Source organism: Semicossyphus pulcher, unplaced genomic scaffold (assembly GCF_022749685.1).
Source record: "Semicossyphus pulcher isolate SPU_LCO1_2020_fin unplaced genomic scaffold, fSemPul1.0.p SCAF_7, whole genome shotgun sequence".
Classification (NCBI taxonomy): Eukaryota; Metazoa; Chordata; class Actinopteri; order Labriformes; family Labridae; genus Semicossyphus; species Semicossyphus pulcher.
In genome coordinates this window covers 26,895,719-27,039,897 of record NW_027211748.1, presented here as the reverse complement: position 1 = coordinate 27,039,897, position 144,179 = coordinate 26,895,719, and the positions used below count along the sequence as shown (strand labels likewise).

Below are 144,179 nucleotides of genomic sequence, written 5' to 3'. Positions count from 1 at the left end.
TTAAGTTTGTTAAGACCTACAAAGACTTAACATGGCACATTATTTATTTGTTGTTTTGTATATTGATAGAGATGTGCTTATTGATCAGATGATTTAAATCAGAGGACAACACAGTTTTGGACAGGTGAACTATAATTAGAGCTCTTGTGCAAGGCAACAAACCAAATCCTGCAGGAGCAACATTTTAAAACCCTAATAAACTGCACTGTTACATCTTGCAGGCACCGTCTTAGTCAATAAAACTGATTCAGGACTTTTAGATGAATGAGCATATGCATCAAGATTAGAAGTTCAGTTGTCTTGAACCAAGAAGTTAAAGTGGTAATCTCGAAGATCTCAGTTTCGTTCTCTTTGGCGCCACCTATGGTGATAATCAGTAGTTGCGGGAGCACATTTCCCAGATATCCAGACAGTGCTGCATGTGTGACGTCCACGGTTGGCTCCGGTTGTAACTCTTGATTTTCCTGGCTGACGGTCACTTTCCTTTTCAGACTGTTTGCTTCATCTGAGCGTCGAGTTTGTTTCTTTTTCTTTGGATTTTCACTTATTTTTGAAGTTGTATCTGTAGTCATCCATCTTTTCTTTGTTTGTTCAGCCATAATAGATTACTGTTTACTCGCAACACTTGCAGAGACCGGAGAAGCAGCCGCTTAGCTCCGCCTACCCTCTCTGGCAGAACAACCACTGCTGGCTGATGGAAAACGTGTCACTAACTGGGCGCCGCTGGTGATTTTTTTCATGAAAGTCGCCACAGACACCCAGTCTTTCATCAGTGGGCCATACGCTCAGTCACCTTTGTGTTACCTCATTCGGATCCATTTTTAAATGCATCAGTTCTATTAAAACTTTTAATTGAACTTAAAAGGATGCAATCCATGGTTTGTGATGTTTGCACATCAGCTCTTCCACAACCACATTAGAATTGTTGATACATGCATGGGCTAAAAATGTTTCCAGGAGAGCCCTTTGTTGGATCAAAGAATATGTTTTATATCTCTCTTGAAATCACTATAGAAGATAACCTTTAGTATTTCAAAGTTGGCAGTGCAAAACATATGAGGAAATACAGACTATATACTGTAACAAAATGACAAATATTTGATGGCCTATATAATAAGGTGGCAAGGCAGGAAAATGTATAACATAGTACTTTCAACCAAGAGGCCATTTAAAGTTCTTTACATCAGTCATTAAAGTTAATTATAAAGACAGAGCGATTCGCACTTATTACCTCTTCTTGTACAATCTAATGTGATTCCATATACATGCTCTGACAATCAAGTTATTCTTGAAAGAGTTTATTGCATAGAGGTATAATTATAACATCTTACATCCTTATTATTGAGGTGGTTAATTGCAGTGGTGTTGAACTGCATTACATTGACTGCATAGAGTATGTTCTGTCAGACCCATTTATTTACACAAGCAGAATATGAGCAACACCTTTCAACATAATGCACTAATTATCACACCTCCATCTGCTGTGATAAACGTAAAGCAGAATTATTACATTTCCGAGAGTGTCAACAAACAATTATAAGCTTCGTAAATGTAGAGCTCATGGCAGAGCTGTTGTAAATTAGTCAAATTAGATGATAATGCAGTGCAGTAACATTGCAGTACTTAAAGTTGAACCTGATCTCACTTCTATCAACAAGTCATTAAAGATAAAAGAAAATAAGCTAGAAGAAAGATGGACGGGTTGAGGGGTGTTATGACAATCTTTTCAGCAGTGGAAAATCCTTTTTTGATCTCAGAATCCACATTTATCCAAAATCCTCCTGAAAATCTGCCCAAAAAGGAGAAAATGTGTCTGAATTTAAAACACTGCAACTTTGTGCCATGATTCACATGTGATTATTCACTTTAACATTCTGTATCGCAGAGAAGTGAAGTGCACAAGGTGGTTACAGATGCACAAGGGGAAAGAATCAGTGGGGGTTGAGCCATGCATTGCAGCAGTGCATCATGGGATATGTACATGGATCTAATATTATTAACTTGTAACTGCGGAGCCCCAGAGACAGACAAAGGACTGTTCCTCCCTGAGTGCAACCTCGTGTCACTTCACATCCCAACACTTGTCTCTTTAGACAGTCATGGCCTCGGGCTGGAGACTGCAGACTGAGCAGACGCAGCCGGGTGACTGTGTGATTAGAATAGTGAATGAGGTCAATAGCAGTGCACACCTGACCTCCCTACAGCTGAGCCTTGTACAATAACATAGTACCCCGTGTTATATAATGCTAAATGACTTACTGCAGTTATTACACCAGTCCACCAGGGCCAGAGAGGACTGATATTTTTTCGCCTGCCTTAATTTCCTCCTTGATGTATGTTTGTGCCGCGGGCGATATGACCAGGGAGTCTTCTGAAACAAGGTAATGTTAGGGACAAATAAAGGTTATATAAAAACAAAAATATACGCATGAAGCAGAAGAATGACTGTTGGACTATACTGAGCAGTTTGAACCACACTGGCCAGTGATAAATGTCCAAACTGACTGGCAATTAAAATGCACAACATATATATGTCCACTTTTTTAGTACGATTTGACTATATTTTTAAAGTGGCCATCATTTTTTACAGTACACTTTGTGTCAAGATATGTTTAAATCAGCAAACAGTTATACAGATTAAACCCCTTTTATTCTGAGGTAAAAGTCAATATAAGAACACGTGTAGTAACTATTTTATAACGTCATTGCAAAGAAATACGTGTGCACATCTACAGTACGTACGGTAGACCAAAGCTGAAGAGGATTGTCAGTCTGTAGACTGTGAGTAGCAACGGTATAAGCACAGTTTCACTCGAATCAGTCCCTCCAGGAAGTTGCAAAGTTATTCAACCACTGGCCGCAACTTTTTCTCAACCGTATAACTTTGGGAAAGTGCTGCAACTTTTCTGCAAAATTATCCAATTTCCCAAGAAGTCATTAATGTTACCAAACTCACTTTTGATATTTAAAGTACTGTATGTTTCAGCTGTGAAGCAGACAGCTGATCGGTGTGATCGTCTCTCTTACATGGGCCTTCTAATTCGGCCTCAAACTTCAGTCTTTATGGAGAGTCTAAACAGTGAATCCATACACTCGATGTCATGTCTCTGTGCTGAAACTTAGTCCACTTAGCCACTTTCAAATAGTCATTGCACAGTGAGATAGTGATCCCCCTGTTCTGTTATCAATGGTGTCATACTGCTGCAGCAGCCGAAATAAAAAGTAGAGCAGTATAAATGTATTAAATTACATGTAGATTCTCCTTTACACGTATGGATGGCATTGAATGTGCATTTGCAGTGTGAACTGAGCATTTCATGCCGAGTGACTTTCAGTTTTTACATATTTTATTCGGCACCTCGTCAACAAAATCAACCTGATGCGATGTCAGAAGAGAGACAGCTTGCTCAGCCAATAAATGGTTTTATCACAGTGCACGTGTAAGGTGTTAAACAAACAAAAAAAAGCCTTAAGAACAGCATAACTTGTATTGCAACTTTAAAAAAAAAAAAAGCTGCAGTGAAATCAGGCATTTTTGGCCGCAACAATAACGGAAAAAGCCTGCGAAATCCTGGAGGGACTGTCTATTGTGTCCTGATATAGAAAATAATGCACAGGATGGATTTTACATCTCTCCTTCCTCAGTTGTTTTCTTGTGATTGGATCATTGTTGAAAACTGAAATGTTTTTGACAGAGAAAAGGTCAGCTCTGGATGGATGGAGATTCTCCTTCAATAAACTTTGTAGTCTCTGACTGTGTAGTTTGTTTGTTTATTGTTTTGTTTTTTACACGGAAAAGCAGCCGCTTAGCTCCGCCTACCCTCTCTGGCAGACCAACCACTGCTGGGTGATGGAAAACGCGTCACTAACTGGCGCTGCTTGTGATTTTTTTCTGCAAATGTCGCCACAGACACCCAGGCAATAGATAGAGACTTAACAGACATTTTTTTTAAATGAAAATCTTCGAGATAAGAAGAAAAAGTTAAATTACTTTCGACATTTAAGGACAAAAACCATTCGCTGTAAATGATGTCCTGTGTTGTTAATTCAGCCTGTGGAGCACCTTGCTGTTGCTGCTTGTGTTTGTGTTGTTTGTCAGTACTCATCTCGGCACTACTGACACAAACAACACAACGTTGTTTATTTGTTTACATTTGTTATCGCTGCTGACTGAAGTGAATGTAAAACTGACACCTCATCAGATCACTGGCGATGTCCCTTTCATCTAAAGCTCAGTAAAGAGGCGATTCCCCTCAACAGCCCAAAGCCAAAAACATGTCGGGCTAAAAAATCCATTAAAGAAAAGCCTAATTTGAAGTGAAAAAAGTGGGGGAGGGCAGATGGACTTCAAGGCTGTCTTAGCTTCCTCATTCAGTCCCGTTGGCAGCTAACAGGCTGGAGTAATTGGGATGTGGATAAGACCGTGATCAAACGAAACCTTCACACCTCCATCACACTTAATGAAAGCTCAACAAGCAAATACAGAACTGCCAGCGCTTTGTAGTCGCTCGCCTGCACCAGTATATGTGTTTGAATGTGTCTGCATTTGTCTCTGTTTGTATGTGTATCTCTGAGTGTGTGTGTATGTGTGGCTGTGCATAGCCGCAGCGATAGCTTGTGTTATTTTTAAGGCAATTATTTTGGTTTCTGGCGGCGTCAGTCAATCCGGCATTATCCAGACTGACACGCAGCGCATTCAGATAAGTCGTCTAATGGCACTGATATAATAAGTCAACACTGAGACAAATGTTCAGATTCCTGCCTGTGTGTGTTTGCTCAGTTTTCTCTCGGCAACATAATACCTCTGGGGTATTGAATTCAATTATCTACAAAATTATGGAGGAAAACAAAATTCATAATGTGTGAATTTCATGGAAAAGTAATTATTTTTGTCTCTCGGGAGTTTAGACAAAGAACAGATTCCTCGGCGTGGTTCTAACACCGTTACTGCGGCTGTGTCTGTGTCGGGAGAGATTGGAAGTAGATGTAGGAAATGGGGTTGAAAACGATGTTGACAGTGGATTATCCCAGCCTCGGTTTGTGTCTGTCATGTAATCATTGTATTGTAACAACAGATTTTTAAGCCCCTCCAGCTCCAGCTGTTTTGTTTTTAGAACACAGCTACTGCATGGATCCGTCTCAATTCTCTCTTCAACATCTCCTAATCTTTGAGTCACTAAATAAAGTCATTTCCTATTTTGGCAGCAGCAGGCTCGCCACTTACTCCAATATTAAACCCCTTTAAACCTCACAGGGTAGCTTAAAACAGACCTCACCTCTTTTAAAAAGGGAAGAAAACAGACCATAATGCTCAAGGGTACCTCAAAACAAACCAGTTGTGAAAACACGCCTTTAAACAGCTGCTAAATGGAACCTCAAATTCGACCTAAACAGATGTTAAAAAGGGGGGAAAACCGTAGACTGTAGAAATAATGGACGTAGCCAACGTGACGTCACCTGCTGGTTTCTGGACTGCGTAAAGAAGCTAAAATATAGCTGCCGCCATGTTGGTTTACTGGAGCCTGAAGTGACCAAATTTGGATGAGAGGGTGGAGTTGCAGAAAAGCGAGGGGTTGAACAGTCTGTGTGTGTGGCTGATCTATTACCTCGTGAATGAACTAGTTTAACTTTCCCGGAGGAGAATCTGTTTGTGACGGTTACTGACTGCAGTTGTTTCAGACAACTTCAAAGAAGTAGCGGACTCGCCATCGCTCACCCGGTGAGATAGCGGCAGCTGAACAACACGTAATGGGAAACTTAAAATAACCGGTCGTCTCATCACTGCGGTCTGCTGTAATCGTTCAATTTCTGACTCCTATTAACTGGCTGATGATTAAATAAATTATTGATAAATACTGAACAGGCTAACAAGCAGCTAAAGCGAGCACAGGTGAAGTAAAGTTCAGTGACTGTGTGTCTGTGTTGACAGATCCACTTGTCAATCAAGTGACCCCATGATTTAAGGCTTAATGTAATTCAAATGAGTGTGTCTGTAAACATGTTTGTCTGCTAAGTATGAGAATTTTACCATCTGCTGTAATGTTATTTCTTGTTTTCTGGAGCCTCCAGTGGCCACGCAAGGAACTGTAGTTTTTTGCACTTCCACATAGGCTTCATTTTTCAACCCCAGAGGTTGCCGTTTGGAGAAAACAGACCTTAAAAGAGAAGATAAAGCGTACCTTAAAACAGACCAAAAAATTTGTTTAAAAAGGAGCAAACAGACCTTATACGAGATCCTAACCAGACACTACTTTTGCATCTGGTTGACAATGTGCACTGCGACCATGAGTGAGCATTGGGAATAGCCTATGGTCATCGTAGCTGTATATATCAAAGCACTTTTGTCTTCCATGTTTGTGCGACAGTTTGCTTGCCTGGTCAGGACATTTGAATTATTGCCCGCTGTCAGGCTGTGGAAAGAAAAAAATGCTTGGGAAATAAATTGTCTACTCTGCCTTTAAGTATAAATTCATAAATGAACCTTATTGAAACATTTAAGTTCGGTAAAGCATCCACTCACTGGTTGAGTTGGTAGAAATGGGGTCACATTATCTCCTGTTTGAGTGTTTCGTGTCTTTTAGCCCTTGACTTGTTTGACCCGCATCTCCCGACATCACAGCTCCATCAAAGCTGCTCCAGAGGGGCATATGACGGTAATAACCAGTGTGGTGTCGCAGCTGTTACACTGCGTCTGAATGAGTGTGAGCCTGCCTGTTTGTGTGTTTCCTGTAAGTATTAATTTGTATATTTGTCTCTGCATGCCTGATGCCACACTTGGGCGACACGGAGAAGCGCTTCTGTCGCACACAGTTCGGGCATTAAGTCTTTCCTGCTGCACTGCACCGCCATCTGTTTCCCGACTCGCTCCCAGTGTCGACATGTGTTCGAGTGTCACAAACTGTCGCTCCTGCAGTCACAATGTCTCCCAGCTCCCCGGTCTGAGGAGGGAGCAGTGTGGAAGACGTGACAATAAGCTTTGGATATGATCTGGATGAGCTGCTCTCATCTGTCTGTAGAAACGGGACACCTGTTCAAAGGTATCTGTTGTCTTTCTTACACAATCTTTTTTTTATAATTTAAACACTATATCATTATGCATGCTGGTGAACATGAAAAATGGTTAGCTGGTTTTATGATTTAAACAAGATTAAATATGATATCATAATGCAGCTTCGATAAATTAATGGTGACATGTTGGAGCCAACTGAAGTTTGGGGTTTGGCTTGAGTTAACTATTTTTAATGAAGGAGAAGGAGGAGATGCCTCGGGAGGATTTTTACAAGGCAATTAAACGTATTTTGCAGAAAAAACATATCAGACACAATTAATTATTTCAAGCAGAGCATTTTATATGTCTTAAAACATGACTGCAGCGGCTCTGTAAGGATTATTTGCTGATTACTTTTTGTTAACTACACGTTAGTATGCAGGTCTCCTGCTGATGTTATGTAATGATAGAGAGTTAGGTGTTTTTGGCTTACTTAAACAACTGTCTTCTACCCCTGAATTGTACTGCACAGACTGAATAACGTAACCTAGTAATTTTAACTTTATCCACTCTTAACTGTTGCTTTCCCTCCATCTTAACCTAGCCTTAACTTTTCATTGCAAAGCTACGTGTTCTACGTGGTCAGACTTTTTGAGCATGTGAAACCTCAACCAAGAGGAAGCTTCAGATTACTCCATGTTTTCAAGTGTATTAAAAGCAAACAAGCAAAAAAAAAAACATGTAGAAGGTTTTTTTTTCTAATAATGCAGGTTTTGCAGGTTTCACATGAGCACAAGTTGATTTCATGTCCGCGTACTGAAATGAAACCAGAACACATGAAATTAGAAATGATTGTCAATAACTTAAAGTGCAGCCTGGTAACTGTCCACACACACAATTGAAACCTTTTGTGATTGCATTCATTTTGATAAACTCAATTTTGAAATGATTTTTATTGCAGAATTATAAAAACTTTTAGTCATCAGAAAGAAAAAGATGCCTACATGTTGCTTTTGTGGAAGTCAGACCTCTTGATTCGTGCTGACTGCTTCACTTTCGCTGCACTGCCAGGAGGAACAGATTGAGCGAGGGGGGTGAAAAAAAAGCTTCTCTCTGTTTTAGCCAAGTGAGGATACGAAAAAAAGAGCTGGTATCAAGCAGGATGAGCTGACGGCAGAGTTTCCCCTTTAAAAGTGTTTGTGTTGGTATCACTTCCACAGTTTGCTTCATGTGGGTACACCTATCTTTAACTATTGTAATGTAACACAACAGCAATAAATGAAGGTAATAATGTTGGAGGATGTTTGTTGTGCTGTCAAACTGTATTGTGTAACACTTAGAGGCGTATCTAATATTTAGTCTACTCTGTATAAAGATAGATCAAAAATGGAGATAAATAGATCCAGTTAAGACGTTTAAAAGTCGGCTTTTTACAGCAGCTCATGTGCGTGCGTGCCTTTGACCTCTTCAGAGTCCCATCCATGTTCAAAATCTACCACTTCCTGTTTGGTGGTGGAGAGAGTGTTCCTAGTTGTATGAGCCAAGACTAAAAACTTCAGATTATATTAAACATGTAAGATTTTATTGAAACTTTAAGATGTGAAAAAAACTTAAAGTGGTAATCTCGAAGATCTCAGTGTCGTTCTCTTTGGCGGCACCTATGGTGATAAACGGTAATTGCGGGAGCACACTTCCCAGATATCCAGACAGTGCTGCATGTGTGACGTCCACGGTTGGCTCCGGTTGTAACTCTTGATTTTCCTGGCTGACGGTCGCTTTCCTTTTCAGACTGTTTGCTTCATCTGAGCGTCGAGTTTGTTTCTTTTCCTTTGGATTTTCACTTATTGTTGAAGTTGTATCTGTAGTCATCCACCTTTTCTTTGTTTGTTCAGCCATAGTCGATTACTGTTTACTCACAACAGTTGCAGAGACCGGAAAAGCAGCCGCTTAGCTCCGCCTACCCTCTCTGGCAGACCAACCACTGCTGGCTGATGGAAAACACGTCACTAACTGGGCGCCACTTGTCTCCACGGACAGCCAGTTCTGCAAATACAAAGGCTTTCGTCAGTGGGATCTTCGAGATTATCACTTTAACACATCGGCTCACCCTGACTTTGCAAAGACTTTTTACTCGGGGTCTGGCAGGAAAAAATTCACTTAAGTCGGGGTTTTAGGATTTGGATATTTGCGTCATGTCTGGAAAAAAGTGCTCATATGGTCTTTTGGAGGAGTTTTCTTCCAACAAAGCAACCTGTGAATAATTTCATAACCGTTAAAAACAATCATTTATAAGGGGAACCTCATAAGGAAGTGGAGCCAAAATGTCGAATTGCTTCTGTTCTTTTATAAAGAGAACAACATAGGATAAAAACATAAAAGATACAGGAGTGAAACCAGTCAGTTACGATGAGTGTGTGGCAGGCAGCAGAGTCTGCGATGGAGGCGTGTGTGTGTGTGTGTGTGTGTGTGTACGTGCTGCGTCCTCTGGGAGTTTCCCTCCCCACTCAGCAGTAATGAGCTGTGCAGGCAACATTTTGCTTATAGGCCCATAAACAACGCACTTATTAAGATGGAAGTCGCCGCAGGCAACGAGGGCTAATTCGGATACATATGTGTGGAGCGAGGGCTTTTGGAGGAGTGTGTGGAGGCGGGAGGCGGGGTCTCAGTCAATCAGGTTGTACACAGAGAGAGAAAGATGATAGACAGAAGAGGCTGAGGAGGATTTGTGCCCATATTCGGTGCGACTACGGAGAACACACACACACACACACACACAGGGAGAGAGAGACGTATATTGAAAGGAGAGATGTTTAGAGAGGGAAAGGGGCAACAGAGAAAAAGAAAAAAGAGCGACTGGTGAAGTCAGACAGATAGGAGGAGAGAGAGAGACAAAGGTAAAACGAGATGAAGGACACAGACAAACAGATGGATTTGGACGTGGAGACAGAAAAAGAAAGAGACGGAGAGCAGACAGAGAGAGAGATTAAAATAGAGAGCGAGTGAGTCACACGTGGAAAAAGAGACAGGAGGAAAGACTGAGTCACAAAGATAAAGAGAGAGAGGGAGTGAAGAAGTGAAACATACGAAGAAGGACTCAAACGGAGAAAGTGGGAGAGAAAACAGAACGGAGGGTGAATCAGACAAAAAGAAAGACAGACTCCATAATAGTGAGAGAAAGTAAAAGTGAGAGATCACGGGCTGAGAGAGAGAGGGGAGAGGGAGAGAGAATGGAAATGAGTCTCTCTCAGGATGAATGGTTTGAGTTTTTGAAAAGAAAGACAAGAAATACAAGCAGAGAAAGAGGCAGAAAAATTAATGTGGAGGTGCGAAGTGAGAGGAGTGAATGGTTCCAGAAGTTCTTTTCACCACTGCAAATTCTTATTTGAAAGTTTTCTCTTTGTGATACGCACGATGTTCCTGCAAAATGAAAGAAGTTAACAAAAAGTTTATTTAAACTGTTGGTCCAGAAAGGACAGATTTGGGAGATATGTCAGAGCACAGACATCCAGAATATGATGGAAACCAAGATGTAGCCAAGTATTCAAAATGAAAATGAGAAGAAAACCTGTGAAATAAAGCGACTGGAAACTTAGTCTCATACGATGGGACAAAACCACAGACTGTATAAATAATAGACGTAGCCACCATGACGTCACTCACTGGTTTCTCGACTGTGTAAATGAAACCGAAATATGGCCGCCGCCATGTTGGTTTACTGGAGCCTGAAGTGACCAAATGGATGAGAGGGTGGAGCTGAGGAGAAGTGACGCCAAGTTATCAAAGCTAAACAATCTGTGTGTGTGTCTGATCCAATGACTGTATATATAGATGGACGACGCGTCTGTATTTGTCAACAGAGCTGTCAATCATCCTTGTTACAGCATCAAATAACTAATTAAAAATAAACTTGTATTTGACGTGTATTTTGATTTTATAGTTTGACTCATGACCCACCTGTTAACATGGAGGAGGCGGGCTTTATGACCTATACTGCAGCCAGTCAGGAAGGGGCGATAGAGAGGGTTTGGCTTCACTTTTAGGGAGCTGTCATGCCGGCCATCTTTTTATACAGTTTATGGTCTGATCAATTAGCTTGTGAATAAGCTAGTTTAACTTTCCCAGAGGAGATTCTGTTTCTGACGGTGACTGACTGCAGGCGTTTATTTATCAGACTAAAGCAGCTAAACTAAAATAGCTGCCCGCTCGCCCATCGAGATAGCGGTGGGTGAACGACACGTAACGGGAAACTTAAAACAACCCAGCTTCTCATCACTACGATCCGCTGTAATCTCTCCGGGGAAAAGCCAACAACTCCTGACTCCTATTTACTGGCCGACGATTAAATAAATGTTTGATAAACACTGCACAGGCTAACAAGCAGCTAAAGCGAGCACAGTATACCTGCTACTTAGTGCTAAAAATATATCAGTACAATAACACTAGCATTTAACTCGCTGAAAAGCTGGAGCTCAGACTTCTTGCACCACCAGAAAGTTCCATAAATCCCACAGAGAGAGATTATTTGTCCTTGGAATGAAAAAATCCCCAAAAGTCTCCAATAACACAAACAGGTGAAGTTAAGTTCAGTGTCTGTGTTGACGCCCAGCAGGATCCACCTGTCAATCAAGTGATCCGGCCCCTATGATTTAAGACTTAATATAATTAAAACAGGTGTGTTATAAAAAAAAAATTCACCCCCGTACAGTTATCTTGAACAGTAAAATTACCTATTTATATCAAAACTGTTTTTTGTTCCAGGTTTAAACATTTCTGCTGCAAGTATGTGCATTTTCCCATCTGCTGTAATGTTATTTCTTGGTTTCTGGAGCCTCAAGTGGCCACTCGAGGAACTGCAGTTTTTTGCACTTCCGCATTGGCTTCATTCTTCAACACCGGAGGTTGCTGCTTGGACAAAACATGAGATGGCTGAAGAGGAGGACAAGGAGAGAAAGCGACATAGTCAAGACCGATGACGGAGCGATAAGGTGAAATAAAGCAAAGTCTAAAAGACCAAAAGAGAACTGTAGTGAGAAATCCAAAATGAATGAAAGACTTTGAGACAGAGAAACAGACGGTAAGTGGTCCATGTCTGTCAGTGTGTGCATGCTTGTAGGTGGAGGAGACTTTAATTAATAATAGCACTGAGATCAAAGCTGGCCCAAATGGATGTGTGTGTGTAAATCCTTCCACTCGCCTCAGGTCCCCATTAGCCTCTGGTTTTTGTTTTTTCTTTCCCTCAAGGCAGCGCTCGACTCAAGTTAATAGCGGTAGTGTGTGTGTGTGTGTGTGTGTGTGTGTGTGTGTGTGTGTGTGTGTTAGAACGGCTGTCCGGCGCTGTCAAATTGGTCAAATGAAATTTCTCTTTTTGAGCACTGAAATGTCACAGGAGAGTAATTTGCGTCTGCTGGGTGAGATAGTGCAGGACGCCGCCGCAGACAGATGCTGACTGTTAACGAATTCAATGAAAAGAGAAAGGACAGAAATGTGTGTGTGTTTACGTGTGTGCGTAAGAGAGAAGAAGAAACGTGATCGGCAGCTTTTCAGGAAGATGATCAAATAATAACTTTGTCCATCAAACTGGTTGTTTACTTTTCGTCTGGACATGTCTACCTGTCACACTGCATCAACAGACGTTTACACACATACATGCACACGGATCAGACATAAAGATACATGCTTGCATTGATGCACACTTGCACACTAGCTGTCTTTACCTCTCATACATCCAAATAATAACACACATACACACTTGAACACACCAATGTGAGAATAAACAATATACAGATATATGAAAATGTATGTTTACAATTGCAGCCTTTGTTTCTGTTTCATAACCAAACCAGCTCGTTCTCCCTCCCAACCCGTCTGATACAGCAGTTTGTCTGTATGCTACAAGATATAAATCTGAAGGCACCCCTCTAGCTTCGTTTCAGGACGCTGTCCTTTAACTTACTGTTTTAACTAGCCGTTGCAGTCATTTGCGATCATTGAGGTGAATCATTGAGGGGATTATTTGATCCCCTCAATGATTCCTCAAGATTTAAATAAAGGTTGAATGAATGAATTTGGCGTTTTATGAAGAGTGAGAAAGGTTACATGGATGGATCAGACCATGGACTGTATAAAAAGATGGCCGACATGACAGCTCCATAAAAGTGAAGCCAAACCCTCATTATCGCCCCCTGCTGACTGGCTGCAGTATAGGTCATAAAGCCCGCCTCCTCCATGTTGACAGATGGGACATGAGACAAACTATAAAATCAGAATACACGTCAAATACATTTTTCTCAAACATGATTTCTGTCATTATAGTTAGTTCTTATCATGCTGATTTACGTCCAAGTGTTCATTTTTCTGACAAAAAACAATCACTACAGTCATAGAAGTTTCCAAACCTGTGGACCTCAGACCAACACAAAGAAGCTGTTCTGCTGTTAAACACGCCGGCGTGCGGGACCCTTGCTGTTTTTTCGGTAAGTTAAGTGTGCATTTTGGTTAGCGGAACTGGCTACGGCGGCGACACCTGCCGATTTCTACTGCGCCGTCACTGGCTCCAAATGACGTCACCATCGCAAGATGGCAGCGCCTATCATGGGGGCTATTTTGGCATCACTTTCTTATAATGAGAGCAGATGAAGAAACGTTGTCCATCTATCCAAACTCAATCCCAATTTAATTCAGACCTGCATTAAGTATTACTGATCATATCAGCTAAATGTTCCATACCCCGAAGATTGAACATTTCGAGTAACCACTAATTTTAACCAGGTGACAATAATTGCTGCACATACAAAACTCATAAGCTGTGAAATGTTTCTCAGCCAGCTTTATTTTGAAAGTCTGACTGGACATTGCATATTTATTATGGCTTTCTTGACCACTTTTTAAATATCTTACTGGATGTTACATATTTATTATTGCTTACTTAACCACGGACCTTTATCTACAAAAGTGACACCAGAGTGATCCCATGAATAGTATTTATTTGACACTCTGGTATTCAACACAGACACCTTCACTCACAAACACACATCAACAGTGACACACGTCAACACTGGCACGTCAGCAAACAGCCACCTGAATGTAAACAACTGTGGACACATAAGGATAAACACAAACAGACTCCTGCAGTTTGTACGTTTGCTTACTTGCATAAACATAACTCAGCATGCAAATGTATGCAACCATGCAAATGAGCAAGCAGTCACCCATTCACTGTCACACTGACACACACACACACATATATAAATATAAAGTGAGAACATGCATGAGAGCATCGCTGAAAATGCATGTGCAGCCATGTACATGTAGTCATACACACATATATTAACACGGTGACACACTCACACACACACACCACCATATGCTATCTCTCTCACACACACACAGAGTCACACACAGAGTGAGAAGACGGACCATCTTCTCTCCAAGACATTCACTTGTGTGCGGTTGCCAAGCTTGTTTCCATGGAAACCTAAGGGGCAAGGTGTCAATGAAAGACTTTGTGATTGTGTAACGATGGGGAAATGTTCACCTGTACCTGGATCCACAGAACGGGATTAGACATGCTGTGTTTTGTTGGAGTACATCAGCTGTTTATGAGATTTCCAAAGCACAATAACTGCAGCTGAATCCATTTAGATGAAGAGTTGAAAGAAATGTCGGTATATGTGAGTTACAAATAAGAGATTGTAACTATCTTCTGGATTGTGAGTCCCACAAGTGTCTCAGAAATGAAAGGAATTTGAGTGACGATGGATTTCGGGATGTCGTCTGCTATTTATTTTCACGTCGATTTCCTCTGAGAAAGTTTAGTTAACTCAGCAGAATAAGACTTACTTTTTTTCGTTATAGTTTTGCTCATCATTCCTACCACTTACACCTTTTCTCATTAACACAAAGCAGCTCCAATCAATATTTCTAAAACGACAATTTATCAAACTATATTGTGAAAACGCTGACTACTTACAAGCTGAATCTGCAGCTCCCCTTGACTTCACTTAGTTTTCCAGTCAGCACATTTACTGTTTAAAAGGTTTTGTTCATAAGTTGGTTCCAGTTTTTGCAGGCTGAAGGAACAGAAGTGGTAATGCAACAGGCTGCTCTCAGTCACTGTTCAAACCTAAACCAAAGAAATCCCCAGTTCCCTTGAATCTGTGTCACGAAAGCCGTTCAGCGTTCAGATTTCCTCGAACGCATCAGATCGATCCGACCTCCGTTCAACAAACAAGCATTTTAAAAGTTTCTTTTCTCCTCTTGAAGACAGACCTGACAAAGCTTGAATTTTTACTTCTTACAAATCTGCATCATGATGTTGAAATTTCGGTAAAGGTAAGACCCGTTAATAACAAGTACATCACAAGAGATGGTTTCTCTTTCTGTAACAATGCAGCACGTGGAAAAGGAAGTCTTGACGGGAAGTTGTTTATTGCCTACCGCCCGGCACGTTCACCGGTGATCCCAGAGGCTATACCATCTCAGACTGTAGCCGATGGGATCCGAGATTGAACATTTTGTAATATTTATCCTTCTTGGATACATGTGTTGTCGGCCTCCTCTCATATTTAACACCTCAGAGTGTACAGACTTAATTCCCAATGAAATAAATTCTTGAAATGGACATATTTCTCTAGTGTGGGTTTCAGCTCTGAAGGAAGGTGCTCAGTGAAGCTGCGAGCCCCTTCAGCCTCTTTTTTTTTTTCCTCCTTCCTTTTTTCCAGGTGAGTGAGCGTCGGGGGAGATAAGCCTGTCACCGTCTCCCTCCAGACTGAAGCGCAGGGAGCACATCTCAAACAGCAGGACGACTGGCCAACAGCGATAGCCAGCCAACATCTCCATGAGACGGGGGAAGCGGAGGAGGGGGAGAGCAGGGAGAGATGCATCAAAAAGCTGGCATACTTTCACAGGAGCTGAGGCACTCAGCAGACCTATCTGTGACAGAGCCCCGGTAATTGTTTTGCTTCCAAACCAGATTCACTTTGTTGTCAGTGCAGAGGAAAAAAAAAACAGATGATTGATGGAACTAAACAGTGAGTGATGATGAATTTGAATGAGAGGTTTCACCACAGGTTGAATTTCAGTCAGCCATCTCTACTTGCTATGTACAGGCTTGTTTAACAGAAGTCCTGGGGTCGTACACATCACACACACACACTCTGCACACATCCTGTCTCTCTGCAACAGACACACACACGGTTCATATGCTGCAAAACATGACAAGGTACAGAGATGTTTCTTCTCTTATCCTGATACAAACTTTTACTTATAAAAGCATAAAGGAGTATAAGAATTTCAACACTGAATGCCTGTTTGTTGGATTAGAAACTGAAAGAGATGCTGAAAGCTGACACACTTGAGAGACATATTTTCATTTTAGTTTCAGGGAAAACTGCAAAACAACAGATCAATATTTGAATAACACCGATGTATGATCTTTGTTGTTGTGGTTTTACATTTGTCACTGGGGGCTCTCGGTAAGATTGGCGTGCAGAAAATGTATTGAATAAAGATAATTAGTCTGCTTGATTTCATGGAATTTCTGATAAATAAACCAATGCAGCTGGTGTTACAAGCCTGACTGACATTGTAAAATATTCTCCCATTAAAGTGAGATACTAAGATCTAAAAGGGTTTGAAGAGTTCAGTCCATAAATTAAAAATAACTCACTACCAATTAATAAATCTAACTTTCTACTAAGTCTCGTTTTGCATTGACTCAACCCTAATCTCGATTTACAGTCAAAAGAATCTCTATTTTATACATTGAAATGTATAATCTGTAGGCACTTGGATTTTTAGTACAAGAAATGTTCTGGTTTCCGTTTGTTGTACGCTTGTAGTCCGAGTAATATTGACCAATCATGTATCAGCAGGCTGCAGCGTATGCAGGAAAAACAGTCTGTGAGCAGAGCAAAAGCTGCTCACATCCCAGCTCCCATCAGCGCCATCTGACGACGATGTAGCTTCTTATTAATCTCTCTATAGTGTGAATGCTGATACAGGATGAAAATGAATGTTTGTATATGCATCTTCTGCCTGAAGATGAGCAGAGTAGCGTTTGCCATGTAGTGTAAAAGTGCTTTAAGTGAGTAGAAGACAAGAAAAGTGCTACCATCTTTAGTCTCAAACTGTCCTCTATAATGAGGAAAAAACTGTCCTCAAATGTCCTCACGTTATCAACATGTCCCTTATATCAAAAACAGATTCACTCACTGCCCAAAAATGGCCTCCCTTTAAGAAGATCTGTGTTGCAAAATCGTCTTTACAATCCATGAAGTCCCAATTTTAATGAAAGGAATTCAAAATGTTCCCTTTTTTGTCCCAGTTTGTTATAACTTCAATACCTCCCAAGATGGTTCTCACTTTGTCAATACTTTCATAAAATGCCCCAGCTTTGAAATATACTTAAAAACGTGTCTACATTTGTCCTTACTAAGACGGTATTTCAAGAGCACATGAATTCCCCCTGCTTTTTTTCATACTCTCCAGCACATGTGCACAATACAGATGTCTCCCCAACCACACACACACCCCTCTGTGTTACACACACACACACACACACACAAGCATATTCCCCCACGTACTTCCACAACATTCATACAGTGCCGTCGGGGCTTATAAACGTTCTGTGGGTTAATTATGCGTGCTGCCCATTACATGGCTGTCCAGGTCACAGCCGACATGTGTAATTTCCCTGACGTTTATGAATGGAGGCCAACAGCCCACCAGAGGCTCATGGGAAGCAGGTGGCTGCTGGACGCCGGCCCTCCAACGGGTGACAGGGGGCTTGTTCAGACTTTGAAATGGTCAAGTACCCAGACCCGGAGCTTCATCTCCCAATGACACACCTGAACTGTGAAAGAGAAGAGACCTTCCACAAATGTCAGTTTGGAGGGAGAAAAAAAATAACATGTTGCATGAGTTTAAGATCATCTGTATTTTTGTAAGAAGACAAACCTGCACTTTTCTCATCGAACAACCACGGCTGGTGCAGTAGATTCTCTGAGTGACCACTTTGGCTTGTCATTTCACCATTACATTGTTCAGTAGAGTATGAAAAGGGTAATTGTCGGCCTTGTTATTTAAAAAGTGGTGCGTGTGATCTGCTTCCAGCTTACCCTGACCCGAAGAATCTATAAAGGGAAGAAAAGTCAGATATGTCAGAGCTGTAAATGTGGTCGTTAATTGGAGTTAAACTGTAAAAACCTGCAGCACACATGGAAAGTCTATATTAACCAGGCAGCCTGAGTTTGAAATATATTCTTTTGCAGCAATGCTTACTCCAGGGACCATCGGTATCACTAAAGTAAAGTCAGTACTTAAGATGATACCTTTTAGTTGGCACATAATTCCCTTCCTACAGCTTGTTTGCAGCCTCTAAACGGCTCAATGCAAACAACAAACTGCCTTTAGATGTGACTTTTAATGCAGGACAGAAGACAATATGGCCACCATTCTTTGTAGGGCCACATCCACAATTTCAGCAACCACACCATCAGCAGGATACCTGTATATGTAACAATTAATTGATTGATGAGATCGATGATAATGATGCTTGGACGTGGAGAGGTCAAAGTACTTGCGGTCAGCGCTTTGGGGAAGCGTCACTGGGCATCCGCCGTAGCATGGCGAACCTCCTCAGGGCCCTACAGATAGGAGGACAGAAAGAAACAGAGAAAGAGAAGGCATGGGACGTATTTCATTTCAAAACTTCATTTTAAAATCAAAATGATCTCCATCCAGATGTGAAACCATCGTTTCAGAATCAATCTCCATCAACACACCTGGAAACACAGCAGCTAGCTTAATCCTCTTTCACACATGCACTCATGACATTTTCCTGACAATTTCAGGACCGTCTGACCCCGACAGTACCCAGAGTTGCCCTTTCACACATGGCCCTTACAGCGGGAGACTTTTCCCTGTCGGACGCGAAGGGGGCGGAGAGGGGGTCAAGTATATTTGTAACTACGAGCCTCCTTCACGCGCGGCTCAGCTGCTGCTGCGAAAACGAGATCGCAGCTGAAAATACAAAACACGAGTTGTATTTTTTGGGCAACTTTGTAAAACGTGCAGCTCATGATGGATGTAAACAGAGCAGACAGATAGGGAGAGTAGTTTTGTGAACACTAACATATGGTGGAGGAACGAAGCACAGCTACAGAGGAATTACGACATAACTTTAAATAAACTCTTTAAATAGGGTGACATATTGTTCACTGCAGTACTACCCCAGTGGGCTGTGTCATCCTTTCCGTAAATCTCCGTATAGCAGCTAAGCCTGAACTTAAAGCCACTGAGGGGCTACATAGACAAGCTAAGTTATTAGTTGACACACTCGCCGTAGAATCGAGCGTGGTGGAATAAGGCAGTCCAATACCTTCTTTTCTTCATATAACTTTTTTTTCTCCGTGATTGGTCCCCAATGTGTCACATGTAAGACTCCAACATTGTCCATATAAATTTCCATACACAAAAACTGCGTGTGCTCCTCCATCTAGCAACACCTGCTACCTTAGTGAAAGTTCCTACCTATAAAGAGGATGACCTTAACCTAAGGGTGACACCTGCTGGAGCCATTTGTGTCTCATATTTTAACCCCTAAATATGGCTCCTACACTCACACTTTCAAACTGAAATGGCAGTGTCGGCAGCCTTTCCAGAAGTTTTCCTTTAAGGGGCTTTAAGATGCCAGAGTAGTGGAGGCCGTGAATCAATGCAGCTGAAGTTTTGTGATAAAAACACAAACATAATGTGGATGTAGCCTTAGTGCTAAAGTGTCAATGAACACCAGATTCCTGTTGGCATGTTGTGTTATGTGCTGTAATCCCTTTTAGTAACTTTCTTGATGTTAATTTTATGTAATTAATTGGATTAAATCAACCATCAACACACAGACAGTCGAGAAACTTGTCTTTTGTTTGCTGTTATTACAATTTGAGTTTATAGCCTTCAATGTTTGGTAAGAACACATGCCTTCTATGTAACACACATTTGTCAGAGCGCTGATTAGCTAATCGTTTCTCCCCTGGCGGCACTCATTAGATTGATTTCAACATTAAAACCCTTTTTTTAATGTCTTGATGCCAGCCGTTGAGCCGGGGGATTCAAAAGTCTGGACCCAGGAAAGATTTATGCAGGTGTGACGCATAAATCTCTGCACACACACATGCTCAGTAACCTGTGTGTTACCTGTTGACTGAACCAGGCTAATGAATGATCTATGAGCTCAGCGGCAATGAGACCACCAGCAGAACGAGCGTATATCACACACTATTGAAATGAGGCTGCTCTTTGAGGTACAAAACCTCTTCCCATATCATCTTTTTCTATGGCGCTCTTTTTTTTTCGTGGCCCCATTGGGGAAAGCCCAAGAGGGTTTTCACCAGCATCTCGCCCACCGCTAACACCTCCACTATCATGCCATCTTCATGTGTTTTTACAGCTGTCCCAACACTCCATTATTAAAGACTAAAGATTTTCTGATCACTTCTAGAATCCGAGGACACCGGAGAGCCTGCAATGAAACATTTCCACCAGGAAAAGACAAGAGATGAAGAAAACCTTTCCTATTGTGCGATTCAATGTTTTTTTTTCTTCTTCTGAGTCTCCAGTGTTTGGAAAAAGTCATGAATAAAACCTCATTTGTACTTTGTCATATTCCCCGAAGTGACGGGCTGTTAAGAGGTTGTTGAGAGGGTTAAAAACACTCCACGGTGTATTTAGAGATGCTACCAAATGGGACGCCTTAACCACCCATCCCCCATTTAGATCAATGTTAAAGCAGAGATCGTACCAGTGAGGACTGGAGTGCAGTCGAGTATAAAGTGAAGGAATCTGAGACGAGTGTGTGTTTGTGGCTCAGGGAAGCTGTGGGTTTTGACTTAGGAAGACCAAACAGTCTGGTGCTGGTGTTTAACAACCAAAAAACGGCTTCCAGAGAGGTGCAGAAATATTGCATATTGCCTACGACGGCGATAACGACTTGCCGCACATTGGGATTATTCTGCCGTATGAAGTCTTGGCACCCAGCCTATTAAATATGCATGAATGTTTGAAATGAATTTTGGAGGATTTTTTCCCCCTTCTTCTTCCCCCTCCTCTCCATTGTCAAACTATATAATCATATTCCTGTCTATTAAAATTCGGATGAATAATTTAAACGTATGACAACAGCCGGGCTCTGAAAGAGAAGGTTTGTGCTCAGCAGCTGGCAGACAAGGTTGCGTTTGATGAGCGATGCATGCTAAATTGACATTGTTGTGGTGGAAAAAAGGCAAAGCAAAACAATAAAAGAAAAAACAATCCGCTCAAAATTTCACCCCTGTGAAATCCGACGCCACGACTTCAAAAGTGTGACACAGAAACATATTGGCAGATATCAAATATTTAGCAAGGTTACAGCAAGGCTGCAGCAGGTGGAAGCACGCTGTTGTGTTGGCAAACACCTGTCAATCTGTGCTCTTTTCACACACCTTAATTCCAGTCAATTACTTTATCGGCATGACGGTTGTTCAGAAACAATCCTGCCGTGTGCAGAATGTAGGCTACATTTGAACAAACAGGGAAACATTTCACAGGTTCAAACCAAACATTCATACTGAGTAACATGCGTGTGTGGAGTCTGACAGTGACAGCAGGTGTAATAATGTTGGTCTGTATCAAACATGAAATCAAAAGCATCCTGTCTAAAACTTCCAAAACAAAGAGACAAAGATAAGAGAGAGACTGATAAACACGGAAAGTGATTAAGGGCCCGATCAGACAGAGCGCGTTTTGCAGGCTGTAAAATGCGAGGCGCACCGCACTGCCTTTTTTGTTGAAGCCTCGCTGCGCTTTTTTTTTCTGTTGTTCAGGCAACCACCGAGTCAAAGCTGTCATTAACCTAACCGTTATATTGTAAACTGACAGAAGGCCCGCCTCTTCTTTCTTCCGATTGGACAATGAGAAAAAACGCCCATGACGACGGGCGCTTTTCTGCTTTGAGTTGAAGTTTTTTCAACTCGAGGCGCTCAGAGCGTTTCCTCAAAAACGCGAGGCACACAAATGCGAGGCGCTCTGCAACGCAAAAAGCGTCTCATTGAAAACAATGACAAAAAAGCCCCCAGCTGCTAAAACACGCTCTGTCTGATTTGGCCCTAAGAACTCAACATGCTCATTGAGAGTAAGTGAAAAATAACCATGAAAGCTTTCATCTCATAAATTATTTGTTTTGAGTTGTTTTTAATGTCGCTGAGTTTAATAAATGTTTTAATTCCAAATTGACAACCTGAATGTTTTTACCCAGCAATCTTTGGATTAAACCTAATTCCAAGCTGGACATTTTTTGTTCTAAGAACGTTCTGAGAATGTTACATGCAATGTTCTGCTAATGTTTTGAGCGGGTCCTGAAAATGTCTTCAGAATGTTGCAGTTAAAACGTTTTGCCTCTGTAAGAGAAGATGCAGAAAGAAAGATGTACATTCTCCTCTATAGGACCAGACTGAATCTTATATACACAGATACGGAGAATGAGACGCACACACACAAAGATGTAGTGATAGACAGAATATGTGTGTGTGTGAGAGAGACAGTGTGAGGGACTGGGGGAGTGCAGACTTGAAAGCAAATGCAGAAATTGGAGATATGACTGTGGGTGGAGGGCAAACCAACTTTGAACATTGATGGCAGTGAAGTTATTATCCATCCTCTCCAGAGGTCAGAGCCAAGGCCGCTGGGAAGGCTCCTCAAACAGGAAGAAACTCCTACATGCTGAACTCACAGGGCACGATATGAGCCTTCAGTAATTCCCCAGACCTCAGAGAAATTGTCCTTTTGATGGATGGCTGGATGAATAGATAGATAGATAGATAGATAGATGGATAGATGGATAGATTAGGTTGGCTGTGCACGTCCTATAAAATGAACACTATGCGTACGCAAGATGCAGTATGCACATGAACAGTAGGGGCAGTGTAGAGGCAGCGAGGATATGACAGGGTCAACACAGCAGCAGGGACAACAAAGGCAGAAAGTTCTGAAGACAAGCTGATAGACCAAGTCTGTGTCATTGCCACTGCACAGAGACAAACATGCCTGTCAAACAGCTGGACACGGATAAGTTCTGTTTTAGCATGGAGGAACATGTTGGAGAAACGGAGCGGGGACGGTGCAGACAGTGTGTTCTGTCCACCGAACACGCAAAAGTTGTCACCGTTTCTGCCGTGATCTCTAAATGAACATCACAGTAACCTCCTCGAGTGTCGCCATGTCTGTTGTTTACATCCCTGGATACGGTACCTGCAAACGGCCTTAGCTTTCTGGTGTGCCCTCTAGAGGTATCCTCCAGTAACACGTGTAGTGCATAGACAAGCATGTGAACAATTACGTTCACGACGCAGACGGTTGTGTACACAAACGCAAGGTTAAGGTATATCTCTGGCCTAAGAGTATTTTGACCCACTACAGACTCCACAGTAACATCCCAACAAACAACAAGACTTCTGTGAGAATGGATTAAACTGCAGTATAACTGATGAAGTATTTATTAGGTGCAGTGCATTTAGAGCTAATTCTGACGGGTGCTGATTGGAATCAAACAAACAGTAAATTTACTGAACATTTAACGTTACTTTAAGCTCCTCTGAAGGGTTTCTGTAGATATTCTGGCATGTGAATGTAAATCAATCCCATTCAGAGTCAGCTCGGTGGCAGCACACACACTCACTGAAGGACTATTAGCAGCCAGCAAGCAGCTCAATACTGAAGCCTCAACACCTGAACAGGAGAATTCACAGCCAATAATGCTTTAAACCCAGTGGCCTCACGTGTTATTGATTTCCCCTACATGTACACACAATGTGTGGTTCACCTGTGCGCAGACGTCTGCAATGTGTGTGTGTGTGTGTGTGTGTGTGTGTGTGTGTGTATCTGACGTTTTACTTTTTAAGATTTCACCACACTCCAAATAAAGACAGCAGAGCCCGAGGCTGTGTGTCAGGAGAGCCATCTGAGTCTGAGGTACGAGGGCGAGCGTCCGTCCAGACGATCCGTCCAGATTAGTGTCAAACACACATCCATGCTCCACATTTAACCTGTGGTGTGTGTGTGTGTCTGGGGAGTGTGTGTAAGCTTACAGACCAGTGTCCGTCAAGCTGCAGTTTGTTTTTTTTACTCTTTGAACTTTAATTGCTGTGTGCTCTTTATCTGTCATAGCACAGACGTATTTGAGTCTTCTCTAGAGTGACGATAGTTTTGATCATTTGTGGGACAAAACTTGATTTTGGCGTGAAGGTTTAAAGCACTATACTTTGAAGAAGACAAAGAGAGGCTTTTGAGGGTTCAGAAGAAACTGGTCAGTGGACTTTAAAGTTAAAGCAGCTATGAGGAAGGTTCAGTTTGTGTTGATTTTGGCACCCCCTGTGGACAAAAGCGATACACCATGTGTCGTAAAGATTTTGTTGTTGAAATAAGAACTTCTTTTTGACACTTGTTTCAACACAGCTCTCTGCATGTTCCATAGTGATGAGGTTGTGTATCTATTTGTAGCTTTAATAACAGAAATATGTCGACGTAGAAAAATTACAAACTTTGTACTGTAACTGTTTTAATGGTGTTCATTCACCCAGTTAAACCTACAGAAAGCTCAAATAGTGTGTTTTATCGCACAAACTTTAAAGCCTGCAACTCAAAAAAAACAGGGTGTTGTAATCTCCAAGATCTCAGTTTTGTTCTCTATGGCGACACCTGTGGCGATGAATGGTAATTGCGGGAGCACACTTCCCAGATATCCAGACAGTGCTGCATGTGTGACGTCCACAGTTGGCTCCGGTTGTAACTCTTGATTTTCCTGGCTGACGGTCGCTTTCCTTTTCAGACTGTTTGCCTTCATCTGAGCGTCGAGTTTGTTTCTTTGTCTTTGGATTTTCACTTATTTTTGAAGTTGTATCTGTAGCCATCCATCTTTTCTTTGTTTGTTCAGCCATAGTAGATTACTGTTTAGAGACCGGAAAAGCAGCCACTTAGCTCCGCCTCCCCTCTCTGGCAGACCAACCACTGCTGGCTGATGGAGAACCCGTCACTAACTGGGCGCCGCTTGTGATTATTTCCGTGGAAGTCATCACAGACACCCAGTCTGTAATACTGCAAATGCAAAGGCTTTCATCAGTGGGCCATAGGCTCAATCACCATTGTGTTACCTCATTCAACAATGATAGTGACTTAACAGACATTTATTTAAGTTTCACTTCAAGTTTTATTGTGAAGGATGAGTCTGGCTTGGTACTTGGCTTGAGGACTACGATATCCTGCGTGTGTTTACTCTAAGTAGAACAGCAAATGCATGAGTGTCTTTCTGTATTCACTGTATGTATAGTTGTCTACATGGCGCATCGTCTTTTGGGGCACATCCTGTTTGTTTGTGTGTTTGTGTCTTAAAGTAAAGGGAGTGGAGAGCATATCTGTGTTTCTGTGTTAGGCTGCCTGCCCTGTTCATACGCTTTCTTTGTGTTTCTGTGTGTGCATGAACACCCCATGTATCCACATACACTCAGCACTGACTGCTCCTCTGGAGTCTCCACTCAATAAGTTGGCAACAAATGCAAAAACCTGCGAGATCAAAGGGAATATCACCCTGCTAATCCGACTTCAGATCAGAGAGAGATCTTCAAATTAAGTGCGAGGTTTTGAAGTAAACGCTGTTTTGCCACCGCGTTTCATTTATTTTCAGCTCCAGCGCCCTAATTGGCCCCAGAGGTGAGGAGGAAAGTGGATGGGGTGGGAGCGCAGACCTCGGGCCAACTATCCATCTAAAATGTGCGCTAATGAAACGGTCTGGGGAGAAATTGACATTTCGGTGCAAAAAGAGCAAAGCTGTGTCGGATCGGCTAGTGGCCAAGCAAGGTGCCCTGTGGGACTCGCACTCTGAAAGCAAGTCAATATTTCATATCATGTCGGTATTAATTAGGCTCTGCATAACAGATTTTCACACCTACTACCACAGTACTGTGGCCAGACGCAGAATTTGACCTCAGTTGAACATGCAGCATGTCTGCAAACTCCTTTCATCCTGTCTGCGTGACGCGATGAGGACACATTCAGAGATGCGGAGACAGCTTAACGATAAAAACAGGCGGTTTCCCGGTTTCCTTTATGTATTTTACAAAGGAGCACATGCACTAAAAGCTGGAATCAAATGGCTTCATACTTTAATACATGTTATTACACAGACTAAAATGACTTCATTCCAAAACATGTTTCAGAAAACATTCCAATTCCAAAGAGGCAGATATGTTGCTGGATATTGTTCAATATCTCAAAATTACTGCCCAATTCCATTCAGTAAAGTACAAGAGTACAAACATCTCCACATCGATCACTTCTATTACCCCTTAAAAGCAAAATAAGGCTTGGTGTTCTTCTGCTGAATCGAGGGAGAAGCAAGTCTCTGCCTATGATCATCTATTTCTTCAAATACCCACCCTTTATTTTGCCCTTAGTGAAGGAATGGTAAAGGGATGGCAGAGGGCGTTATATGTGATGAACCTACACATTCAAAAAACACACTCACATTCATAATGTCAGAAACAATAGAAATGTCATGACTCTAATTATTTCCATAAAAAAGCACTAACCCAATATCATTATTTTAGGAAGCTGTTGGGGCTCAAGGGATGGCAACCATAAATGGTTGGTCAAATGTATTCAATTGTGTACAATCAACTAAACATAATCAAACTGCGACTGCTTCAAGACATAAACCATGTGATAATTATTGTTGCAAACTTATAAAAATGCCTGCAAGCCAGCTTTATGCTGGAGGGGTAGGCTACCTAGATCATCATATTTGACAAAGCTTTCTTCCGCTTATCCAGGGTTGGGTCACAGTAGCAGCAGGCCAAGCAAGGTGACCCAGACATTTCACTCCCCAGCAACGTCTTTTCCAGCTCCTTCTGGGAGATCCAGAGGCGTTCCCAGGCCTGGTAGGATATATAATCCCTCCAGTGAGCTCTGGATCTGCCCCGGGGTCTCCTCCCAGTTGGACGTGTCCTGAAAACCTTCAAAAGGAGGCGCCCAGGAGGCATCCTAATCAGATGCCCGAACCACCTCAACTGGATCCTTTCAGTGTGAAGGAGTAGAGGCTCTACTCCGAGCTCCCTCCAGATGTCTGAGCTCCTGACCCTATCTCTAAGGCTGAGCCCAGTCACCCTGCGGAGGAAACTCATTTCTGCCACTTGTATCCGCGACCTCATTCTTTCGGTCACTACCCAAACCTCATGAACACAGGTTATGGTTGGAACATAGATCGACTGGTAAATCGAAAGCATTGCCTTCAGGCTCAGCTCCCTCTTCACCGCGACAGTCCGGTAAAACGGCCACATTACTGCTGCCGCTGGACCGCTCTGTATGTCAATCTCACGATCCATTTTACCCTCACTCGTGAAGACCCTGAGATACTTGAACTCCTTCATTTGAGGCAGAGACTCACTCCCCACCTGGAGGAGGCAATCCGCTGTTTTCCGGCAGCGAACCATGGCCTCAGACTTGGCTGTGCTGACCCTTACCACCCAACTGACCCAACTGCTTCACACTCGACGGCAAACCACCCCAGTGCCTGCTGGAGGTCCCATTTTGATGGAGCCAACAGAACCACATCATCTGCAAATAGCAGAGATGAAATTTGTAGGGGAAATGATATGGACATCAAAGCATGACATCTATATGTTGGCTGTAGACCATTGGCATTAGTCTGCTGACACAGCAGTCTGAACTCTGTTGGTCCCAAGAGTTTGGAACCTGGCTGCTCCCTTTCAGATGCAAAAGGCTGAAGGCCAGGCTCAGAGTCTGTGTACCAATTCCTTCCAAAAGCATTGTTGGGTTGAAGACGGAGTTCTGTGCAAGCCGTCAAGTTCCACAGCAAACTTGGAAAATCCTTTCTTTACAGACCTGGCTTTGAAGGGGGACAGGATTGTTGTCATGTTGTCATGAAAAGGGGCAAACACAAACTGTTGATGCAAATTTGGAAGAGTAACATTTTCCAAAATATCATTGTATGCTGTGGCATTAAGTCCTAACCTTCTTGGAACTAAGGGGCCGAAACCGATGTGTACTTGTGTCCCGATAGTGCACATAACAGTGAGAACATGTAGCACGTGGTTGCAGAGGGGAGAAACATCTTTACTCAGCAAACTGTCTCTGGATAACAAAGCTGTAAAAAAGAAAGAAGTGAGGAAGAGCCTGAGAAGCCGAGGTTTTGTTTTCCATCTGACACTGATGGATAACTTAAGCCTGGATGAAGCAGCGTCTGGACAGTCCAGACCTTTGAGAAATCCTGTGGATTAGCCTGAGGAAAGAGCACATCAACACCAACACGCCACCAGTCACTCACATCCCCAATAACACTATATACAGTAGAATGTGTAGAGTGAGGATTTACCATTACAGAAAGTATGTTAGGGATATAATTGCATTCAAGTAAAGGATTGTGCGACATATCACCACGTCTAGAATGAGGCACTTTTTCAGAACACATAAAGAGCAGCCTTGTTTAAAGCTTGACCACCGTGTGTTTATTACTTTATTCAAATAAGGGATTTAAAAGCAGAAGGGGGTAGAGTTTGTTCCCCCCTTAAAGAGCATATGTAATCCTTCAGTTGACCTTAAAGTCAGCATGAAATGAAAATTTTACTTTTTCCAGTTGTTTACTAATTTTTTCACAACATAGTATAATCCTGCGTAACAGTAAGTCTGCAAATATGTGTGTATGCATACATTTATACACCCAAAAAACCCATTGTGGTTTTTAAAGCAAAACAAACTGTTTTTATTTGTTTGAAATGATTCTATACTTTTGATTGATCATCCTTGCATTATGTCCTTCTTTAACGGGTACGCATCAAATTAATGAGGCAAACGACAAAATGTTTTTTTCTCCTGCTGTGACTGAAGATATGTTGTTTGCACATTAAAATAGCATTATGTGCAATTATGAAATATGTAAAGGCAAAACTACTTAAATGCATCAATGTTAAGATATCCCTGAAATCCTGTTTGAATTTGACTTAAAGGGACATACCGTATTTTAGCTATGCAATCAATTTTCTATTATTCTAATGTGTTTTTGAATCACGTGGACGAAGTTTGTTTTGTTTAAAAAATTGTATACATATTTGAATTTAATTATTTTTCGGAGCCTCTCCTTCCTCCTGAAACGAACACGCCGATTGGCCATTCAAAGGTCAGACCTTAGCCACGATTGGCTTACAGTAGTTGGAGTGACCGCGTAGCCCCTCCCTCCCTGGGGGAGTGGCCACACTGCACTGTCAGACCAAATTTGTAGAAAACATGGCTGCTCTAGGATCGATTATTCGGCCTTATATTTCCAAACTAGAATCGGCAGGAGGTGGCGAATCGGAACGGTAAGCTGAAATCTCGACTTGACTACAAGCGAGTGCAAGAAGGCAGCCTGAGGTGAATGACGGTGAATGACGATTGGTCGATTTCAGCGAAGCAAGGTTCTACGTTGAAACCTGCAGCTGTTCTGAACGGCCCATTTCAGAGGCGACCTGTTTAAAAATGTCACTCTGGAAAAACAGGGAATTATTCACTTTTTCACTATGAACAATAAACACCTCTAAAATGTGAAACCCATGCAAAATATGAGAATATCCATTCAAGAGATATAACCCCTTTAAAGTCGAGCTGAAACGGCATTTCGAGAGTATCTAGCTTCCGTATCGTGACGTATTTCCGAGTGAAACAGGACGTGCAGGCGGGACATATCATTAGAGGGATTTGATTTGATTGTTGAGAAGTGGGCGTAGACAGACGTTCTCCACAGCGCAGTAGCTAGCTAACTGGCCGAGCGTTCTTGGTGCTCTGCGGCTAAATGTTGCAGATTGATTGGTTGAAATTGTTTGGTGCTAACTTACGTAAGCACGCGTGAAATTTAGTTTTACCGAAAGAAAAAATGATCGGATTTTGATATAAGAATACGAAGAAATTGATTTTCTGTATTTTTTTTTGGCCTATATTGTCAAATAGATGCACAATATTACCGGGGATGTGATCTAAAAGGATTAAAATGACATTTTTCATTTCACCTCGACTTTAAGAAACTCTTTGAAACATGTTAAATTCCACTGAAATTACATCATCTCAAGGCCACATTTTGCTTTTCATGCAATCACGTTTTCAGGATGAACATTTTTTGCTGCGTGACTGTTTCACCTCGCTTTGTGTGATCAAGGTTTTTGCTGATAATGAACATGCTGCTGCAGACTAGAACCAGCTACCATGTTGGAGGACGCTCGTGCTCTGTCAAAACCCTCTTCTGCCTCCTCACCAAGGCCTCCTATTCATGCTGCTGGAAAAGCTCCCACATGCTGTCAGTGGAAACACAAGGGATGACCGTGGGTGCCTCAAAAGAAATTCAAAAAAGAAAAGGAAAGCTACTGTCGCTGTCAATACAGGAAGAGCAGTTTTAACAGGGAAGAAATGAGTTTCGCAGGAAGCTGGGGGGGTCCAATTTACTCCACTGTTTCTTTTCTAATCCCACAGTGAGGTCTCATCATGAGTCTGTGGTGCTCTGTTGTAGGCCTTTAGCAATTATGGTACCTTTACTGTATAACCTTTCTTTATGTTCTCTATGGCAATTCTTTTTCACAGTGTTTCTCACATACTTGCTATAAACGGCCATGGATGGAAGGTCAGCAGGCTAAAGCTGCAACTCGTTTGCAGAGGATTCACCTTAGCATCATGCTAAGTTTATTCATTTATTTTGTAAGATTATTTTTTATTTTTTGGCATTTGTCTTTATTTAAGGCACAGAAAATATGGGGAAAAAAGAGTGCAGATGACATGCACCTCAGGGCAGAAGACTGGACTCAAACACAATGTAGGGAGGACTCTGTACATGGGGTGCACGGTCTACCAACGGAGCTAAACTGACACCCCAATGTCTGGTTGGCATCATGTGACGTGCTTGGTTTTGGAAAAAAAAGGTAAATTAACTATAACATGCAACTCCCAATTTAAGGTGATTGCTTTTATTCTATATATATATATATATATATATATATATATATTCTTATATATATTTATTCTATTCTGTATGGGTCACTGCTTTTAATCTGTACAGCACTTTGGTCAACCCCGGTTGTTTAAAATGTGATGTACGAATAAAGTTTGAGTTGAGTTGAGTTATTCTGAAGTAATTTGACACCTTGCAAGAGACCACAGGAGAATCGTCCTTACCAATCCTTCCTTATGCAACTGATCTCGTTATTACTGTGAACATTATTTTGAAAGTTTCCAACAATAAATGTCAGGCTGACATAAAGTGTACAAAGTGTAAAATGATGGAATCTTGAAACTACATTTGACTCTACAGTGCAGCAATTTGATAACTGCATCTTGGGTTTGAATACAGCTTGCACAAGGCTGAATTACCAACCTGGAAATGGGATCCAGTGTGCCTGACAACTCCCCCACGGTCAACAAGCTTTTGCAATTTTTTGTTTGTATAGTTCATTCGGTTAGGGGAGATTAGAAATTTTAGACAGCCCTTACTTTGATTATGACACAAAATCACTTAGCATGGCAATAATAGAAGGGTATTTTGACATACCACTGAGTCCTTGCAGATAAATAGACTAAGTCACCATGCGGTCATAGTGAAATAAAAAAAAAAAAACAACTAATCTTCTAATGTCAACTCTCTCAGTAAATAATGTTTTATTTTGAACAGATATTCTAAAGTAGCCTAATATTTCAATCTCCACCAAACTGCTAATGTTATATATAATGGCTGTGACACTGAAGGACAGTCTTAAGAATTGTTTATGGAGTAATGGAAATGTGATGGAGTAAAAGTTTTAAATTAATGTTGTTGACTGTACACATTCACAATAAAGGTGAACTACTGAATAAATACGTGGTTCCCACCTGTCTAGTACTTTGGGACGACAGAGTGGAATATAAAGAAAAACAGTATCTATCGTAACATGATCCTTTAGCGAACTCTGCTGGACAATACATTACATTACAGCCAAAGTGTAATAATGGGAGATTAAATTAATAGACAGCTTTAAAATAAAAACGTTACATTTGAATTTGCAACAAAGTCTGTTATTTAATTTTGTTTTACAATTTCACTGCCCTTCAAAAACGACCCAGGCCATCAACGGTTTGGTAACCTCAGCGATGTGACGTAGCGCCAATCATATCTAGTCTTCTTTCCACTGTGACCAATGAGAATCAAGAATGTTACTATGTGAGAGGTCAGCGCGTGAGTGTCAAAATTTGCGGAACACGTATTTGGAGAGCTGTAATACAGAAGGATGGGTTTAAGTACACAGAATATACCTGTCAGATCTACGATTAGCGCAGGTGTAGCAGCCATTTTTATGTGCGCTACTCACCCAACGTGTCAACAGTATTACATACGGCATGAGAGGACGCCGACCTGTGATACTGAAACTCGATAATGACAAGTTACTGACAACATTGGATTAAAACTGTGTGTTTTTATAGCCGAACATACTGGGGATAGACGTACTTAAATATTTAAGCAACTGCCAGAGCCATGTTTCGGCAAACGAAGGCGTTGCTCCAGAAACTTCGATATGTGAGGTAAGTCGGCTAACGGTACAGCATGTCAACTTGAACACAACTTGCATATTGCTAACTCATTGAATGAGTTTTTTTGTGTGTGCTGTTGACTTTGTAACGCGACAAAATGCACTGAATGTGAAAATGTGGCTAGATGCTGTGTTATGAGAGATGAAAAGGTGCTTTGACTTGTACAGTTAAACTGATGTAACAGCTGATGTAACCAAACACGAGAATGCATGTCTTTAAAGTTATATTGTTACGACTGTTTCAATAGCAAGTTGTTAATAGCTAGCGGTATTGTTTCAGGTATCATAGCAAGGTAAATGAATGAATAGGTTGCCTTAGGTGTCCGTAGCTTACAGCGTGCTGCTATATGACTCCCTTACCTGAATCATTTCAGTAGTGATTAGTGATGTATATATTTGCATTTGCTCTTACACCTACACCTGCAAGCTGTAACTGCAAGAAAAAAATACTCATCAGGTCATTGTCTGCTACTGTTTAACATGAAAAATACCCACACAAGGGTCTTCTCCAATTGTTATTGGGTTTTTTTATTCCTGTTTCAATTTTCCTTTAACCTACTGTCCTAATATAGACACTGTGTTGAATGGATATTGTGTGGCTACAATATGTTTTGAACAACTTGTAATTAAAGCCTTTATCATTTGTGTTTATGAGGGAACCAGCTGTATCCTTCTGTGAGAATGTGTGTCAGCCAGCACCTAAGATGGTCAACATTATAAAATATGGATGTATAAAGCCTGCAGTTGTTTATGCAAAGATTTGTACCTTTGTACCACTGTAATTTTTTTCTCCCAGTTTAAATGGACAGAGGAATACATGGCGTCTCCAGAGCACTTCAGCAATAGAGAGGGCCTCTCAGTACCAACCAGGACAGAAAATACATGGCTTCACAGTCAGAGAGGTACGTGAAATTGAACACTTACACTTCAGTTAATTTGATTGTTACCGCTGTAACAGTTTAGCTAACGTCTAAGGATAAGCTTAATGAGCAGCTCAACTTATAGCTTTCAAAGTAATGTAATAAAAAGGATATGCTGTCAATTTAGCATTGTTTTATGGCTGAATGTCTCATAACAATTGGACATCTTGCACCACATGCAAGGGTTAATTCACTGGCTGTAACCTTGAGCATTATTAAGAGTGTTTACTGCTTTAAACAAATAGTAATTGTGGTTGCTAATTGTGTTTTTCCCAGGTTGTCCCGGTCCCTGACTTGTTTCTCACAGCAGTGAAGTTGACCCATGATAAAACTGGAGCTCAGTACCTCCATGCAGCCAGAGATGACTCCAATAACCTCTTTAGGTTGGTTGAAATGTATTTTAGCAGTGCTACCCTTTAAATGTTTATGTTTGACAGAGGTTTTGACTGTAATAAGTATCCTTGTAGAAAAAGAGAAATCAAATGCTTCTTAATGCTTGTTCCTGTTTTCTAGTGTCCAGCTCAGAACGACCCCCATGGACAGCACAGGGGTGCCTCACATCCTGGAGCACACAGTGCTGTGTGGATCTGAGAAGTATCCCTGCAGAGACCCTTTCTTCAAGATGCTCAACAGGTCCCTCTCCACCTTCATGAACGCTTTCACAGGTACAACGAAATTCCTTGGATCTATAAGCTTCAAGTGAGCAAAAAGATGGGAGAGTGTGTCAGTTGTTGTTGCATTACTGTGTTTTTTTTGCAGGTCTTTGTAAATGTATTATTAGAATGTAAACAGTGCCAATGAGAGGGATTATATACAAGCACCAGAATAGGACCTATCCAGAATACCTGATGAATTAAATAAAGATCCACTCTCATTATTTGTTTGTATATGTGCTTGCCTCCTTGTGAACAGCCAGTGACTACACCATGTATCCATTCTCAACCCAAAATGGGAAGGACTTCCAGAATCTTCTGTCTGTCTACCTTGATGCCGTTTTCTTCCCTTGTTTACGAGAGCAGGATTTCTGGTGAGTTTTGATCGTTGCGTCACAGTTATACATTATGCTAATAGTATGCTTTAACTTTGCGTCCAAGGTCGGCTAAAACAAACCAAGAATTTGCAGATCACTTGGCAGATCTGTAACAACCACACTGATAGAATCATCATCATTACCTAGTTTGATTTTGTTTGTCTTGATTTTCCAGGCAGGAGGGCTGGAGGCTGGAGAATGATAACCCGACAGATCCCAACTCCCCTCTGGTGTTTAAAGGAGTGGTGTTCAATGAAATGAAAGGGGCTTTTGTAAGTCAACACTTTACACGTCATGTTTTTCATAATCATGCATGTACTTTACAAGTTCAAAATGTTTTTTTTAAGGAGTTTCAGATAACCCACCTACAAACACCTAATGGGTCCTGTTTGGGAGTTTTATGGTTTATAAAACATTTATTACAAAAATGTGTTTTTCCCGCTTATTATATAAATACACATACTTGATATTTCTTACTTCTTTTTATATTTCCTATAGTTCTTCATGCTTCTCTTTGTGTCAGAGCAACTGTAACGCCTGAGTTTCCCCCCGGGGATAAATAAGTATTTCTGATTCTGATTCAAACACAAAAGAAAAGCGTTCCTTCTGGAAGTCTGAAAGTTCAGTCCGTGATTTCTCTTTCACCTTTAGCAAACAATAATGCAGCACAGTTTAACCAGTTCAGTGCACGTACATGTCGGTTCATTTCACTTCATTTTATACGAAAAACAACATTGCAATTCAATGCGTAGTTTGAAAAAGGAAAAAGTTAATGCTCACACATCGGTCACAAGTCCAGTTAGTCCAGTCTGGGTTTTTCAGTCAGTCGTTAAAGTCGTTAAAGTTTAAGTTACATTAAAGACACCTTTCCTTCCAGCGCCTTCCATTTAATGTCAATTGAATGAATGAAAGTCATTATGGATAGAGGTGTGTCGGGACGTGTACGGATGTGAGCTTTAATAGCTACGTACAGATGCAATTTTGGGCATGACATGAATTGTGACTGATGAGGACTGGGAGAGGGGGGGGTTTCACTTAACAAACTTATGTGTTTGTTTGGATGAAGACAAAACAAGTGATTATTTAAAACCTGTTGTGTTCGGATGAGAAGTTACTTTGGGGATCACATCTTGTCGGATCCCACTGTCAGTGAAGAGAAGTCCATTTAATTCAATTATACGCACAAGTCCATAATTAGAATTATATGGTAAATTAAAAGGATATATCCTGGCTAATATGTAATATACCACCCAACCCAGGTTCAGTGTGTGTGTAGTTTAGAGGAAATACATAATAAACTCCTAGCGAATTTAGACTATTTTAATATTGTCAGAAAATGTATAGGAATTTAAGTTGTTATAACGGTATTGTTTGTGTGTATTTCTACAGTCAGACAATGAGCGTGTGTACGCCCAGCACCTCCAGAACAAGCTGTATCCAGACCACACCTACTCTGTGGTGTCAGGAGGAGAGCCTCTGGCCATCCCCGACCTTACCTGGGAGCAACTCAAACAGTTCCACGCCACGCATTACCACCCCAGCAACGCCAGGTAGATGGACGTGCACTTAAAGAGCCTTGAAAAGAGCAGGACATTTATTAAGACAGCTCAGTCATTCTGGTATTTGTTGTTGTGAAGAAACCTCATTCTCCACTTCATTCATTGGTATAATGTGTGAGAGTTATTATCATCCTTTAAAAAGAAACAAAAAGGGTAGTTGCATAAATTAATGACCCAAGGCTAAAGAAAAAATGTGACTTATCTATTCTGAGTTCTTACAGTCACACTGTTACAGTGTTACACTGTTACATTCAGTTATGTAGTTCCAAGTTCTCTCAAACTACATTTAAAGCCCCCCTCCAGTGAAAATCAAGTGTTTAACCTTGTAAACATCTCCATGTGGTGTTCTTCATGTACTACAAGACATATCAGGGAGAACATCAGCAGTCATCTCCATGGCTGGGCCTGTCAGCTTTGTGACGTCTCAAACCTGCCAATCTGAAAACGTGTTGTTCAGCCTGTCCTTGGTACACTGCAGTTTAAAAGCAAAGGAGCCAATCCTGTTAAAGGACGGGGTGACGCTATGCATATCATTATGTGTAACCTATGGCAACCACTTCGGCGATGCACGAGCCAGCTGTAACCGTCATCGTAATTTTTGCAAACTCACTACTGACTGCTAACGTTAACGTTACTACTACTAATTACTAACCTTGATGCAGGTTATTCAAACCCGGAAAGACCCGCTAATAAATGCCGATTGTCTCTTTTCCCAATAACAGTGCAGTATACTCCTTTCGGTCTCTTTTCTGCTGCGTCACCGTCTGACGTCACACACGTGTCGGAGACAGGGTTAGTCAACAATAGTATGCACAAAGAACTTCCATTATACTCTTTGGTAAGCAGCATGGAGGCCAGTGAAGATGTTACAGCGGTTAGGTCTTTATTTTATGTATTACTCATTCAGTGTATTTAATAAACTCGGCGCGGACAAATGGAACGATGTACGAGCGCTGCTCGGACGGAGACGGGCGGCAGCAGCATCGCCCCGGAAAAGGGGCGGAGATTAGCGTGTCGACCGGGGTTTTGTGTTCCCATCAATGCTGATCGGAGCCGAGGCGATAATTACCCAGGTCTACTGCAGAGTCATTTGACCCGGGTCTGAATGCCGATTGTAACCTTTCCCACTAAGCAAAAAAGCTGGGTGTTAGCGGGTTTTTTGACCATTGGGAAAACAGCTATAGAGACAGATAACCTTTCATGCTCACCCCCAAACTTATGAGCAATTTAGAGTCCAGATAAAACATATCAGACACAATTTATTATTTCAAGCAGAACATTTACATGTCTTAAAACATGACTGGAGCTGGTTTTTAATTGAATAACACAAACACACCCACATCTGAGCGTTCCTTTATTACGTTGTTCAGGTTTTTCACTTATGGAGATTTGCCTTTGGAGCAGCATCTGAAGCAGATTGAAGAGGAAGCTCTGTCCAAGTTTGAACGCATCAACCCGAACACTGAGGTCCCCTCTCAGCCGCACTGGAGCAGCCCTGTAAGTTTAATAATTCAGACATATTTCTCATGTTCTCACATCTCAGGTTGAACAGGAGTTAAAGATTAGAGGAAACATTTGAGTTTGACGGCTGTTAGGATTGTAACTATTGTTGTAAATTGTTGACTAGTTTTGCAGATTCTGACACTTTAAACCTAATTGTGTACTTAATTAGAACTTGCATTTTTAGAAATTGACATGCATTGACTCATCACTCTGCTCTCACTGTAAATGTCAATGGTTTCCACAGAGAGAGGACCATGTGACCTGCAGCCCTGACGCTCTGGCTCCTGATCCAGCCCGGCAGAACACGCTGTGTGTGAGCTACCTGCTGGGAGAGTAAGATCACATATTCTCTTTATGTTTCCTGCCGTGGGATGATGGCATTTATACGACTGTGAAGCCACAAGTACTGCATCCTCCTCCTTATTTACAGTGGCTTGTTAATGATGTTGACAGTTTTTCAAGTCCTGGTACAACTATTCTCTTTTAAAAGTGAAGCTTTGAGCGTCTCCTGTAATTTAGTAACGTTTGATCTCCTGTTCTGGCTTCTCTGTGCAGCATCACCGACACGTTTGAAGGATTCACTCTCAGCCTGATGTCGTCTCTAATGATCTCCGGACCAAACTCTCCCTTCTACAAAGCTCTGATTGAACCCAAGATAGGAACCGACTTCTCGTCTGTCGTAGGGTGTGTACATGGGCTGTTAGATAACGACAGCAAACAGGAATTACACTAAGCTGGGGTCAGTTAAAGTTTGATTTTATCAGAGCAAGACGGACATGGGATTTTTGAGACCAATAGCTGAACTCATTTTAGACGGTTTAGAGTTTTTGAGCTGGACCTTTTTTGTCTTAGCTTTTGGAGGACTTTTGCATAATCATTGATGCAAAATAAATGCAAATATATACAAAGTATATGCCTCCTTAAACAAATAACTTTATTGCAGGTTGTTTGACATAATTATGCTGTGTCAACAAAGTCTTGTGCCAACCGTTTGCGCAGCTGTGATGCAGGGGGGGGGGGGTCATCTTTGAGCATTTGTCTTTAAGAAAGCTTTATTAAGCATCCATGACATTCGTGTATTTTTTCAGAGTGTGTTGACGTGTCCTGTTTTTCACAGGTATGATGGCAGCACCAAAGAGGCATCGTTCAGTATAGGACTGCAGGGGATGGCTGAGGAGGACACAGAGCGGGTGAAGGAAATCATCAGCCAAACCATCAACGACATCATAGAGTAAGTCTTGTTGGGTGTAGTTGTTTTTATTTAATTTCTCAGGATTAGAATTGAAGGTCCTTGACAGTCAAATCTCACTTTTTCACACTTGTTTTTTTATATTTCAATAAAACAGACATGTTTCTGTAAGGATTAAAGCTCTCCATCATTTATCTCATCCCTGTTTGCACTGGTATATTTTTGTGGTGGTCTGTTGAGGTGTAGCACCTTTTAAAATGCGCTGACTGCGTGCAGCCTGTTACAGTTGCTCTTGTTCGTTTTCCTTATTTTTTTCTTTATTTTGTCGTCTTCTTTTTGTACATATTTGACATTTTTCTTACCTCTGTTACTTAATTTCTATTCCTATTTATCTATGCTTTTCTGTGGCAGAGCAACTGTATGAATTTCCCCCCTGGGATTAATAAAGTATTTCAGATTCTGATTCTGAAGAGAAAATAGTTTTTGTTTGATAAAGCATTTATTTTCTAAGGGAAAACACTCATTTGTATTAATTGATTTCACCATTTGGAAAGTTCCACTGCATTCTGAATTTTTCAGTTGACTCAATTTTTATCTTAAGTTTCATCATTCTGTCCATTTTTCACCTCCTGAAAATCAAAGGCTTCGATTCTGTTTTAATAAAATTGATCAAGTGACTTTTGGAGGCAGAAACTACAGAACATTTCTACTATAAATACACTCTACGCATTGTAATCCAGGGTTCTCACAGACTACAACAATACAGTAATCTAATATGAGACATGTATTCTGATTAAGAGTTTCTTTGTAATTAGCAACCAGGAACAAACTTGTGTATTTACTCCTTTTCGTCATTGACAGGAACGGCTTTGAGGAGGAAAGAATCGAGGCTCTCCTCCATAAGATTGAGATCCAGATGAAGCACCAGTCCACTAACTTCGGCCTCTCTCTGGCCTCGGTGAGTTCACCGCTGTTTATCTGTAACCTTCACTTTGTTTCCTCAGACACAAGGACGCTACATTTATTTATAAACCTCCATGTGGGAGGTATGTGAGCAATAATAAGGATGATAGAACAAGGTCAGCTTATGTTTTCTGTGCATTAATCTGCTGTCATTGTTCAAAATCCTTGATTAATGAAAAAGGACAATGTTTAGTATAAATCATGCTGAGGATTCTTCTGTGCAATAGAACAAGGTAGAAAAAAACAGATTGTGCTGTTTTAAATGTTCTAGTTTTCAATATCCTTTACCTCACACTTCTTTTTGTGTTTCTAGTACATTGCATCATCGTGGAACCACGATGGCGACCCGGTGGAGCTGCTGCAAATCAACGACAGCGTCGCCAAGTTCAAACAGACCCTGAAGGAAAACCCTCGTTTTCTTCAGGACAAAGTCAAGCACTACTTTAAGGTGAATGAAGCGAGTCCTATTTTCAAACGTGTGTGTTTGTGTGTCTCCAGTTTAGATAATTGAAGGAGTGAAAAAAGGGGCAACATGCAGCAGTCTGTAGAGTATGAGGGGGGCTCTTAAATCGTAAGAAAGCATGTACTTGAAATGAAGTTGCCAAACTAAAATGTTGGACAATTTAATGCATCTAAATCAATTCTCTTTGATTTAATACAGAAAAATTACCCATTTCTGAAAGTTAAAATGACCCTTTTTTGTCAGGGGAGTCTGCTTGCTTTGAATAGATCGATGTGCAGCTGCTTCTGGTTTAAATTAAGATCTTATTTTGAAGGTTTATCTGGTGAACAGGTGCACCTTCAGTAGCTCTGGAGCGGGTTGGGTTTTTATCAATCTCGGATCCCATCGTCTATAGTCTGAGACGATGTAGCCTCTGGGGATGCCGGTGAACGTGCCGGGCGGTAAGCGATAAACGACTTCCCTTCGACGAGTTCCTTTTCCGCGTGCTGCATTGTTAAAGAAAGAGAAACCGTCTTCTTGTGAATGACTTGTTATTAACGGGTCTTACCTTTGCCCAAATTTCAACATCATGATGCGGATTTGTAAGAAGTAAAAATTCTAGCATTGTCAGGTCTGTCCTCAAAAGGAGAAGAAAAGTTTTAAAATGCTCGTCTGTTGAACGGAGGTCGAATCGATCTGATGCGTTCGAGGAAGCCGGGAAATCTGAGCGCTGAGCAGCTTTCGTGACACCGCGTAAAGGGAATTCATCTCAAGTTGAAATTTAGATCTAGAACATATTGTTAGCTGTTAGCATGCAGATGTCTGTTTATTGAGATTAATAAGAAGCTAAATCGTCGTCAGATCACGCTGATGGGAGCCGGGGTGGCATTACGGTGGATTAGTTCCGCCTGCTTTTTCTACTATGTAGAATCTTCAAATAGAGATGAGGTTTTTAGTGACTTTCCCACGTTCATGACAGCAGCACAGATCCGTAATGTCACTGTTAATTCAAGTCTGGTTGAATTTTGTTATTTATGCTTCACTGTCCTTCAAATCCCATTACCAACCTCTGCAGGAGAACACACACAGACTGACCCTGTCCATGAGCCCTGATGAGACCTACTTAGACAAACAGGCCAAAGCTGAGGAGGAGAAACTCCAGAACAAGATCCAGGCTTTGTCTGACAGCGACAGAAAAGACATCTATGAGAAAGGTAAGAACAATTGTAATGCCCTTAACCCAGGGACATTACAGAGTACTGTCTGTAGCAAACAGACCTTTATACTGTATATTTAGATGTTTAAGAAATTTCTTCAGGGAATTAGATCTTGCCAATCAGCGGTCTCACGTCATCTTTAAGCATAGGCTCAGTTTGTTTCGAACCTCAGCCAAGGCAATACCAAAAGAGTACCAGGTACTATCCTGGGGTGGGTGGGAGACAGTGACCAAGATTACATATTGTCTTGGACAATGTCTCCCACCAGCTTCATGTTGTGCTGGCACAGGAGCACTTCAGTGAAAGACTTATTCACAAAACGCCACAGGAAGTCATTCCTGCCTGTGGCCATCACACACACACAGACACCTATTTTAAACTGCGCACTGAGCTTCTACTGTACATAAGAAACCAGAACACTTGCCGTCCCTAAAATCCACGTCACTGCCTATAGATTCGATATTTCTATGTATGATCTATGTCACCATAGATCCACTTCTCAGCCTTTAATCTTTGTCTTTGTTATTTTATTGTATATATACTCCGACATTTTTTCTATTTTTATCTCAAACTGTTGCCAATGTAAACCAAAACAGTTTAAAACAAGAGTTGAATCGAGTAGAGTTGTAAATGGGGCTTACGTTTTTGATATCACCAGTAAAAAACAAGTGAGACACATTAAAGGCACTCCTCAATCAAGTGTCTGTTGGATATCACAGTGGTGTTTTTTTTCTTGTAAAGGTCTGGAGCTGCTGGCTGTTCAGAGCAAAACCCAAGACGCCTCCTGTTTGCCTGCTCTCAAAGTGTCCGACATTGAGCCCACTATACCCCTCACTCCTGTTCAAATCAGCACTGCAGGTACAGTAAATGTTTATTCCACTACAGGTCATATCACATTTATACAGTCATTGCAGCATGGTATAATCACCCAAGTAAAGAAACCTTTAAAGGCTCTTCTCTGATCTCCGCAGGAGGCGTCCCGGTCCAGTACTGTGAGCAGCCCACCAACGGCTTGGTTTACTTCAGAGCCGTGTGTAGTCTCAACACACTACCAGAGGACCTCAGGCTTTATGTCCCGCTCTTCTGCAGTGTAATCACCAAGTGAGTTCATCTGTCCGTCTGTATATTGAAACTAGATGCTCACAACTTGCACAAGTACATTTTAAGGACTGTTAGTGTTTCTGTTTGTGTGTTAGGATGGGCTGTGGAGGTCTGGACTACAGACAACAGGCCCAGCAGAAGGAGCTGAGGACAGGGGGCATGTCTGTCTCCACCCAGGTCATCCCTGACTCCACCCAGCTGGACATGTACGAGCAGGTCAGTGCCAGCGTAGTGTTCTGAATGTGCCTCTAAAGTAAAAAATAAACCTGTTGTCTGCTTTGACAAAACTATTATTATTAATATTATAATAATATAATAATTCCTGTATTAATGCTGTTTATATAACTTGCCTATAGAAATTTGTCTTCTTCCTTTTGGGTCTTTTTATACATCGTAACATTTTTTACAGATGCCTCGTGGTAATCCGTCTGCTTCCCCCCTGATGCTGCTACAGCCTGCAAATTGAAATAAAAATACAGACTCCTTTATTTAGTTTACTTGATGTTCCGTAGAGGAGCAGTTCGCCCCTGGAAAAAGCCACTGTCAGTCTAAGCTGGTGTTTACACATAATAATATGTGAAATTGGCGCCGTAGCTGTGGAGAAAGTTGTACAAACAGCTCGTGGTTTCGCCCATTCTACATTCCTACAACTCCCAGCATGCATTGCACCCCTCCCTCTGAAAGGAACGGCCCAGCGAGAGACGCTGGAGTGAAATACTACCTTTTTCGAGTCAAGGACATTGATCGCTGCAGGCAATGGCTCAGAGCAGTACAGAATCTGAAATACGATGAGAATATACCGGTGGATCGTCTAAAAAATCTTCGGTTCTGCTGTCTACATTTCAAACCTGACGATTTTGAACGACACATGACATCAGAGGCGGGTGTCCTAGATTGAGGAAGTGTAGTTTAGCAAGCTCAGATGACGCGTTTTACGAAGCCTGGCGGAGGTTTTCCAGGGCCCATTGGAGAAGCGGATAGCGTCCTCCAAAGGCACAGAGCCAAATTACATTTTTTTTTCTACCATAACGGCATTAGCTCCCCATGATAGCATGATAGGACTGAGGTGGAAAATCGGCGAACTGGCCCTTTAACAAAATTAACACTGCTGTGCTCTCTGCTTCAGGGTGTCCTCCTCTCCTCCTCCTGCTTGGAAAGGAACCTCCCTCACATGTTTCAGCTATGGAGCGACGTATTCAATAAGTATGTCCTCGTTTCACCTGCAGATTATAGCACCTACTAAATATCTGTTGTTGACTTTGATCTGTAATTAGAGGAGGCTGAAAAGTCAGCTTTGGTTTTAAATGTAGCTTGAGAATTGTAGCATTATATCAAGCATTTGTTTCCTCCAGCCCTCACTTGGACGAGGTGGAGCGCCTGAGAGTGCTGGTGATGATGTCAGCACAGGAGTTGGCCAATGGGATCTCCTACTCTGGCCACATGTACGCTATGACCCGCGCAGGCCGTCACCTGACCCCAGCAGGAGACCTTCAGGAAACGTTCGGTGGGATGGAACAGGTACAGTGCGATATAAAATAAGGTACAGCAATAAGGTCTGTGACTCCTCGAGAGCAGCCGGGCTTGCCTCAGATCCAGCAATCCAGAATCCAGTAATAGACCCATGACATGAGAGACCATGTCTTTTCTACACTTCTGCTTTTTTCATTTTGTTTTTACCTGTTGTGTCTGAGTCTGAAACAGCTGTTTTGTGTAATTTGAACATTAGGTGAAGTTTATGAAGAGGATAGCCGAGATGTCCGACATCAGCCAAGTCATCCGAACACTAGCCAGGATCAAGAAGCACCTTCTCAACCCGGACAACATGAGGTGGGTTTATTTTATACCTAATACATTTTTAAGAGCACTGTATTTGTGCAAATTAGTCTGCATTTTATGTTGTTTAATTCCTGCAATTTAACAACATGGTTTTAATATTAAGCTACATAATCTACTACGTGTTTTCCATATAGGTGTGCGATCAACACAACTCCACAGAAAATGTCTGACACAGCAGCACAGCTGGAGAGTTTCATGAAGGACGTCGCTGAAAATAGAAAGGAACGCAAACCCGTCAGAACTAATATTATTGAGGTGAGTAATAAACTGGAACAATACATGAGTCAGAATATCTGTCATATCAGCTTGTTGATCAAACCAAAACATCATATTTATTTGACCTTTCTGTTGTCTTTGTATTATTTCATTAAAGAGGCCGTTAGACCCTCTGGATGAATCCGGGCTGAGTAGGAAACTCATCTCAGTAAGTTCAGTATTCATGTTTGATTGTTTTCTATATATTGCTGCCATCTTAGGTTTAATATGGTAACCACAAACAGAAAATAAAAGTCTTAATGAGGATTAAGCCCCGTGTGTTTTTACTTCTCTTTCCAGGAGCTGAATTTCCAGCCGTGTCCGATGAAAACGTTCTTCCAGATGCCCTTCCCTGTCAACTTCGTCAGCGAGAGTATTCGCACAGTACCGTTCTCCCACCAGGACTATGCCAGGTAACCACACCAGTACACTGCAGAAACATTAACAGATGAGAGGAACCCATCCGGGTACTTTGCCCAGAAGTCGCAGCCCCACGCCTTTTTGGGTGAAAGCAGTCCCTCTAATATGAGTAGTGGTAAACAGAAATCCTGGGGTCTTTGAGGATTTAAAAACTGAAAATAAGAATACTGTATAGTTTTAACACTATTAAGAACCAATGACCAGTCAGGCAAACGCATATATTATGAATATTCCAATCAACGATCGGCGTCGTGACATTCAAAACAATCAAAGTTATACCTGTACATGAGCGTCCTCTCAGGTCAGCCTTCATCATAAATGATGAACGTCCCCATCTTGTGAGCGGAGGTGTCATAAACTGACATCACGTACACTGTGTGTATTTAAACTGTGTTACTAGAGTTGGATCGACACTGTTAAAAAGTATTTATTTGAATAATGTATAGTGCTTAGTATAGTAGTTTATGTTTTGCCGCATATTATATGAGATGCAGCATGAAAATCGTTTGCGCATGTGTGAAGAATCTTGTGACAGAGGCAGACTACAGCTCCTGCTGTTATAAACGCAGCTATCACTGGTTAAGGGATACCAGTTGGTTCAAAAACCAGTAGGGAACACAACAGCAGGTCCAACAGTATACCACTTTCATGCTCTCTGCAGGCAGTCTGAAGCCACAGAGCTCTTCTTTTACCCTCCTTTGCCCTTCGTGGAAGTAAAGAAAATCTTCAATTTTTTTTTTTAACTGTTTGAGACACAAAATTCAACACAAAAGCTTAAAGGCATGGTACAGCAAGTGATTTCTAATCCACCACCAGCACTTACACAGTGCTTGCTTTCACCCAAAAGGGGGCGTGGTTGTTCTGGCGAACGAGGAAGTGACGTTTGGCTGTTCTCATCTATGATAGCTTGACACCGAATGATTATCTTTTATCAACTTTATTCCATATTTAAGCCAAATTTGTCACAGATTGTTTTCATTTTGTATTGTTTTGACTTTTCTGAAATTACTTTTAAGTGGTAGTAACTTCATCTACATCTTTAGTCTAATAACCACTTTCTTGTTTTAATTTTAGTTTGTGCATCTTGGCGAGGATGATGACGGCTAAATTTCTTCATGGAGAGATCCGGGAGAAGGGAGGAGCCTACGGGGGCGGGGCCAGGATGGGAGGAGGTCTTTTCTCCTTTTACTCATACAGGTGGGAGGCCACTACACCACACCTGTCACAGTTGAAGACATTACCTTTTGCATGGAAATTTAGATTTGATTAATTTTAATTGGATTGCACCTTTCATACAAAAAATGCAGCTCACAGTGCTTTACTTTGAGCAAGGTGCATGCATCAGGTGCTTCACAGGAAGTGGAAATACAATAAAAAAATGTTGTTATAGTAATAGAGTTTGCTTTAAAGGTTTAATAATCCTTGTATACGTCAGACTTTAGGTCATTTCCTTAAGAAATCTGCAACCGTTTTGATATTTTATTAATTATTTTGTGCCCATTTGTTGTCAGAATTATCTGGCTTCTCAAATGCAAACATGTTTTGTTCATTACTCTAATATGTCTCATATTTTAAGCTAAATATTTGGGGGTTTAGGACATTTTGGGGGCAAAACAAAACAAGCAGTAAAAGACACCACAGTATGCTTTAGGACATTATGATGGGCATTTTTTAATCAATCGATCAATTTGTTATAGAAAATAATCAACAGTTGCAGCCCTAATAAGAATTGACAAACAGCGTTCATTCGAATTTCAGACTGTTCCTCATTTAATTCTCGTCTGTCTCTCAGGGATCCAAACTCAGTGCAGACCCTGTCTGCGTTTCGTAGAGGTGTGGACTGGGCTAAGGCAGGACAGTTCACTCAGCAGGACATCGATGAAGCCAAACTGTCAGTCTTCTCAGCTGTAGACTCACCTGTGGCCCCCGCAGACAAAGGTAAGACTCAGCTGTCAATAAAGCTGCTGCCAGGATGCATCACTCCACTTTAGTTACCTTAGTTTACATAAAATCTTTAGGTACATTACTGGCAACTTCTTTAAGCTTCCAACTGATATATAGATATGGAATAAAGGACTAAATAAACTGTAGAATGATATTGTACCCCAGTTCAGGTATTTAGAGATCTTAAGTTTCGTCTCCATCTTTGTTACTAAGCTGAGATGTTTCTTCAGACAGTATTTTTGTAATGTTTTGTGTTGAATAGTTTTTACTTTTTCTGCAGGTAAAGAGTTTCTTAGATTGTTCATGGTGTGTTTGTGTTGCAGGAATGGGTCGCTTCCTCACTGGAGTCACAGATGAGATGAAGCAGAATCACAGAGACAGACTCTTCGCTGTCACTCACAAAAGCCTGGTGGAAGTGGCTGAAAGGTAAAAGCTTTACACAACTTTACAGAACCGACAGAAATGGAGGGAAGAGTAAAAACTAAGTTTAGCTTGTAAAAGTTCATAATCATTTTTGAGTGAATCAAGTCTAAAGGAAATGTCTGTGTTGTTGTTTTCCTGCAGATACCTCGGTGTCGGTCACATGACGTGTGGGGTTGCTATCCTGGGTCCAGAGAATGAAACGATTAAAAAAGATCCCTCATGGATTGTTAAATAATCCGGCCAGTAGGTATTTTATAATTGACATGTAACTTAACATACTATGTACCGAAGCTCAGACGCATTTCTCCTGTTAGGATTTTTTGAAATGGTGGCAAAGAAGCTGAAGCGCACAAAACTATGGGGAGTAATATGAAACAATGTTTTAGTCGTAATCTGATTCTTCAGATTATTACTCTATTATACTCCGTTATGTATATATTAATGAAAATGTGATTATAATAGTATCATGTTTGAATACAAAATCTGAGTCAGCTCTTTATTTTGTGATAAAGGAGTCGCTAGCCCTTTAAAAAAAACTTTTATCAAGTGAAGGTTGTGACTTCAAACAGGATTTTTCAGGTTTTCTGTGGTTACGTTTTGGGTAATCTCAGATCCCATCGGCTATAGTCTGAGACGATGTAGCCTCTGGGGACACTGGTGAACGTGCCGGGCGGGAGGCGATAAACAACTTCCTGTGTTGACTTCCTTTTCCGCGTGCTGCATTGTTACCGAAAGACAAAACGTTTTCTTGTGATCCACTTGTTCGTAACGGGTCTTACCTGGCAGATTGGTAAGAAGTAAAAATGCAAGCTTTGTCAGGTCTTCTCCTCAAGAGGAGAAGAAAACTTTTAAAATGCTCGTCTGATGCATTCGAGGAAGTCGGGAAATCTGAACGGCTTTCGTGACACAGCGTCAAGGGAATTTATCTCAAGTTGAATTTTAGATCTGGAACAGATTGTTAGCTGTTAGCATGCAGCTGTCTGTTTATTGAGATTAATAAGAAGCTAAATCGTCGTCAGATCACGCTGATGGGGAGCCGGGGTGGCATTACGGCGGGTTACGTTCCACCTGCTTTTGCTGTTTTTTCTGCATATGCCGCAGCCTGCTGATACGTGATTGGTCAATACTTACTCGTATTACAAGCGTAGTTCAAACGGAAACCAGAACACCGGAAATCCACGTCCCTGTGTACAGATTCTACTATGTAGACTCTGTAAATAGAGATTACGTTTTGGATGATTGGAAACCAAGGAAATTATCAGACATGGGTAGAACATGCAAACTCCACAATCCCAAAATGCTTCTTTTTTTTTTTTTTTTGGTGCGATCAGATCCTCACCAAAAATAAAAATTGATTGTCCTCCGTCGTATCAGGGTGGAGGCAGAAATTAACAAATAAAATCAAAACATCAACATACAAAATAAGCACTTGGATCCTGTTTCTAGATCAAAAGAGAAATCTCATTGACAAACACAGTGTTACCACTTTTCCACACAATAAATGCTTTATTACTCTGACAGGACGCTCACATCTCACTGCCGGCACATAAAGTTAATGTTGCTTAAAAGTGTCAGACATCCTCCACTTCACTGCCAAACTACAGCCACAGCAGGACCCTACTCACAAATACCACTATAGAGATGTCACATACAAAGCCCAGAGTGGATATAAACATCAAAGGCAACACCAAAACACACACACTCATACACACAGATTAGCAGGTGAAAGGACACACACACATACGGTCAGCTCAACCTCCTGTAGGTCACATTTTACAATCAGGATAGGAGACGTTTTGGTAGCATGTGATCCTCCTCCCAGCAAATACTCTCTCTTTACAAGCAGCTTCAGGAGATTACAGATACATATTAATCATGGGGCTCAAAGTGCTGTAGAAAATAATTTAAAATGACTAAATGCATCACCTGGCTGTTTTAACACAGTATCAGCTAGGTAGCTTAAAACAAATTTGGATATAGCTACATGTTCTGGATTAAAACTTGCACACAGTACATAATGAGGAGTGCTTATATATATATATATATATATATATATTTAAGTCTATAATAACTTTGATAAGGGATCTATAAAATACTACATCAGCAGTGCTGGCTTGTTGAAAATACATGAAGAGCTCTTTTCCCTCAAATTTATGCCGTCAATATCTAAGCTAAAGATCCCTTCTGAACAGTGCCATGACTTAATCATACAGTATCACTGTTTAAAATGACCTACCATCTCTTTCAATCTACCTTAATTTATTCGCAGCCGATCAGTCATTGTGTGAGTAGCTGTCACTGTTTAGTGAAGCTGTGTTCCTGTTGGGGTGAAGCTCTCCTCCAGTGGCAGCGCGGGGCTTCAGATGGTCGCGGAGGTGTTGCTCTCTTTGGGTCGGACTCGAGTCACGTGTTCCAGCTGACCGGAGTCGGACACGTCGTAGCTCGTCTTGTACTTGGCCAGGATTTTCATCAGCGGACGGAGCTTCAGCCACCACTGCTCCTTAGGGATTCTGTGGCTGAGTGGGCAGAACACAAGGATGAGATTTTTCAATGAAACTTAATAAAGTGCACTCAGTAGAGAGCGAAGGCCTGTGTCCACTAACAGTGTTTGTGCTGGCAGCACCTATTTTTATTTACAAACCATTGCAGCTAAGCGCAAAAACGCCCTGGACGTCAGCTGTTTTTTGTCGCCACGTTCACAGAACTCTCAGTTGAAAACATATACAACTGTATAAAAACATGGACGACATGACAGCTCCCTAGAAGTGAAGCCAAACCCTCTCTGTTGCCCCCTGCTGACTGGCTGCAGTATAGCGCCGGGGACACACCGGACGAGGAAGCGCTGCAAAGATCACGCGCGAGCCGGAGCACTTCCGTTCACATCAGATGCGCATTTCTCCACGCCAGTCGACAAGCGCCTCTGCTCATTAGCCGTTGTCGTTTACTAGCATTTGGAGCTGTTTTTTTAATCAGGTTCTCTCTCTCTCTCTCTCTCTCTGTGTGTTTTTCTCGGTAAGTTAAGTGTGTGTTTGGTTTGCGGTCTGCACAATTCTGGCTCCAAATGACATCACCATCGCAAGATGGCAGCACCTGTTACAGGGGTATTTTGGCTTCTATTTCGTACACTGAGAGCAGATGGAGACGCGTCGTCCATCTTCAGTCATTGGTTAAAATAGTTTTAACTTTTGGAACACTGCCACACTCGTCAATGTCACTTATCCCTCACCGACCTATCAAAATCGAGGAGGGGCGGGACTTCTGCTATCAACTTTGTCAACAACAATGGCAGAAGAGAAGCTAAGCCTTTTCGTTTTTTCGAGGGTAGAATTTCCAGGTGTATAGCTGCTGCTAACGCCAGGACACGATTCCTTTCCTTTGATTTTATGTTTTCTTTGTGAAATTTGAATAAAAGCAAATATTAAGCCTACAGAGCGATTTAAAACAGACTTAACGGTCACTACCAAGGGAAGCAGAAGTGCTCTCAGACAACTTTCGTAACCTAGCAACAGTAAGAAGCACTTTGAAATTGAGGTTGGGGGCGCTATTAGTGGACACAGGCCCTAATTCCTCTCCAGTTGTGCTGCTACAGAGATTAAAACTTTAAGTATTTCTTACACAAAGTCAGTCTCGTCCCGGAGCTGTGACACAGGCTGAAAGACGAGAGCTCTGCGACGCATCCCCAGCAGGCAGGCAGTCTCCTCTGAGTTCGCAAACACTCGGCCTGCATGGAGGACAAGCATCAAGAACCTCCATAAGTTATTTAATACAGCCTGTGCTGCACCTACTCATGTATCCACAAAAAAACAAGGGACCAAGAGTAGATATAATGTTTTTGTTTTACCTCCTTTAAACGACTCCTTGAGTGTCCGTGTGATCCACTGGATGGCTTTAGCAGCAACTTTGGTGCCAAAGTTTCTGTCAAATGGTGACGGAGCTCCTCCCTGAGAGAGAGAGGAAACATGAATGTTAAAAAATGGTGTTGATTATACAAGAGACAATACTCCTTTGACCATGGAAAGGGAAAGTTGTTAAATTTCAGTTTAACAGTAGTAAGTGTAAGTGTGTATTCTTGTCTCGTGTGTGTTTTCTAACCTGCTGCATGTGGCCGAGGATGTTCTTCCTGCAGTCAAACACTCCTTTTCCCTCCTCAGTGTACAGCTGGTAGATGAAGTCAGTGGTGAAATTCTCGTTGCAATTCTCATTTCTAAATCACACAGATCACAAGAACGAAAGGTCAATAAAAGGGTTGATTTAATTAAAGAAATAAAAAAGAACATCTACTTTCTATGTAAGAGATAACCCCCTATTTTTCCCGCATTCAATATATTTCAGGATCTAAATGACTTATGACACCTGTCGAATACTGCTACAGAGATGCATCAGCTTGACAATTGCCCTTGAGCCAGAGCATCACTCTCCTGTCCAGCGCAACCTGCAGATCCACTTGCGATGCACCACTGTACCTGAGTGTGTCTTGTAATAATGAAATCATGCAGGTGCAAACCTCAGCACAGACACACAATGTCACCTACACATCGTCCAGAATACTACATTTGTCCTATTTTCAGAGACCTCCATCCTGCTGGGAGCAATTTAACGAGCGTGATGGTGCAGAGGACTAAAATAACCACAACAGATGACATGGAGTGAAGTCTGAGAGGTCCATTCGCTGTCGGACATATTTAAGGAGCAAATGGTTCAGTGTTATTTATTGTAAATTAATCTACAGTTAATCATCATAAAATAAAAAATATTTTATTATTCCTCAGTTCTACACACACATGCAAATCTCACAGCAAGGTAACGCCAATGAAACGACAATGTAACATTTAAAAACAGAACAAACTGACAGATGAGATTGAAAAGTCTTCAGTCTCACCTGAGCACTAAGCCTCTCTGGATGGACGTCTTCATCTTCTGCGTCAGATGCTCCACGTTGCCCTGAAGACACAGAGCAAAGCCTCACGTTAAACTGGAGCGAACGCTGCCTGCAACCTGCACGATCCAGCCTCAAATCGCACGCCCTTGTCTCAGCGCTCCAGAGAAATACAGGAGAGGTGCATGGTGAGGTTACCACCAGCAGAGGGCGCCAAATTTACTGTTTCTATCCTGATGAGAAAGCCTGCAGTGGTTTTCATGCTAAAGGTTTGTTGTGATGTCGTAGAACGTCTTCCTTCTACAGTTTTTTGAAAAATTATGAGAGAAAAAAAAACTCTCACCAATTCCCAAAATATAACCGAATATATAAAGAGAAGAGTGTCTTTTACAGAACAACGGTCTGCCACACAAGACTTTTTATCTTATATATTTATTATCTTATACCTTATATATTTATGATCTAACACCATATATATTTATTATCTTATATCTAATATATTTATTATCTTATACCTTATATATTATATTATATTATATATTTATTATATGGCATGCCGTTCAGGAAATTAATCTTTGAATATATTGACTGAAACTTGAATATATTGAATTAATCTTTGAATGTATTGAATGAACTTTGAATATATGGAATGAAACTTGACTGACGTCATCAAGGCGCTGCTGCCATCTTGTATTTTGCTGCTGCAAGAAGTGAGAATGAGTCAGTCAGCTCGGAACCTTGTTGCAGCAATACTGAGCAATGAGTACATTATTAACTCACTGGCAAGTGCTTGTACGGGCCAAAATCCTCCCGATAGAACGCGTGCCCAATACCGTTCTCCTGACGAAGAAGTTATGACGCATAATGTTCTTTCTGCAATGTTTTGTTGAACATTATTACTCATAAGCACTATGAATGTCGCAATAATGGAAATATGATCCTCAAGGTGTTGCGATATAGTCTCCAAACTGTTAGTGTCATTTGGAGTACAACCTGTAGCAAAAAAGTTTTCCAGTTCAAGAAAGTATTGGAATATTTCAACTGATGCCATTTTGTAAAACCAGCAAATTCAGAAGGCTATCACTTTGATGAAAAGGATACAACTAGGTTTTGAATTTCATTCCATATATTCAACGTTCATTCAATATATTCAAAGATTAATTTCCTGAACGGCATGCCATATTATTACCTTATATCTTATATATTTATTATCGTATATATTTTTTATCTTATATGTAATATATTTATTAACTTATACCATATATATTTATGATCTAATACCATATATATTTATTATCTTATATGTAATATATTTATTAACTTATACCTTATATATTATATTATATATTTATTACCTTATATTCTTTTGTCTTATATTGTCATCATCTAATAATAATTTCTAAAACTGAAGAAGAATTATGTTACTTGCAATTAAATCAAGTTAAATTAGAATTAATCTCTTGCTGCTTAATGGTATACTGCATACAGCATATCAGGTACAAACTTGGTCAAAAATGCAAATAAAAAAAAATCCCAATTAGACAAAAAAAAAAAAAACGAATAGATAAATATTATATTATATATGTATAATATATTTGAGCATTTTTCATAAAAACTGTAGCACATTTGCCCTTAATGGGATTCATGAAGTTGTAAAATTTAAATGAGTTTAAGTTGGTGTCTTCTTTATGTGACAACAGTAAGAACATAAACATGGTGACAGCCGTGACGTGTGCAGTGTTGATGGGATCTGTCTGTCTGATGCAGCACAGAGGTTATTAATAAATTGCTTCATACACGCTGCTATAATCTGGGTCACCTGCACGCTTCTGAAACTTTGAGCACAGCTGCAGCAAAGCTCACGTGAACAATGAAGTGTGATCTGTGCTATGTGACTTGTGCTAATAACATTTCAAATGATGCATATATAAATGTTGGCATACTACTGAGATTCAATTAAAGTTAATGCGATAAAAAGCAGATAAAAGTTAATCCCCTTAGATGTCATAACATTTGCATTTCAGCCAGAGGTGCATTGATCATAGTAACTCTAAAGTTGACCATGCTAACTTCTAATAATGCTTTGCTAAATAGATCAAAAGTTAATGTTCCAACCTGCAGGTCCCGGATGTCAAACGGCTCCTCGTAGATGTAGACGGTGTCAGCGCCTGCAGCCAGACCGCCCACAGTGGCCAGGTAGCCACAGTAGCCCCCCATGGTCTCAATGATGAAGACCCGGCGCTTAGTGCCACTGGCTGACTGCTTGATGCGATCGCATGTCTGAATCACACACACAGATTTACAATTATTAACCCACAGAATTGGAGATCTGTTCACAAGAGGGAGCATGCAACTGCAAATACAGACTTTAAAGTAGAGCTGAAATGATCAGTTAACCCGTGTTATATAGTCGACAGAAAAAACATTTTAGAGATCAATTTAGCAAAAAATACAGAGCATTAGCTGCATGTAATTAATACATTTGGAAGTATGTCTATTTAATAAGGTACTGTAAACTTTGATGGCAAAGTTATCCAAAAGATAAGTGATGATAATGATCATCTGCAGCTCTCCTTCAGAAGAAGAAGATAAGAAGATAAAATATGCAAGTTGACGTGCAGCCATGTTACCTTTAGCAGTCCATGCTACAAAGCGATTCTGATCATTCTGCGTTCCAGTGATGCACGGGTTAACTCAGTACTGATTTTAACTAAGTAAAAAACAAAAACATACTGTAGAGCCTAATCATCTGTTCTTATTTATTGTTGACTTTTGTGGGTTCTAAGCACAAGTAACACGCTTCCTGTCGTCATTAAAACTAAGGTTTAGTTTGAACACTTGAACCAGCCTTTTACTGCTGTAGGATATGAAAGACTTAAGGCAGCACTTAGGTCATAGCTCCTTTAAAAGGCTGCAAGCATGCGGCTTAAACTTAACTTAAGTATCTGCATATTATGGGCTACTTATGTGCATTTTCTGTTTTTACAAAAGAGCCTCTGTGTAGCTCAAAATATAATAGTATGTGCAGTTTTTCAATACATTAGAAAACAATGATTTCTGCAAATCTTAAAGGACAGAAATTCCTACATTGACATCCAACTGTGTGAATTTACTGCCTCTTATCAGAGTTGACCTGTGCATACTGGGCCTTTCGTCAAACCAGATGCGTGAAGTCTACCAGATCTAGATATATTAGAATAGCAAATTATCTTGTTGGTGTTGCTCGTGTTGTTGTGCTGCTTGTGGTATGTTTCCTGTGTGCAAACTTCACCCATCTGTCCAAAAACATTTTGTCATGTAAAGACACGTCACAGTAATGCAATACTTTTTCCACAATAAGATGCACATCATCAATACAACAGAAGAACAGCAGCCACTGGCATGCATGTGCATTATGCATGAATATTTTTGGAGTTCTGTATTTTGGATCAGCATTTCTCAAAGCAGGAAAAAAAGTGTACTCACAGATTGTAGTTGTACTTCTGTTTTCTTATACAGCCTTTTCCATAAACATTTCTGTGTTAACTTGGCTAATATGTCACATCTCTGAATATTATTATTAAGGTATTTTAGAGGTAAAGGTAGTATTTCTACACATTTTGCGTGTGTGTGTTTTTAGCAATCAAAAGTCAGAAAGGTTAAGAAATTAGAGTTTTCAAGTTGTGATCCGGCTACATCAGTCTAAAAAAAGAAATTCACATTAATTAAAGTATTTTCATTGCTCTGAGGTGGTTTCTTACCTGCAGTATCTTTACCCAATTAACTCTACCTACAGGTAACAATATATAATACTGTAAACTGATATTTTCCGGTTTTGTTTTCCTCATGGGAACCTTACCTCGACAATGGCGTTGAGGGACGTGTCAGCTCCGATACTGAGGTCGGTGCCGGGCACATTGTTACTAATGGTGGCAGGCAGCATGCACATCGGGATGCACAACTCCTCGTAGTTGGCCCGGGCCTCGTACAGCTGCAGCAGGGACTCAAAGGCCTGATGGTGGTGGCCGTAATATGATGTTAGAGCACCAGAGGGCACACTGCATATCTGAAACCCTGTCAGTGTGTGTTTTTAGACTACAGTGTGTTTACAGGCTGCTTCATGGTGCCCAGGGGCTCCTCCAACTTGTATCCTTCGCTATATTGGCGACTAACATTTTGGGGTTGAAACAGTTGCTGCATTTTGATTTTATACTGTTATGTACAATGCATATTATGTACAATGCATATTATACGATTTTGCAGTTACTAAGCAAAAAAAACTATGCAGTTTTTCCTTTTATTTAGAGCCCGACAGATATATCCATCAGGCCGATATCAGCACATGAATATCGCCCTATCACAGGAATATCTGTGTCCATATATATGCATTTCAAAACGTGCCGATATGACACTTTTCTTTACAGAACATGTAATGCAAAAAACAATGTTTGGGGTGATTTATGATTGGCGTCATCACATAGTTTGTCTAGCGGAGCCCCCTCCAACTCCAAACTTTAAAATACAGAGGTATAACATTGCAGCAAGACACAACAAGACAAAGACATAGCTTTAAAGTTGTAATCCTGAAGATTTCAGTTTTGTTCTCTTTGGCGGCACCTATGGTGATAAACAGTTATTGCAGGAGCACACTTCCCAGACAGTGCTGCATGTGTGACGTCCACCGTTGGCTCTGGTTGTAACTCTTGATTTTCCTGGCTGACGGTCGCTTTCCTTTTCAGACTGTTTGCTTCATCTGAGCGTCGAGTTTGTTTCTATTTCTTTGGATTTTCACTTCTTGTTGAAGTTGTATCTGTAGTCATCCATCTTTTCTTTGTTTGTTCAGCCATAGTAGATTACTGTTTACTCGCAACACTTGCAGAGAGCGGAAAAGCAGCCGCTTAGCTCCGCCTGATGGCTGATGGAAAACGCGTCACTAACTGGGTGCCGCTTGAGATTTTTTCCGCGAAGGGTACCACAGACACCCAGTGTGTAATAATACTGTATACTACAAATGCAGAGGCTTTCATCAGTGGGCCATAGACTCAGTCACCGTTGTGTTACCTCATTCGGTGATAGATAGTGACTTAACAGAAATGTATTCACATTAAAATCTTCGAGACTATTACTTGAACAAAGACAAAAGTTTAGCCTTCTGAGTAGCTTGCATTGACATATATTGATGGTGCAAAATTGGTGCATAATAAACAAAGAAAGATCTATTTTCATTTCATTTTTAAGAATTTACTATGTCGGCCTTCATATTGGAAATCTGTGAATCGTTCCTCACTAATATCAGTATCCGTATCTGCCTCAAAATTCCCATATCAGGTGTGCTGTATAAATACTCAACACTCATATGTGTTTCATAAGTAGTTCACTAACATCTGCAAGATATTTTATGAACACAACTAATGAGAAATCATACATATTTGATAACTGACTGTGAACCTCTGACATATTGACGTAGCTGAATCTGTTTTAATCAGCAAGGATGAAGGATACAAGTAAAAGGACTCAATTTAATGACTAAGGCCATGAAGGTGCAGCTCTGTAACATGTGCATGTGATCTGCAGTGTGTGTGCTGCTGGTTGGCTCTCTCCAGGTGACAGGGGCTTTGGCTTCCCATTGGCTGAGAGGAGATGGAATGGGGGGAGGGGTGTGGAGGGTTCAGCCTGGCTGACTTGTCACAGTGTTGACGCGACAAGATAAAGATTGGTGTGGCACTCCAGAGGCTCAGAGCCATGTTTCCTTTTATGTACAAGAAGCAAAGGGCTTTTTCTTCTTCTTGTATCTGAGGCATGCACATAGAGGGCTTATACTGGTTCAAAACAATAACATGACTTAATTGTAGACTGCATTCAGTGATGCTGGATGTGTTCGTGCGCACACTGCATGCAGACTTACACTCCAAACGTATGGATTCATGTGCCATTTGGGTGAGACCGAGCAGGTAGAGTCCCTGTTGCATTGACCGAGAAAGCTATCTGTTTTGTTTCCAAAACAAACACACAGAGGGCCACAAGAACACGGCAGGGCCACGCGCCAAAAACATGCCACAACACGTCACTGCATGCCCCGACACTTACCTGGGACCTCCGCTGACCAGCTCGCCTCCAACAACAACCAGAAACAAGTGTTTTCTAATGTAGTGTGTGTTGATATTAGCTGCTGCTATTAGCTTCTGGGCTAACTATGACTTATTTTTACTGTTGGATAGGACCTGTCGCTTCAACATGTAGCTCTGTGGAAAACAGGTTGACCAAGTGTTCAGAGAATGTGTCGGCAGTCTGAATTAGTCGTGTTTGAGTCTCTGTTTTGAAGCCTGTACCGCTAACATTTACCACCATTATGATGTGGTTTTGTTTATGTGAAAGCAAAGAGTTAACCCTGTACATGCCATTTAGCTCAATGGAAATCTTACTTATAGGTTTGGTTGTTGAGTGTCAGGCTGCCGGTGTTTACACAGAAAACAGTGCAGCGGGCTGACACGTCACAGCAGTGGCTGCCAACTTTTTCTGTTCAGCCCTCTGAAAGGCCCGGCGAGAGACGCTGGAGTGAAATACTACCGTTTTCGCTGCAGGCAACGGCTCAGAGCGGTACAGAATCCGAAATACGACGAGAATATACCGGTGGATTGCTAAAAAATCTTCAGGTCTGCAGTCTACATTTTTTGATTTTGAACGAGACATGACATCGGAGGCGGGCGTCCTAGATTGATACCATAATGGCATTAGCTCCCCATAATAGCATGATAGGACTGAGGTTGAAAATCGGCGAACTGGCCCTTTAAAATGCACAATGATTAGGATTTTACTAAAAAAACAATCAGTGCATAGACTCGTACAAATAATAATCCTTCTAAACCTCATTTTTTGGCTCACGTCCTGCAGACAAAGCCTCCATGCAGAACTCATATTGGGGTCCATCCAACAGTTTGTATATAAAATGAGTAAAAGTAAAGTAAATGTCCAAGTTTTTACCTTAAAATTATGGCAAAAATATTCAAGTATTTCGCTATCTATACACTGTATGTCACAGTTGCAATATCAAGTGTAATATATGTAAATATTTTAGCCGATGTATGTGGCCCTTTGCTAAAGTTCCTGCCTGTCTCACTTGATCAAATAAAGTCCTTCTGATTGTTAATGTGAGGATGCGAGCTGTCGATCAGCGAAGCCCCAAACTCTGACCGGCTGGACCACGTGTGATGACACACATTTTCTCTTATCCAGCCACACTTACATCAGTAATGGCATTCAGAGCGGTGTCTGAGCCAATGCTGAGGTCTGAACCGGGTATATTGTTGGAGACGGTGGCGGGGACCATAACCATGGGCACACAGAGCTCGCTATATTTGTCCCGCGCTGAAGAGAGTTCCAGTAATCCCACGTAGGCCTGCAGCAGTGAGAGCCAGCGTCTTATTGGTTGTTGTCGAGCAGGTGCAGACAAAGGGAATGAGGTGTGGGAGGAGAGTGAAGAGGCGTAACGCCAAAGTCTTTACAGGTGCAGTGGGCAAGAGGGTATAGGGCAGTTCTTTTAGGGGAAATCATGGCGGGAGGAGCAGGGAGTGCCGCCTCTGTGTCTGAAAGGTTAAGTCAATGCAAGAGCCTTCCTAATGGACAGCAGGGGGCTACATCACTGGTTGCAAAAATTAGTCCAATTGTGTAGAAGTCTATGAGAAAATGCCCTTATATTTGATTTATTACCTCAGTTAATAGCCAGTCAGGATTAGAAAGGACTTAGAAATGGGTATCCATCCTTTTGATCCAAATATGGTCACTTCCACCCGTTTTCCACAAGTTTTATAAAGGTATTGCCCTTCTACTTCTTACATATGTGCATCGCATTATGTTAAGCTAACTTATTATGAATACTGACATCATTACATCTTTAAATTTGAGCACTGTTTCGGTGTGTCGGGGAACAAGAAGGGGAAAAATGGAGGTGGGCTTTGAGAGAGTTGGGGCGTGTCGGTGGTTGATGCATCTCAAGGGTTAAATGAAGGAAGATCAGAGACATTAATGTGGGATGTGAGGGACAAAGGAGAAGATCTGGGAGGAATGTAGCATGTGGAGAAGCCAAGGGGAGAGAGCCAGACCAATCACGACGGACAGTGACAGACACACACAGGAAGTGGATTTTGTAGCTCCACACACAGAGACAGACGGGGACAGGGAGGGAGACTGTTCTTATCCTGGCCAAGCTGACACATTATTTAAATGTTATTTGTATTATTTAAATTTACATTATTCCTTTTATAATTCTGTTTCACTGTTAATATGAAGGATAAAACCTGGGCGTTTCCAAACATGAGAAACTCTCTGGAACATTGACTTCACGTTATGAAATCCACATTTGATTAACGTCGTTTTCATGATTCTAATTGCGTTTAAACAAACAAAAATCAAGACAAGGTTTGGCTTTGCAGCTTGGCCATAGAGTAATTACCATACATTGACAGACAAGGAGAGAGCCTATAGCATTTAAATGTGTCTTAATTGTAATTTTAAAACTACAGTCGTACAGAAGTCAAGACATGTTTTGAAAATTGATATGTAAGAAATTGGTGAGAATGAAATGGCTTCAGCAATGTATAAACGACATAGCCGATAGTGAATGTAAATGAGAGAGTGCTTAATAATAATGTATGGAAGGTACAACAAGACTGACCAATGAAAAATCATTCAGATTACGATTATAAGTAACTTTAGAAACAGAACAAACATTTCTATGATAATAAAATACATATACAAGCAATAAGTGTTTAGCAAGCTCATCTTTCTTTCCTTTTTTTAAGGATCAAACATGTCTATATATCGATCATTTATGTGCATTTATGTATTTATTTAAAATCAAGATAAACAAACTATGCTCAAAAAAATCAGGTAAAGTAACATACCTCAAATCCTCCGATGACAAGCAGGGCGTTGATGTTATGGATCCGAATCTGCTCTGCGATCTTCTCCAGATGTTTCCCTGGAAGAGTTCTGGGATAAAGAAAGGAGGATATTGAATACAAAATGTTCAACTTAACTCCTTTAATGTGGTCGTTTCTATTTAGACTTACTATGAGAAATCTACGGAAGCCCCGGGAGGGAAGTGAGAAAAATCTAATTCTAGTGATCGATACGGCAATATTTCATCCTCCTGACTCGTGTAATACAATTATCAAAAATTGATATTTTTAATGTACAAATAAAAGATGTTCTAAACAGATTTTCCCCAATTTTGACTCATTAGTCACCACTTCATGACTCCTCGCGGTGGCGCTGAACGGAACGTGAACGGAAGCTAATTGGCCGAAGAAGAATTTGACAGCAGGGAGAAGGCAGCGGGATAACGTCGGACAAAGTTAAGAGACACGCCGGCCACTTTCAGATCAAAAGTCCTCATTTGTTTTCAAGTTGTTCCATAGTTCTGTAAAAAATCATCTCAGTTTGTGTCAAATTCTGTGAAACACCAAACTGCTGTGAATAAATACATTAATCTGCACTTCATGATGTATCATAATCGTATCAGACGTATCAGAGTGTAGGACTTGGATTTCTAGCCAGTGTATCATGTTGTAACTGTTTTAATTATTGATCTATTGTTTCTGTATTTTATTATATATATTTGTTCTTTTAATGCGTCGTTTTAATGTCCTTTCAAGAATAAATAAAGGTTTTAAATGAAATGATGATTGTCTTATCGCTGTATTGTGATATTATCGTTATCGTGGGCCACATATCACGTATCATATGGTATCATGAGTTACCCTGCGGTTCTCATCCCTTACTTAAGAACAGGCAAAAATATTTCCTGTTCCTGATGTCTTCCTCTGATAAACGTTCTGCTGTTCTGAGGTCTTTGATCAGTTTATAAAAAATCTTGTTGGATTGTGATTTGAAGAGTATTAGAACACAGTCAGATGGTAGCATTATTTCAAAGGGAGTTAAAGAATCTATAATACATCCCTTATTGGTAGAGGGCGCCTGTGGATGCACGAGGAGTCCATTGGTGTTTAAAAGGTAGAAATCATGAGGCGTAATCCAAAAACAGAAAACTCAAGAGAAGGAAGGGAGAAAGAAAAAGTAATGTAATGTGTTATGTGAAGAAACTAAAAATGTGTACAGAATTTAGGTCACTGGAAATATCTACAGCACCATCTTTACAAATGCCTTAACGTACCGTTTTGTCCCCAGCAGGGAGCCTCCTTGGCCGGTCCATCCACCAACATCTCCCCATTTGATCTCCTTGATCTGAATTAAAAAAACAGGAAGATGTCAAAACATTTACATTTTATTACTTTTTGAAACTTCTTCACTTTCCAAACTTTAATTTTTGTTGATGTTTTGGGGACCTGGGGGAGTGTAGCACACCTTAGTGTCCCTTCCTCTGTATATTACAGAGTATTCATTATACTCTTACTGTTCCAGCATAGCTACATTAACCCAGCAACTCTTAATTATGGGGTCAGTGTCCTTAGTTAGGGTTCAGGTCGGGGATCACAGCTTCACCAACTTTAATCCGCCTAAATTAAAACTCTCCTCGCAGTTTCATCGCTTTCGTAAAGTCACAGCTGCTCTCTGCACAGCTCAGAGATGTGTGGTGTGTTTTGTGGGACAGCATGCACGTAATCACAGGAGTATGACCAAGACTGTACGTGTGTGCGTATACATGGTATAGCTGGTGTGGGAGTGGAGTAATTGGCTTACACTAAGTACAGTAGCACTGTTTATCTGGACACACTTAAGTCTGATCAGTGTATTTAGTGCAGCAGAGAGAGGACGACTGCACCGCCACTTCCTGCTGAGTTCAGGCTGGTCACTATGACCTCCAAGGAATGTCGCTTATCCCTATAGATAATGAGTGTTAGCAGTCCCATTCATGGGTTGAGAGTTTATTTTGCTCCTGGATCACGGAGGAATGCAGGAGCCAAGGTGTCCAGACATGTTATAAGTCATTTATATCAGATCGGTGCATAGTGAAGAAAAGGGAGAACAGCCCGACTCATCACGATTTAAGATACGGTAACCTGACGGTAGTGTCATATTCAGGTTGAATAAGATTTTGCACATACTTTATTCTTGCAAGAACACGGAGCTACATTGTACTCAGCATGACTGTAATGTTTAGAAACACAAAATAAACATCTCACAATACCACGGCCATTATTGTGCAAGACCAAACAGGTACGGATTTTATTATTGAACTATGTTTGTGGTTAATTTATTGAAAAATGTTGCAAATTTATGAAGAAAAGCACTGATATTTTAACAAGTTTAAAGGTATACCATTAATAGTTGTTTTAATATTTATTGGGCAAAAATAAGCCACCTGAATGAAGAGTTCATTCCGGGCACAATAATGCACATAACAACCGATGTTTGAGCTTTAAGAGCGAGTGATGCTGAAGATGAACATAACATGGGTACGATTTTCAAAATTTTGGCAGCTAATTTAGATTGAGTGTTAGGCTAAAGACGAAAATGTTGATTAGTTTTAGTCACAATTTAGTCAATAAAAAGTCAGCACATTTTAGTCAAAGGTTTGCTCTTTTCAAGCTATTGTAATCAGCCCAATACAGGTTCAATACAGACAACAGACAACAAAGAGCACACATGAAGCACACAATCTGCTGTCAAGTCCTTCCATCCATCATTACATTGTTTCCTGACGACGTTCTGCACAGGTAATATAGATCCTCAGCTGAGGTTATATGTATATGAAAACTTCTGGAACGTGACGTCACGCATGTAAAGACACAGAACGAAGCCGTGCAGTTACAGTAACACACTCTGCACATTCCTGTCTTGCTTTATTTACAGCAGCAGTGTTGGTATTTACCGTTAAAACTTTTTAAATATTCATCATGTCTTCTTATTTTAACAGTCTGACTGAAGCAGGCGGCCGGTGATTGCTCCTTTTTGTGCAGAAGAAGCATCAAATGACACGTAACAGATTTTAGTCCCGTCTCGTCTCATTAACGAAAACAAAACATACGTGTCATCAGAGTTCTTATTATCATCTATTTTTAGCTCGTCAATGTCTCGTCTTCATCATGGAAAAAAGGTTGTTGACGAACATTTTTTGTCATAATTTTCGTTAATGAAATTAACACTGATTCTGCCAAAGTACTGCTGTGAAATCTTTACTGGCTGCTATACTGTGAATCAACAAAACATCTAGTATTGTTTAAAAAGGATTGTTTTATGAAAAGTGTCATTTTCTTTTTCATTGTTCAATGTTTTTTCAGAAAACGAAGCAACCACAGCTTTGATAATTGAAAACAAATGCTGAACTTTCTCTTGCAGATGATGAACTGGAAGGATTTACTGTCTTATATCAGTAAAAATTAGGTATCTGACTTTGTTCAGACTGCGGCCAAAGACTGCTTCTCAAATCAAATCAAAACAGCAGTCAGTCTTTCTCAATCTGGATTCCCCCCGGCAGCTTGCAGTCTGAACAAGATCTTTAAGTTTTGCACAATTGTACAGTAAATAAATTATTTAAGGACAAAGATGTAGGTATGAGTTTCCCTCCTACCTGTCCCTTGTAGAATCCTTCAAAGCCGTCGTTGACAGCAAACATTTTGTGGCCTTCAGTGATTCCCACTCTGACAGCAGAACGCACAGCGGCGTTCATGCCTGCTGCCGGGGCGCCGACGTTCAAAACGGCGACGTTGAAGGAGCTCTGTGGGTGAAGAGGAGCAGCAGTCAGACTCAGCATGGAGAGTGAAATCAGGCTATATGTTCCAACACACCGAAGCTTTAACATTATAAGACATTTTCACACCTGAAGTGTGAGGCTTACATTCAGTCTATCACAGCATGTATGATGCTTGGTTTGAAGATGGTATATCAGACACTTTCAGAGGCAGTGAACACCAGCAGTGATCTCTGTAGCAGACATTACGTAATCAGATCTGAACATGTTTCCTGCAGCGCCTCACTGCTTTCTTTTACATTTATCACCACAGAATTATATTGAAAATTAAGAATACTTGTTCTCCATGCCTGACAGGACAGAAGTCCGTCTTCGCTGCCTGAGTATACCATCCATGTCTCAGTAACTGCTGAGGAGCCAGCCAGCTCTTTGCCACAGAGCAGCAGCAGCAGGCAAAGAGTACCTTGCATGCAAGAAGCCTCATGCTGCTAGAAGACGCATCGAAGCAGCAGCTGCTTTCCAATGACAAACATTGGAAATGTCGACAGTCAATTCCAAACTTTCAGTGACTTATCCAAAGTTCGGTTGTTCTTCTTGCTATTTGGTGTTAACTTTTAGGTAGCTGATTGGGCCTTGGAAGATGTGGAGAAGCTCAAAATGGACAGGTGTCCAACTTTCAGCTGCTCATAGCGTTTCCATTGTATAATAATAGTTTTGTCAGGCAGCTTCGACAGATTAATCTTACTCATTAACAAAAAGATCTCTCTCTGTTGGGGTTCCTCTCCGTTATGGTGTCAAACACTAAAATATTGAGTCATTGGTGACAAAAAATAACTTTTAGTGGTAGTATTTTTATTGAACGCATTTGCCCAAAAAGATTAGGTTGCAGCCATGACAGACCGTCTTTTAGCTGCAAGGTGAAGAAATATCAAGAAGCATTTCTAATCTGATTGTACCTACTAATCATTTGGACCCAGGTTTAAAAATACAGATATTAACGTTTAATCATCATTAAAATGAATACTAATCTTCAAATCGCTTTTAAATCTCTTGAAGAAGTATGTTTCATGCATCCACAAATTAAGCACATCTCAGCTTGACAACTACTTTTTACATTTTTCAAAACGTTTTAAAGTTATAATCTTGAAGATTTTCATTTAAATAAATGTCTGTTAAGTCTCTATCTATCGCTGAATGAGGTAACACAATGGTGATTGAGCCTATGGCCCACTGATGAAAGCCTTTGCATTGGCAGTATTACAGACTGGGTGTCTGTGACGTAGAAAAAATCCCAAGCAGCGGCCACTTAGTGACGCGTTTTCCATCAGCCAGCAGTGGTTGGTCTGCCAGAGAGGGTAGGCGGAGCTAAGCGGCTGCTTTTCCGCTCTCTGCAAGTGTTGCGAGTAAACAGTAATCTACTATGGCTGAACAGACAAAGAAAAGATGGATGACTACAGATACAACTTCAACAAGAAGTGAAAATACAAAGAAGAAGAAACAAACTCGACGCTCAGATGAAGCAAACAGTCTGAAAAGGAAAGCGACCGTCAGCCAGGAAAATCAAGAGTTACAACCGGAGTCGACCGTGGACGTCACACATGCAGCACTGTCTGGATATCTGGGAAGTGTGCTCCCGCGATTACCGTTTATCGCCACAGGTGCCGCCAAAGAGCGATCTTCGAGATTATCACTTTAAATGTTTAAATCAAAATCAGTGAAAGTCTCCAAAATCAGCTGGGAATCAACTAATTTAATGACTAATGTTAACATATCTAAATCAATTGGATATATAGAGCAGTTTTATCACAACAATAGCATATATGTTTAAAGCTAATTCCAAATTCTACTTGTGTGAAACATGACAGTTAGGTTTCCCAGTCTAGAGGCCCTCACTTTTATTTCCAGCATCATATTTAAAGGTAACAAATTTGTGTCCAAGAGCCATTGGAAACATTAAACAGAGAGAGCATGGAGCCTGTCCAGTTTGAGTAATGAATAAGCAAAGACACTTTGGTTCTCCACAGACCGTACGGAGGGTTACTTCAGGATCATCTGAAGCAGATCACAGTCTCTACCTTGTGTTGACAGTGGGGGCAGGTGGGTCGCCTTCACTTTCAGCATTAAAGCAACTCTTTGCATTTGTACACTTCTACTTCAAGCAGAGCCATGAAGAAATAAGCATTGACGGACAGAGCGACAGATGATGAGTGCTGTCATTTTGTGGCACTGTGTTACCGTGAAAACAGACGTTATAAATTACTTTGTCTCCACGAGATTAAAAAAAAAAAGGCCTCGTGGAAGCGTAGGCCGAAAAAACTAAAACAAAAAAAGAAAACACTCATAATTTTGACTAAATTTTTTCTCACCATTGAGTTAGCTAAAGTGCACAGGAAGGAGGGTGAGCTAAAAGGTCTAAACTAGTTGCTGAAAAGCTCGTCTGCTCTGAGCCTACAGAAGCTTCAGCAGCTCCCTCATAACATACATCCAGCTGCTCTTCAGCCCCCGCCTGCTCCTCTCCCTCAGGACAGAGACAGTCACAGGAAAACACACTTTGTTAGTGTCACAAAAAGACTGCAGCACCCAGAAGGCACCAGACCAGGAAGTACCTTAAGCTACCGTACAAATCTCAGAGCTGCTGGTGGAAAAACAGGAGAGTTACAATCCTGATCGCCTAAGTCATAATCATTGAATTATCATTTGATTTAGAGTAATGGTGCTTACATTTGGAAGTTCTGAATCTGCTTTCCGGTAGGAGAGGAGTCTGTAGGTGCTCAGGTTGTTTTCAAAGCTCCTGCAGATAAACACAGGTGAAAAACAGATTCACAATGGATGTGAGCTCTGTTGCTGCTGTGGAGAACGAGTCAATCAGAAATCAATACAAACACATTTAAAATGGGAAACAGACAAGAGACAAATGCTTCAAATGCTGTGCAAGAAAGAAAGCCTTCTTCAGTGCTGTTGCTGCTATCAGTTCAATCCTTTTAAGCATTTCATCCACCTTTTAAATGTGTAAGCAGATCAATCTGAGAGATATTTGATCCTATCAAAGTAGTTGAAGTAATACCTGCCACGCAGTCTCACTGCCTCCTCAAATTTCTTCTCATCCATGGCCTTCTGAACCTCTTGAGTCTGATGACACAACACAAAAGAGCGTCTTCACCACACGTGTCAGGATCTGCTGTGTGTTCATTTTCTCTGTTGTGACAACCTGGCGAACTGCAAAGGCTTCAATCTGACTGCAGGCAAATTAGATTTGTTTGACACATTGTCCACACTGTTGTTTGCAAGTGATCGGGTCAGATTTGTTTCTGCACAGGCGGCTGAATTAGTCCAGCAGATCCACATCGAACAACCACGCTGTCAGATCGAGGCGCAAACTCTGACACCTCAGGCTGACTCAGTGAGCAGCTGTTAGTATCAGCATGTTCTGCTCAGTCGCTCCGATGCACTTCTGTCACTCTAAATTTGATGTTGACCTCTTGTGTCATGTTGCGAGTTACGCAACAGAGAATTTTAATCTCATTAGAGAGGCCAGAACGAGATTCACCTGCAGAAATCTTCAGCCAAATATGCATTCCATGTAGTTTGTAGTTGACTTTTAAAACGTCAAAAAACAGATTCATAAATGTTGATTTAGTTTATTTTAACTACTTGAAGTGCTTAATGCTGCAAAGTACAGTTCACTGTACGACCTCTGTGTCTCCTACATGCACAGACGCACTCTTACCATCTGAACACACTCCATAAGTGGCAGTCGGACAGCCTGGTTGCCGACCAGAGACACGACGCAGGCCGGGGTGGTGGCAGAGGCCTCCAGCAACGCCAGCACTGCCTCCACGCCCATACGGCTGGCCTGCAAAGGTCAAAGATGATTTTAAGGACAATACTGAGCAGCAGTAATCCTCGTACAAATGGTGCCTTGCCTACCAATTCGTCTTCTCACAACTGACAATTAAGTATTAAAGATAAAGGGACTTACCAAGATCCTGTCAAAGGCAGAGGGGGTCCCTCCTCTCTGCACGTGTCCCAAGATGGTGACCCTGGTGTCAAAACCCAGGCAGCGGACAACCAGCTAGATATGGAGGGAGGGTGAGGAGGGATGGTGGGATATAATGAGGATAAAATGCTCAATATGCCTTTAAATGGTTTCACTCTAAAACAACATATTCCTCAAATAGTTGCATTTACTTTAAACAAAGTTTAAACAGTCAACTCAGCTTTCAAAAACAGCATTTATATAAGACATTCTTTATCAAATATTACGGCATCTTGAAATGAATAATATATAGAAAATGCATGAATAAAAGAAACAATGCACGCGGCAAGCAATGAAAATAAGCAGAAGGAGAAATCATGCAAAACATGTCCTGTCATGTAAGCGAGTGCAAAAAAAAATTAAAAATAGCTTGCATGAAACATACAAAAAAAGGGAAAGTTGACACAAAACTTTGCGGTGCGTGCTCCCACGGTGAAGGAAACAAAAAGCATGAAGTGAAGTGAAACATCCATGCTTCTGCAGAGGGTTTAGTGGATCCACGAGCTGACCAGACGTCCCCCTTGTACTTACATCCTTGATATAATCAGGAGTTATTGCCTTGTTGTGGCAATCTATGGCACCCTCGGCTACAATAATAATGTTGAGCCTTTTCTTATCAGCACGGTTCTGGAGAGATATACAGAAGCACAAGCATTTAAAAACATGACAGAGAATATTTTGCATTTCCAAAAGCTGGATCCAGTGATGGAGGACAATCTCAGAACAGCTAGTTATCCCCCTTTATCCTCAAGAACATCAGGACATTCTGACACTGTGTTTAATTTCCTCTGCAGGCACCTGCCACATTGTGGGAGAAGTTCCATAACTACAGCTAGCTGGACCAATTGGTTTTCAATGCTAGCATTGCAAGGAAACTAAAGGGCAGACAAAGATTTAATTAACCTCCAACAGGGCATCATTGAAAGCAGAACATTAATACTGGAAGGATCATACAGAAGATTTGGCTTAAAGATACCATGTGCTGTGTGTGAATGCATTTAAAACACATGAGTTCACATGTCGTGTCTCTCACCTCATTGTGTGTAGCGTCCAAGCCTGACAAATGTGTTGAATGAACGTCCTTCTTTATAAAACATTTTGAAAGACCACATTTTGCAACATTTTTTAACGCTGACTGTATAAATCAAGCTGTTTGCTAGCAGCGAGCTGCTTCTTCTTCTTCTTGTTTCAGAGCGATTGGCATCCAGCTTATTGGTGCATTACTGCCACCTTCTGCTCCGGAGTGTGGAACAAAAAATAGGTAAAGAAGTCTGCTTTCTGCTGCTTCTTCTTTTTTACAGTTTTACGGCAGTCGATACCGAAGATATTGCATTACTGCCCCCTTCAGGTTTCATTTTCCCTCACTGTGCATTAATTTAGAGCAATCTTTTTTTACTCTGTTTGTCCTGTTTCATTTATTTCCTCAAGCACTGTCTCCACTTCCTAACATACCTGTAGTGTTGTCCTTATTTTCCGTAAATGTGTCATTACTCTCGTCCTTTTTGTAACTAAAGTATAGATTACTTCTTTACATTACTGCCATCAACTGTCAGTCAGTGGTTCTGCGTGAACCTAAAAGACATAAATAGTCCAGTAAATGACAAACAGGACAATGTTTGAAGTAAATGCAGATTATATTTAACTAGCAACCGAGCTAGGATGTCCTCAAAATGTTAGCTAACTTCTATTTAAAGAGGGGGTATTATTCTGTTTCACCTTTTAAGACATATATATAACCTTTCAATGTTGGATGTCCAGACTAAACGTGGGTGAAGTTTCAAATCTCTAGGTAAAAGTATGTTGGAGTAATCCCCAGGCTTCTCTGCTCAGTCTGCAGGCTGCTGTGAACGCCAGGTTTCACACAGTTTTTACTGCACTTTGTGATGTCACAAAGTGCAGCCTCGGCAGGCTTCGGAGAGCTGGCCAATCAGAAGAAAGCAAACGTGTAGGGGCCGGGTTTCTTAAAGGGACAGAACTGACTGAGTCGTTTCAGGCAGAGGCTGTATGAGGGCCTGCACTGAGCACCAGTGTGAGAAAAATGATGAGGTTTTTTAGTCTGTAAATTAAGCTAAGCTACTCCACATGTATCACAGAGGGAAATATGAAGCTTGAAATTAGCATAATACCCCCCCTTTAACAATGTAACTACAGGCTACATATTTATTTATTTATTTATTTAGCTAGAAGGAATTTAAATGGCATCATGTATGTGTCCACGTGTTTACTAGAGGATGTAATAAATCACAATATTCATCAAAATATACGCCCACTTATTTCCAGCATTTCGCAGAATACCCTCTGACAGTCCTGAGACAAGGTGAGGTGGCTGCTTTCGGTCAAATCTCTCCCAGTTTGATTGATAAAATTGGTGCGAAATGCCACCAAAACTTGCAAAATATGAAATAGAAACCTTCTCTCAGAATGTGGCAAGTGTCCGGACAAGAGGATAAGAAAACAAACATTGATATCCTCCAGGTGGTCCAGCTTCTGGTTCCCCCTCTGCTGCAGTCTCAAACTGAGCTCTACTCACATCCTTCACAAACCCAGACGTAATATGTTGTCCTTGTCTGTCAGTGGCTCCTTCAGCAACTATGATAATGTTCAACCTGGAACCTCGAGATCGGCTCTGGACAATAACAAACACACTCAGCACGTCTACTGAAAACGTATCAGTGAGTAAAGACGGTTAAAACTGTGTACGGGTAATGCTGATTGTGTTTCTGTGTGAGACTGCATCAAGTCAAACACTTGAGATGTGATTCAAAGGTTGTGGGTTTGAGTCCCACCAGAGCCACTGATGAATAACAGGGCTGTAAAATAAAAACCTGTCAATTAGGCCTGCAATGGTTGCTCCTTGGTATTAAAAGGGCACTTTTCTAGTGTGCTCTGCGACCTCTAAAAGCTGCTTTTACACTACATGTCATATTCACCTATTCATACACTTATGACAGAGGCTGCTATGCCACCGGAGGCAATTTGGGGTTCATTGTCTTGTCCAAGGACACTATGATGGATTGAACCTTTGACCTTCTGATTGAGGGGTGCCCGACTCTACCACTGAGCCACAGCTGCCCTGCAATCAGATTCTGATCAGGGAGTTCTCAAGCTCTAAGTCTGTCAGTTTTCATTTTATTGTCGAAACAACATGGATACCACAAAAAATAATTAGCTAAAAAGAACCTCAAAGAAACATTTATGTTTTTCAGACATGTTTCTACAAATTATTACCTCAACTGTTTAACTAAGTGAAACAACAGATTTTAATGGAGTTACACAAATGCGTGTTAATCCCTGTACATGGAAACCTTGAAACTAGTAGCAAAGTGTAGTTGCAACTCTTCTTGTACACAAAGTTATCTTCAGTTTCCCGCCTGACATTTGATTCAACAGTGATTTTAATGAGGTTGTTCAAAGTGAGTTATAATGTCTGGTCAGGTTTCCACACACCTTGGCAGGTCTCAAGAGGCTCTGTGGCGCAATGGATAGCGCGTTGGACTTCTAGACTAATCCATGAGGAGTTATTCAAAGGTTGTGGGTTCGAGTCCCACCAGAGTCGAACTTTATAGAGGAGAAGCTTCAAGTTACGAAGCAGTCTTGAAATTTGAGATCTTAACCTTCTGCTGGAAATATTATGTGTGGATCCGCTGATTGAGAAACAGCTTGTTTTGGACACTGAATGAATATAAATCCAGCATTATTATAGCTTTAAAAGGCATGGCCAAAGGGAATGCCATCGATTTAACCTGAAGACTGCTATTTTAAAAACCTTTAAAAAAGAAGTTATGATGCTCTGAGTTTACAGTGTTTACGATAATGGAGTGTTGGAAGGAAAATCTCCTTAAGCAGCTGGTGCACACTTTAATTTCCCACTTACACTTGATTAAATGATGGTTTTCTATAAGAGCAGCAAGTCTATATGAAAGGATCTGTGCTGATATTTTAAAGTATGACTGGCTCTCATCAAACTCCTGAGATGTAATTCAAAGGTTGTGGGTTCGAATCCCAATAGAGTCTTTATTTAAGATACCCATGTTTGTATTCCTGTCTTTAAATCTTAAATATAAACATGCTCCTTTAGCTGCTCATGCACTTTGATTTCTTGCTTGAAATTTGATTTGTTGGTCCGTCTACTAGACTTAAGGGCGTTTTCAAACCTATAGTCCGGCTGTTTTGGTCCGCACCCTAGTGCGATTGCGCTGTTCCCACCTGCCCAAACGAACCACACCAGGGGGGTAAACGCTCCAGGGTTCGATTGAACCGAACTAAACAAGGCAGCTTTGAAAACACACTTAGATAGTTTGCAGGATTTCGTTTGCATTTTTGTTGGATTTTTTCCTCTCCTACTCCTGTCTGTTAAAAAAGATGTGTGAAGTATTTCTGTACTTTCTGTCGGATGTCTACTAGGAAAAAACTTTTTTAGCTGTGGTAAGGCACTTGGTCACTGAAATTCAGCAGCCACGCTGTCTGGCAGCACCTCACCCAGCTCTCTTTATAAAGCCACGGTCTCACTACTCAAACTAAAGTTTAAACAATTTGAGAATTTTCAGCACTCGTTATTTGAAAACAATTAACGGATAAAACCCATTATTTTTATTTCTTGTTTAAAACTAGTCGACTGCTAGAACCATGCAACTAGTAAACAAGAGTAGCTCTTCTCACGACAGTGTTTAAGACAAGAGAAGTTGGTTTTTAGAAGAAAAATCCTGTTAAAAATAGCAAACTGTGTGACTCAGCCTCAACATCAACCTCCATTACATAGAAACTTTTATGAGGGTTCAGATGATCAACAGCTGTTGTGAATGTCAGGACTGGGTGTGTTTTTTGTGTGAGTAGAGAGTTATAAAGGTCTCTGAGTTTCTACCCTGGTCAGGAGGCTCTGTGGCGCAATGGATAGCGCATTGGACTTCTAGTCAGACACTGGAGAAGTGATTCAAAGGCTGTGGGTTCGAGTCCCACCAGAGTCGCTCTTTTACAGCGTGGGTTAATTTTTACAGTGTCTATAAAAGATTTGAGTTAATGACACCAATCTGTGACTCACCCTGATTTATCCACGATTAATCTTCATAACGAACTACTTTATCAGCTCTTTAGCTTCATCACCTTCACTTTCATTTTCTACTTAAAATCTCACGGTGCTCTCTTGTGGTTTGTGCTTACAGTGTATATGAGAAAAGTGTAGTTAAACAACCCACTCATGTGTTAAAGCAACGTACTCTGAAAGGAGCAAGTCAGCGGTACATAAAGTCTGCTGTTATTTTTAGATTCACAACAGGCTCCGTGGTGGAAGGGAACACTTGAGTCGTGTCCAACCAACGTCCATGTTTACACACGGAGCTTCTACAGTAAAAGGTATTTAAGGTCTGTCTTCAAAGACTATTAATGCACTTTTTTATTAATAAAAGTATGTGGCACTGAAATGCAATGAGTGTGAGTTTATGGTGTGTGTGTCTGTGCTACCTCAGACAGCTTCTGACACATGTTGTCCTCCCAGCCGTCCTCTGGAGGCATTTCTGGGATGAAAACCCAGTCTGCTCCGCACGCCAGGGCACTGACCAGGGCCAGGTATCTGCACACACACACAGACATTTGTCATGACTGCTTTGAATCTTAACTGTAAAGGGGCCGTATCTTTTAAATGGATATTCTCATGTTTTCATGGGTTTCACATTTTTGGCTGTTTATTGTTCACAGTGAAAAAGTGAAAACTGCATAATTCTGTTTTTCCAGAATGACACGTTTAAAAAGGTCGCCTCTGAAACGGGCCGTTCAGAACAGCTGCAGGTTTCTACGTGGAACCTTGCTTTCGCTGCAATCGACCAATCGTCATTCACCGTCGTTCACCTCAGGCTGTATTCTTGCACTCGCTTGTTGTCAAGTTGTTGTCAAGATTTAAACTAACCTTTCCATTACCTCCTGCCGATTCTGGCTCGTACATATAAGGCCGAATAACCGATCCTAGAGCAGCCATGTTTTGTGCAACTTTGGAGTGACAGTGCAGTGCGGCCGCTCTACGCATGTGGAATCGCACGTGGTCACTCCAAATACTGTCAGCCAATCGTGGCTAAGGTCTGACCTTTGAAAGGCAAAACGGCTTGTTCGTTCAGCTGTGAGGCGACAGCGCTAACCACTTCATGTGACAAGTCATAACTTATTTGAAGTTCAAAATATACCAAAAAAGTAAAAAGATGAAGTAAAATTGTATTAAAGTATGATTAGAAGGGATTTGTAGAAGTTGAGACTTAGCATGTGCAGTAGCATAATGAACTATAAGACTATAAGCATATTGTTATATACAATATATTTCCATGATGTAAGTGTAAGTGCAGTAAGTGCTTACCCGCAGTGTCGACCCATGACCTCCAGCACAAATGTTCTCTGATGGCTGGAAAAATGTAGAAAAACACAAAGAATGTCAGAAACGAGAAAAAACAGATCAGGGAAACAGCAGGACTGATTTGTTGTAACAAGTTAGCACAAGACAGACGGCTAAGACACTTGCTGAAGCCTTACATGGAAGATACTGGGTTCACTGCCTTGTCACATCATGGACGATCAGAATTGTGGTTGTAATTCTTTTTGGACACATTTTTTAATACATTTTGGTTTTTATTCTCTATTTATTAAACTTTGGGTTTCTCTCTGGTGTGTGACAGAACTACTGCGGTATCAGAGTGTATTTCCCTAGCTTCCGAAAGAAGATAAACTGATAAAAAGTGTCCAAAATAAACCCCTGTCCTGCTCCTTCTTCCACACATTTCCTCTACACAGGCTCCTGTCTTTTATATTCTGTCTTAACTTATTAAGGCTTCCAATGTTTTGTCTCATCTCCTCTCAAGATTTGTTCACCTCTGAGCAGTGGTCATGATGGCGTCCACCACCTCGATGATCCTGTGCAGAGCCGAGTCGGTGCCGATGGTCATGTCTGTGCCGCAGAAGTCATTGTCGATGGAGCCGACCATGCCAACAATGTGGAGCACGGAGTTGCTGTGGGCTGCCTCCTTATCGATCAGACCTTTAAAACACACGAGGGAGGGATTAAAGATCTCTTTCTACCTGTCATGGTGGTTTGTAAAGTCATCTGCAGTGAGCCATGCATCACCTTGCTGGACGAGCTCATCCAGCAGGCCGCTCCACTCCTCTCTGAACAGGTTGGCTCCAGTCAGGCTGCCGTCTCCTCCGATCACACACAGGTTGGTGATGCTGCGCTGAACCAGGTTGTGTGCGGCTTTCAGGCGGCCCTCGCGGGTACGGAACTCTTTGCAGCGTGCGCTGCCGATGACCGTGCCACCCTAAATCACAGAGCACAATCATCTACTGGTTCATCTACTTATATCACACTTGCAGATCATCTACTATTTGTTGTATTATTCTGCAGAGTATGTTTTGGACTAACTGCTGATTCTTCATGTATCTTTCGTCACTGCAACACTGCATGTAATCCACTTTAGACAATGACAGTCCGACAATGACAAACAGTGAGGCGCTCTAATTTAATCACAGGCTAATTTGGCCCAAAGCTTCACTTCACTGCCGAGTCACTTCATCACAGATGTCCACTGACACGGCAGATATCCACTGCTGATATTAACACAACATTTAATATTGTTTAAATACCAACAACACTAACAGCTGTCTTTTAAACAAAGCTTGGTTTATAAGTGTCACTGTGTGCAGAACACAGGAGGGGAAACTTTTATGTCAAACTGAAACCAAAAGTGTGCGACCTGAAACAGCAGCTCACCACTTGCAACATGCTGGAGACACTTTCCCACGTCGCCTCCTTGATGTTGTCTCCGCCGTCCACCATCCCCTGGTACCCCTGAGGAGAAAAACACATGACAAATATTCACTGGGTCAGTTATGCAAACTGTAATATTGACCTCATTCTCATCCTGAGCCACAATATTTAAAGGAATGCAACATGCACATTTATATTATCCATTGTTTCTTCAAAATTGTATTAATTATGATGCTGGTTTAGCTCAGCAGCTAAATCGGCGGCCCATGCACAGAGGTCATAGTCATCGATGCGGCGGCACCAGGTTTGACTCCCACCCTCGGCCCTTTGCCGCTTGTCATTCCTCAGTCTCTCTTCCTGTTTCCGACACAATCCTCTATCCTCTCTATAAATACAGGCATGAAAGGCCAAAACACAATCTTTACATAAAACGTCAAAAGAAGTCAAAAAGTCCTGCACCATTTCCCAGGGACAGAATGAGAGCATTTCTATTTCTATTATACTGTATAAGAAGGAAAAGCAGCAAATCCTCACATTTTGGAAGCTGGTACTGGAGTACGTTTGACATTTATGCTTGATAAATGCTGTCAATTAGTTTTCTGTTGATCTGTTGTTGGAGTATTTCAGGTTCGACCTTTGGGTCCACTGATCCAAACTACCAGCAACCCCAAAATAAAAGTGTCCTGGCTGTGTTACTTACAGCTCACGGGTTATTCGAGGCTCATGGGGATGACAATGTTGTCAGTGAGGGATGAAACCTGCCACAGGTAATCCAATTATATCCACACTGAGAGCAGGCTGTCTCTACCTGCCTCTGTCACTGCTGTCTGTGGCGTCGTGCCCATTAAAGGACATATCAGACTGTTTTCTGACACTAATGATCTTTTCTGATGTAAAGCTTGGTTGAGATGCATCACAATACATTTAAGTTTATTTATATTTAAATATATTAGTAGAATTGTAACAACACAAAAGCTAATCATGCAAAAATCTGTAGCTCAAATTCTGCAAATGGGGAAGTTTTCATTTCATATTTAACAAGGCAACACCATTTTGACACTCAGATATCTGCAGATCTCTGCTGGATGTATCTATATGAATGCAAATGTTTGCCTTGCGACCAGCTGGCTATAAATATAGACGGACCTTATAGGGAGTTTGAAGGGCTTCAGCAATGAGCAGGAAGTACATTTTTCCCTCGGGAACAGTGGATAAATAAAGCCAACAGAAAACATGGCAAACAAGGCGACAGGTCCGACAAGGTTAAGGTATTACCTCCATTACAATTCAAAGGAAATATATAAACAATTGAGACATCTTTTTGCAAGTGATCTCACTGCAGTGTGCATCACAATAACAATTTATGACGAAAAAACATCTCTTCATGAGATTAGGTAGAATGAAATATGGGATGCGTTCAAGGGCAGAAATGTTTTAAATCCACATAAATCACGACTCAGTTATCAAATACTGGGTAAAATCAGGTCTTTGGGTCCAGCTGCGTCTCTCAAACACAACCTCTAGCCCAAACCGTCAGGACAAATTTGGCTCACTGCTGAGGGTTACAGAGGCTGCAGACTCCCCGGCGGCTACGTCTGCAGCCTGAGTCATGTCTCACCTCGTGGATGAAGTAGACTTTTGCTCCCACGTAGATTCCCATTCGGACGGCGGCTCGAACTGCAGCATTCATACCTGGGAAAGGACGAAGAGGAGTGTGAAGTTGTCATGGAAACAAACAATCTTTCTCTCTAAGCATTCTGGTGACAGGCATGATGTGTTTGACATGTATGCAGACTTTTGGATGAACTGCATGTACCAGCTTTCTGCAGAAGTTCACTTTACACAAGGACGCTTCTCACAAATAATTTAGCTAAAACTTTTGTGCATTCAAAGGTCAGTCAAGTGAGCTAAAACTGGTCTTAAAAATATTTCAAAAACAAAATAGAGTTCATTAGTGTAACAGCTGAAAATGTTTAAAATGTCTTTAACGGACTTTCAATTCAATAACGGACCAAAGTTCACCTTCCTGGGTGTCATGGTTACGGCTGCACGATTAACTGAAATCATAATCTCAATGTGTCCAAGTGCAAAATCCAAATCACAAAAAAGGTCAAATTTGAGACAAGAAACATTTATAATTTGAATGATCATTCGTAGGTCTGCAGAGATTTCCTCGCTGACACATCTTGTTCTCTTGCTGTCATAAACACATCTCACATTATCAGGATTTTAAAGTGATAATCAAAGATTTTCATGTAAATAAATGTCTGTTAAGTCTCAATATATCAACGAATGAGGTAACACAATGCTGATTGAGCCTATGGCCCACTGATGAAAGGCTTTTACATTTGCAGTATTACAGACTGGGTGTCTGTGCCAACATTTGCTGAAAACATCACAAGCGGCGCCCAGTTAGTGACGCGTTCTCCATCAGCCAGCAGTGATTGGTCTGCCAGAGAGGGTAGGCGGAGCTAAGCGGCTGCTTTTCCGATCTCTGCAAGTGTTGCGAGTAAACAGTAATCTACTATGGCTGAACAAAGAAAGAAAAGATGGATGACTACAGATACAACTTCAACAAGAAGTGAAAATCCAAAGAAAAAGAAACAAACTCGACGCTCAGATGAAGCAAACAGTCTGAAAAGGAAAGCGACTGTCAGCCAGGAAAATCAAGAGTTACAACCGGAGCCAACCGTGGACGTCACACATGCAGCACTGTCTGGATATCTGGGAAGTGTGCTCCCGCAATTTATCGCCATAGGTGTCGCCAAATAAAACGAAACTGAGATCTTCGAGATTACCACTTTAATATTTCGTACAGATGCAAAAATGGTCATTTCCCACAAATGGTGAATTAGCCGTAGTCGTCTACAGCCTAATTCCAGTGAAATAATAAGACAATTAACAAGCTCGGGTCTCTCTTTTTTTCTGTTTGTCACTGAACTTGGCATTGACTGTTTCAACTTAAACTGGTAAACATAAGAGCATAAACAGGAAGCGGCAGCCAGACAGACGAGCAGACACCCGGAGAGGTAAAGAGGTTAAAAGAGAGAGAGAGACAGAGAGAGGAGGAGGAGACGACAGTGCCCGTGAGGGTGGTGGTCGGAGCACTTAGCGAAATTAGAAACAGGACAGACAATAAATCCAGTCTGTAATCAACATATTGATTATACTAAAGCCTGACACCCTGACGGTGTTGCTTAATTTAAAAACAATGATATACAACCGGCTGACAGAGGTTGTATCTTGTTGATTTTGCTCCAGTGGAGCATCCTGCATCCTTTCAGAATCAGCTCAAATCAGTCATTTTTCTAATAACAGAATCATTATGAAGTCTACAAATGTCCATCATCATCTCCAAGTCATGTTTAAGGATCTCTCATGACCAGCTCAAAAGGAATCTTCCCGCTTATTACCAAAGACTTCCATTACATGACGCATACCAATATAAAATGATGACTTTTAAACAGCAGGAGGCATGTTGGATCTGTCTGAGCCCGGTCTGTGTGTCAGCAGTGTGTCCGAGCAGTGAGCACAGCAGGCACCAGCTGCCCCTCACAGCCAGCAGGACTCCTCTCTGCCAAATGTCCTCCCACACCGCATGCTTCAAACAGCCCGTCCCCTTCCCTGGCCCTTATCTGCAGAATGTGGAGGGGATGTGACTACTTCTTGGATAACAATGTCATGCTTCGGGCTGTGTTCAGACAGACAACAGCATAAGAGGACAAAATCATTCATGACACTGAAGCTGGTACAGCCGGTGGAAAGTTAAACCCGGCTCAACTTTTACTGCAATGCACAGAAAACGCTCTCCTTCAAGGTGCTGCGATCAAACCCACGCAATCATACATTCATGTGGTTTAATTTGTATAATTATGACCATATTGTATATTACAGCACATTGAGTGGTCAGTAATCTTCTAGCTTCTGTCACATGTAACAGACTTGTTGCATTTGTTGCAACATGAGAAGCAAAAAACTGTGAATTTGAGACAGATAGTGTCGGAATAAGACTTCAGAAAGGGCTTATGTATTATATTTTGGCAGTGCATACAGAGCTCATTTCTGTCAGCATGGGACTAATGAAAGTCTGCATCCACAGGTTGCTTATATAATTGGTTAATTGGTTAATCATTTTCTGCCCAAAACCCAAAGATATTTGATTTATGCCGGCCTTACACCAAACTTTACACTGCTCTCCAAGAGATACATGGTATGTGTTTTACTTAAAATGTTACATCTTTAGTCTTTGGGATATTTTGCATTTGTTTCTGATTATGTATCAGAATACAATATCTATTAGCTGGAAGACGCAAATAAATAGTCCATACATAAAGTCGATTTATAGCATTCTTGTGCGGGTCACATGCAGGACAGATGCACAATGGAGGGTTTCCTGCACAGACGAAACACAGGATGAAAGCCTGGATGTGGTTTCAGGCTGTGATGAAAGCTAACGAGGGCTGATGGGAAGAGCTAGTGTTGCTTAGAGACCAGGAGTTGACTGGTTGAAACATGTGAAACGGGTTTGAATGGGAGTAGAGTTTAACAAAAAGGAATACTATAATCAATTAACAGAAAGACATATGATGACATCTCACAGTGTGTGTTTGCGATTGGTGCTACTATTACTATCAAATGAAAGTACAAGTTTTTGAAAATTGATTCATAAATCAGAAGTCACTGTTTCAAAATGTCGACTTTCTCTGTTTTTTATTTCTGTCTTCACAAGATATTTTTGGGGCCATTAAAAAAATAGACTCAAGATCTTTTCAAAAATGTAAAGATTATAAAGTATTCAGATTCTGACCTTGCTGTGAACGATGACTTAATATTCAAAAGACATTAATATTAGGGCTGTATGGAACTGGAGTTTCTCAGTTGAATCATATTTGGCTGTTCAATACAGAAATTGAACACTTTGTTCCTTTTTTTTTTCAGTTCAGCCCCAAATCAAACTCCTATATCAGCCTACAGGAGTTTCATTGGCTGATTGGCAGGCCATCAAACATCTCCATTAGACTTCTTTCTTAGTGGTTCAAGTCATTTAACCATGTTTTTAAATAAATAATTTAACAGGATTAAGGATTTAACTCATTAGTCTTGATTTTAAGCTATCAGAGAAACAAGCCCTCTTAAAGTTAGCAGCAGCTCGGCTTGCAGCCCCTAAAGCCGTACCAAACAGTGTTAGAGAAACAATTATTTTTATGTGCCCAATATTGCTAAGTGCTACTCATGGTGATTCATGTTGGGCCTCTCTTTAAATAACATGACAAAGACTTGGTCTAGACCTGCTCTTTTTGTAAAGTGTCTTGAGATAACTTTGGTTATGATTTGGCGCTATACAAATAAAATTTGATTTGATTTGATTTGATTGCGACACTGTTTATTCAGTGATTTAATCAGTTTTAATCACCGTGTACGTTTTTTCAGAGAGGAGGCGACATCTGCAGATAATTCGGCTTCTGGTAAAAACCTGGTAAAAGATGGACGCTGTGGGTTATTTTGACTGTGTTTAGTTTAAAGCCTGCATTGATGTTGCTCCTGCATTGCTCCGTGTTCTACGACGCTATTAAGAAACACAAGCGCAGAGGTTTAACAGATCTCGACTGACTGACTCGAATCATTAACATTTAGGGGGACAGTTCTTATTAAAAACAACAAAGTCAAAAAAGCTTCCTGCTTTTATTGGTTGGGCTTTTTTAATATTTAATCTACTTAACATTACTTTGTATTCTAATGTCTGAATGAAAAGTATCAAAGTAGTTACCAAGGCTCAAACTACAGTTACTCAAAGGCAAAAGGAAAATCAAGCACATGGCAAAAAATCCCTGTGATTATAAGTCTGTTTATTTCCATCCAAAGAGCCATTTGTTATGAATGAGTGGAAACTAGGACAGTGGAAACACTGGTTTGTCTCATGCTGGCAGCATCGCTTTAAAGTGCAGCGTCATTTAAACCTCAGATGCTTCCAGGGGAAAAGAAATCCTGTTTGGATACATGTCATTACTACAAACACTGATTTTAATGTCTAGCATGAGAGCTGATGTGCTGTGATTCGCTACACTGAGACTGAGAGACAACAAATCACAGCACCTCAATGATGAGCTATAGGAGCAGTGTTATGCAACAGCCTGTAAGCCAACAATAGCTGTGGTTAACCTACCGCACTGCACGTACAGATGGCAGAGCACAATACAGATAAACCATAGAAGGCCGACACACAGGAGGTTATGTGTCTGGGTAAAAATACATGTTCAGATTATATTTCAGGAACATTAGAGCAAAAGACACACAATTCATCTTGTTGGCAATATTCAATTAATACTAAGTAAAACTATAATAATATAATGACGACTTTGAATCATAAAAACTCCCTTTAAGTTTTAAATAACATTTTAATAGTATTAAATTCCTTGTCTTCCTCTTGTCAATCACATCATGCAGCTCCTCACGTAGGCTGCACAGCCCTCCAGGTCTGTGGGGTAAAGTTACATGCACTAAAGCCGGAAGTGTGCAGTCTGCCTTCAAAATAAGGGCGCTACAAACGGACACTTGAGGATACGTTATTTGCTGTGAAAGGTTCACTCGGAAGTCTTGTGTTTCTAAACTGGCTCACTTGACACTGGTCCTCTCACGACTCATCCTCAGTGATGCAAGACACGTGCTAGTACGCATCTACTGTGATATACAAGCCTTCTAAAAGACGAGAAGTTGAATAAATGACTGTGACTTATGTCTAACTATTTTAAACTATAAGTTATCTACACAATTAAGATGTTATTTATGTACTTTGTTAAGTCAATTTTAGTGCTGCCATTGTTGCACAGAAAATTGAAGGCCTGATGAAATTATTCAGTTTCTTATAAAAAAACCCTGCAAATTATTAATTATTATAACAAACAAATTCAGTTTTAAGTCATTTAAATACATTACATTTGAAATCTTATTATGTAGACCTACAGCAAGGTCATTGCACACTGTCTGAACTCATTCTGAGAATAGAGACAAAGTAATAATGCATCTGGGTTGATGATTAAATTACATTTGTCCCCGTAGCACTGCATGCACACAGGGAGGCAGTGGCATGCACAAATACACACGTGCGCCATCTATGCAGGCAACACAGCCCATTTAAATGCACTGGTGCAGAATGCATGATAAGGAAAGAAACACCTTATGTAAAAAGAGATGTCTTTTGAATTATTCAGTTATTAACACCACCACTTGTTGATATAAGAGCTGTTTTCAAAATTGTCCTAAAGCAAGCTGCACTCATTCTTAGCAGGCCTGCATCATTAATAAGGTGTTATATGATAGTAAAAGGATATATCTTCTTAATAAAAACTGAAGTACAGATGTGTGACAGGAGTGTGAAAGAGCATAAGCTGTTGTATAACTGCCCTTTTGATTCAGCTGATAAAGAATAATGTAGAATCCCAGAACTAATTGCAGAACTATGATTATAAATATTTAACAGTTGCAGAATTTAATCAAACTTCCCCTCGTTTCACTGAGAGCCTTTTTAACCACACCTTTATTGATATGCTCCACAGTAGTAAATGTAACGCAGCCAGTCCGTCATTGGACAGACTTGTGGCTACAGATCCATTATCGGACAAGGGTATTCATTCATTTACCCAGATACATTGTGACGTTAATCCTCCATCATAAGAAAATCCTTGTTAAAGTGAGAAATGCAACACGTATTTTGCCAATAGCAACACTAGTAGGAAAATTATCTGTTCGTTTGATTTTTAAGAAATGACACAAAATGTACCTAGCCTATGTTACCTACAAAACGACAGTCAACAAACGGTGAAAGCCTAGGTTCTTTACTTGATGTTTTCTGACATCACTTTTGGGTCATATTTATTGAAAAATCTTTGGATTAAAAATCTTTCAGCCGAGCTAACACAAGTGTCCGATAATGGAACTCAGACTAAACATCTTTACCTTGGGCATCTCCTCCGCTGGTCAGCACTGCGATGGATTTCCCAGCTCCGGACAGATTCTCGAAGAATTTCCGGGTGTCTTGCCGCTTCGGTGCCGCCGCGCCAGCCATGTCTGTCCCGGGTTCCTGTCACCTGCCCAGAAAATTAAAAAATGTACAATTCAACAAGCCCAAAGCGTCAAATAACTGTCTGTATCTGAGAGAGGAGAGATACTGTAGTAGGACTGCAGTGGTTGCCGCCCTCTAGGTTCGCGCACACACCCCCTGACCAAAGATCGTACATCAAGAAAGATGACTCACTTCGGTCTTTTTCCCAACCTGATTTATACAAAACCACGCCCACTTCCGTATGACAAAAGCCTCTCCAGCTGTGTTACCACGGATACCGAGCGTGTTATGACAGTAACATTAGTTTGGAAATTGCACTGAATTTGATGACAAATTCACAGAAATAAGCTAGCTGGCGCAGTATTTCCTAGCTGTATTTTCAGTCAGTGTCTGCTGTTGATAACTGAATAACACAATTCAACCTGATTAGTTGAACTCATGCTTCTAGCTAATGCTGGTAAATGTTAGCAAACTTAAGCGTAGTATTTCAGTACCCGATGAGTCAGTTAACAGCTGACTTCATGATTTTTCATTTCAAATAGAGTGAATGCTAAATATTTGTATATTTTGATATATTTTTTTTTTTTACAAATTCTGAATATTCAAAGTAAGTGAAATAGTACAACTTTTACAAAATAACTTGCATACACATGTAGAGGTTTGACAGCAAGTCCTGCTAAAATGATCTTCTGGCTTTACCCAGCTGATCTGCCTTGCGGTTTCCGGTTACAGGTTTTGGAACTAGAACTTGAGTGAGAGGTCTTAATTTTTACGGGGATCTTTGGCTCTCACGAGCCTGTCTGCGTCTGACTGACAGCTGAATCCACCAATGGGCGTCCAGATCACGTACTATGAAAATACATTCTAGCCAATTGCAGTTGAGACCATTTTTTGTCGGTCAGGAAGTAATACATTTCCTACAACTATTCACAAGTTTCTTTGAGTGGAGTACAATCAAAAGTCAGTGAGTGTTGCAACAGCACGAAACGTTGACATAATGCAACAGAAAGAGAGATTACATTATTAGGTGAATTATGTCATGCCAGCGACAAAGAGTTGAATACAGGCAGACTAAATCTAAGATAACTTATATAGTGACAGCATCTCAGTGTTTTTAAAAGTGTATTTCATATATCAATATCTTAAATTTACGTCATTGCATGATTGATTTATTTTTATTTGGCAAAAGTTAGACAGATATAATGACCTTTCATGAAGTTCATGACCTTGAGCAATTGTTTTCTTGCTGCAATCTTTATCTCAATGACTTTGTCTTTCAGCACAGTCGTGGGCAGCCAGCAGTTGTAAGATTTCATAATAATTTTTTCATGACAAAAGGGTTTATTTGAGAGAAAATTGGAACAGTTCCCACATCTCCAGCAGCAGACAGTGGGCTTTTTGTGTGATTAGATTGGAAGGGCTATGCAGAGGACATCGGGTTCTCGACAAGTCGACAAGTGCCTTTGCTAACTGACTTAAAACATTTGGCCTATTTGGTTCCTTATTTGAAATAAGGAACTGCCTCTTGAATGCCTCATGAATCAGGGTGTGTCATTAGAAACAGTTACTTGCCGAGACAGTGTTCCTTATTTTACATTAAGGATTCATATGGATACCTCAGTGCACAACAAAGATTCATCTTTGCAGCTATAATGGCAAAACTATGGCATATTAGATGTAATTACGTGTTATAATTTAGCTCCAGTAAAGCACTAACAATCAAATATAGGCTGAATTTTGTTGTCATACTTTTAACCAATTATCTAGTTTCACGTCTAGAGAGTCAAAGGATTTTTGGGAGGTAACAATTTTAAAACAATTTAAAAAAGACGGATGCAGATACATCCTGACTTTGGCTCGTAACATAGTTAAAGCTTCCAAACCACTGGATCCTGCACTTCCCATAATGCAACTCTATTTAATTTGCTACAACAAGGGAAATGAGACAAGTGATGTGAAGCAGGGCCAGACTACAAGTTACGTGAAATGGGGCAAATTCAAAGCTAGGTAGGCTTCATATAGAGAAATAGGATATTAATTACATAATGCATCCTAATTTGCACCCTCCTCTAGGACTAGAATTACCCGGCGTTTTTAAAAAATGTATTCCACTTTTTTTTAACATGTTAACAAGTGCCTCCCAAGAGAAAAAACAACAGTTAGAAAAGCACTGATAAAAAAAACCCAGCTGATTTTTAAGAATCTCGTCCTATAAAACAAAATTTTAAGAAAAGATCTTGGAAATATATCAAATATTATAATACATTTATTATAATTTTATGACTGAAAATACCAGTAGGATGAATAATGTGAAACTACAATATTATAAGGAACATTCAGGACCGAAGTTAAAGGGAATGTATGACAATGATTCATTAGGAAATTGCTCAAACATGATTATCTCAAATTCCTGGAATATGTTGCCTCCTGCTGTTACACAGAGGTCATTGCACACACAGGCAGAGCTGCTCATTCATTGTGAAATGCATTTAACCAGAATACTGTGACATAAAACTGTAAAACTTTACATTTTGGATGGATAATGGTCTTTTTATTCATTTCCTGTAGGCACTGAGCGTATAGTCTGCAGTGCATTATCGTTCATGTAAATAGTGTATGTATAAAAACAGTTGTAATGCAACAACCCTCCAGATCTCGCTGTGATACACTTACTAGTGGTCGAAATAAAAAGACAGAAACAGTCCAGCTCAATAAAAATAATTTATTTACAGTGGCATGAATCATAAATTAACGAGCAGCATTGGCAAAAGCAACATTAGAGTCGACAGCTTGCATAAAGTGGTGTGAACGTCTGTGAACGTCTTTTGCATAATAACTCTGACTGAACCGCTTGAACAGGGCTGTCACCGCTGACATATCTGATGTGAATTAATATGAGGACAGAAAGGTCATTAAAAAGGAAATCTCTTGAACTGCAAACAGTGATCTTTGAACAACTTCATCCTCCTTATTTGTTGCCTTGATTTACCAATTTATTGTCATTTTAAGTCTTTTAGTTTGTTCCTATGTGAAGCTCTTTGGGCTGCATGTTTGTATGAAAGGTGCTGGAGAAATAAAGCAGAGTTTCTTGTTAAAACTTAACATTTCGACCTGTTTTAAACATAACTCCCTTCACGATGGTGTAAAACGAAACATTTCAGCTGTACCTTTCCCTGACGACAGAAAGCACATATTTGCTCAGCACTCGATGCCCTGGCGCAGGTACGATTAAAAAATATTGAAACAAAATTTTTGATTTTCCTTTGCATTGTTGTTTTATGCAGACTAATCTTAACACTCCAGTTGATGCACAAGTTGAAAACTATGTGGGGCTAGACAAAAGGAAAGTAATTAACAGAGTATGTTTGTAATTTTGCATTTTGATAATAAAGTCAAAATGTCGAGAAAAACAGTTTTAGTATTAGTGCCAGGAAGATTTTTGACTTTATTCTTAACTTTTCAAGTCTACGGAAGCCCTTAGCAGACATGCATCCATACATTTTATTTACTCAGTTTCCCGTGATTTTCAGAGTTATTTCTGGTCGTTTTCTCAACATCTTGACTTATTAATCTCGTTATCTCGAGATAATGGGCCAAATGAATCCGTTATAATGAGAAAACCAGCTTTGTTATCCCGAGATAACTGGAAAAATAAGTCGAGAGTTTTAGAAAACAACTGAAATTTACTTATCACAGAAAAACCAGCTTTGTTATGAGAGATAACAGGAAAAATAAGTCAAGATCTTCAGAAAACGACCAGAAATAACACGTTATCACAGCAAAACGGAGTAAATAAAATTTATGGATGCATGTCCGCTAAGGGCTCCCGTACGATTCTACTCTCAAAAAACATTAAAAAATACCTTCATCCTCTGATTATTCTTTTTTATACCTGGCCCTCAAACTTAACTTTTAAACGTTTTGACTTTATTCTTGTAATTTGACCTGATTCTCAACATATGGACGCCATTCTCGACAAGGCAAAAAAACCATCAAAATTAAAGCATCATCTGTAATTTTAGCATTCCTTCCGTTTCACTCAATAAATTGTATTATGTGTATTCAGTGTCAGGCAGGTTTTAGTTTGAAGTCTGGACTATTTAAGACCATTTTATAAGAAAAGTCTTTCAAGGGTAAACATATAAGATTTATAAACTGGTTAAAGCTCCTGTGAGGAGTTTTTCGCTGGTTATGAAACACACTGAAATTAATTCTGATGTCTCTATAAGACCTACAAAAGCAAACCAGATCATCAGCGACCAGATTGATTATTTCTATTGTTATTTTTAATACCTGAAACTGCTGGTGGGGGGGCAGGTGTCAGACGAAGCGATTAACTGCACGCTGCCTTTGTTTACATTTTCCAGGGCAAAATTTTAAAGTGAGTGATACATATGACTGTTAAAGAAAGTAAGATGATTTTTGTTAAAAACCACCACTTAAGAATGAACGGGACAAAATCAGCCAAGAGATAAGAGATACGGCTTTGTCCACAGGGGGCGCCAAAACTAACACAACCCAAAGTTCCTCACAGGAGCTTTAAGCTTCTTTTGTTTGACACGACTGAAGTGTAATCTCAGCTGTCATAGAGAAGCTGAACTTCTCCAAATGGATTTTCTATATTTAAATGTTGTCTAATAAGTTATAGTATTAATGTCAGAGATGGGTGAGTAGTTTTAGTATTAGTATAGTTCTGCATTAGGGCTTCATCACTGCTCGCTTTTCTGGCTGTGTTATTAATTTACAGGCAACCTAAGCTCCAACTGTGCAGATGCCCTCTAGAGATGCTGCTGCAAAGCTTATTGGTCACTGACAGAGATCAACAAAGGTCAAAGATTACATAATGCCCCTTTAAAAAAAAAACACTGTGTTAGTTAGGGAGAACCTCCCTGATGCATTGTGCATTTACAAGGTGCAACAATACAAATGAACTACAACAAAATCAATAGCAATATCTGCACTCTGATTACAAACGCTAACACGCTGTTCTTGTCATTTCCTTGAGACGACACACTCGTTGTTCAGTGAAGATATAAAAATCCTGGTTGTCTAATTCTTACACCTACAGTATGAAGTGGTAAAACACTCACTCAGCAGTATGTGACACATATAATACAGCTGTAAACCAGACAGTTACACACCAGACAGAGAATCACAGATCTAAGGCATTATGCTTTGTCTTTAGCATCTTAAGGTACTTACATGAATTACAGTATTTTGCATTTGATAAAATATCCATCTATAAATCAAGAAAACTTTTTAATATATATATTTATACTGTATCAGTCAAAATCAAGAGAAAATAATTCACTTTCATCTACAACATTAGGAGTTACTGTACATGAGTTTACATCCACTTGATTGTTTTCAACCTTTGCAGAGAGAGTTTGACATTCAGGATATTTCCATGGCTTACAATTTCTATCAGAGGTTTTTCCCGTAAAATCTTTGGGATTTTACAAAATGCTCGCACTCTGGAGTAACTTTGCTGTGCTAAAAGCTGCAAGGACATGAAGGGGAAATAGCATCATAGTTTCTTTTCAGTGTCTCATTTTGCAGTCAGTTTGCATTTTCACATTCCTCTTCTCTTGTGAGGGAAAAGTCATCTTATATCATTGTTACAGTGCGTGCTTCACAGGTTTCTGGACCATCTGAATGCAACGAACCCATTTACAGTTACAATCGAGCTTTTATGAGACAGCACCTTATCAATAGAGAGCACCGTTAAAGTTGTTTTGATGAGACATTTCATCACAGAGGTCCAGTCTGTAAAAGTTTAGATAACTTTGGATCATATGGGTTGTGGATCACCTGCTCCTCTTTGTGAAATGTAATTAATCAGTTTGTAGCTCAAACTTTATCCTTCATGCAAAGCTTAACATCCTTCTAAGAATACTTTCAATTCGTATTCATTAACAGTACATACTGTAGAGTAGGTAGAGGCTGTCTTGTCATTCAAAGATCACAGCTTCGCCCACAGAAAGACCCAAAACAACAACACACTTTTCAATCGTCGTTCAGTTTGACAGAGCGCTTCAGCTTAAGCGACTCCTGCATTGCAGCACATCGCAACCATGAAGCGTAACTTTAATATGATTGCAGTATCATGGAGTTTTAATAGCAGTAGACATATTTTAGCAAAGCTGCTGTGGAGGCTAAAATAATCTCATTGGTCAAGTCTCAATGGGCGGAGCAAACTAACTGTTTCTAGCCTACTAAATTTGGACTGAAAGTTAGCTACAGGCAACGTTAACATGCTAATGTTTAGCTGGTTAAATGTTTACCATGTTGCCCACATGCTTTAGGTTGCATGCTTAAATATGCTCATTCACCGTAGGCTGAAGCTGTTGAGAATGTCATACGTTTTGAGGGGATCTTGTCATAAACCAAAATATTGGACCAATTAAATGGCTGACCCAATAATAGCGCTAAAGGAAAAGTCAGGTGGTTAAAAGGTCTAACTTTTCATGTAGTGGCTGTACCAAAAGTCATGTCAATCCATCCAGTCAACATTGCCATACTGCTGCTGTTAGAAAAGCTAAAAAGCTAATATACTGGTACTAGGTTAGCTAGGTTTGCAAGCTAGCTTAGATGAGCTTTCAAATTCAAAGTAGCTGTCCAAAGATGACAGTAGCTTGAGAGGAAAGCCAGTTAGCTCACCTGCTAATCCGCCAACGATTCTGAAATGGTCATAAAAGAATTAAAAATTAAAACCTTTTTGTTTACATTTTGACAAGAGTACGTCTATTCTTTTGGAGTAAACCAATTAATTGACTTACAGTCCAGCTGTCTTGAGGCATTTTACGTAACCATGATTCTTCAACTACTCATACTAGCCTAACTAGGCTAGCTAGTTAGCTTGTCATACCATTCATATTCCTAATAGCTAGCTAGGACAGAAAGTTAGTTAGCAAGAGCTGGGGGGGGGGAAAGGAAAACTGTGTATTTTAATGTATTGTTTACATTTTGACTGGAGAGACTTTTTTTGTCATTAGAGCAACAAAAACATGACTTGCAGGTTCTTTAGCTCCACCCACTGAGGTTTGTTTTAACCAATGAAATGTCCGCTCTCTGAAAAATGTTTAACTTAAACTCCAAACTGCTGCTTTGAAATGTCACTGAGGGGAAAAGAGGGTATTATAAATCTTAGTATGTACACTATCTATACACATTCACCTTCATTCAAAAAGTCATTATATGGGGATACAGCTCCCCTGTAACTACAGCAGTTGAAATATATTAATTTTAAAATCGACATCAAAATGTACCATTTTGGGAGATTTTCTTAAAGAAAGATATCCTTGATTTTTTTGTGTCATACAAATAATCTCTAAAACTTCTTCAAAACTATAAATAATTTTAAAATATCTTTATAAACCTTCTCGTTTGATGTTTTCAGTCTGGCTCTAAAATAGAACCATTAAAGATAAAATCCAGAGGTTTCATTCATCCTCGTCAACCATTCAGTTCTCCAGTCTCAAACAGTGACATCATTTCAGTTTCACACGCAAACCCGCACACTAAAATTTACTCTGTCATATATATATATATATATATATAGCTGTCCAATCCCCGTAGCGACTCTGAGTTGGCTGGTATGACAGAGAAAAAAGTGTTTCCATTATATGTCCTTAACCTTTTGATGCTTCTCCATCCGCGGAGCTGAGTAGGTTTGAGTGTTTTTGCATGAGCTCCTGTGTTACCTTTTCTCAACCACAGCTGGGGTCAGCAGAAATTCTGTGAAAGACAGAAGATACATACATTGTTTTGACAGAAAACACACATACATGCTAAAAGGAACTCATAGGGAGCTCGTACACTGAGAACTAATGTGGACCTAAAATTGAGCCCTGAGGTACACCAAATTTACACCCCTTATGGATAAGTGCACGTGCAATGAACAGGCCGTTAAATGACATAAAGGTTTTTATTTTACACATAAATAATAGTAAATAAGTAAGATTGTAGGTAATACTGTAACCACCTGATAGCTCATTCCTCTATTAAATACTATGACTGTGAGTCCTTCTTGTCTCTTTATTTAGACTGTAAAGCCCCTTTCCCACTGTTCAAAAAACCTGGTAACTTCCACTGACACCTGGCATTTTTGCTTAAAGGGAAAGGTTACAATCGGCATCCAAACCTGGGTCAAATGACTGCAGTAGACCCAGGAAATTATCGCCTCGGCTCCGATCGGCAATGATGGGAACACAAAACCTGTGTCGAAACACTAATCTCCTCCCCCTTTTCTGTTTTTCCGAGTTTGATAAATAAACTGAATGAGTAATAGATACAATAAATACCTAACCACCGTAACATCTTCACTGGCCTCCATGCTGCTTACCATAGAGTAAGTTCTTTGTGTGTACTATTGTTTACTAACCCTGTTTGTGGCGCGTATGTGAAGTCAGACGGTGACGCAGCAGAAAAAAGACTAAAAGGAGCATACTCCACTAACAATGGGAAAAGAGACAATTGGCATTTATTAGCGGGTCTTCCCGGGTTTGAAAAACCCGCGTCAACGCACTAATGTAGGTGGGAAAGGGGTATTAATGAAACACTCACCAGTGTCTTGGAGTGTATATAAGAGGTGGACGTAGCTAGAGGTCTGAAAGTGGAAGTGTCTTAAACCTGCATTTAATCTTATGGCCAGCAGGGGGCGAATCTAGACTGTATAACTCTATGAGAAAATGACCCTACTTCTGCTTTGATTTATTACCTCAGAAAATGTTTGATAATGAGTTTAAAGTCTTATCACTCATTTCAAGTCTTCTTGATAACAGCATATGGTTCATTTTTTTAAATTATGGTCCTATTGAGAGTAAAATGCTTTAGGATTACCTTGTGATTGACAAGTCGCTACCACAGCGACCAGCAAAATACCTTCTTTAGTGTTTGGTTGTGTTAAAAAGACACTGTGAATTTTTTTGGTAAGAATGTTTCGTTCAAAGCTTTTTAAAATAAATAAATATCAATAGTACAACTCAATTTGTCTTGATGAATACCTAACAAATTCAACATATATAACATATAAGTCAACCTGTACAAAGACAAGAATCTGTTACTTACAGAGCTGCCTTCAGCATCTTGTGTCAACATGTCAATGTCTGCAAGCCCCAGGATGCTGTCACACACCTGTAACATGGGGATGATGAAGATAAGATAAATAATATATATCAAATATAAATATGTATCATTAATAGATGCATCCAATGTATCTAAGCTTATCTAAAATTGAGCATCTCTCACCTGCTCTGTATTCATGGAGCTCATTTGTCCTGACATCGGGTTCATGTTGCCGCCATTGCTGGCCATGACTCCCAGATTCATGTTGTTGTTGCTGCTGTACATTCCTCCGTTGGGCTGTGCTGAGTACTGTGATTGGGACTGTTGGGGGTACACACTGGAAGAAGAGACACAGAGTGTGTATAATGTTCATGAAAAGATCCAAATCGTGTTCACATAAGACCTGGTGAACTGTCAATCTGTTGTTACCTGTTGCTGGTAGAGATGTTGGCAGGTTGGGGCCATCCGTTGAGGTCAGCGCTAGACTGGTACCCCGGTGCTCCTCCTTGGTTCGGACCTTGGGACTGGGTTTGGGGTTGGCCCTGGTTGTGCTGCAGCATGGGGCTTTGACCCTGCCCCATCCTGGGGGACAGCATGGGGCTCTGTGGGGTCGTCGCCCCACATGGAAAGCCTGAAATGGGGTCCTGGTGTTGCTGCTGCTGGCTCATTCCTGCAGATTGGAATGGGTGAAAGGGTCATAAGCTAGATGGATGAGCATGATAACCACACACTAATACATAGAAACAGTTAAATGCTTACTCTACGTCTGCCTTACTCATAGATATTTAAAGTGTAGTGTGTATTTTAAACCTGGGCTCTTTTTTGAATATATTTTGAGGTATATTACAGAAATGATCCCTGCAGAGATTGTTGATGTAAGACCTATCCCATCACTCTCTTCAAAGCCACCAGGATCCACTGACAAAAACAATAATTTTACCACACAGAACACAAAACTTCCTTGTCTACCGCTGCCTCAAGCAGTAAGTTTGTTTGTGTTATTTTGTTTCTTTGGTGTTTTAAAAGATTAGTTGGGATCGACTAAAATATTTCTGCAAGACACAAAACCAGAAGAAAAACTAAACGTTGGAGGCAGTGGTAGTTGAGTAACACTCCCGTTCTGCAAGGTTTAATTCCTGTTTTGTTCCCTGGTGTCTCGTGCATTCACAAAAAAACTGACACAGACAGATGACACATGATATCAACAAATAAAATAAAAGAGAAGGAAAGAGAAGATTTTTGTTTCTACAGTGCCAACACCAAAACTATTCCCACACAAAATTACAACACGTAGTCTCTCGATTGGTTAAAGATGGAGTTAAAATAATAGATTAAGTGTTCTTATCTGTGTAAAAGCAGAAAAAACTATGCAATGAAAAAAAGCAGCATGCAACATGTAACCACCTCCAATCAACTTGGCTTCAAATGATTAAAGAACATAGATGATTATTTTGATTGCCGCCACCACAACAGGAAAAAGCGACTACAGCGGCCACGAAGCAAACACAGACTACTGTGCTGCTGCGATCAAATCAAATACCTGAACTGCTGTACTGGTAGGCACTGTGCTGTGTTGGCGGACTCATTACCCCGCTGTACTGCCCGCCTACATTTCCCATCATGCCTTGGCTAGCCAAATGATGGCTGGGGGAGAGAGGGGAGGAGAAGGGGCTGGTGGAGCTGGGATGAGGAGGAGGAGAGGGCAGGCCGGTACCGTAGCTGGAGGCCGGGTAGGGGAACTGCTGCGGGTTGCCCTGTGGGAGCCGCGGGTTAGTGCCCCCCATGGGCATTGGCGTTGGAGCGGCGCCCCCGCTGGGCATGTTAGGTGGCATGTTGATGCCCTGAGTCCGCATCATCATGGCACGCTGCTGGTGCACGTGATGCTGCTGTTGGCGTTGGCGTAGGTGGTTGGTGAGGTACTCGCGCTGACGCTGAGCCAGCATCTGGGCGTTGAGGGTTCCCTGCAGGAGGAAACACATCAAGGTGACACTTCCTCTACATGGGACAGAGTCTAAACAGAATATAAACTATGGCTGTAAACATTAAATCAGCAGGGCTGGCTAAGAGAGAATTATGTTTTCACTTTATAAACTTTTATGTCAAAATTTAAGACACAGAAAAAAATGTAAATCAGTTATGACTTTTGTTCAAGGACGAAGAATGATCATGTTGAAAAAGGATTGTGAAAGATGGAAATAGAATTTCACTTTTCAGATATCAACAACTGCATTTCCAATATGTCTGACACGTCAACAAACCATTTTCAGACATGTTGCCCAAACCGACATATTCATTTTAGATATCGTATGTCACCAAAAAATATTTACAGTCGGAAATTCCTTGTTTTAAATTAAAATGCAAATGAACATAGTCTACAATTGAATTGTAACATTCATGTAAAAAAAAAATACATCAACTAAAGTAACAACAAATGTAGAAATTATGTTCTGAATATAAAATGTAGTATAACGTATAATCTATAAGTCTCTGTATGAAGGCCTAAATATCGCCTGAATCTGAACAATCATATGACACACATGAAGTGTTGGGAATGACCAGAAAGGACCAAAGACACAAATATTTTACCTTTAACCTCTAACCTTTATAGCTACAGCTAGGTTAAAATGCCCTGGTTATCTCTCAGTGGTGTCATTTAAACTATAATAGAGGATATATTTGAATAAGTGAGGTAGAGTAAGCAAGAGATTCATACATGCATATTCATATGTAGGCTGACCTGGTTTGGTACATTAGACCTGAGAGGTAGATTTATATTGGACACTCCGCTCATCTGGTTCACCATTGGCTGACGGTTCTATAAGGGGGAGAGACAAAGTGCTTTATTAATAACAGTGGAAAATTACAGGATGCAGCAAAACCACCCAGACATGGAAAGAACTATTTACTTTCAAAACATCACTCTAAAATGTTTAAGAATGTTAAAATTAGATAGTCAAAATGTTTCTCTATTGAGCAACACAATCAACCTTTAGTTTAATCTGATATTTTACTGTCCTATTATATTATAAGAATTCACCGACACACATTAATGATGACTTAAACTAACCGCAAAATGAATACCGAGCTTGTGTGTTGATGCTGCTCAAAGCCAGGCCGTGTATATTTTTGTATAGTTTTTTTCCAGACTTTCACTTCACTGTTTCCTCACTGTCACTGACAGAAACTTAAAGAGTGAAGTGCAAAAGTCGTGTCTCACATCTGAACACGCTGTTTAATCATCAGAGCTATTTCGGTTTATGTACACCTGCTGTTTTCCCTCAACTCTCCACCAGGCGGCAGTCTAAACTTCAGTATGTTGTTATTAAATATGTAAATATGCATGTTAAGAGTGGGGATTGTGTCAGTTGTGGTATCCTATTTTAATATTTAAAGATTAACTCCCTTAAAATGAAAATGTATAACTATAAAAGCTAAATACAAAAATACCTTAAATACACCTGAAGATAAACATATACATACAACAAACTATACATACGATACAAAGAGAAACAGTAGCATGTTTGCAGTCATCTTTAGGAGTGAGTGTCTGGATATGTGCGTGTATTTATGTACCCCTACATAACATGTGTGTTCATTATTAAGTGTCTCAGCAGCAGGTAATTGCTGATGAAGGCAGAAAGCTGGAACACATTTGTTCCTCTGTGGCTGCTGCTGTTTAAACTCAGTGAACCCTGTTGGCATCACGGCCTGATCTGCTGCATCACATCGAACAAGAGAAATAAGAAGTGGTTTTCACTGAGGTTTGGCCCCTGAATATGGGTGAAACAAGGATTCCAGGTGTTTCAAGATCAAATATTGTATAAAACAAGTCGATTGAACCTGCATTATTTTAATGGCTAGCAGGGGGCAGCTACAACGGTTGCAAAAAGAAGCCATATATAAATATAAGTACCATCTTTTTTTCCCCACAAAACTCCTGGTTTGTTGAATGTAGACATAACAGGGGAGGAAGACAGATATAAAATACTTGGTGCCACCTACCAGCTGTGCCTGGAGTCTGTGCTGCAGCTGGAGCCTCAGGTTGTTGGGCTGAGGTGGCACACCTTGATTCGGCCCGCCTGGCCTCATCCCGGCTGGTCTGGGCCCCACGCTTCCTGGCATCCTCATCATCGGGGGGTACCCAGCGGGCGGCATCCTCTGAGGCCCCATGTGGCCGCCCATAGAGGGGCCGTGGAAGCCACCATCAGGGGGCATGCCGCCGTAACCTGGCTGGACACTGTAGTGTTGACTGTAGAGGAGAGGCTTCATGTTGGCTGCTGGGTCCGAGGAGCCGTGGTACTGGTCCTGGTCTGACAGAGGACCCTGCAGGGTGGAAAGAGATTATTGATTATTGAGTATTATTGATAGGAACGAATCAAAAATGAGTTTAGAATTGTTAAGAGCCTTTGCAATAAAACCTTAGACCCACATTTTGTCTATTTAAGAGGAATTCAACCTCAGTATCATATGTAAGTAATTAGGCACTGGAAACAAAAGCAAAGGTTTATAAAATAGCTGTAACTTAATCCTTTCAGGCAGTTCTAGGCCATCAAAGTTCGTCCACTAACAGTTCTCGTCTTTTGCCACTGAAAGGCTCAGCTAGTTGCTCAAACAGTTTGACAACATTAAAGAATGGATCCTTACACTTGCTACACTTACCTTGCTTTCTTTGTAACCAGAAACGCCTGTTAGATAACTCTCCTCAAAGCCCCCAGACTCCATAGACAAAACAGTAATTTTACCTCGCAGGACATGAACCGTTTACCGCTGCCTCAATCGCTTAGTTTTTTTTGTTATTGCATGTTACACAAATATTGTGACGGATCTGAACAAACCATTTAAAACATCAAATCCACACGATAACACAAACAAAGTAACGGATCGAGGCAGCAGTCGATAAGCGACTCTGGTTGCAAAGTTGAAGTCCCTCTGACAAAACAGTGGATCACAGAGCTAACCGACATGTTGCATCTAGAGAGGATTAGATTTGTCCTGATAAACTTCAGTTGTTTTTGAAAATATGGTCACCTTTTATTCCTTTTCTTGAACACAACAAATTGAGCACAAACTCTATGCATACATATAGTGCTGGGGGGGTGTGTGTCTGGGTGGGTTGATGTGAATGTTTACCCCTAATTTTTTGTTTTGTTCATTTGTTAATTTATCCTCCATGTCCGTCTTTTCTCTTTTCTTTTATAATTGTCATTCTATAACAAATGAGAAGATTTTAAACTATTTTCCATGATGTTTAAGTGTCAAAAATTGTCTGCACAAATGCTTCTAATAAAAACACTGAAACTAAAATATGTAAAAATAGGGCATAGGTTAAAAAATACCAGTACTTCCTTTTAGGTCAGTTTGAAGGAGCTCACCTGTCCGGCCAACGTCGGGATTCCCAGCATCTTGTCGATCTCCTCCAGACCCTCAAAGTCCTTCAGCACCGAGCACAGCTGGTTCAGCAGGGCTCCTTCATCCGGCTGGCTCTCAGGCCCTGTGCCACAGCACCCCATCCCGTCCCCCTGAGGGACACCGTACCCTGGCCTGGAAAATAACTTAGTATTATTGTCACACCAGAGTCAGGGGGTCCACGCAGAGACCACATGTGAACCCAGCAATTTTGTGTGATGGCTCTTTGTTTGTCCCTTAGGACGGAATGAACACCTTACCTGCTTTGGTTTCCATAGTGATCCATTGATATCATCCGGTCTGGCCAAGGCACAGTCTGATTGGGCGGAGCATGTTGCTGAGGGTAGGTGGGGTTTGCCATTTCCATCTCTGAAGGGGAGAAAAAAAAGTTAAAATCAGGTTTTGATGAGAGTTGATGTCAGTCAGTTTGTTTCTTTTGCTCTTGTTTCTTCTTCTCACCGTTGCCCATCATCTGCATGTTGACCATGGCTCTGGATCCAGGTGGGCCTCTCGTGGGGAGCACAGTGTTCATATTGGGGAGCATGCGACCAGGTCCAACACCCTGGCCCATCATTGGCCCTCCAGTACCCCCTATGGGCCCCTGAGGACCCCAGCCCTGCTGCATGGGACCCCGCATTGACCCATTACTAAGCATGCCTGTATTGGAGAGAACAGAAATAAACACATTTGATTAATATCGTCATTTTATACAATATAGAATCTTACGACCTTATTTTACCAGACAAGAACAAAGGTGACGTATGAGGTGTGTCTCCTGCAAATGGACTTGAATTCTATGTTGTTTTCCAGTGATATAACACTATGTCTGCATCAAATAAAACTCAGTGTTTAAGTAACTTTCTTTTACTTTATTATAAAAGAAAAGTATCCTAATGTGCTGTACAGAAACAGATTAGTCTCATGTCAGAACTCGTTTTTGTTCTAAACGCTGCACTGATTTAAAAGTGACTGACAAAATATTAGATCTTTTTCTGCCTGACCTGGATTAGCCACCCCCGCCTGGTTGGCCATGCCTGCATGGGTTCCCATCATGCTTTGCTGCTGTTGCTGCTGCTGCAGTAAGGAGTAGGGGCTGTTGTTTCTGTGCTGAGGAGGAAATGGCCTGCCAGCATTGGGGCTGGGGCCAATACTGCCGTCAAGAGATGTGCTCCTGACCGGTGGAGCAGCTCGACCCGGCTGGCCCGGCCTGGCAACATTAAAGCCTGCTGGAAGAAAAACAAGTTTTTTCCTTTAATTCATGATATAAAGATATGATGAAGGTTGCCGTGTTGTCTCAAGGAAATTGTAAAGATTTGTTCAATGTCATCATCATATCAGACAGTGTTGCAGACGTACTTGCAGGTCCAAGAGGGGGGAAGGCTCTGTGCTGGTTGGGGGGGCTGCTGCTGCTGCCGCCGCTGTCTGTCATCTGCAGGATGTTGCTGATGATGGTCTGTTTGTCCACAGAGGATACAGGCGGCACAGAGGAAGAGGAGGACGAAGAGACAGAGGCTGGCCTTCTGACTGGCGGCTGGCCCCCGAACATCTGCTGCTGCTGCTGGCCGCCACTCTGCAGGTCGTCCAGCAGCTCCTCCAACACATTGGTCTGAGGTCAGCCACAGGAAGAAAAAGGATTAACAGGTAGTTCAGCTTATTAAATGATACGCTTAACTGGTGCAAAGAGTTAATAAAACTTCATCATCCAGGGACATCATTTCACTATGACTGGGTTCCCACATGCAATTTTACTACCGTTCAATTTAAGGACTTGTCTGCTTAAATTCAAGGACTAAAACTTCACACTGTCTCTTATTTTATTCTTGCTTTTCAAAGGTACAAATCCTGCTTTTTTGATGTTTCAAATGTACATATCTGTCTCAGGGGAGTTTTGATGTGAAGATATACCACTGATATACGAATACCCATATACCAATTCCAACCCCTTTCCAAAGCCCCAAACAAAGAAATGTTCATCTTAATTTACCGCTGGGACGTGATGTTGCTTTTAAAGAAGGATTTCATGCATGCTATCTTACATGCAGGTAATGCATGTAAGAGATTGTTCTTGCCAACAATAGAAGCTTCTGTTCATGAATCATGTTAAAAAACTGTTTTAAAGTAATAATCTGGAAGATTTTCATTTCAATAAATAAATAAGAATTGAGTCACTATCTCTCGCCGAATGAGGTAACACGATGGTGATTGAGCCTATGGCCCACTGATGAAAGCCTTTGCAGTATTACAGACTGGGTGTCTGTGACGAGATTTGCAGAAAGAAATCACAAGCGCCCAGTTAGTGACACGTTTTCCATCAGCCAGCAGTGGTTGGTCTGCCAGAGAGGGTAGGCGGAGCTAAGCGGCTGCTTTTCCGCTCTCTGCAAGTGTTGGGAGTAAAAAGTAATCTACTATGGCTGAACAAACAAAGAAAAGATCGACGACTACAGATACAACTTCAAAAATAAGTGAAAATCCAAAGAAAAAGGAACAAACTCGACGCTCAGATGAAGCAAACAGTTTGAAAAGGAAAGCGACCGTCAGCGACAAAGGTATCCAACCATAAACATCACACATGCAGCACTGTCTGGATATCTGGGAAGTGTGCTGCTGCATTTACCATTTATCGCCATAGGTGCTGCCAAATACAACGAAACGGAGACCTTCGAGATTACCACTTTAAGTACATTTAAAGGATTTAAATGATTTGCTGTGAAGAAATATTTTCATTCTTTCAAAAGTTAATATCATAATTTATGCATTTAAATAGAAAAGGCTATTGTCCTTTTTTGTTATAAAAGTAAACGTGAAGAAACAATGAAATGAAATAACTAAATTGTACCATGGAAAAGGAACCAGAGCAAAAATGTAACAAAAATATAAGAAACACTTTCCTTTAGTTTTAACATTAAATCTGATGTTGAATTCTGATGACACCTTTGAAAGAAATTGAAACCCCACTCTGTTTGTGTGTGTGTATGGCGGGTTGAATAACATTGTAATACAGAGACACACCCACCCACTGACAGCAATGGTTTCCTCCGGCCCTTTGGCTGATGAATAGAGGAGGAGCTAAAAATAAACTGCCGGCACTAATGAGGTCATGTGTGATGTACAGTAAGACACACAGTCAACGCTCTGTTAAGCTACAGTGTATACACACACACACACCGCCATACACAGTAAATACAGCCTGGCCACACATCAAGGGCAGAATAACTTCAGGCGGAGATGAGAGGACATTTTCCCCCCAACTTTTCAAAATATAGTTTATGTTGGACAGCTGAAGAACGATCTTACACAAACATACACTTGTTACCTGCATAACCAACACGTAATAACACATTCTTTCCAGCACTTAAATTCTACACAAGCTCAACGCAAACACTGTGCACACATTTTTTAAAATTATATATTTCTCAAATTAGATTTTAATCTAATTCTAAAGCACTGTCACAAAAATGTGCTGTTTGGAGTTTAATTTGCTTTGTGCATACACATGAGAACACAATCAGATGAAGGAACTCTTTCTGGATTCGTGTTGACCATGTGTTTGTTAGCTACTTTGTTCTTTGCCATGTCTTTCTGCTCTTCCTGTTCTGCTCCTTGTTCTGTTAAACTGGAATATCATCTGAACAGCCTAAACCTCCATTAAACAAGCTTGTCCCTGCCACCGTCAACACCAGCTCAAGGAAGCGCCTCTTCCACAAACTACAAACCAAACCGCTTCTGAATGGCTACCTCCTCTCCGGCAGCAGCCTCCGCCGACCGGAGGAACAACTTTCAACCTCAGCTGCCCCCCTTCAGCTCCTTCCTGGAACTACCCATTTCAGTGCACCTGCACTTTCAATAAACGCTTTGAACCATTGGTTTGTTTGGGTTAACTGCTGAATTTGAATGAACATTACTGTAAACAAGACTGACCTGATCCGCCATGTTTAATCCTGCTTCCTGTTTCTCTGTCTTAATGTTGGACAGCTTTGACCCGTCACTCGGTTCCATCTTGATGGCTTTATCCAGGATGCCGTTATCATCCCTATCCAAAAGATAGCGAAGCAATGCATTGTCCTTCTTTTTGGGGCTTCCTGGCTCTTGTTTTGCGCAGAGTTCACCAAGGGCAGCCATGTTGTCCCCTGAAGCTGACTCCGGACCAATCGGGTCTTTTCCGGTAGCCTCAGCTGTTAGCTTGGCCAATTCCACGGGTGACGTACTGTTCTGCAGTAATCTGTGGAGAATTTTGTGTTTCTCCTTTAATGAGGTGGAGTGGTTGTTATGTCCAGCACCACCCACGCCCCCCAACCCGGCCAGCTGGTCCTTACAGTTCTGGTCGTCCCCCAGAGGGGTCGGTGAGCAGGGGTCAGAGGGTTCTAATTTAGTGGTGAGGAGCTGGAGCAGTTTTGTGTGCCCTTTTGCATTCAGAAGGCGATTGGAGGCGTCCCCAAGTTCCTCCAAGCTTCCATTACCTCCAAAGCTGTCGGGGTCACCATCTTTCCCCTCCCCCTGCTCACCCTCGTGGTTTTGGGGGGACAACAAGTCTTGCTGCTCCCCAAAAGTTCCAAATAAATCAGCCTCCAAGCTGGGATTGTTCTTGACAATCGGTTGGCTGCCAGCACTGCCGCTTTGATGAGGGCTCTGAAGGCCGACTGGCTTTCCGTCAGGTGAGTCTGGATGCTGCCCTTCACTGAGTCCCTGGGAAACCCTGTGGCCCTGGCTGAGGGCCTGCAGTGCACTGAGGGAGTTGAACCCTTGGCTGTTTCCTGTGCTGCTGCACACGGATGCTGGCGAGTGGAGGCCGGCTGCAGGAGAGAATGAACCAGGGGGATGTTGGGGAAGGTGAGGGCTGCTACAGCTGCTGCTCGCTGCCATACTGGGGCTCTGACGATGACGGGGAGACAACATGGCGCCCTGGGCCCCTGATGAGACACTGGGGCTTCCTTGGGCTGAAGGGCTGCCCAGTTTGAGAGTGTGGCTGCTTCCCTGAGGCGTGGACGACCGACTCGATACAGCCCCGAAACCACGTCCCGGCCCACTGGAAGCTGCTGTGGAGTGGTGGGTGTTAGTGGTGACACTGGCATCAGGAGAAGGGGAGGGACCGCTCACACTAGTTGGTGTCAGTGGCTTGGCCATGCCCTGGCAGCCAGGTATGTCCCCGGTCATACCACCCATGTTCTCCCTGAAAGGAACAGAAAACATACATGAGAATCAGATCTAAAGCAGGGGATTGTTGGTTGTACAAAGGCAGATCCTGAATATAGAATGATCCTTGAATGACAGCAAATGTAGTCAGTAAACTAGCTTAGCCAAACAACGAACCAAACTGATTCTTGTACAACGTTTCTGTATTAAGCTGTAGATCCCTTTACAGGGTTTTTCAAATATACTTACATTTTTCCATGTCTACTTTGAGAGTCCTAGAACTACATTTTTTTCCTCAAAGTATATAGAGTGGACTATTGAAAGTGTTTTTCCTTTATTGTATCTTCACCTAGTCATGTTGCCAGTTATGTGATGAAGACCAAGTAGGTTGAAACGGTTGGTTTTTTTGGTTGACCTGTTTTTCTGAGGTTGAAAATGTCCATGGTTAACTGGGGATTTTCTGTATAAATCTATTTATAGTGCTGAATATCAATGTTGGATTTAGCAGAAAGTACACCATTGAGATGTTGAGTAACTCCTTTTCATCTGGCTGCAATCACTCATGTCATAAACAGAGAGCAACTCTGAAACAGTGTTCACAGGTGACAAAACAAAGTTGTAACACAGAGAGAGCTTTAAACACAGAGCGGCTTCGGCCCCATACCAAACAAACAAAGCTCTGATTGTGCCGAGTGCTGGGGCGATAATTTTGTATGTGAAACTTCGAAGGAAAAAGGCCAAGTTCTCGCCATTGATCCCTGAAAACTCCGGGTAACAGTCCTGGCATTGTTTTCTGACCGCTGTCCAATTCCTGCCTCTGAATGGTCATACCAAAGGCTGGACGCTGGTTGTGTTGCAGTTGCTCCCAGCGATGGGAGGGAGGGGATGGAGGTCCTGCAGACTGTACTGACTGGTAGCTCTTGTGTCAGTTTTGGTCTACACATATAGCCGGGGTTCTGAATAACAGGCCCTTTGTTCTTAATGCACATTGCTGTTTCCCCCTCTTTGTCCAAATCAATAGGAAACCGCAAACACTCTGAGGGAGCATGTGATAAATAAACAGACCAACAGGGCAAAGACGAGGAGAAGATACTGAATGCTACAAGTAATATTTCATAAATAATGTTATTTTATATGAAAATTTAATTAATTTGTGAGTGAAAAGTCAGTTTTCAGAAATGTTACATTGGGAAAATTTGGATTTAAAGAGGTAAACTTTGCATTTGTTATAGTCTACTGATTGTTGAAGAGGGCTAAAGCTTTGACACCATAAAAGAGACAGATATGAAATTCCCCTCTTGGCCTTTCCTTCATGAGAATGGGACAGACGTGTGGTGGCAGTGACCTCTACTTTTGACCTTTAAACATCAAAATGTATGCCTTATGCCTTATGTCTCTCCACGTCTTTCACCACAAACAATGTTTGAGACCAGCAGGTTTTAACTTACGATAAGATAAAACTGTATTAATCCCGAAGGAAATTACAAAGGAACATTTGGATCTATTGCTGAATGAGGTAACACATTGGTGACTGGGCCTATGGCCCACTGATGAAAGTCTTCCACAGAAAAATCGCAAGCAGCGACCAGTTAGTGACACGTTTTCCATCACCCAGCAGTGGTTGCCAGTGCGGAGCTAAGCGGCTGCTTTTCCGCTCTCTGCAAGTGTTGCGAGTAAACAGTAATCTACTATGGTTGAACAAACAAAGAAAAGATGGATGACTACAGATACAACTTCAAAAATAAGTGAAAATCCAAAGAAAAAGAAACAAACTCGACGCTCAGATGAAGGAAACAGTCTGAAAAGGAAAGAGAACGTCAGCCAGGAAAATCAAGAGTTACAACCGGAGCCAACCGTGGTTGCACACATGCAGCACTGTCTGGATATCTGGGAAGTGTGCTCCTGTAATTACAGCTTATCGCCACAGGTGCCGCCAAAGAGAACGAAACAGATCTTCAAAATTACAACTTCATCATTGCACTGATGTGTTCCAGCTTCCTAAGCATGAAGGCTGAAACATTGCAGTAGAGCCAAAGGTAGAGAAAAAGCTTTTGGTACCTCTGCAGGATGTGCAGCGACATGTAGAGCTGCGGTTCGTTGGTGGCTGGAGCTCGGACCAGCTTGCTCTTGGTGTGAGCTGAGACGATGGTGCCGTCTGCCAGAGAGAATCTGTACAGAGGGCTGAGCGCATGGCCGTTCCTCAACACTGCAAAGAGAAAATTGAGATTTACTAAGAAAAAAATGCATCAACATATAACACATAACTGACAACCACTGAACTAGGGCGAGACAAATTGATTCCTAAAAGATGAAAAAAAACCCTGTATAGAGGTAGGTACAGACAGATGTACCGTTTTGGATCATGAAAATAATCTCTTCCTTGGTACTAAATATATTGAACACTTTTAGCATGGATATAAGGTAGATTATCCTCCTTCACGGTTGATTCCTCAAAGAAATTCTAAAGCCAAAACAAATCCACATTGACCTTCAATGAGGAATCAAGGGATCAAGTATTACCAGAAACCCAAAAGGCTTTTTAAGGCTTCAAAAGCCTCCAGTTCGTTTAGTGAATCTCTTACATGCTGCAGGATGTGACCTGAGCTGTCTTACTCACCCTCTTGCTGGTGTTTCTTGGCGAAAGACATCTCCCCGTCGTTCTGCAGGTGAAACCTCTGAATGCACCGCCGGACCAGGTCCTCCCAGCCCGGCTTCATGGACACGCGGAGCTGACTCGTGTCCAACGACGTGATCTTACCTGGACAGGTAGAAGACTTGATGTTAAAGTCATGTTTTCAGATATGTCATCGACTATTAAGCCTGCTGGAGTATCTCTGAGCGAGGCACACACATCCTCCTCCACTCCTACCTTGGAGGTCCTGTCGAGTGGTGAAGTTCTCGTAAGTTGGCATCACAGGTCTTTCTTTGACAGGCACTCTTCTTGCCACACAGATGAGACATGACTGGAAATCTGCATGTTTGGAAAAGTAAAATAATCCTTTACTGCATGCAACTGGATAGATAATGCACATAACAATAAGGGTACAGACAGAGAGTGGGGCTGTTACAACAACAATTTCAATTTACTTGCTTTTTCCTTTTCTCTAAGCTTAAAGGCATCAATTCTGTGTGTGTGTGTGTGTTTGAGTGTGTGTGTGTGTGTGTGTGTGTGTAGGTAAGTGTGAGCTCACTCTCCCTCTCTTGGGTGGTCTGCTCTGGTTGCCCACCTGTTATGGCTTCACAGCATCCCTCATTAAAAACACAAGGTGATGGGTCTGCCTTATTCCTCATGCTGTCTGTCTGTGTCTGTCACAGAGATAATTTTTATCCCTCAGGAGTTCACTTGATCTGGCTTTTTAGTAGATCGCAAAAAACTTTGATGCGCAAAAGACATCCCAGCTTTAACCTCAATGATCCTGAACAAATGATCAAGCTCAATCTCGATTGATTAGTTTGCTTGGGTTTCTGTGTGATTTTGGTGTTTTAAAAGGTTCGTTCAGGTCCAACACAATATTTGTGTCACACAAAAAAACTTAGATTGAAGCAGCAAAACACCTCCCTCGATCTGCACAGTAAGCGTACTGTTTTTGTCGAAGGAGTCTGGTGGCTTTTTTTACAATGCCACCCATGCCCTCTTTGTACGAAAAGGAGCTTGAGGAGAAGAATAATATTCAGAGAAAAAACTCAAAAATTCTGAGAATGAAGTCGTAAATTTGCCATAAAAAAGTGACAAATTAGCGAGTCCTCTCTGGACACCCACCCAAGTGCATGACGCACTTAATAGAGCAGTCAGCCACAACCTTGTGGTGGTTGTTTGTTGTATAAGTCTTCATCTGTAGAACAAAACGACTGAAACCACTGTTTGTGTATTTTTGTCTGGTTTGTTTCCTCTTCCTATCCGTCATGAGGTCGTTGGGTTCAATGTGTGATGGTAACCCCCCGCAGCAGAGGGTCACTCAGTCTTTCTCCTCTATGAAGTCTGCTTCTTGCGCGCAGAGAAAATAGGTTAAATATGCTCCGAGCTCCGTGCCATGCACGCCTGTGTGAGCAGCAGAGCCAACAGGGCAGAGAAGAGACACAGGTGAATTGAGAGGGAGGGGGCCGGGAAACACAACCTACTTCCATGTTTTACTTCTTTCTGAATATTACTCTTAGAACATAATGTTACAGATGTTTCTGTGTTTAAAAAAATAAGAATGTTGGTGTTAGCAAAAAGGATCCATCTCTGTAAGGACCCTACTTCTAATGTTTCCAGACACCAATCTATTTGAGCCTGTTGGCGGCAAAAACAAGAACTTGTAGTGTATCCTACTTTGAAGCTAATTGGAGCGATTCCAAAACTTTTTAACATTTAAAACATTTAAACAAAAGGGCACAGGTTTAGAAAGACCCTTAATAATCCCTTAACACAGACATTAACCCAACATCAACCTCCCAGTCACATCTGGAGTTTAACACCAGCCTAAACCTCAGTCTCAACCTTCAGCCCTCCGTCTGTCAACCAGACATCGTCCTCATGTCGGGGGAGAGATTGGCACAATATCTGGTCGTCAGACATCTATAATTAGAGTGCTAGACAGATTTTTTCCCTAGTGTGTGTGTGTGTGATAAGATAAGACGGAATGATGACAAAGTGGCACGCACTAATTAGTCCCTCCCGGTGGATGGGAGGAAAAAGTGGAGAGGAGTGGTGATGAAAGGAGGACAGGACACAGGAGACTGGGGAAAGTAGGGTTGGAAGGAGTGATGGGAAAATGACATAAAGTCAAGACTGAGATGGAAAGATGGAGACAGAAGAAGGACATGGAGGAGTGGAAGGGCAAAACTCAGAAGACGAAAAAAGAGGAATAAAAAAGAGACCTGAACAAGTGGAAAAGTATCATAAAATAAAGATGATGTGAAACAGTTAAAAAAATACAAACAATAGTGTAAATTCGAGACACTACCTTCTCCTTCTTCCTTGATAGACTTGGGTTCGGATACGGAAAAGCACTGCATGGTCTCGTACTTCTGCTGCGACACATCCTGCGGGTCGGACGCCGGCCGGGCTTCACCGTCAACGTGAGGGTTGACCAACATACGACAGTTGAAGGTGTGGCTGTTCCTGTTGGACGAATCACTGCCGCGATGATTGACTGAATGAGACACAAAAACAGTGTTAAATAAAAAGCTGGGGATCATTTTCTACTTTAAAGTGCCAGCATACACACCACAACACAAAACTGTCACATCCTGTATCGCAAAAGAAGCCAATAACGGTAGATTAATCGATAAGATAGAGTGCCTTTTGATGGGTCATCCCTTTGTTCCCACTATGTTCGGATTCAGATTGTTAAGGGTTATTTTTCCAGTTCAATTGCAAAGTAAAAATAACGTATCAAATGTGAAGATCGGGGTGGTTAAAGGAGCAGTTCTCTCCTGGAAAAAGTCACTGTCATTCAAAGCTGGTGTTCTCTGTAATCGATAGAAGCAATAATATTTTTAATTGGCGCCATAGCTGTGGAGAAATTTCAAACCTGACGATTTTGAACGAGACATGACATCGGAGGCGGGCGTCCTAGATTGAGGAAGTGTAGTTTAGCGAGCTCGCTGACCTCCACCAGATGCCGTGTTTTACGTAGTCTGGCGGAGGTTTTCAAGGGCCCATTGGAAAAGCGGATAGCGTCCTCCAAAGGCACAAAGAGAAATTGCATTTTTTTTCCTACCATAATAACATAAGCTCCCCTTATCATGATAGAACTGAGGTTGAAAATCAGCAAATTGGCCGTTTGAGGTAAAAAAAATCTTGTCTGCAAATAAAAGGGTTTAAAGCAGTATAACAGTAATACCAGCAGGCTGTGAGCTGTAGGTAGGTTATTTCAACATACTGACACAGTGACACCTTTCTTGAAATATGAACCCCTTGAAATGTCTCCTTAATACGTCATCATTTGAGCACTTTGAGCTGGGGAACATAGGACTCTTGAAGCACATATACACCCCTACTTTTGACTGCAAACCCATGGTAAGGTGCTAACAAAAACTGCACACATTATAAACAGGATTTAGCATTAGGCTAAATCTTTTAATTTGAGGTCTGTCAAAATGTATTTGGGTAACAAGACTCTGGAATTTGGAACTACTTACGCAGCTACTTAGTTAGCTGTGGGGTTATTTGACAACTCTGGTTCTCTGCATTATGTATATTGTTAAGTTTGTAATAAAACAAATGCAGCCAATGGTGTTCTTTCAAGACGATCATGCCCCTAAACGTTCCCAGTTCTTCAAACCACTTTAAGCTTGTAGAGACAGATGCCTGTCAGAGCAAGATTAGCATAATATTCTCATTATTTGCTCTGCTACATGAACCTACTGGTTTGACAGCTTGTTAATACTTTGCTCAGGTTACCTGAGGTCACTTATTCTAAGATAGTTCCCATGAAAGAGCTAGCAAAGTGTCATTTAATTCTGCATATTTACTTTAAAAGCAGGAAGTTGTGGCAGATTTTGATTGGTGTTTACAGCAGCTTATAGTGCTAAATGTAAGAACAAAACACAATAGCAACCCAGAACTGCTGGATGCATTATAGTGGTGGGGAATGAGACGTCAGTATGATTTAATTCTGTCTGTAAAATTGCCCCTGCATGAGTACCCTTCCTGTGGTTCTTACCCAGGCTCTTGGGCAGCAGGTTCTTAACGAACTCGGCGTGATCTCCAACATGCAGCACGCTGTAGACGCTGGTGTTCATCAGCTCCTCCTGCTGGTAGCGCAAATACTGGTTGACGTTCTCTGACACAAACACTATGTTGCCCTCCATGTTGACCACGAAAAAGAAGCCGTCCAAGGCCTGAGGGAGGAGGAGAAAGAAGGAGGACAGAGGAGGGAAATGAGAAGACGAAGAAGAAGGAAGGAGGCAGAGAAGATTGTTGGACAGCGCAGAGGGGAGTAGATTGAAAGAATAAAAAAGCGGTGTCGCAGGAAATTGAGGAAGTTTAGAGTAAGTGAAGGGAAGGAGAGAAAAATGAGGAGGAACACAAAGTAAAAGGGAGATGAGACAGAGAAGCAAACGGTTAAAGCCGGCAGGAGGGAAAGAAAAAAGACAAAAGTGATAAAGAGAGGAGACTGCAAGTTAATTAAAGTTCATTTGAACTTTACACCCAAAGCTGATAAGCTTCAATTAACAGTTGTGAAAGAGAAACTTGAAGTGTACTTCCTCTTAACTTTGGCCTTGCCAGTCTATAAAAATACCAATCAAGGTTTGACCATTTTATATGAGCAAAAAAACACTTGATCAGCATGATCTTTAAAGTACTGTCTTTCCTTTTCATTACAAGAGATATATCCTGCTGTGTGATTGCTACCAGGGGAACTTAAGTAACAGTGTGCTCTTGGGGTAGACGGTAGCTCAGTGTGTAGGGACTTGGCTTGGCAACCGGAGGACGGCCGGTTCCTTTCTTTGGGCTTCGTCGAGGGGTTCTTGAGCAAGGCACCGAATCCCCCAACAGCTCGGGTCGCATGTCCATGTGCAGCCCCCTCACTCTAACATCTCTCCATAAGTGCATGTCCATAGGGTCCCGTCTGTGCATGTCTGTATTTCGAGCCTTTGTGTGTTTAGCATGTTAGTCTTCTTCTTCTTCTTGTGGGGCAGAAATGTTTTAATTGTGTGCAGAAAAAAGAGAAACAACAGGAATATTTAAGAAATCCTGTCAGAAATCAGTCTGAATAAAGACAAAAATGTTATTACAACTAGTAGAAATGTTTTCTTGCTTTCTCAGATTTTGAAGGGAGAACAAACTTCTAGAAAATTCTAACATAAAAATATAACATCTTAATTATGTCACAAAAATACAAAGCACGAACTGGCAGTGTTGTTCTGAAATCCAAGGCATTACAGCAGGTCTTCTTCTCGAGCACCGTGTGTGCTCGTGTGAGTGTGTGTGCATTTTTCCATTCATTCATTCCTGTCAACTCAGCATTTTTCCACCTATATGTACAGACTGGGATTTGTCCTTTAGCCTGCCACATATCTTTACCATCCTCCGCCTGCACGTCTGCCTGCACTGGTGCACAACAGAAAACAACAGATTTCAAAATAAGAGAACAGAAAAGAAAAGGGCCTTAGAAAGACACCTCAGTCGATCTTGCGGATGGTGGAAGCTATATATAGCCTGTGTGTTTGTGTGTGTGTCGGTGGTCAAGCTCCTCCCCCTCTCTGCTAATCTGGCTTTTCAGAAAAGGTATTTATACCTCATTGGGTCCCATGTTATACGTCACCACACACACGTGCACACGCAGACACACACTCTAGTAGGCTTGATGACGGCATTGCCGCTAACCAGAGGAACTCTTATCTCGGTCTCTGTCTCTGCAGAGTGCAGGGCTGTTTAAAGTCAGACAGACGCCACTCCAGCTCTGCACGACTTTCACGCAACAACACAAAGATCTACTCCTTCTCAGTGTTCTCAGTTTGGACACAATCGCACTGCTACGGAGGGAATTTTTCATTCTGACATGACAGAAAAAGATGGTGTACTAACACATTTTGTGTTAAAGCTCTTCACTGTACAGTAGGTCAATTACAGGCCATACATGTCTTCTCTGTGTCATCAGTGCACCCCAGCTACTGTTCTGTTTTGTGTCACTATCACTTCAACCTTTAGACTCTTCAGAGCAAGATAACGCAGGCAGACTTTAGTTTGGCTCAACCTACCTCCAGCATCATTGGCCCCAGGGCGTCTTTATCAATGACACCCGGCCCTGTGGAGGAGACGTCGGCCTTCTGCACCTCCTCAGCATCAGCCACTGGAGCTTTTTCTGTAAGAGAGAAACATGAGAAGAGGGGTTTAATCACTTTTTTGATTATTATGACAGGACAGCTGAAGAGAGACAGGAAATGTTGGGAGTAAAGAGTTGGGGGTCACATGCACCAAATCGTGCCAAACCAGCACCCCGAAGAGAAATAACTTTAACTAGAACTAGAAGGACACTATGGAAAGCACAGCCAAGTCTTATATGATGTACAAATATGCAAGTCCAACCACTGTTTATGTTTGGATATATTTCCAAAACTATAACAAATATATGTCACTAACAATGGCTGATTTTCACACACTTAGTGCTGGGTCAGGAGCTTTGGAGGAACCTGCAAGACTAAGTAAAAGCTTGAAAGTACAAATATCAAATGCTTAACTAAAAAAACATCATGAATATGGAGTTCTTACAGTTCTTGCGTGTTCAATAGGAAGAGATTTTAGTTGTCCATGAGTCTAATACTGCTTGTTTATGGGTAGGATCTGGTTCAGAAATGAATGGGTTCTTTGTGGCGATGCTACACCTTTCAACAAAATGAGACACGATCCTGCTGACAGCTAAAAGGCATCGCAAACACAGCTGCTACTTCTGTTATTTTTAGTATTAACCGGGTTGAATCTTATTTCTTTGTCATTTAAGTTTTTGGCTGCAATGGTTAGCGCTGTGCCTCACAGCTAGAAGGTTCCTAGTTTGGACCCTGGTTGGGACGTAGTGGGCCTTCCTGTGTGGAGTTGTTCTCCCCGTGCATGCGTGGGTTCCCTCTGGGTACTCCGGCTTCCTCCCACAGTCCAAAGACATGCTCCAAATACAACCCTGAACAGCATAAGCGGTATAGCTAATGGGTGGATTGATTTAAGTTTTAATAAAGAAACTGTTTTACACTTTATAATATCACACTGCTACTACTACAACTACTGGCAGGCCTTCCTGCATGCACATTCAAACCTCTGCAGATGATCCAGAACGCAGCAGCGCGACCGGTCTTTAACCAACCCAAAACAGCACATGTCGCTCCACTGTTCATATCCCTCCACTGGCTCCCAGTTGCCGCTCATATCAAATTCAAAGCCCTGTTTCTTGCTTACAAAACAGCGACAAAAACGGCTCCTGCCTACCTGAACACCCTCATCCTTATTTGTTGGTTGTAGTCGGCACTTAGAAATTAGAAAAACGACATCAAAAACAATGCCACGTCCGTTCAGCAAGGAATTGTGGGTAATTAAATCTGTAAAGCCTGGTAAAGTCTGAATCCCAGAAAGTCCTTGAGGCCCCCTGTGGACTGGGTGAATTGTAGGTTTTCGGACAGCCCTGAAGACTCACAAGACTTCCTGAACAACATGCACTCAAAGTATGCAAGTCCGATGAAGTCTGGACATCTGGATTCAGCTGAAACCTCCTTAACAGGGGTAAAAGAAAATCGCTCTGCTTCCAAAGATTTCATCCATCCAATTGCCGAGAACAGAAGAAAAATACGTCACGATGTGTTATCAGGAATTTAGTGAATGCATGACCTGCCACTGATGTGGTGACGGGGGAATGTTAAATGTTGAAGCCCCAGCATCAAAAGAACGACTGTAACTGAACAAAATAAGTGACTGTATGTTTACCCCACAGTGTGTCTTTTACATTTAGACAGAATGAAGCTGTTTTTTGTTTCTCTCTGTCTCTTAGTGGTTATTTTCCTTTCCAAGAAAACACTGACAGTGTTGTTTTTGCTGTGATGTCACCCTCAGGCACACACACACACACAGGCACCGTTTTTCTGCTTTTGCGTACTTGAAGACCTTTCACTGATTACACTCATTGGCTCATCCCTAACTTACACCGTGTTCTAGACTCAATTATAACCCAAGTGCTCCCCCGATGTAACGATGCACTGTAAAGCTCGCAGGTTTGAGTGCCTGGCATGTCAACAGGTACCGCTACACTGATGTGCGGTACATTACACAGTTATAGTCATTTTAGAGGCCAGTTCTCACTCTCCTCCCAGGCTGTACCACTGACTGTTAAGCCTCCCATGGCCCCATTAGGCCACATAGCTGACATTCCAGTTGAGGGACCAGAGCTGTACAGAGTCATCTGCGCTTAAACCCTGTCACTGTAGTGGACTCTGGAGCTGTGACATGTGGGTTAGAGGGTGTTGAAGTCACAGTATGTGTTGAATCAATAAATAAGATTGTATTACACATGATCACTCCTAGTGTTTACACATACATTGCTCAAGCAGGTCATTAGGTGACCCTGTGTACTGCTTTCTCTGGATGTTTCTCAGTAGCGTGACCTGCAGTGACCTCACAATGACCGCCTACAAAGTTGACGAGCACTGACATAAACAATAGATGGAAAAAAGGAAAAACATCAGATAAAAGAAGTAAGGAATGGAGAAAATTAACATGGAGAAATATGATGAACAGATCTGATACGACTGATCACAAGGTTTTGCACTGTAAAATTGGTGCTCCATCTAGGCTGACACACTATCCTGCCTATGAAAGTCTTATTAACTGCTTAAACTAATTATCTAAAAATATTATCAAGGGTGTGCAAGTCACAACAAAAAACTAAAACGTGCACTGCAGTTGTTTACATGTTTCATATTTAGCTTAAAGTCGAGTCAAGTCAGGTCTACTGTATTACTTTAGCACACTTGTGCTGCATTCCAGACAACTGTGAACTCAAGACCTTCCCAGTAGAAATTTCCGACTTCTGACCTCAGAGCGTTCCAGGTGCACGACGCCAAACGTAAATAAAAAACATGGCTGACTTTAATTAATGGCTCTTAAGTTTGCTGAAATAACAACATCATGATGCAGTCTAGGAACAAGTCAACATGAAGCTTTGTCAGGTCTGTCCTCAGGAGGAGAAGAAAATACTTTAAAATGTTTGCTGAACGGAGGTCGGATCGAGCATTTCTGATGCATTCAAGGAAGTCGGGAAATCTCAATTAAGCGAATTTGTCTCAAGTTGATTTTGGATGTAGAACAGATTGTTTGCTGAACTTGTATCATATGTTTGTTTATAGAGATTAATAAGAAGCTAAATTGTTGTTGATGACACTGATGGGAGCCGGGATGTCATTGCGGCACATTATGTTTCGCCTGCTTTTGCTCTGCATCAGACTGTTTTTCCTTTATACACCGTAGCCTGCTGATACGTGATTGGTCAATACTACTCGTACTACAAACAGAAATCAGAACACTTAACCCCTGAGCTCCCATTGAGCCTGAGGAACGCCTACATGTGACTTGACCTCACTGATCTTGCCGGGGTGAAGGTTAAGTATATTTAACAAAAACATAAACTTCAGCTAGTGATATTAGGTTTACTGAATTTTAAAGTATAATAAACTATAACAAAGGACAAGACAGGTCATGAGTTATTTATGTTATTTGTACATTTGAAATTTTTGTTGGAAATGTTGGCCTTCCAAAAAAGTCTAATATTAGGTGGAAGAGGTGCCTATTTCACACATTTTCAACTGAATGAATAGCTAAAAGAATTTCCGTGCAACCTTTGTGTTATTGTATAATCTCAGAGGACTTTTGCGTATAATTTCACTTTGTAATCTTCTTAGTTTAGTCTCAATTTTTCTGTCAAATCTTGTGTAATATGATTTAAGCAACACGGCTTATATTTTGCCGCATTCTCAAGGAGGCTTTGTGGAAATAACCGCACACGCAAACATTTACTCTTATATATTACTGTTAGGTACTGCAGTGCACAGTCCGAGCACAGGGACGACTGCTGATTTGACAGAAACTGAAGCACACATACTCATCTTCCATCTATTATATGACCCTGCAATTAAATGGGACTTGCGTGGACAAAACACACACTGTAGTACTTTGACACACACACACACACACACACAAGGAGGTATCTTACATGTTTTTGCTTGCATGGATCAATTCTATTCTTATGTTACTTTTGTATAAACTTATAATACATTTGGTGTCATGAGTTAAATTCTGAGGCTGCTGGACAACAGCTATGTGACTTGTGTATTATCCGTGTGTGTATGCGTGTGCTTATTCAGCTGTTGTTTTCAGACACAAACAGAGCTAAAACACGCGGACACCGACAGGCTGACCTCAGGAACAAAGAGAGAGAGAGAAAGAGAGAGAGGGGAGAAAGAAAATGAATAAAGGGGAAGACCGAGATTGAAAAGAGGGAAAGAGAAAGAGAAAAGAAGAAAGAGATGTGAGCAGAGGAAAATAAAGTTTGTGGTTTATTTGGTTTTAACAGTTAAATGATGAAGTTTAAGCTGTGAGGAGCCTGAAAAAGAAACCTCTCTGTCATCTCATTTGTGACTCTGTTGATCTCGATATCTAAAGGTTATTCGATTCATTCAACAACCACATCCTCCTAAAATACTTTCCCCATGTTTGTGTATCTGAGAACATGAATATTATGAAATAGCTGTGCAAGATAATGTGTGATTTTTGTTCCCTGGAAAGTTTGTCTGTTCAAATAGATTCCTGACTGACTGCCTTTAAAAGACGGCCTTATTGTCTGAGCCTGCAGCATCTTTTACACGTTTTTATGTAAACTGCAGCTTAGGGGGACACGAAAAGAGTCACATGGATGTTTACTGGTTAGATAATAGAATCAGATAAACATGAAGGACTTGTCAGGAAAGATAACATACAATCTGAGCTTTTCAACATTTGCATTTTGGTTATTGGTTATCTGTCTGTGCTGAGTCTCAGTTTCACTGTAAACAGTAAGTTACACAGAGGCTGCACTCTGGCTCACATCAGCGGTATGAAGCCGAAAAAGAAAGAGATTTTTTTTGTGATCGACTTAAATTAACGGCTCTTCAGTTTGCTGAAATAACAACATCATGATGCAGATTAGTAACAAGTCAGCATGCAGCTTTGTCAGGTCTGTCCTCAAGAGGAGAAGAAAACTACTATCTACTATCATTCCTGATGCATTCGAGGAAGTCGGGAAATCCAAACGCTGAACGGCCTTTGTGTCACAAAGAGAATATGTCTCAAGTTGAATTTTTGATCTAGAACGGATCGTTAGCTGAACCTGCTGCAGATGTCTGTTTATAGAGATAAAAGCTAAAAAAGCTAAATCGTTGGTCAGTCCATACCTCAGACATGACATGACAAAAATGACTGCTAAAATGTGGAGGTCAAACATGGCAAAAAGTACAAAAAAAGTGGTACCTGATTAAAAGTTTGAATTAAATTTCCAAAGTATCAACTGCATCTTTGCATTCTCAAAACTGCACATCATTCTTATTAAGACTTCATGTTTTGATGTATTAAAATTACATACACACACATACAGTAAACGACACCAAAGCTGCTGCATAAGGAGGAGAAACAGGTCCAAAAAGTCTCATTAACAACAGCAAGAGGACGCTTTCAGACTGGAGGTACTTTTTCGTAGTTGTAAGAACACGCAAACAATCGTAGGTCTAAAAATAGCGTCTTTCTTATTCTCCCAACATAACAGGAACCTAGGGTAAGATCATCTGGTCCAGATGTAAGTGTAAATTTATTGGTCGAACAAATGAGCCCAAAAAATGCACCAGCAAATGGCATCTTTTAAAACCATTGGTACAGCTGTAAAAAATGGACCAAAACACAGAAAGAAGCACCAAAAGTAAAGTCTTAACTCATACATCTGCTCCCAGAATCCATTATCAGTGTCCTACACGATGTGGTGTCATTTCCCATTTGCAGTGTGAATGCAAACTATAGTAGGACTCCCCAGAACCAAACATGTGGTGTGAACAGAAGTGGATCCTCACCCTGCTCCTTGATCTGCCTGATCTGCTTCACCGTCTCCTTGAGGATGGCACATTTGTCCGGCTTGACGTTGAGGTCGTCCATGTCGTTGATGTTGGCGAAGATCAGCTCGGCCAGCTCTTCGATGTACTTGTTCTCCTGCTCCCGGTTCCTCCTCTCAGTGCTCCTCTTTGGGCTGGAGGACGGGGAGGGAAACAAAGACATTGTCAAAGACTACACCAAAACAGAACGAACTGTCCTCAGGATGAGAAGAAAGAAGGTTCACCATCAGGTATTTGAATCCAAAATTTGCTGGTTAAATAGAGAATTTTCAGGCATCTTGGACTGCAAATCATGTGGGACATGCTTCCATAAGATAATAACATGGCATTTTAACTGCAGACATCATAAATGCTGACATCAAACCTGCTGAAAATGCTTCATTATGTAAATGGACTTCCTTCCCTGCAGTGGTTATTTAGCCTTGTGTGAAACACAGACGCCCTCCCTCTAACACCAAGTTCACAACCTCACTACAACCTGAGCTACAACATCCCTATGTCCTCATTGCAACCTCAGCGCAGTGCAACTCAGTACATCGTCACTACAACCTTCATATATCCTCTCGAACACTAAAGGAACGACTTGTAAGCCCCTGTATAAACTGTTGTCTGTTAAAATGCTGCAGCAGCATTTTTCTCCATCGACCTGCGAGAGAGAGCCTCATCTCATTTCACCATCCCCTCTCCTTCTCTCTCTCTCCGCCTCTCTCTCTCAGGTTTTTCTCTCACTCCCTGAAATAAAAAGTGCATGTTTTTACCTTTTAATACAAAAATAGACTCTGTCTGTTGACAATTAAAGCATATTTTAGTGTGTTTTTTCCACAATATTTTCATGTGCAATCCTACAAATGTCCATGCGTCCATCCATTATCCCTTCTGCTTGTCCTGTTCAGGGTCACGATGGGGCTGGAGCCTATCCCAGCTGTCACTGGGCGAGACACCCTGGACTGATCACTTAGAGACAGACAACCTTTCATGCACACTCTAACACCTACGGGCAATTTAGAGTCACCAATGAACCTAACGAACATGTGTTTGGACTGTGGGAGGAAGCCAAAGGGAACCCACACATGCATGTCCGAACCGAGATTTGAAATAAGAACACTCTAGCTGTGAGGCGACAGCGCTAACAACTGCACCACCACGCAGCCCCTACAGATGTCATTCTCAGGTCATCAAATACTTTTCAAGGCCCCCTCGTTTGCATCTCATACAAAGGCACAAGGCAGCCTCTATTTAGGGTCTGACTCAAGGTATCCTCTAGCTTTTGATTCGAGGTGTGTTTAAACCCTTTCTAAGGGTGCTTTCACAGCTTTGGTCCAAACTTTAGGACCTTACTCAGAAAGTCTGTTTGATTTGGACATGTGCGAACCCCCAATTCGAACTTTGGTGTGGACCAAACCACCGGACCATGGCCCTCCAGAAAAGACGGAACTTGGTTTCCAAGCGAACCCCGGTCCAGGTCGATTCAATTGATCAGACTTAAAGCAGGGCCTAATACAGGAAGCAAACCAAAACACTGTGCATTGTGGGTTGTTAATGGGTGCTAACACTTGCAGGGACAGACACACAGCCAGGCAGCAATATGAGTAGAGGACAGACGTGGGGGAGCAACGAGGTGAGGGCTCTAATAGAAATATGGGCTGAAACAATTTCACAAATGCTCGTTGAAACGCACAAGAACACGGAGGTGTTCAAATTGAGAACAGAACTGATCAAACTGTGGAACAATGTCGGTTTAAAGCAAACACACCCTCAACATTAAAGTGTGTGAATGGTTGAGTGTGATTGAGGAGTGCACTCTCTCTCTTTGTTTATTTCAGGGAGTTTTCCCTTGTGGAAATTCTGACCAATCAGAGAGCAGTTTCCTCGCGCATTAAAACTTTTGGTCTGCTGGTAAAAGCTGCTGTGTGAACACAAATGCAACACTGTAACAATTTGATCTTTGATTTGGATCAAACAAACAGACTTTGGGTGTGAAAGCACACTAAGACATGGTTACTGTGTTACTGTCTTTGGTTTGGTCTAAGAATAAAAAATACTTAACAAAGGTCCAGGCACACACAGGATCTGATCCCTGCTCTCTTGCATAGTTTGGACACTCCATTGTCCCCCAGTGCCTCGTCAAGTGTATATGTCGATCTAGTACGTCACCAGACTTCCCACATGCTGGACAGCCTGAGCAACTGCTTTGAGCGTCTAATACTGCCTTGGATGGGTTTACATGGACTCTCCTCTTCTTATCCCGAGCTATTAATTCGCATTTTTATTTTCTCCCACTTAGGTTATTTTAATTCCCTTTACACATGCCTCAGCCAATCCTCTCTCAATCGTTTACAGTTAGTTCAAAATGCTGCTGCCAGGTTATGAACTAGAACCAGCCATCGGTCCCACATCTCCCCTGTTCTTGCATCCCTCCCCCACTTTTTATTTTATCCTGCATCTCCTTCTATCCCACTTTCGGCCCATCCAGTCGAGGCAGACGTCTGTTCAACATGAGTCTGGTTCTGCTCGAGGTTTCTGCCTGTCAAAAGTTTTTCCTTGCCAATGTGCCGAATGTTGCTAAGTGCTACTCATGGTGATTCATGTTGGGCCTCTCTTTAAATGACATAACAAAGAGTCGGTCTAGACCTGCTCTTTTTGTAAAGTGTCTCGAGATAACTAACTATGATTTGGCACTATACAAATAAAATTTGATTTGATTTTGATTTGATCCCTCCATTTGCTTCCTGTAAAAAAAAAAGATCCTCTTAATTACATATAAAGCACTGCATGACCTGGCACCAAGTCACATTTCAGACCTTCCTGTCCCATATTCTACTTCTCGTCCACTCTGATCCTCTAATCTCTGCCTGCTATCAATCCCACGTGCTAATACCAGAACAAAAGGTGATCGTGCATTTGCTGTTTTAGCCCCGACTCTCTGGAATCATCTTCCACAGTCCATCAGATCTGCTGAATCTTTGGACAGTTTCAAGAATTTGCCAAAAACTAATTTGTATAGACAAGCCTTCTTGTAGCTCTCTATCCCTTCCTTGTGTTTAAGCCTTTTGTTGATATGTTTTTATTCCTGCGTTTGTGAAGCACTTTGTAAGCTGATGTTTTAAAAAGTGCTTTATAAATAAAGCTTTACTTACTTAGATGTTAAACGGATGCTACCATGTGCTTCTGTAAAAGGCGCAGAGAGGTGTTATGAAAGGTATTTGACTACCTGGGAATGCTTGAATGTCCAGCAGAAGGTGCAACCAAAGGACCTACGAAAAAACCTTGAAGTGTACAACCTTGCCATCAGAGATAAGACCTCCAAATTGGCTCATATTAACGTTGCAAATTTTAGTGAAGCACTTTCTGTAGGTATAACTAAAAAGAGTAAATGAAAACAGCCTGACGGAGGTTATCCTAAGGCATTACGATAATGTGTGGAAGCATTGTGGTCATTGTGAAGAGGAACGTTTATGTTACAGAGTGGTTTAGTGGTGAATCAGGGCACTTAAAGTTTTCACCTGGGCCCCAGCAGCTCTGACTGACAGTCCTTCCTCTTCAGAGACTCTCCCCCTCTGGGAGGCTCCGGGGTGTTTCCCCCGCCACTACTCATCTTCAGCAAATATCAGCACCTAGAGAGAGAATAAAAAGAGAGCATGTTTTAGTCAGAATGTGGTGTACAGTTCATACTGTTAGCAGTTCTCCTAAAACATAAACTATTGTACACATCCACAACAAAACAGAGAGCTTTATGGTGACCATGAGGCGACAGTAGAAACTGTTTGTAGATCTGTTTGAACAATGCAAATGTAGATCAGTTACCGGAGGTGGCTGTCATAATATTTAGACACTGTTACAGTGCAAGAACAAGAAACTCAGCTTTCAAACTCCTCACTCGTTCTTTGGCAATTTACATTTATAATAACTATGTATGTAACCTGCCTCTTTTTGATGTGCAAAGTAAAGCCTATGCCATTATGAAGAAGTGCAGCTGAGTGTAGTGGAAATTCAAAACCATTACCCCTGACAATGAGAAGGGCTCTTCTCTCTATACATCGAGCTTCATCACATTATTAAACACATTATCATAATAGACGAGAAATAATGTGCTGAAGATGTACACAACCTGTCTGAATGGTGCAACCATCAGCAAGTGAGCTCATGACTCATGAAAACAATGTACCATTGTCATGTGCATGCAGGCAATGTGTGGGAGGCCCAGTGGGAATACAGTAAGTGTCAATAATTACTTCAGTTAGAAATTCATGGAGGCATTCACACTGTTACACGGCCATTTATGGCAACTAATAATGAGAACTAATAATGAGAGCCAGATTTCTTCTTCAAATGTAAAGTTTTGTGTAAGAACAAATGAAGTGAAGGTGGAAAGTAAACAGGCTGGGGCAGTAACACCATATGGTCCCCTCATGCTGCTGGACCTTTAACAAAAACTAATGACGAATCTCTGATTGTCGGCCAAACATCAATCAGACCGGGATTTTGAAACTACAAGTCTGATTCTTTATGATTATAAAGGACTGAATGTAGCGTGTGAAGACCGTGTGACTTAATATAACTTTCCCCGCAGACGGCCTCAAACTGGCTGACACATCCTTTAGATTTCAGATATTTTAGGGATATAAAGCTCAAAGAGCAAATCACAAGCCAAAAACTTTACATAGTTCAGTGGACTGTTTGGATCTTGTCCCCCCAAATGTTTTGCTATTTTCATTTGCAATGATTGATTATTTATGACAACTTCAATACTCTTATCAGTTTCGTTCTCTTTGGCGGCACCTGTGGCGATAAACGGTAATTGCGGGAGCACACTCCCCAGATATCCAGACAGTGCTGCATGTGTGACGTCCACGGTTGGCTCCGGTTGTAACTCTTGATTTTCCTGGCTGACGGTCGCTTTCCTTTTCAGACTGTTTGCTTCATCTGAGCGTCGAGTTTGTTTCTTTTTCTTTGGATTTTCACTTATTGTTGAAGTTGTATCTGCAGTCATCCATCTTTTCTTTGTTTGTTCAGCCATAGTAGATTACTGTTTACTCGCAACACTTGCAGAGAGCAAAAAAGCAGCCGCTTAGCTCCGCCTACCCTCTCTGGCAGATCAATCGCTTCTGGATGATGGAAAACGCGTCACTAACTGGGCGCCGCTTGAGATTTTTTCCGCGAAAGTCGCCACAGACAGCCAGTCTGTAATACTGCAAATGCAAAGGCTTTCATCAGTGGGCCATAGGCTCAATCACCATTGTGTTAGCTCATTCTGCGATAGATAGAGACTTAACGGACATTTATTTAAATTAAAATCTTAGACATGACTTTGATTTTGTTAATTAACTAACATTAACTTTTAACTGTACAGGAAGCTGTACAGATCCTAGTAATATAAAGCATCTGAAAGTCCACCAAGAAATGTCCTCACAATAAATAAGAATACCACTGTAAGCACTGGCAGACCATTTCTATTAGACAGTTCAAAAGGTTAAAGGGCTTATAGGAATCTCTCTATGGTTAGTGGTTTGTGACTTAATCTTTTACTGTTTCTGACAGTGTTTTATCTTTCTAAAAACACTGAACAAAGCTGTATCTTGTTACTCTTCAGCTGGGCTTACGTTGCTGCCAAACAACAAGCGATAAGGTTAGCAGCTTTGTTTCTCTGATAACCTAAGATCCAGACGTCTGATTACTAAAATACTGGATAAATCATATGTTGACGTGACATGAAACATTAATTAAATCAGCTGGAATCTGGCAGATAAAATTCTGTAGTTTACAGCCTTACAGTTGTCTGATAATCTTGTTTCTTAAAATGGTTCGAACATGATGATTCTTCTACTAAGCTTGTGACTGAATCGAGGTTTAGTAAATTTTGAGGGCAAACTGACAGATTATCTGCTAACAGGATTTTAAAATGAAACAAGATTTGGTGCTTTTTAATGTTTAAAATTTTAACCTATGTACACGATCACCCACACAGAGGAGTCTAGCAGTTTCACGCAGGGAGAAGCTGTGTCTGTGAGGACGGTAGGCCTTTAAGGCCCTTCAACAGGCCAACACATCACCTGACTGTTACATAACGGCCGGTCGGTGGGGCTGACACCGAGCAGATGAAGGCAGGAAAATGGGATATGGGTGAGAGAAAACAACAGGGAGGGGAGGGAGGGAGAACAGAGAGAAATAATGGATGGAAGAAGTGAAAATGTAAGGGAGATGTAACACAAGTGTAAAAGCAACACACAACAGAGAGGAGGATAATGCTGATGAACAATCTGTCTACTGGCGCGTACAGGAAACGTTTCCACACGCAGAGATGGAGCCGGAAAGTTTAAATGTTGTAAAAGAAGTGTGGATGGGGGATGACAGGAGGGAGAAAGTGAGAAGAGGGGCATCTGTTGCTCTAAATAATGAGGCCTGAGGACGGAGGAGAAGATGGCCTAATTACACTCCGAGAGCAGAGGGGGGAGAGGAGAGCATAGTGGATGATGATGGAAAAAATGGCCAATCTGGTCATTAGAAAAAGAAAAGCTCAAACAAACAACAGGTTGAGTCTGCCAAGTGGTGTCTGGCTCTGGTTTTGCTGATAGTTCCCATAGTGTAAGGAGAGCCCTTGTTAATCACTGTTTATCATCAACAGTGAGCTAGTGAGCAACACTTCCTGCTAACACCCAATTTCTAGCAAAGCTAGCGGCATGGCTCCAGGGATAGCAATGACAGTCTGATGGTTAGTGGGTCTGTCTTCGTTTGGTCCTCCACATTTGTTTGGAACGAGATATCTTGAGAGTTATCGGATGGATTGGGATTACATTTTTATCCTGACATTGCCAGGCAAATTCGCAAATGCAAATGACTCCACCAGTCATTTTCATCAGCTGCAGCCCTTTTGATTATATAGAAAATATAATATAAATAGACTCCTCTGTTAGTCATCGTAACAACAACTATTAAAGTCTGTGACTGTGAGGGCACGCACCATTAAAAAATGTGTCCGGTCAGAATCAAACAATTTAGCTTTTCACTTAACTAGCCAATCACAGCGACTGTACAAACTAGCGTCCTCCGGACTTTGCATGACATGGGTCGGCAGGGCACATGCAGAGGTTGTGTCAGTCAGGAGCTATGGCAACTAGTGGTACATTTCATGTACCTCCTTTGCCGACAATGGCATATACGACTAAAGAAGCAAAAAGAAGGAAGACCTTGGAGGAGGAAAAAAAGAGGGATCAGACGAGGGGCAACATTGGAGAGGCATTTTTCAGATGGCGACAGTAAGGGGCTGAAGAGCGATGAGGAGGTTGCCCTGTTACTCTTGACACCAACACCTACAACACCTAGAGGTAAAGCAGCCGTCAACATCAAGAATCACAACTATAATGATCGTTTTAGTAGTATTTAAACATTTTGAAATACTAGTACTACTACTAAACTACTTTTTAGTTTTACTCAGTAGGTTTAAGGTAGGCTAATCCCACCATTCGATATACTTTCAAGCTGCATATTAAAAAGGCTTCAATGAGTTTGTGTTACATTAATTAAACAAAACATCAAGCAAAGTGTTTTCATCCCTTTTTTGGACTTGACTGGAGATAGCATCATCTTGACTGGAGATAGCATCATCATCATCATGAGCCCAACTTGGTGTTCACACACACACACACACACACACACACACACATTCTGACCTCGCAACCTGTATTATTTAGACGTTTCGGTCAATGCCCGAAGCAGATACACATGTGCCCACACTTACAAACACTTACATATGGAGAGACACATATGGCCATGCATAAACACACACACACGCACACACATATACACAATGAATTAACACTAATGTGGCCTGCGACAAAAGCCTTTGCCCTGTTCAGCCCGACACTAATGCAATCAGAGGAGCCAGGAGCTCCACAAAGTGAAGCCATTTAAAAACAATTTGAGCTGGAGAGAAGAGACGAGGCCAGAGGGTCAAAACAGCCATTAAGGAATTAAAGCAGAGGATCGATCACCGCCTGCTTAACTGGACTCTATCTCCTATGGAAACCAGCGCTCCTCAGTTTCATTGTTTGGGTTTTCTGGGAAAAAAACACAACTGACAGGGTGAGGTTTCACAGGTGTGTTTTTATTCTGTTTATCTGTGCCAAACGTATGGCATTATTATTACATTCAAGCTGCCTTACTGGCAGGGAAAGGATCCCTCCAGAGATAAACCATTATTGTTGAAGAGTAAGTTGCTTCTCTTTAATCAAAAACTGTTGTAATATCGCTCTCTCAAAGCCACCAGACTCCATTAACAAAAACAGTCATTTTAACTCACAGGACACTGGAGTTGCTTTTCTACTTCTGCCTCAGTTGGTTAAATCTTTGGTGTTGTATGTGTCACACAAGTATTGTGTTGGATCTGAAATAGCCATTTAAAGTAACCCACTAACACAAACAACCTAACTAATCAAGGAAGCTGGAGGTTAACAACTGCCGTGCTCTGCAAGGTAAAATTACTGTTTTTGTCAATGGAGTCTGGTGAGATTGCAGAGAGCAATTTAACAGCTGTTGGTTAAAAAGAAGTATATTACCTTATCAGACAGGTCTCTGTCTATAGGAATCCTCTCTATAATGTTGTTTTGACTTGTAGTATAATGGTCTGAGGCTGTCAATGGGGCACATTTGAGTTTTTCTTGACATTGGCACATTTGTCCACAGGCATTATGTTGCAACCATTACTACCGGTTTCGTGGCTGCCGCTGGGGCAATCTGTTGGTTCAATTACAAAACTTTCAATACCAGAGACCCCAAGATGTGTAAAAACATCAATAATTAATTAACCTAAATTACGCTTTGTTTAATTAATTAATTGAATTGAAAAAAACAGGAACATTTAAATGACGACTATCTTTAATACTAACATGGATTGTGTTTTATTCTAACTATGACTACATGAGACGACTGCCATATGGATTCATGTGCGTTATCATTGATTTAACCACTACCTGCCCTCCTGGTCTGTTCAGCTTTCAAGCAATATCCCTTGAAATCTACTTCCTGGTGAGTTACAGGTGACTGGGAGCAGGTACAGTAGGTGTCAGATTACAGCCAGACGGAGGTCAGGTTGAGAGAAGGAGGAAAACAAAGTGGTGCAACCTGTTTCATTTTGATTAGGTGTTAAAATAATAATTAAATAGGAACGTTTGACAAAATGATAGTTGTCATGGTAGTAAAGCACACTATGGGTTGTTATTAAAGCTGTGAGTCATCCCCAGGCTTTAGCTTGCAGAATAATTAAGGTTTGGAGCATGTAAAAAAAATGACACTGACCACGCAGTCTTATGTAATGACTGACAGCACACAATTAAAGCTAATGTGTTTTTGCAGGGATAGTGGAAAAAATCTATTATCAGTGTAATAACCTTTGCCTTTGCAGTGTTGTTCCTGTTTACTTTACTGACAGTAAATGGTCAATGAGTTGCTATCCCCAGAAAAGTTATTTACAGTTTTCACTCCATGTTCAGTAAGGGAAAATAACTTAACAGTACAATTAAACTAGTACTGTTCTTAAGTACTATTTTTCCATTTGATATTCCTTTATATGTCTACTCCACTACATTTGAGTTAAAATCAACTTATAAGTTATGATGTGTTTAAATGGGCCAAGCCACCCAGCTGTATCTGAAGTTATTCAAATTAATACTTTTGTACTTAAAGTATATCTTTCTTGTAATACTTCTGCACTCTGATCTATTAGCAGAAGTGGAAAATGATATTAAGTATGTTCATTTATCTAAATAAGCCACTCAGAGGTGAACTGGGGAACCAGTTTCGAAAGCATGTTCTTGGTGAAAACCAATGTCTAATGGGCTTTTCCACTTAAATAATATTTGGCAATCCATTTATTTCCTTCAATTCAAGCATCCATATTATTGAGGTTCCATTCATTTAATCCAAAATAAACCATACAGTGGATAAACTCAGGATAAACTCCCGGTAAAACATTGCACACTGACATGCCCACAAGCTGACTCGCTGACATGGTCAGAAAGAAAGTTTTCAATCACCTGTAGCTTGGCTTTATGCACAACCTAAATCAAGGCTCCACCCTGTGTTCTATATGTTACAAATACCTGTACAAGCCTTTGTGACCTAGTGTCTCAAACAAAGATGCAATTAAAACAAATATAAACCACATTTTGGCAACAGTTTTCATTATATGTGCCTGATAATGAGATTCACTTTTGAATAAGACTGTCATATCTACATGGGGAGCAGGTCCTCTTCTGCAAAGCTCGCCCTGTTGCACCGCCATCTTTCTACAGTAGCCCATAACAGACAAACAAAACAATCAGTATAAAGACAGCCTTTCACATTTCTTTGTGACTTTTTCCTGCTGACCTGGTTCTTCTACTTACTGGGAAGGGGAAGATTAGGAGAGCCATATCGGTTGGTTGCAATCTACAACTTTACCGCTTCATGCCAATAAATTCTAAACGGCTCTTTTGAATTCAGGACTTTTACATGTTACGGAGCTTTTCTACACTTTGATATTACAACTTTGACTAATCCCAAGGATGCTGAGCTAATGTAATATCTCTAAAGCCACTCTCCATTGCTGAATGAGTTGCCACAATAGTCTATGGTCCACCAGTAAAAGACTTTGCATTTGGAGTTCTCTTTGGTATTACTAACAAAGAGTCTGGTCGACATTATCTGGAAAAAGGAGACGTCAATCACCCAGCAGTGCTTGGTCCCCCGGAGAGAGAAGGTGGAAGCGGAGGTGGAACGAAGAAAGTTCATTGACTAAAGACAAAAAGCCTTTAACAACAAAGCAGCAAATCCATAGAAAATGAAAGGTGAAAAAGAGTCAAAGCTATTAGCAAGGACTCTGTTTGGATCTCTGTTAGTGAGTTAAAAAAACACACCTTTAATTACTGCTTGTCTTCCATCACTGTCCACGTTTTAGACATCCAGCAAGTCTGCAGGAAAAGAGATACTGAGGATTCTTCCTCACCAATTAAGGTCTGTGCATATTTGTGTGCTCATTACATTTTACTGAGGAACTTTTGAAATCAACGCCAATGTAAGCCATTAATTATAGCAGGCAGTAACACTAAGGTCACCAATGTCAAGTTGCATTATACCCTTGGCTGTTGAGATGCAGCGGCCGATCCAAGCCTAAGGTTCAGCCAAAGGTTTCCAACACTAACAAAGCCAAATTGGATCTGTTGCTTAAGATTTTCTTCTTCTTTTTTGAGCAATTTATTGGTAAAATAAAATAATTGACAAGGAGGAATGACCTGTTTTTGTTTGAAATCAATGGAAAAGCCTTGAAACAATACATAGCCGCAGTGCTTGGAAGCCTTCTATGTATTCATATAGTAGAGGAGAATTAAAGTCCTTTAATAGAAAGCAGTGGACCAAATCAATAAAAAGAGGATCATGTTTAGCACCTGGAGGATGTAAACATGACAGGGGTGACAGAGAGGTGGGACCCTCCTCCATTTGCCGCCTAAGCTTCTGTCTAAGCCAGCGAACCCTCTCATCACACACAAACATAAAGTAGATTTAATACCCTGCCGAGGCTGGATTAAGAACACTGGCTTCTCCCACACTGAAGGGCCTGCTCGCGTCCACGCTGGCTGTGTTTGTGCGAGTGTGAGTGCATCTCGGAGCATCCACGTCAATATGTCCAATCTCTTTATGTACATCTCTGCTGTGTGGTGCCACAGTGCTGCTGCTCTGAGCCGCTGGCTTTGTGGCCGGTTGCTTACCGCCTGTTTGCTGGAGACAACAAACGCTTTGTTGATCCAGCTGGCTCTGTATCTCTGTGTCACATCAGAGACAACATAATCTATTCTACATGAAGCTATCTAACACTTTAAAACTAAATTCAGCTTTTGATTCTTCGAAGAGTACTGCTACAAATATATTAAAATACAGAAAACTTGTGCTGCTGCTTCTATTGACAACCCTAAGGTTCATTAGACCTGACTCATAAATGTAGTTGTCTTGCTGACTAAACTAACATCATATAAAAGTATAAATCCAATTTAATAGTAATAATAATATAATAGACGTATAATATCTCTGCCAACAAGCAACAGTTCTCCAACTTCATGTTACAGTTACATGAATTATCTTACTCTCTGTTTGACTTTGAATTAGAGCTGAACGATAAATCCTATTTTAATTGTCATTGTGGTATGAACATGTACTTATCCCACAAGATGGACTGAAACCAGTGTAATAAGAAAAACATTTTATGTACCGCAGTCAAACATTTGAACACTAACCCTTTAGACGCATCCATCCATTCACTCTGTTGGTCCAATCAGATGAGACACTAACTTGTAGCCAGCTTCAGGTTAGTTGGTGTCAATTTTGGGTGACCTCTAAGTAAGCTAGCAATATGGCTGAGAAAGGTGAAAGGAGCAAAGAAAATGTGGTCAATAAAGAGCTTGTCATAGGTCATAGGAAGTCATAGGAACTGTTATGTTAGAGCAAATATGCTCCTTTAAATATGTGATTATCTATCGCACATCAAATCATGATCAAAATAATGACCAACGCTATCACACATCAAAGATGTTCCTTGTATAGCTCAGGATGAATTTTGAATCAAGACTGTATCTCTGTAACCAAAGCTAATTAGTTAGCTGCATCTCATTGGAAATCTTTCATCATGCTAATAGACAGACAAGTGAGCAGCTAAAGAACCTTTTCCATCCACACAACAAGCAAATGGCATTTTCTCATGTCACTGCACCAGGTAAAATTGCAATATAAATGTACTAATAGAGTAAATATGAAGTGCTGCATTCCAGTATAAAATGATGCCACAATAACAATCTCTGTCCCGAGGCTTTTTCTCCCAAAATCCCCTGAATTCTGCTGTAACCTCCAATTCTTAGAATATCAGCTTTTTAGAAGTCTATCGGTTTTACATATATCTGTGGTAGACCTCCTTTATCAAACAGAATCAGTAAGCTCCGAAACTCTTCTCTCTGTGACCTTTCGACTGAAAGTGAGAGAGCCTCCACCTGTGACCTAAATGCTATCCTGTATATTGTTCAATATGGTGTCTCTGCTGGATGCTGAACATGATGTTGGATGAACGTGTAGACCAAAACTGAAATACTGTACTAAGCCTGAAAAAATGTTACAACCAAAATCGAGATTATTAAAGATTAGCTGTTTCGTTTCCTGCTTATGTAAAGCTCTCATTTAGAGCTTAACCCAAAGTCTGCCTTAATATGATTGACATGAATACTCTAGATATGGAAAAAGAGCCGGGTAACAATTTAGGTCCTTTGTAAACCATCCAACAACCAATGATTGTCATCTAGTAGCACCTTTCTTCTTTACCTGTTGTTTGCTGTATAATTTCTAAGACTCCATTCACCAAAAATACAGAATTTATCCTTGCAAGAGTTGGCGCCATGTCATGGCTGCATCCAAAACAGCCAAGTCTTCATAAGTCTCATGCTTTTCATTTAGGAAGCAAGTTTATCAAAGTTTTCCGTAAGCACCTTTCATTGTAACTATATTATTGAAATGCTTATGGTCAGATTATGGCAAGCTAGTGTTAGCAAAGTTAGCTAAAAGGTTAGAGTCATTGAGTTCAAGGGGGCAGCTCTACACCATCTATCGGTAAGACAACACATCAGGATGTGTTTGAAATGTTGCAGTATTTTTGGGTAAGCCAGTAGCAGTTGCCAGGTAGTGCTGATCCAAGCCAAGACACTTGTTTTTTGGGGGGAAACAGCATTACATCTCATCTGTAGCCCTCAAATTAATGACTCAAGTGAAAGAAAAAATCACATATTTTCACATGTAAAATCGATCCTGAGCATACAGTCTATAATGACAACCAATACTTAAGCTGGATCGTCCAAATTTAAAGCCTACTTATTCAGTAAATCTTAGACAAATTTCATCTCCATGTTGAGTATGTTTGCTGAATTGTCAAGGAGTCAACCAATGCATCCAACAGTTCTGCCATCATGACAGCAGAGCCGTTGCCTCCTGAGCCACCTGGCTGCCTGGTGCTGTGTTTTTACTGAATTGTTGTCAAAGTTTCCAAAGACTCCTGACACTAACATGCTGGAATGGAGAGCAAACGCCCGCCTGTGTGCTGTGAAGTGCCGTAAAATTCAAGCTGTACACATTGACCCACTTAAACCAGTAGCCTTTATTGGCTAACCAGCCACCCCCACCCCTGTCGTGCTTACCACAACAAATACAGACTGATTGGTATTTAAATAACAGTGTGAGTAAAAGTTTAAATGATTTAGTGTGACGAGTGCTGTCAAACTGAAATTGAAACAATAGAAAGAGCACCACGTAAGGAAGCTCGGCACAAAGTCCAGGGAAATCAGGTGTTTGATGGAAGCTGACTCAGACAAATGCAGCGCATCAAAGGTGGAGACAGAATCAAATAAGAAGCAGATTTTTATAATATATGATTTTAAATAAACAGTTTACAGACGGCTTGTTATCAGCAGGCTGCTCAGCCAGCAGCTGCTCATTACTCTGCGAGTGCAGCTTCATGTAATGTGAGAGCTCGATCGATTATAGACAGAAATCAATAACATTGAACATGCCAGTCCAGATGCTAACTCAGTTGTGAACACACACACACACACACATTAACACACACAGGGACATAAAGAGGAAGACACCACTAATACAAAAGATTAAAAACACACAATCGCACCCATGTGCACCAATTTGCATGTTCAAGACAAGCACTCATTTCGCTCTGTCACACACACGCATACACACACAAACATGTGTTGCCTTGGAGCTACATCAAACATACTGAAAGGAAGTCAAACCAGCAGAATAACAAACAACTATATAACCAAGACCTTTGTTCATGTGATGGGGTTAGTCCAGGGAAGAGCTAATGCAGAGGTGACATCTACCCTCATATGGCACGGTACAAAAAGTACTGACCCACATATTGTATGATAAGAGTTAGTAAATTAAACAATCAAAAATCAATCCATTATTTGTAATGCATAACGTTGAAATTAAGCCTATTATTAATATTTCCTATGCACTGTACACAGTTAAGTATCCTTATGTAGTCCAGAGGTTAAACTCTGCACCCTTGAATGTGCAAAATTCTCCAACATGCGTCAGAGTACTCCCTGGCTGGTATAGAAAGAGAGAGGGGGGGGAGGGCTTTGTTTATTGTCACTAACACTTGCTCTCTCGTCATGCCCCGTGCAGCGGCTGAAGTGTTGTGCTACATTCATTCAACGGTGACCAAATCTGGACACAAACTCCAGAGCGTGATTTCTAGTTCTTGGGCTCAACTTTCAAGATGCAATAATTCTCATAGAATGGAAATTAAGAGTTTTGACCTCACTTACAATGGGGCTCTAACAATAGTGTTAGCTTACCAAATAGGTCAATTGATAACAGGAGTCATAGGTCAATGTGCATCATACCAAATGTACATTTAAGCAACGTTTCTACTGCAGGAACTGTCCTCGTGGACCGGGAACCTTTGGAGGAACTGAGAGTGTTTCTACTGCAGGGACCAGGGTCTAACATGGATGTATAGGGAAAACTGGATACAGCATTGGACAAGGAGGCCTGTTTATTCCCAAGCGAGGTGTCGCACGATGCAAAAAAAAATTAAGCTAAATTACCTGGGATCTTTCGGATAGGATACATGTCATGCGGCCCCTATAGCAAGCGCTTGAACATTTCCTCAAACCAACCTCCCATGACAACTGACTCTAATGCAAGAGGAAAAAAAACTCTGGGATATATGCTTAAAAAAATGGAGACCATTAAAGTGTTCTTACTGGAAATCTATTGTACATTACAAAATATCTGCCATACATTCTTTCACAATGTAAGTAGATGAGAAAAGTATTTTCGTGCCAGTGTGAATCATGTGACAGCCCAGTTGTTGTTTTGGCTTCAAATCCAGTGGCACTTCCTCGGGGCTTTGGGCTTAAATTAAGTTTGCAGGCCATGATGTTACCCCCCAAAAAAGTCCCTGCTCGGTGTGTAGTGCTTTCTAAAGAAACAGGAACTTTGACGGTTGGGCTTGCAGTGTTAAAAATGTCATGTCAAGTACTCCCTGCATTTTCTTTCAGACACACATATTTAAAAGTCTGCAGCAGCTAACTAGAGACAAAAATACAGAAAGAGCCTTCTAGTTCCTCGGACTTAAAGTTCTGAAAACAGTGGGTGGAAACGTGACATTAGATTTCAGTTCCCTCTCAACACCAGGAACCACGGTAACATTATTGTATACATCATTTTGAACACCAGTTTTGCAACTTAAAGTTTCCTTGTGGTAATAAATATCAACTCCTGCAGCGCACGCCCTACAAATTGGATATACTACAGCTTGTTTCTGGTATGAGGATAGATAGAAGTCCAACAGCTTATAAAACATATGCAACACAAAATGAAAGTAAAAACACTTTGAGAAACTGGCTGGAGTTGCACGTTGCTCTACTGGCCTGGAGGTCAAACTCCACCTTCAACTGGCTGATTGACTTATCTGCTCTCGCTGCAGCTACTGCCGGAGTGAACATTTACATACAGTCACAGCTGAATGACTTCATGAAACTCTTTTTGCAAGGTGCAAATGAAAGGTTGATGTATCTGCAGTCTGTAAAAAAAAAAACTACATCGACACATTAAAAGTGAACCAAAATGCAGATTTGTAGGAATAGAAATTATCCTGATTTGGAAAGAAACGTTAAATACTCATACATGCAGACTGTTAGTTTTAAAACAGCACTTAAGCATTATTTACTTTAAAACGTTGTCAAATTTTTTGGGCTCACTTCACTTTGAATTCAGCGCTCCGTGTCGTGAACCTGCTGCTGTCTGAATGAGTTTTAACAACAGTTGTTATTGAAGCTGAGCAAACTGGGTAAACAGTTGGCTGGTTAGACCTCAGGTGACAGAGCAGCTACAGGCCTGCTGACTGTGCACTCTGCCTGTTAGTGTGTGTGTGTGGGGGAGTGAGACCAGTCATTCATAACCACTCCCCCTTAACACACACACACATACGCACAAACAGTGTCAAAACCACAATAATACATGACAGCTCAAAGTCCAGGTCTGACTAAGACGGTCATGCAAACTGTCAGCATCAAAACCATCATTATTTGGTCATAAATAAACACAATGATTATGTTACTATTATAACTACAACTTACACAAATGTTCTATATTTCAAATGAATTAAATTATTCATTGTAACTGTAATAGTGTGGGATAATCTGAAGAAGATTGCCAGTGACGTGATATAAACATATTTCCCTACAGCGTGTTGTTTAAATTGTAACTTTGAACCAAACGTAAACAAAACAGTAGCCGAACTTTCTAAAACACATGCCTTTCTACCGCTCCCATATTGACTGACAGGCACGTCAACACAGTGAAACAAGTTATTAATGTAGTGAAAGGTTTGTTTACAGCAAAGGAGTGAAACAGCGCTGTATTTAATATTGTCTTAGAGTGACAATAATTCATCTACAAGTCAAAGTCACTTAAAATTACCTCATAATTATGTCTTAGTTCTTAGTTAAATCTTTACACATTCACCCTTTAAATCTGTCATTCAGAGTAGAAGAGGAGCCTGATGGTCACTTACCTCTGCTGTTGTAAAACCAGTCCATAACCAGTCCAGAGCCGGCCGACCATCCCATGCCGGCCGGGGCTGACACACTGGTTTTTCACACCATGCACACTGTCAGCCCAAACACAACAAACACACACACACACTCGTTTTGTATTTCCCTTCTTTCTCTCTGTGAGATTACCTCCGTGTATGTGTGTGTGTCATCTGCGTCTAATGACAGCTGACTAACTACATGCCACAAATCCTCTCCCTCTCTCTCGCTCTGTCCCCTCCCCCCATCACGTAGACACACACACACAATCACACACTCCTCCCTGTCTCCACCCACAACACACACTCACACTCCTCCCTCCTATTAGCCAATGTGCAGAAAAAAAACTCCCTCGCTCTCTCTCCCACAGCCTGTCTGTTGCTAAATGATTTACATGACCTGTTGTTCTTACATTTTGGACTCATAATGTGGCAGCGCTAATTTAGGTCATTTTACACAGATACAGATAAAAACACTCCTTTGTGTCGCTTGTGTACAAAAATACTGAATAAAAGTGAGCAGAATCTTTTGAAAATGTACAAATTTAGGACTAATTTCAACACTTTCTTTCATTTCTCTGTCTCTTAATCTAGTTAAATACGTGGTTTAACGATCATGTGTCATGTGATCATGGGAGTTGCTGTCATTATTGTAAAAAAAATCCCACTTTCAGCAATGAAAAATCTCTCTACGGTGACTCAGGCAGGAATTATGTTAATGAATGAATGATATAAGTTTTATGCATGTGATTTCATTCTAATGAAACAGAAACAAGTGAAGATAACAAATTATAAACAGTTTGCCGACTTGCTTCGTCACTCTCTGAGGTAAACCTGGTGTTTCCCTTGTTTCCCAGGAAGTTGAGCGACAAAATTAAACACACTCTTACTTAAAAAATATTTATGTTTTTATCATAAGCGGTCTATGAGAAAGTGACCCTACTTTTCCCTGTATTTATTTCCTCAGTTATTCATTTTCTAGAATGAAAGTTATGCTAGCAGTGTGCATCAAATGTCCCATCCAAATATGGTCACTTCCTGCCTCCAAAAAACAAGATGGCCACAGCCAAAGTGCCAAAAAGAACAAAACTGTTGTTCACAAACAATGGGTGACTTCAGGTTGGCTATGTCCAATTCCATCCATCCATTATCTATAGGCCTATTGCCTATCCTGTTCAGGGTAGCAAGGGGGCATTAGACTATCCCAGCTGTCATTGGGCGAGAGGTGGGGTTCCACCCTGGACTGATCGCCAGTCAATCACAGGGCTGACACAGAGAGACAGACAACCTTTCACACTCACACCTACGGGGAATTCAGAGTCACCAATGAACCTCACGAGGATGTCCTTGGACTGTGGGAGGAAGCCGGAGTTTCCGGAGGGAACCCACGCATGCACGGGGGAGAACATGCAAACTCCACACAGAAAGGCTCCCTTCATTAGAAGAGGGAGTCAGACTAGGAACTTAAAGCTGTGAGGCAAAACAAAATATAAACACAGTTGCAGTTGTTGCATCTTAAACCCTTAAAATGCTAATTTGGTGTAATATAAAACAATAAGCTAGTTTTGTGGTTTAAATACAGCCATCATTTAAGCATTATGCATAGTGTTGTGTGCTATTAATGGTTGGGCAGTATTGCAAACAGGATGATTTTAGGATATGCCCAAAATATCTCAACCATTACACCTTTTTGTGAATATTTACCCCCCATTCAAAAACAACTGGCATTAATCTGCTGTAATAACTTTAGGAGGCTTTCCCCAAAATCTTGGAACCTGTCTGCAGGGATTTGCTCCAGTTTCTGTTCCAGTTCATCCCAAAGCTGTCGCATGGGTAAGAGGTCACGGCTTGAGCTCCAAACCATCATGGAGCAACATTTCTCTTTGGTCCTGGCTTTGTGAACGGGGGCCCTGTCATGCTGAAACACAAAGGGTCTTCCCCACTGAGTTGTCGAATAGTTTGTAGCATGAAGATTTCTATTTACTGGAAGCAGGGGCCTGGCATTAAACGTTCAAATCACACCACAGGCAGGGGTGTCCACGTACTTCTTGACGGCCATAAGTCGTGTTCGCACTAACACCTTGCCTACACAACTGGGTAGTGACGTCAGCTCATCACCACATCTGCAGCAGCTTGAGTCATCACTTGTCTGCATTTAGTTTCATTTCTCGGTGCTTTATTTTGAGGCATAAGAAAATCAAACATTTACAAAGCACTTTCATAGCAAACTACTGTTTTTCACTTTCCTTGTAAATATATCTGCCATGATTAATACATTGCCTTTCATGATTTTACCACATCGAAATGTAAAAAACTAAAAAATAGCGGGGGTCACATCTTTATATTTACTCTTTCTCCCTTATTGAGAAATTCTGGATCAGGTGTTTGTCCTGCCGACCAGCAATGCTTGCACCTGGTTAACACATATCAGTGTTTAATGTAGTTAGCATCTTTGGTTAAGCTGTTTATTAGCTTGTAACTTGCACAAAAGAAGTAGTTGTAAAACTACTACTACTACTACTACTAGAATAATACTTGCTACAATTTGGCCCTGTCTGGCTTACATGCTAAATCTGACTACCACCAAGGCCTGGTGTCCACATAGCGCCTTTTTCTGGCAGGGATGAAGCGCTTGTTCACACTGATTTATTTTTTCTACGACAACAATAAGTTTAACTTACTACGAGCTAACAACAAGCTTACAACACACAGGGCGATAAAAGCACAACACTTGCCAGCAACATTTAGTGTCTCTTTAGACTTGAGACAGATGACTCGTAAGGACTTGACTTTTTATGACCTCTTATGACCTTTTCAATTAAATATTTGCCTTTATTATGTTACGTTTTGAAACAGGATTGGGCGATTTTTTGTGCAGTGCACGCAAAACCTACCGGACGCAGCAGAGGCAGCAAACATGGAGGTAAATTTGGATATAAGGAGTATGTAATGGATGACTATAAAAAGAAAAGAACGGCGGTTTGCAAGGTATGCGCTTCAAAAATAAGTGACACGACAACAACCACAACAAACTTCATCCGTCACTTCAAAACCCACGAAGAAAGGTACGCAATTGTGTGTGTTCAGCTAATTTCACAGCTGGTCAAGCGTCAACTAGAAAGCTAACATTAGGTTTAAGCTGTGTTAGACTCGCCTCAAATAAATTATGTATTTCATGACAGTTCAGGGCCTAATAACCAGGTAAACTAATGTTGTCTTTTCAATTGTTTACTTAGGAGAAGTTGTGTTGAAAATAAACCCAACTTTTCATGACAACTGTCCTTAAAATGATTTAAAAGTGGAAACTACGGGGTGCTGTTTAGCTCAGTCGGTAGAGCAGGCGCCCCATGTACAGAGGCTACAGTCCTCGTCGCACTGATCGCAGGTTTGACTCCCGCTCTGCCGATTATTTGGTGCATGTCATCCCCCACTCTCTACTCCCAACATTTCCTGTCTATCTTCAGCTGTCCTATAAATAAAGCCAAAGGCCAAAAAACATAAGCTTAGAGAGAAAGGAAAAAAAAGTGGAAACTAGAGTAGATAATCAGAATTTCATATGACATGACTTGTGACTTACTCAAGATGAATAATCACTCAACATGACTTGTTTCTCACCACAGTGACTTACTTACTTGTGACTTGAAGTGTAAGACTTGAGACTTGCTTGTGATTTGTACAGATTTTCACCTTGAAGCGGTCGGAGCGGCCGCTCAAAAAAGGCGAAGTGCTCTGAAAAAAGACTCTGGGTGAAGCGCGACGGCTGCTATACGCTCTGTCCTCATTAGGAACAAGTGAAATAAGACGCTGGCGCTCAGAAAAAGGTGCTATGTGGACACGGGGCCTAACTCTACCATGTTTACTGTCAAAACGTTTAATATGCTAATGCTAAACTCTCACTCTCTGGACCTAAAGTCAGCTCTCATCTGCACTAAATGTGTGTATGGTATTAGAAATAAATTACTCGCTTTCATATCAAGTCATTGCATTTGACACAATGTTAGCATATGCACTGTGATGTTTGATGAGTCATTAAGGTTTTTCTTTCCCAGGAAATGATAAGCTTAAATACAATCAAGACCATGCACAAAACCACTATTTGGTCAAAAATGTGCCAAATACTGGTGTATAGGTGAAGATTAATACTAGACATGTAGAAAGAAATATATATCCATTTTCATTTTACAACATCCTTAAAGTCTAGGGGACATAAAGAGAAGAAAAACACATTTTTAAGTGGTGGTGATCTTTAAAAACTACAGTGCACAGACTTCCAAAATAAAAGAGTTTAAAAGCTGTAAAGCCAATGAGTTACAAAGACTAAGAGAGATAGTGGTAAAGTCTGTTACTGTGCATTCAGCACTCACATAATAAGCCTCCTCCCTGTCATGATAATAAGCCCCACACTAAGTGAGACAGCAGAAAACACAAGTGAAAGCGGGAGAGACAGAACGAGAACAAGAGAGACACAGAGGGAGAGAGAGACGGGTAATTTTAACAATGACAAAAGCTGTAAGTGCTGTTGGAAGCAGCTGTTCTTCACAGGTCACACACACACACACACACACACACACACACACACACACACACAAACAGCTAACACATACATTTGCGCAAACAGCTCTCAGCAGAACACACTCTGTCAGGCTAGCTGTCTCATTTAAACACATGCACACACACACACACACACCTCTCTTTCTCACACACGCACACCACAATAAACACATCTTCCTCTCCTTTCGCTTTCATGTTGTCGTGCCCTGTTTGCTTTCTGAGCCTGTTGCTGTCACAGGGAACCAGTTTTAATATTCCGCTGTATAAACTGCAGCAGGATTTCTCCACCTGTGATCGGACCGCCGTCACATTTGGGTCCTAAAGTCCTCATAACCCCTCCTCTTGTTCTTAACTTTAAGTACTTAAATCCACGCAGGTTCTATTGATTGACGGATTGACTGGACCCTGTGACAGATTTCCTTTACACAGTTTAACAGCCTTAATGTGGGAGTCATGACTCAAACCTTTGGACTTTATAATCCATCCAACTGCCATCGTTACTACTTTAATATTTTTATGCCCTGGTTCCACCGTTTCCCCTTTCTGAAATTCACTACTTGCATTTTTTTACATTAGAAATTATTCATAATTACATTTTAGCTTGTTACCTGTATTCACTAACATTTATGTCTGCATTTTTTGTGCTGCCTTAATTTCAGAGCGCTTCTCACTGGCGCTTACTGTTGCTAGGTTACAAAAGTTTTCTCACGGCACTTTCGCTTCCTGGTAAGTCTGTTTAAAGTTGCTCTGTATGCTTATTATTCACTTTTATTCACTTTAAGAAATCGTAAAAACAATGGAGAGAAATCGGCTCTTAAAGCGGCTCTTAAACTGGAAATTATACCCTCAAAGATACGAAAGGATTAGCTTCTCCTCCACCATTGTTGTTGACAAAGTTGATACCGTAGGTCCCGCCCCTTTTTGATTTCGATTGGTTGGTGAGTAAGAAGTGACATTGGCAAGCTTGGTGGTGTTCCAAAAGTCTTTTCAACTGAGCTCTTTCCAGCTGAGAGCTCTGTGAGCGCAGCCACAAAAAACAGCTGTGAGGGGCGTTTTTTGCGCTGAGGCCGCTGAGCTCTGAAAACGCTGAAATGCACTGGTTTTTAAAAGAAAATAGGTGCTGTCAAACGCCATTAGTGGACACAGGCCCTTAGTCTTAATTTACATATCTATTTGATTTGATCTATGTTCCAGAATCAAATTTATTCTTTTGTGAGACTCATCTTTGTTCTATTTATCTCTTGGTTGGACTCATTCTGGACATTTGCATCCAAGAATTTCATTATGAGATTATTCATTTATTTTAGGGCTGATGTAATAAGACTGTAAACAAAAGTATGGAAATAATTATTTTATGGTTTGGGGAGCAAGTTTTTTCTGTGTTTATGGATTTGGTCATGATAAATAAAGGAAAAAAATATGAGTTACTCACCTCATATGCAAAGCATCCTGGGTAAACATCCACAAAGTGTTGCCTTCTGACATCATTCAGACATCTCTGTTAGAAAAACAACAAAGATGTATCTGTTAAAGCAGCTACTTGGTTTTGCATTAATAAAAAAAGTGTCATATTTAAAAAATTCCTGGATCCTAACTTCCCATAATTTCAACAAGAGAAATTTTATCTTCTTCTGTTAAGAATGTTTTCTCTCTATGATGATAACGCTGGTAACATCATCATTTAGGTTACACAGGCCAACTAGAGAAGTTAGTAATACACTGACTCTATGTGTAAAAATCCACTTCCCTTTAATGTGAAGCAATGTATGTATTTTCAGATAAGGTTAAATGCTCACATGGATGAATAACGTTCAGTGTCAGAGTCACATAACTTCAGTATCATCAGGTTGAACTAGGGACCACACCCAGGATCAAATGTATGGAGGAGCATGTTTCATAAGTTCTTTACAGTGTAAAATCATTGAGCAGAATTTCACCTTAAACCTCACACGCTGGTGATGCTGGAAGTCTCACTCTTGCCCACAATAACAAGAAAACCTGCTGCTTTTCCCAGACACTGACCCTGCCTGGGAGGACCAGTCCGAGAGGTTTGAGGCCTTTTTCACACTGTGAGGCCGACCCGGGCCAGTGTGGTGCTGGTCCAGGTTCACAGAGTTCCCACTGGCTTCGGTTCACGTTCACAAACGTCCTATTTTACAAAACTATTTGTCTCACTGTACTTGAACATCTAAAATCAGCTTGAATCTATCTTATGAAATATTTCCTGTCACGTTGCAGACAAACTGTCACCAGATCACACGTCCTGTTGTTGTGCCCTCGAGCAAAGACACTGAAAGACTCCACCTGCTCACTGCATGTCCGTCTCTCCGTGTCGTCCCACCTTTTCTTATGCAATCGGCTGAAAACTCATTTTTTCTAGAAACATCACCCGTCATATGTTCTCAATTAATCATATCCTCTCTCCCACCTCTTCTTCCCTCTAATCTATATGTTTTCAAAAGACTACTATCACTCTGACTGTACTTATTGCTATATTTGGTTTGTGATTTGCTTACACAGATGTGTAAGTTGTTACCAATGATTCTGAGTCACCTAAAAGCCTTCTTCTGTAATCTGTTTAGTGACATTTAAAATACGAAAGGCATCCGTCCCAATCAGTCCAACTAACTAGAAATGTATTCATAGGTTCTTACTGTCTATCATATTCTTACTGAGTAACACACAGTACAATGTTTAACCAGATTCAGTGACCTGTTGCCGAGATCTGTAGCATAACTTTTGACTTAACCTGACTGTCCTTTTTGCAAACATGTCAGGTCATGTTTTTATGCATTTGTAGGAGTATGAAACTCGAGACAGAGAGTGATGCATTGCCTGTTAATACATTAAAGGTCTAATCGCGACGATTTCAGTTTCGTTGTCTTTGGCGGCACCTTTGGCGATAAACGGTAACTGCGGGAGCACACTTTCAAATTTAACCAGACGTCCATGGTTGGCTCCGGTTGCAACTCTTGATTTTCCTCGCTTTTCTTTTTCTTTGTATTTTCACTTATTGTTGAAGTTGTATCTGTAGTCATTGATCTTTTCTTTGTTTGTTCAGCCTT

At 41.0% G+C, this 144,179-nt stretch overlaps 3 protein-coding genes and 2 non-coding genes across 9 annotated transcripts; 3 read left to right on the top strand and 2 right to left on the bottom strand.

Moving 5' to 3' along the window:
- Window positions 1–32,418: 32,418 nt before the first annotated feature.
- On the top strand, window positions 32,419–47,852 carry pitrm1 (pitrilysin metallopeptidase 1). Its single transcript, XM_069684847.1, has 27 exons — window positions 32,419–32,596; window positions 33,401–33,506; window positions 33,801–33,907; window positions 34,038–34,189; window positions 34,437–34,551; window positions 34,730–34,826; window positions 35,944–36,104; window positions 37,484–37,610; window positions 37,861–37,949; window positions 38,172–38,300; window positions 38,734–38,847; window positions 39,667–39,763; window positions 40,082–40,216; window positions 41,286–41,424; window positions 42,169–42,285; window positions 42,399–42,528; window positions 42,624–42,744; window positions 43,655–43,731; window positions 43,881–44,046; window positions 44,255–44,355; window positions 44,499–44,619; window positions 44,738–44,788; window positions 44,920–45,032; window positions 46,114–46,236; window positions 46,832–46,977; window positions 47,307–47,409; window positions 47,548–47,852. Exons 1-27 carry the CDS (start codon window positions 32,550–32,552, stop codon window positions 47,639–47,641), a joined length of 3,078 nt encoding a protein of 1,025 aa, XP_069540948.1. The 5' UTR covers window positions 32,419–32,549; the 3' UTR covers window positions 47,642–47,852.
- Window positions 47,853–48,892: 1,040 nt separating this feature from the next.
- Window positions 48,893–84,826, bottom strand: LOC138612207 (ATP-dependent 6-phosphofructokinase, platelet type-like). 5 transcript variants are annotated; one of them, XM_069685523.1, is made up of 23 exons: window positions 84,638–84,826; window positions 78,303–78,376; window positions 76,688–76,765; window positions 76,046–76,235; window positions 75,793–75,958; window positions 75,284–75,328; window positions 74,404–74,512; window positions 69,478–69,573; window positions 68,890–68,982; window positions 68,638–68,763; window positions 67,975–68,039; window positions 67,632–67,701; window positions 64,791–64,937; window positions 62,433–62,503; window positions 61,162–61,249; window positions 59,505–59,657; window positions 56,121–56,273; window positions 54,398–54,562; window positions 52,286–52,347; window positions 51,499–51,610; window positions 51,248–51,347; window positions 51,022–51,127; window positions 48,893–49,922 (listed from the first exon to the last, which is right to left on the bottom strand). In XM_069685523.1, the coding sequence occupies exons 1-23, from the start codon at window positions 84,744–84,746 to the stop codon at window positions 49,766–49,768; spliced, it is 2,535 nt and encodes an 844-aa protein (XP_069541624.1). In that variant the 5' UTR covers window positions 84,747–84,826; the 3' UTR covers window positions 48,893–49,765. The 5 variants fall into 5 exon arrangements, with proteins under 5 accessions (XP_069541624.1, XP_069541621.1, XP_069541622.1 ...); XM_069685520.1 differs by lacking the exons at window positions 56,121–56,273; window positions 69,478–69,573 and adding an exon at window positions 71,477–71,572; XM_069685521.1 differs by lacking the exons at window positions 59,505–59,657; window positions 69,478–69,573 and adding an exon at window positions 71,477–71,572.
- Window positions 72,411–72,502, top strand: trnar-ucu (transfer RNA arginine (anticodon UCU)). The gene is given in 2 exon segments: window positions 72,411–72,447; window positions 72,467–72,502. It is a non-coding gene; the product is annotated as a tRNA-Arg (tRNA).
- trnar-ucu (transfer RNA arginine (anticodon UCU)) lies at window positions 73,819–73,910 on the top strand. Its single transcript is given in 2 exon segments — window positions 73,819–73,855; window positions 73,875–73,910. It is a non-coding gene; the product is annotated as a tRNA-Arg (tRNA).
- A 2,625-nt stretch (window positions 84,827–87,451) lies between the features above and the next one.
- LOC138611445 (nuclear receptor coactivator 2-like) lies at window positions 87,452–136,766 on the bottom strand. The gene is made up of 22 exons (XM_069684556.1): window positions 136,546–136,766; window positions 122,447–122,557; window positions 118,905–119,077; window positions 113,037–113,140; window positions 110,996–111,173; window positions 109,292–109,480; window positions 107,215–107,316; window positions 106,963–107,103; window positions 106,404–106,551; window positions 103,134–104,382; window positions 100,572–100,821; window positions 100,217–100,441; window positions 99,675–99,872; window positions 99,476–99,584; window positions 99,182–99,350; window positions 97,812–98,132; window positions 96,547–96,624; window positions 95,350–95,770; window positions 94,239–94,479; window positions 93,993–94,146; window positions 93,813–93,878; window positions 87,452–92,480 (listed from the first exon to the last, which is right to left on the bottom strand). Exons 2-22 carry the CDS (start codon window positions 122,536–122,538, stop codon window positions 92,469–92,471), a joined length of 4,620 nt encoding a protein of 1,539 aa, XP_069540657.1. The 5' UTR covers window positions 122,539–122,557; window positions 136,546–136,766; the 3' UTR covers window positions 87,452–92,468.
- Between the last annotated feature and the right edge of the window lie 7,413 nt (window positions 136,767–144,179).

Coding starts and splice junctions, on each gene's coding strand:
- pitrm1 (XM_069684847.1), top strand. CDS start 32,550: ATGTTTCGGCAAACGAAGGCGTTGCTCCAGAAACTTCGATATGTGAG. Junction 33,908..34,037: donor GACTCCAATAACCTCTTTAG/GTTGGTTGAAAT, acceptor CCTGTTTTCTAG/TGTCCAGCTCAGAACGACCC. Junction 37,950..38,171: donor GTGAGCTACCTGCTGGGAGA/GTAAGATCACAT, acceptor TTCTCTGTGCAG/CATCACCGACACGTTTGAAG.
- LOC138612207 (XM_069685523.1), bottom strand. CDS start 84,746: ATGGCTGGCGCGGCGGCACCGAAGCGGCAAGACACCCGGAAATTCTTC. Junction 76,766..78,302: donor AAGTCTACTTCATCCACGAG/GTGAGACATGAC, acceptor TTTTCTCCTCAG/GGGTACCAGGGGATGGTGGA. Junction 67,702..67,974: donor GCAGTGAGACTGCGTGGCAG/GTATTACTTCAA, acceptor GTTTATCTGCAG/GAGCTTTGAAAACAACCTGA.
- LOC138611445 (XM_069684556.1), bottom strand. CDS start 122,538: ATGAGTAGTGGCGGGGGAAACACCCCGGAGCCTCCCAGAGGGGGAGAG. Junction 104,383..106,403: donor TCGCTGCACATCCTGCAGAG/GTACCAAAAGCT, acceptor TGTTCCTTTCAG/GGAGAACATGGGTGGTATGA. Junction 99,873..100,216: donor GGCGGGGGTGGCTAATCCAG/GTCAGGCAGAAA, acceptor TCTCCAATACAG/GCATGCTTAGTAATGGGTCA.